Source organism: Molossus molossus, unplaced genomic scaffold (assembly GCF_014108415.1).
Source record: "Molossus molossus isolate mMolMol1 unplaced genomic scaffold, mMolMol1.p scaffold_m16_p_1, whole genome shotgun sequence".
In the NCBI taxonomy this organism is placed as follows: domain Eukaryota; kingdom Metazoa; phylum Chordata; class Mammalia; order Chiroptera; family Molossidae; genus Molossus; species Molossus molossus.
This window is the reverse complement of record NW_023425344.1, coordinates 157,022,047-157,163,698: the sequence shown is the minus strand read 5'-3', so window position 1 is coordinate 157,163,698 and position 141,652 is coordinate 157,022,047. Positions and strand designations below refer to the sequence as shown.

At 44.5% G+C, this 141,652-nt stretch overlaps 6 protein-coding genes, 1 non-coding gene and 2 pseudogenes across 12 annotated transcripts; 6 read left to right on the top strand and 3 right to left on the bottom strand.

The window, feature by feature from the left end:
* The first annotated feature begins 5,297 nt into the window (after positions 1–5,297).
* On the top strand, positions 5,298–14,624 carry EFS (embryonal Fyn-associated substrate). Of its 2 annotated transcripts, XM_036272628.1 has the most exons (6): positions 5,298–5,871; positions 9,844–10,122; positions 10,379–10,489; positions 10,588–11,301; positions 11,627–11,716; positions 13,671–14,624. In XM_036272628.1, exons 1-6 carry the CDS (start codon positions 5,854–5,856, stop codon positions 14,103–14,105), a joined length of 1,647 nt encoding a protein of 548 aa, XP_036128521.1. In that variant the 5' UTR covers positions 5,298–5,853; the 3' UTR covers positions 14,106–14,624. The 2 variants fall into 2 exon arrangements, with proteins under 2 accessions (XP_036128521.1, XP_036128529.1); XM_036272636.1 differs by lacking the exon at positions 9,844–10,122 and having other exon boundaries at positions 5,846–5,871.
* Positions 14,625–18,047: 3,423 nt separating this feature from the next.
* On the top strand, positions 18,048–25,082 carry SLC22A17 (solute carrier family 22 member 17). The gene is made up of 11 exons (XM_036242280.1): positions 18,048–18,051; positions 18,780–19,063; positions 19,268–19,771; positions 19,864–19,967; positions 22,017–22,171; positions 22,736–22,901; positions 23,095–23,240; positions 23,413–23,518; positions 23,679–23,896; positions 24,192–24,303; positions 24,453–25,082. The coding sequence occupies exons 1-11, from the start codon at positions 18,048–18,050 to the stop codon at positions 24,739–24,741; spliced, it is 2,088 nt and encodes a 695-aa protein (XP_036098173.1). The 3' UTR covers positions 24,742–25,082.
* Positions 25,083–25,744: 662 nt separating this feature from the next.
* Positions 25,745–26,986, top strand: LOC118615865 (annotated as a pseudogene).
* Positions 26,987–38,039: 11,053 nt separating this feature from the next.
* LOC118633220 (polyadenylate-binding protein 2) lies at positions 38,040–55,746 on the bottom strand. Of its 2 annotated transcripts, XM_036266921.1 has the most exons (7): positions 41,590–41,944; positions 41,126–41,240; positions 40,360–40,427; positions 39,939–40,045; positions 39,295–39,382; positions 39,057–39,208; positions 38,040–38,136 (listed from the first exon to the last, which is right to left on the bottom strand). In XM_036266921.1, the coding sequence occupies exons 1-7, from the start codon at positions 41,938–41,940 to the stop codon at positions 38,097–38,099; spliced, it is 921 nt and encodes a 306-aa protein (XP_036122814.1). In that variant the 5' UTR covers positions 41,941–41,944; the 3' UTR covers positions 38,040–38,096. The 2 variants fall into 2 exon arrangements, with proteins under 2 accessions (XP_036122814.1, XP_036122826.1); XM_036266933.1 differs by lacking the exons at positions 38,040–38,136; positions 39,057–39,208; positions 39,295–39,382; ... (2 more) ...; positions 41,126–41,240; positions 41,590–41,944 and adding exons at positions 52,937–53,740; positions 54,367–54,806; positions 55,272–55,359; positions 55,659–55,746.
* Positions 55,747–59,978: 4,232 nt separating this feature from the next.
* Positions 59,979–65,113, top strand: PPP1R3E (protein phosphatase 1 regulatory subunit 3E). 2 transcript variants are annotated; one of them, XR_004957104.1, is made up of 3 exons: positions 59,979–60,395; positions 60,684–61,237; positions 62,774–65,113. XR_004957104.1 is itself a non-coding variant. In XM_036245325.1 (2 exons), the coding sequence occupies exons 1-2, from the start codon at positions 59,979–59,981 to the stop codon at positions 61,104–61,106; spliced, it is 840 nt and encodes a 279-aa protein (XP_036101218.1). In that variant the 3' UTR covers positions 61,107–62,690. The 2 variants fall into 2 exon arrangements, 1 of the variants encoding a protein (XP_036101218.1); XM_036245325.1 differs by lacking the exon at positions 62,774–65,113 and having other exon boundaries at positions 60,684–62,690.
* A 3,770-nt stretch (positions 65,114–68,883) lies between these two features.
* On the top strand, positions 68,884–77,227 carry HOMEZ (homeobox and leucine zipper encoding). 3 transcript variants are annotated; one of them, XM_036243735.1, is made up of 3 exons: positions 68,884–69,048; positions 69,906–70,033; positions 74,479–77,227. In XM_036243735.1, exon 3 carries the CDS (start codon positions 74,511–74,513, stop codon positions 76,101–76,103), a length of 1,593 nt encoding a protein of 530 aa, XP_036099628.1. In that variant the 5' UTR covers positions 68,884–69,048; positions 69,906–70,033; positions 74,479–74,510; the 3' UTR covers positions 76,104–77,227. The 3 variants fall into 3 exon arrangements, with proteins under 3 accessions (XP_036099628.1, XP_036099619.1, XP_036099636.1); XM_036243726.1 differs by lacking the exon at positions 69,906–70,033; XM_036243743.1 differs by lacking the exons at positions 68,884–69,048; positions 69,906–70,033 and adding an exon at positions 69,619–69,652.
* Positions 77,228–80,380: 3,153 nt separating this feature from the next.
* Positions 80,381–114,560, bottom strand: RNF212B (ring finger protein 212B). The gene is made up of 14 exons (XM_036242184.1): positions 114,462–114,560; positions 111,361–111,461; positions 106,904–106,956; positions 106,467–106,541; positions 87,439–87,554; positions 86,749–86,809; positions 86,035–86,063; positions 84,872–84,918; positions 84,342–84,384; positions 84,119–84,179; positions 83,445–83,493; positions 81,499–81,538; positions 81,112–81,212; positions 80,381–80,457 (listed from the first exon to the last, which is right to left on the bottom strand). The coding sequence occupies exons 2-14, from the start codon at positions 111,458–111,460 to the stop codon at positions 80,381–80,383; spliced, it is 852 nt and encodes a 283-aa protein (XP_036098077.1). The 5' UTR covers position 111,461; positions 114,462–114,560.
* Positions 105,427–105,533, top strand: LOC118621141. Its single transcript, XR_004957635.1, has one exon. It is a non-coding gene; the product is annotated as a U6 spliceosomal RNA (small nuclear RNA).
* A 2,155-nt stretch (positions 114,561–116,715) lies between the features above and the next one.
* LOC118620894 lies at positions 116,716–116,877 on the bottom strand (annotated as a pseudogene).
* Positions 116,878–141,652: the final 24,775 nt, after the last annotated feature.

Below are 141,652 nucleotides of genomic sequence, written 5' to 3'. Positions count from 1 at the left end.
CCTACAGTCAGGGCTGCTCCATTCATTTATCCATTCAGCAGATATTTAATGAGCACCTACCTTACACAAAGCACTATTTTATTTTATATTTTTATTTTTTTTAATATTTTTTCTTTATTGATTTTACAGAGAGGGACGTAGAGAGAGAGAGAGAAACATCAATGTGAGAGAGACACATCAATTGGTTGCCACCCACACGACCCCAACCGGGGCCAGGGATGAACTACAACTGAGGTACGTGCCACTGGCCAGAATCAAACCCAGGACTCTGGTCCGCAGGCAGATGCTCTAACCACTGAGCAAACCGGACAGGGCCAGGCACTATTTAAACAACAAAAAAAATTTTTTTATTGATTGATTTTACAGAGAGAAGAAGGGAGAGGGAGAGAGACATAGAAACATCAATAAGAGAGAACATCGATTGGCTACCTCCTGCATGCCCCCCACTGGGGATTTGGCCCACAACCTGGGCATGTGCCCTGACCGGGAATTGAACCAGGGACCTCTTGGTGCTTGGGTCGACGCTCAACCACTGAGCCACACAAGCCAGGCTACACCAGGCACTGTTTTATTTTATTTTTTACTTTTTATGGGTTTTGTTTTGTTTTTATTTTTTGTTTATTTTTAATCCTCACCCAAGGATATTTTTACATTTATGCTCAGACAAAGTGGGAGGGGGAGAGAGATGTGAGAGAGACACATCGATTGGTTGCCACCCGCATGACCCCAACCGGGGCAGGGATGAACCAAAACCGAGGTACATGCCTTTGGCCGGAATTGGACTTGGAACTCTTTGGTCGACAGGCCAACGCTCTAACCTCTGAGCCAAACCAGCTAGGGCCAGGCACTATTAAAAAATTTTTTTTTTGCCCTGGCCAGTTTGGCTCAGTGGTTACAGCATCGGCCCGTGGACCAGAGAGTCCTGGGTTCAATTCCCGCTAAGGGCACGTACTTCAGTTGCAGTTTTTCCCCAGCCCTGGTTGGGGTCATGTGGGTGGCGACCAGTCGATGTGTCTCTCTCACATTGATGTTTCTCTCTCTCTCTTCCTCCCTCTCTCCCTCCCACTCTATCTGAAGAGCAAAAATGTCCTCAGGTAAGGATAAATAAATAAATAAATAAATATTTTAATTGATCGATTTTAGAGAGAGATAGAAACATCAATGAGAGAGAGCATCGACTGGCCACCTCCTGTATGCCCCACCACTGGCAACCGGGCCCACAACCTGGCCATGTGCCCTGACTGGGAATCTACTGGCGACCTCTTGGTGCATGGGTCAAAGCTCAACCACTGAGCCACACCGGCCAGGCCAGACACTATTTTAAATGCTAGGAATGCAGAAGAGGACAAGTTAGATAAGGTCCCTGCCTCATGAAACTTCCATCTTAAGAGGAGATAGATGATAAATGAAGAAACAAGATGATTTCTGATAATAATAAATGCTGTGAAGAAAATAAAATCGTGTTATGAGATAGAAAATTATGAGGTCAAGGGGGTGCTATCATTTAGAAAGCCAGGGAAGGCCTTTGTGAGGATGAGTGGTCCAGGCAGAGGGAGCAGGACATGCAGAGTCCTAGAGGTGGGAATATTTGAGGGACAGAAAAGACAATGTGAATGGAAAACGAAGGATAAGAGAGAGAGTGGGATGCGATGAGGTGGAAGAGGTGGGCAGTTACCAGATCACGTAGGGTGCTGTGGCGGAGCATTTGGATTCTGTTCCAAGGTCAGTGGGGAAGTACTGATTGGATTCAAGCATGATCTCAGTGATATGAGTTTCCTAAGAGTAGCTCTGTGTCCTTGATATTCTGCTGCCCCCTCTTCCCCAGGACTGGCATCAAATAACAATAATAATAGTTGCTTTTATCCCACATTATACATCATGGACCAGGCACTGTTCTCAGGATTCTGTTAATCCTCATAAGTCGATGCTATGGTTCCTTATTATCCCACATTGTAGACCGGGAACCAGAGGCTTCAAGAGGTCATGTAGCTTGCCCAAGTTACCAGCTAGTGTTGGAACCAGGATTAGAATCCAGGATTAGAATCTGGATGCTGAGGGTCCAAAGGAAGAAGAACTGGAAGAATTTGTGAGCACCTGAGAACTTTTGAGCAGCAGGAGGGACAAGAACAGGTCAAGGACATCATAGGGTCAGATGAGGAAGAGACCAGCGGGTTGGTGCTGCTGGAAAAGAGGAGAGAAGACTGGAGAACCAGAAAGCCAGATGGAGGGGTTCTGTCCTTTCTTCCTCTGAATATAGCAAAGACAAGCCTCAAAACTGAGGGCCTGGCTGCCTGAGGCTGCCTCCCAGGGTCTTAGCTGCCCACCCAACCTGGGCTTTCTCCAGCCTAACCTGGAGCCCACAGCTCTCCCTGAACAAGTTAGAATTGCTTTAACCTCTGTGAAAGGGAAGGTGAGGATGAGGCATAAGGCAAGGGGGAAAGGCCCCTCCTGCCCTCAGCAAAAACCTCTTCCATCTTTCATGAAAGCATGAGGTGAAGAGGAAAAGCCATGGAGGGAGATCACTGTGCTACCTGACACACATTCAATCTTCACCACAGTCCCCGTTACAGATGAGGAACTACAGATGTTTTATAGCTTGACCAGGGCACACAGCCAATAAACCAGGATTCACTTCCAAGTCTGCCTGTCTCTGCTCAGAGCTTCAGCACTCCAGAAGCAGCCTATTTTCCAACAGGTTTGCACTCTGCTGCCCCTACCTACATCTCCCCAAGGACTCAACCCCATTGCCCCCCTCCCAAACAATCCTTCTGCCTGGTCCAAGAGCTTCCTCAGCCCTTTCTGGCCTTCTGATGCATCTGGAAATTTAAAAGTTCCTCTACCATCTTAAGAGAATCAGACTGTTCAGGATTCCTAGCCCCGCGCCCAGGTCTGCACTCCATCTATGATCCAAGCCCAAAACCAATATTGTCCACCCCTGTGTTCACCCCAGAATCTCTCCTTAATCCACCACATAAGTTCCACCCTCCCCTCTGCACAGGGTTCTTCATAGGTGCCCAGGCAATAGGGAAGAGAAGGGGTCTATTCTCAGAACACCAGTCAAAGCAGGTATTCTCACCTTCCCCCCTGAGAAATACCAGGATGTGTGGGCCTGTGGAATGTGGAGGGGGTGGGGCACCTATCTGTCCAAGGCCTAAGGTTCACAAAGGGCCTTAAGTTAGACTTTTGATTGCCAAATAAGGTTATACAGAGTCTATTTTTTTGTGTGTGTTTTTGTGGATGTAAAAGGGGATATGAACAAGTTCAGTAACAAAAAATAACCTCACAGGGTGACCTGATTATAAACTCCTAACTGGGCAGGTCACAGTGGCTATAACTTCTTTGGCAAAATGTTTTTGAGCAAGCCCTGTATATTTTTTTTATGCATCTAGGTTAACATACCTTTGAAATGTCAGAAGTAATCCTCTCTTCCAGACCCCTTGAAGGTGACCACCCTCAAAGGAGCACATAATCTAGTTAACTATCCTGTACCTTGCTTTCTCCCACCCTCATGTATTCTTAAATTCTCTCAATTCCAAATGTATGAAAGAAACTGTAAAACTCATTCCTGGGAGCATTTAGGATCTTGCTTCCGGAGATTGTCCTCAATTTGGTGCAAATGAACGCTTATAAAAATTCTCTGCAGGTTTGGACATTTCTTACATCAACAATTTGAAGTGTTAATTTGTTAAATGTAAATATTGAAAACCGACTACAGCTTTTCAATCGTGTTTGGCATCTCACTTTAAAATAGGAGGAACCTAAAAAAAAAAATAGCAGGAACCTCAAAAATAAAAGAAAGGCGTCTTCCCTCCTGCCTCTACGAGACCGACCGTTGTGCCCCAAAAGAAAGACGGGGGGGGGGGGGGGGGCAGCCTGGAGGGGGGATAGCTGGAAAGAGACCGCGTGCACCAAGGGGAAATAATGTGGCAGGAGAGGTCTGGAGACTCAAGAGCCCTGTCCTTTCAGCTGAAACTCCTGGAAGGCCAGATCCCAGCTCCTCTGAGAGTTCTGCCCTTTTGTGTCCGTGGTCCCCACGCCTGCTCTTCGTGGCAGCAGAAATGTGACAGGAAGAGGGCTGGGGACAGGCCCAGGCTGGCAGAGGGGTGTAAGAGGCAGCACAACTCGCCCGCCTGCAGCTCTGGGACCAGATGATCAGGCTTCAAGTTCTTTCGCCGGGGCCAGAATCCATGCCCACCCCCAGACCCCTGGCCTGTCCGCTGAAGGAAAGGCGGTTAACCCTGTCACTCCTGCAAAAGCAATGCCAAGGGAGAAGAGAGGCTGCTCTGAGGACCCCAGAAAGGCGGAAGGAGTGCGCTCCCTCCCATGGGAAAGACAGATGTAGGGCTAATGAAAGGGAGGCCGGGAGGCGCGGGGCTGGCGGGGGAGCGCGGGGGCGTGACCGGGAGAGACAAGCCCCAAGAAGGGAGCGGACCAGACCACCCCGAGGGCCGTCGCGATGTCGGAGAAAGAAGTCGCAGGGGAAAGGGGCCAAGAGGGGACGTATAGTTTGGCCCGAGGGTCCTGAGATGAAACTCAACACCCGCCTTTGGAGGGATCGTCCTGCTTTCTCCTCCCCTCCTTCCCTTCCCCTCCCTTTTCCCCTCCCTCCTTTCTCTTAATCCCCAGGACAGAGCCCCGCGCCGGAGCAGAGGGCCCGAGGGGAAGAGAAAGGAACTGCACAGAGAGGGAGCCTGGAGCCCGGGAAGGGGAGGGAAGGGGAGCCGCGAGCAGGAGTGAGCCTAAAGGCCACGCGCGACCCCCCGAAGCCTTCCCAGCCCTCTTAGTGTCCACCCCAACTCCAGGCGAGTCCACAGGCCCCTGGCCCCTGGCCCTCCTTTGCTTTCTCTTGGCTCCTTTTGCTTTGTGGCCTTTTTCTCCGTTCCCAGAGACACCTGGGGGCTGTCCCGAGCTCTGGGGGCGCCGAGAGGTGCGCGTGAGCGGGGCGGCGGGCCGGCGCCGAGTGGGAGCTGGCGCCGGGGCCCTGCGCGCTGCGGCCGCGGGTGGAGGTGAGCCGGTGGGCCCCAGTGGGCCCCTGTTTGGCTTTGGAAAGGCCCTCCCGCCCTTGCGAGCCTTGCCGCGGTGCCATCGCGGCGCCCCCAGACCCGGGCGTGCAGAGAGCGAGCGTGCGCGAGTGCGAACCGCCGGGCCGCGGGGCGGGCGAGTGCCCGGGCCGAAAGCAGCCACGCAGGACACGCAGCCCCACGGCCACGCTCTCGCAGGCCTTCGGCGTCAGCCTGACCTCCTCTCGCCAAGTTGGGCGAGTTTAAAGAGGGGCGTATGGCTCAGTTCTAGCTTTCCCTCGCTCCCCAGCAGCGAGGCCGCCGCATTGCCCCGACCACAGGCCTGGGAGCTCCGCTCTTCGACCCTGGGTCGGGTTGGGCTGGTTCCTAAACTCGCTCGTCCAGCCCGACCGCTCAGGCGGCTTCTCCCAGCCCTCGGGGCAAGACAGCGGCCTGGAGAGGCGTCCAGCGCCTTAGTTCCCTCCGCGCCTGCCCCTGCCCTGGAAGGGAGCCAGACCCTGCGGACCTGGGGTGTCTCCAGGGCCTAGGGCAGGCAGCTCCGGGGGCCTGGCCAGTCCAGCGGCCCCCGGGAGGCCGCGGGGACAGTACAGAGCGCGCGCCTTTGGATAAGGTCCGCAGCGACGCCCCAGCCCGCCCTGCTGCTCCTCCTCCTGCTCGGCCAAGCTGCCTCCCATTTGGGGAGTATTGTGGGTTTTCTTTCTCCTCCTCCAACCTCTGCGGAGGCCACGACTCAGGCACCAAAGCTGGGGGCCGCCCCCATGGTGCGGGGTAGCCGCTGCTGAAGTCAGCGGAACAGCTTGGCCTGGAGCGGGCCGCGCGGGGAGGCAAGGCCATGGCCATAGCCACGTCGGTGAGTGCACCCCGGAGAAGAGGCTGCTGGGCAGAGACCTCCACAGCTGCTCTGCACTCTGTCACTCTTATTTCTGCCTTCTCTTTGTCTCTTTTCTTGATCCCTTTCTTCTCCAGGAGGCTATGTCCCTCTCCTCTCACTTTTATTTTCCGTTCTCACTCCTCATCCCTAGCTCCTGTGTCTAGGTTCCCCCTTTCCCACCCCCCTCCCTATTCTCTTTTTCTTTCTAGAGGCTGTCCTGGATAGAGGGGAGGGGGCAAGTTTAGCCCGCGTCCTATCTGCTCATTTATTGGCGGGAACAGATGGCCACTGGTGGCTGGCAGGGGCTTGTGATTGGGAGGCAAGTAAAAGGTTGGGAGGGGGCTGAAAAATGGAGGTGGCTTCAGGAAAATGGGAGAGGCTGGAGGGCCCAAGAAGGCCCTTCTCTAGGGGAGGGATGAAGGAAAGGGAGGAGATGGAGCAATGAGAGAGATCTGGCAGAGAGAAAGAAAATAGAAGGAAGGGGGAGGTGATGTCAGCTAGCCTTTGGCCACTTTCTGAGGACAAAAGGAGGGGACAGCTGGCTGGCTTGATGGGACAGTGGGAGGAAGTGGCAGAGAGCGTGTGGCCCACTGCCACTCCTCACTGAGGCAGCCCCTCCCTCACAAGTGAGCCGGGTTCCTGAGAAGGGGGTAGAGCACCGGTGACCACACCCATCATCGATCAGTCTATCCGCAACTCTAGCCTGGGTGCTTGCAATTGCCAGGCCCAGAGGTTTGGCCCCATTGGACAGAATTCAAACCTAACACTGGGAGGAGCTCTGCGCAGCCCCACCTCTGCTTTCTGTCTTGTACTGGTCTGAATTCCAAGCAACTCTGTTCTTTTTCCACCCTTCCCAGGCTCTAGGATTCCCAGCAAAAGGGAGCCTCTCTGAATGGGTACTCCGGGAAGGAGGCTGGAAAGAAAACTATGGCTCCTGACACCCTCCCATATCCCTGTAGGAAGAGTTCAAGTTTCACTCCTCCTCATCCCAAACTCCTTTTAGTTCTTCCATCTGTATGATGGTGAGAAAAACCATCATAGTTTTCAGAGCTGGGAGAGGGGGAGATCCTGAAAATAGTGGGTGTACTCTGACAAAGATGCTGGCTCAGGAGCCAGCTGGTCAGCTATGTAGTCCCAGGAGGTAGATTTTTCTTTTTACCCAGGGATGGGGGTGGGAGTATTTATGCTAATGAAACTCACAGGATCCTAGTAACAGCTAATACTTATTGAGCATTTTCTAGCCCCAAGCTTTGTCCTGGTTGCTTCATGCATTATCTCATCCAGTCTTCACAACATCCCTGTGAGGATAGTGCTATTATTATCCACAAATGGATATTCAGATATGGATATGGAATTCTACAGAGGAAACTGAGGCTCAGAAAGGTTTAACAACCTGCCCAAAGTCACCCAGTTCTGTCTGTCTCTGAACTGTGCTTGTTAAATCCCTGGCTAGATCCAAAACACCAATTTATAATTCAATTAGAAAAAAAAGTGCCAGCCCTGGCCAGTTTGGCACAGCTGTTAGGGTGTTGACCCACGGACCAAAGAGTCGAGGGTTCGATTCCAGTCAAGGGCATGTGCCTTAGTTTTGGTCGGGGAGGCAACTAGTCAATGTGTCCCTCTCACGTCGATGTTTCTCTCTCTCCCTCCCACTCTATCTGAAGATAAATAGAAAAATATCCTCAGGTACCCAGTCAGTGTGGCTCACTGGTTGAGCGTTAACCCATGCACCAAGTGGTCTCTGGTTCGATTCCCGGTCAGGGCACATGCCCAGGTTGTGGGCCCAGTCCCCAGTGAGGGGCATGTAGGAGGCGGCCAATCCATATTCTCTCTCATTGATGTTTCTATCTCTCTCTCCCTCTCCTTTCCTCTCTCTCTAAAAATTAATAAAGAAAAAGAATTTTTTTTAAGAAAAATATCCTCCAGTAAGGATTTAAAAAAAGAAAGAAAGAAATTAACCAGGAATTTGTATCATCTAATTAGCATGTTTTCCTTCTGTGGAACAATATCCTTTAGAAGCCAGTATAATCAGAAAATATCCTTTAGAAGCCAATATAATCAGAAAATGGTTTGATGAGTTTGGAGTCAGGCAAGAGGAGAAGTTCGTTTGTTGTTGGAATCACCCAGTCACAAAGGGCTGGGCAACCTCTCCACCCAAGAGAAATACCAGCCAAGGGAAACATGTACTCATACTGTCTGAGCAGGGCATCCTTCTCCCCAGGGCCTGGTGGCCAGATTCAGCCTGCCAGAGATCTTTAGCTTGAGACTTTTTACTGAATTAGCCCATATGGATTACTTGCTCGGTAATGCCTAGCTGCCTGCTCTCCACCGTCACTGTGAAAGCCACCACTGCCTAGGATGTGGCCAGCAGGCGCCGTCACTTAGCAAACATAACTGAATCAGAATGTGTTTCAATACTGTGAACGGTTTGAGCTTGATTCTGCCAAAGGACATTGTGGAACTAGAGCCCTGTGAAGGGTGACTAGCAAAGGGAAATTGTGTATAGTGAAGACTTCATATGTGCTTGAGTCATGGACCTTCTTGACTTAACCACTGCTAAGTAATATAAGAAGAAAAAAGTAGATCCTTTTTTTTTTTCCCCAATATATTTTTATTGATTTTTAAAGAGAAAGGGAGAGAAAGAGAAATATCCATGTGAGAGTGGAACCTCTATCGGCTGCCTCCTGCATGCCCCCTGGAGTTGGGGGCAAACTGTTCATGTGCCCTCACCAGGAACCGAACCAGCAACCTTTTGGTGCACAGGATGATGCCCAACCAACTGAGCCACCCCAGCCAGGGCAGAAGTAGATCTTCAGTGTTTGTGGTTGGGAAGAGGCAGTGGAAGAGTGATTGAGACTGCAGGCTCTGGAATCAGCCTGGGGTTCAAATGATGCCCCACCAGCTGTATGTAGTTGGGTAAAGTACTAACCTCTCTGTTCCAGTTTCCTTTCCAAATGGGGATAATGATGGCTTTTCCCTTCTAAGGTTGCTGTGAAGATTAAATGAGATGAGATGATTAGTGCAAAGACTTTACAGTGTCTGGATACATAATTTGCACTTAGTATCTGTGACTTCCTACCTGAACATGTGGCACTCCAAGAAAAAAGCTTAGATGTCTCTACCAGACAGGACTGGAAACAGGCTGATAAATGCTTGCCCTTAGTTGGTCCACAAGCCCCCTAAACACACACACACACACACAAGTCTATATCTTTTTCTCCATGGTAACTCAGCCTCTTCTGAGAACCTTATTTGCTCAGACTGAGAACAAAAAAAAAATTGCTTGGGTTTCTGTTTTTCCCTCATTCTGCCTCCGTACTGTCTGGTCTGGGCCTCTGCCAGTCCCTCTCAGAGTGAGGGGGGTCTCTGCAGCTGCTTCATCTAACCTTGGGCTTGTGAGGATGCTGACCGGGAAACAGGGAAGGTAAAGGCAATTCTGTGGGAGACCTTAGCATGACTTCATTGTATACACGAGGCTTTGAAAGAAATTCATTTAACATGTTTATTGAGGACTGATTCTAGGTGAGATCCTATTGCAGAGACGAGGAATCTATTAAAAGAGTAAATAGACAAATAATTTATGAAGGAAACAATGGGTGGGGACAGAATGGGGTGGAAGAAGAGTGAAGAAAAGGTCTCTTTGAGAAGATGATATTTTAGCAGAACTGAAGGGTGGGAAAGGGCCAGTCGGGACAAGAGCCTTCTGGGTAAAGAAAACAGCAAGTGCAAAGACCCTGGGGTGGGAAAGAGGTTGTCTAGTTCAAGGAATAGAAAGGAAGAGGGACAGTGCAGGGACTGAAGCGGGAGAAAGGCAGGGCCCAGACAGGAAGAACTGAGACAGGAGGTCAGATTTTAGCTTGAGGGAAATGAGCTCTAAAGTGTTTTGAACAGCAGGTGCTGTGACTTAATGTGTGTGAAGACCCCTCTTACGACTCCCACCTCACCCACCAGGCCCAGCTAGCCCGGGCACTCTACGACAACACCGCTGAGTCCCCCCAGGAGCTGTCCTTCCGCCGAGGGGACGTTCTACGGGTACTGCAGAGGGAGGGTGCTGGTGGGCTGGATGGCTGGTGCCTCTGCTCCCTGCATGGCCAGCAGGGCATTGTGCCCGCCAACAGAGTGAAGCTCCTTCCTGATGGCCCGGCACCCAAGCCCAGCCTCTCCCAGGTGCCCCCAGCCGAGCCTGGCTCACCAAATCCAGCCCCAGAGCACAGCAATGACGACCAGGAGGTGAGAGCTAGAGCCCTCCCAGCCCCAAGCCAGGAGACTCCCTTTCCCTTCTGCAGGGGCCTGCAGCGTTCTGGGCAGGGAGAGCCCTAAGACCTCAGCTCTTCAGGGCTCTGCTGTAGGAAACCTGTCTGCCATCCCTCTCTGGGTTCTACTTCCCTTGGGACAGGGAGGGGGTTGGAAGGTGTCTACACTCCAAGGCACATGTTACCTGATTCCCCGGTCCCCTCTCCTGACCCACACATCTTGATACCCCCAGGTGTATGTGGTGCCACCCCCAGCTCGGCCCTGCCTGCCCTCCCCCGACCCCATCTACAAGGTCCCCAGAGGCAGTGGGACTCAACTGGCTGCCCCTGGAGATGCCTTGGAGGTGAGGGCTAGAGGTCTGAGTATATGTTGGGTAGGGAACAGAGGCTCTGGAGGGAATCCGGTGTTGAACCTGGTGGTAACTAGCCGCTCCCTCTCCAGGTCTACGACGTGCCTTCCTCTGCCCTCCGAGTTCCCTCCAGTGACCCCTATGACTCTCCTGCTTCCTTTTCCCGCCCTCTGGCCCGAGTCACCCCACAACCCCCTGGAGAAGATGAAGCTCCCTATGACGTGCCTCTGACCCTGAAGCTATCAGAGCTGGAGCCAGATCCGGAGTGGGAGGAGGGCCGAGAACCAGGGCCCCCCCTCTATGCTGCCCCCTCCAACCTGAAACGGGCATCAGCCCTGCTCAATCTGTATGAGGCCCCTGAGGAGCTGCTAGCAGATGGGGAAGGCAGCGCTGACGAGGGCATCTATGACGTGCCCCTGCTGGGGCCAGAGACACCTTCTCCAGAGCCCCCGGGAGCCTTGGCCTCCAACGACCCGGACACCCGGGCCCTGCTTCTAGCCAGAAGCCCTCCACCCTCACACAGGCCCCGGCTGCCCTCTGCTGAGAGCCTGTCCCGCCGCCCTCTGCCTGCCCTGCCTGTCCCTGAGGCCCCCAGTCCTTCCCCGGCTCCCTCTCCTGCTCCAGGCCGAAAGGGCAGCATTCAGGACAGGCCTCTGCCCCCGCCTCCACCCCGCCTGCCTGGCTTTGGGGGCCCTAAGGTCGAGGGGGATTCAGAGGGCCGGGAGGTGGAGGATGAGTCTGCAGGACACCACAATGAGTATGAGGGCATCCCGATGGCCGAGGAGTATGACTACGTCCACCTGAAGGTGAGCTCGCCTCCAGCCAGCCCTCTGGAGAACCACGGGGAGGGGGGAGGAGGCCTGACCCTGCACCCTTGGGCCTGGGACCCCAGTACTTGGCCACATCATGTGTACCAGTGCCACGTTCCTCCCCCTAAACCCAGGCTGGGGTCCCTGATCCCTCTGACTTGCCACCAGAGCTCTCAGACCCAGCTGGAGTCTGGGGATTGCAACTTCTGGTGCCAGGAGAGGCCTCTAGAAGGAAGGGGAAGTGGGGAGGGCCAGGAAGACCAAGGAGGCCACCTGCCCTGTTCCCCCACCCCTGCACTGAGGCTCTGGCCCCTTCCTGCAGGGTATGGAGAAAGCTCAAGAATCCAGGCCCCTGGATAAGGCCTGCCCCGGGGATCCTGAACTGCCGGACACGGGGCCACCGGAACAGCAGGTGATCCTGTGGGGGTGATGCTAGAGAAGGGACTGGGGAAGGAGGAGCAGGAACATAGAAGAAGGAATACATATATATATTTTTTATCCTCACCCGAGGACATTTTTGCACTTATCTTCAGATAGAGCAGGAAGGAGAGAGAGAGAGAGAGAGAATCATCAATGTGAGAGAGACACATCGAGTGGTGGCCACCCACACAACCCCAACCGAGGCCAGGGATGAACTGCAACCGAGGTATGTGCCCTTAGCGGAAATCGAACCCGGGACTCTGGTCCGCAGGCCGTCACTCCAACCAGCCAGAGCAAAGAAGGAAGATTCTTAACTGAACCATCAAGGGAACTTGAATAGGACAGGGGTAAAAGTTCATTGAAACAGAGCAGTTGGAGTACACAGGAGTTAAAATTCAAGAGGAAGGAGCTGGAACTTAGAAAAGAATATCAGGAATTCGAAAGCGGGGAAAGAATGTGTTGGAGAGGAATCAGAAAACCAGGCAGTTGGGAGCAGCAAGTTTCTGGGCTGTGGGTCAGAGCTGGGCCAGGTGACTTCTGAGGCCCCTTCCAACTGAATTCCTGGGTTCCCAGGAGACCTGGCTCCTAATCCCAGCTCCGCCATTAAGAAACCAGGGGCTCTGAAGTAGCCAGTTAATCTCTCTGGGCCTCAGGAAAGTGAGGTGGTCTCCTTGTCTAAAATGGTCTTAATCACAATAGCTACCACTTATTAGGTATTTACCAGGCACCAGACCCTGTACTAAGCACATTGCATGCCTCAACACTAATCATAGTTATAGAAAGTACTCATACAGAGCCAGGCTGGTGTGGCTAAGTGGTTGAGCATCAACCCATGCACGAGAGGTCACTGGTTCAATTCCTGGTCAGGACACATGCCCATGCTGTGGCCCAGTCCCCAGTGGGGGACATGCAGGAGGTGGCCAATCAATGTTCTCTCTCATTCCTTCCTCTTCCTTCCTCTCTAACATCAAAAAAGAAAAAAAAAACAAAAAAACTTTTTTTAAAGAAAAGAAAGTACTCATACAGGGCATACAGTGTGCAGTGCTCTGTTCTGAGCCCCGTCTCTGTACTGTATCAATCCATCTTCACTGCAGCCTTGGGAGGCAGATACTAGACCTGCACTGTCCACTATGGTAGCCACTAGCCACATATGGCTATCAATGACTTGAAATGTGGCTACTCTGAATTGAAATGTGCTGTAATATAAAATGCACACCAGATTTTGCAGACATGATGTGAAAAACATCTTAATAATTTATATATTGAGTACATGTTAAAATAAACATTTTTATATTTAGTGTTTAAAAATAGCAGTTTCTTTTTACTTTTAATGTGGCTACTATAAATGTTAAAATAACATGTGTAGTTCACATTGTTTATTTTGGACAGTACTAGATCCCCAGTTTCGAGATAAGGAAAAAATGAAGTTCAGAGACTTATTTGAGGTTGTTTGAATCCAGATGTGTCTGCCATCAGCTCTGAGTGCTTTCTTGCCAGTCGCTATGAGCATCCAACTTTTCTGATAGCAATCTGGCTGGTGTGGCTCAGTGGTTGAGTGTTGACCCATGCACCAAGAGGTCCCCAATTTGATACCCAGTCAGGACTCATGCCCAGGTTGCAGGCCTAATCCCCAGTGGGGAGCATGCAGGAGGCGGCCAGTCAATGTTCTCTCCCATAGATTTTTCTATCTCTCTCTCCCTTGAAAGAAAGAAAGAAAGAAAGAAAGAAAGAAAGAAAGAAAGAAAGAAAGAAAGAAAGAAAGAAAGAAAGGAAAGAAAGAAAGAAAGAAAATAATAAAATCAATCAATAAATAAAAATTTTAAATAAATTTTCTGACGGCAGAGGTAAGAGCTGAAGGAACTGCACTAGGAAGAAAGGAAGGGCTGAGGAACAAAGGGAGGGACGGGGAAAGGAAGGTTCTCACTGACCACTCCTCTTGCCCTTAGGAGGTCCTGTCCCCAGGAGAGCCGCTGGTTCTGCCCGCTGGAGACCTACAGCTCCTGCACTTCTATGCAGGGCAGTGCCAGAGCCACTACTCAACACTGCAGGCGGCCGTGGCGGCCCTGATGTCCAGCACCAGGGCCAAGCAGCCCCCACGCCTCTTCGTGCCCCATGGCAAGCGGTTGGTGGTGGCTGCTCACCGCCTGGTGTTTGTGGGGGATACCCTGGGCCGGCTGGCAGCCTCCGCCCCTCTCCGAGCACAGGTCGGGGCTGCAGGTACAGCACTGGGCCAGGCACTGCAGGCTACTGTGCTCGCTGTCAAGGGGGCCGCCCTGGGCTACCCATCTGATTCTGCAGCCCAAGAGATGGCACGGTCTGTGACACAGCTGGCAGGGCAGGCCCTGCAGTTCACCACCCTGCTCACCAGCCTGGCCCCCTGACGGCCCTGGGCCCTGCTCTGCCCCTCCCCTGCCTGCCAGAGCCTCCTCCAGTCCTTGGGCAGCTGGAGGGCTGTTTCAGGTACTAGGAGAGGTGGCAGTCTTTCCCCGTTCCTGCCCCTTCCAGTCATCTCAGTCTCTCACAGAGGCATCTCTTCCCTCCATCCCGCAGCTTTTTGTATGAGCCATTTTGTATAAATTATTTTTATTTAATATCCCCTGCTTTGTCAGAAGCAGGTGCCAAGCCCTCTGGGGCAGGGAGGAACTGGACTCTTCCTCCTCTCTCAGCCTGGGGTGGAGGTACTTGGTCGCTGCTCTGCCACCCACCTCTGGAAGCTTGGCGCCACAGAGAACCAGGTGGCTGAAACCTGGGCCATCTGAGCCCCTTTCTTGTCCTGCTTCTTGGCTATAGAACATCAGTGTCTCACTGTTAGTTGAGAATGAGGGCAGTACATTGATTGCCCAGAATGTGAAGGTCTGGGAGAAGCCAGAGGGCTCCTCCCAAAGGGAGGCTGGAGAGACCGGGTCCTAGGCACTGGGCATGCATCTCAATAAACCCTGCTGTCTGGTTCCCTGACTGTTTCTTGGGAGCCTGGGGTGGGGTTAGGGAGGCACAGGCTTGGTGTCCCTGAGCCAAACCTATGGGGCACACACTGGACAGGATGCCTTTAGGGATTTGGGGGAAATTATTCATTCAGGTTCTCAGCTCCCATGACAGTGCTATAGTTCTGAAGGTACATTGTGGGGGTGGGATGGACATAAATGAGGCAGTTGAAATAAATAAATTAAAAAACCCACCTGCCACAGGTTTAACAGTTGCCGGTAATGGAAGTGAACAGGGTGATGTGAAAGACTAATTAGATGAGGGGAGAAGCCATTGAGACTTTAGCCGGGAGGGTTGGGAGGTGATAGCTGAACTGAGATCCCAAGGATGAGAACTCAGAAGACAACTAGCAGTCCAGGAAGACAGACACAGGACTGACTGGGGTTCTCTCCAAGACCTTATTGTCAGAAAATGATATTAGCCCTGGCCAGTTTGGCTCAGTGTTTGGAGAGTTGGCCTGCGGTCCAGAGAGACCCGGGTTCGGTTCCCACTAAGGGCACATATCTCAATTGCAGTTTGTCCCCGGCCCTGGTTGGGTCGTGCGGGTGGCAACCACTCGATGTGTACCTTTCACATCGATGTTTCTCTCTCTCTCTCTCTCTCTCTCTCCCTCCCTCCCTCCCTCCCTCCCTCCCTCCCTCCCACTCTATCTGAACAAAAAATGGGAAAATGTCCTCGGGTGAGGATAAAAAAATAATAATAAAATTAGAAGATGATGTTATTAGAGAGGTGCACATTTGGAGAGGCTGGCCACACAAGAGCTTTTTTTTTTTTAATCCTCATCCAAGGATATTTTTCTATTTTCAGATAGAGTGAGAGAGAGAGAAAGAGACATCGATTGGTTGCCTCCCGAATGAGCCCAACCAGGGCCAGGGACTGAACCACAACTGAGATGTGTGCCCTTGACTGGAATTGAACCCTCAACTCTGGTCCACGGGCCAACACTCCAAAGGCTGAGCCAAACCAGCCAAGGCCACATGAGCTTTTTTTTTTTTTTTTATCCTCACCCGAGGATATTTTTCCATTTTTTGTACAGATAGAATGGGAGGGAGAGAGAGAGAGAAACATCGACGTGAAGGGACACATCGAGTGGCTGCCACCCGCACGACCAACCAGGGCCGGGGGCAAACTGCAACAGAAGTACGTGCCCTTAGCGGGAACCGAACCCGGATCTCTCCGGACCGCAGGCCGACGCTCTAACCACTGAGCCAAACTGGCCAGGGCCACATGAGCTTTTAAAAGTGCTGTGCTGAAGAGGTCAGTCACCCCAACTATCAGCTGTGTGCCGTAGGACAGCTCTGATCAGCGGGAGAGTGCTGCTGCCAGCCTGGTTAACTCTCCCCTTTGGTTAACTCAACAGGGTCAACCCCTTAAACTCTCCTTCCCAGGCTTTTGCTGACCGTGGTTCTGTACACACCATCCTTTAGAGAAGCTGAGGGACTGATGTATGCAGTGTTGGATGAGCCATAGTATAGATGGGGATCACTCTGGCTATTTGCCACAAAGGAAATCCAAGCCACAGATCCATTGTTTCAGTCCGTTTTCCTAATGATGCCCTGGCACAGTGACTGGGCTAGAAGCACCCAAACTTCAGGCCCATCCTAGTGTCTTGGCATCCCCTGTGCATTTGCCTCCTTCACTGGGGGTTCCTTCTTTCTCATTTCACTCTCAAAGGAAACATTTCCAGACTCTGGGGCCACCAACATTCATCTCTATGTGTTGACTTATAACGGGGCCATCCTCCATCGTCCAGAAAGAGATCAGCCTGGAATTAGAGTTAGTCCCCAAAACACCATGTACTTGTGCCTATGGTAAATCCTGTCAGTTCCTCAGAGCCCCGGGTTCAGCTTTGACAGGAAGTTGATCATAATGGTCTCACAGTGTTGTTGCGAGACGCTAACAAGATAACGCATATGAATAGCCCAGCACCACATAAAGTTAAGGGATTATTCCAGGACAGACAAGAACACAGACAAATAAATCCTCAAGGAATGTTGGCTGTGCCAGCAGCAAAGTAAATCCTGGGGAGGTGCTGAAATGAGTTGGGGGGAGGGAAGTGGAGGGAGGCTGCTAAAGACATTGGACGTTTCCCATAATTGGAAAATTTCTGAGCAGAGGAGACAGAAGTGTGGTTCAGTGGAGACGAGGGAATGGATTTCCTGACTGACAGGACACTTCTTTTCAGTCCTTACCTGAGATTAGAGAATGAAATACCTATTAGGTTTCAAATCTCTTAGACAAGTGCATCTCTAATGGGGATCTGGTTAAAAAGCCTGTGATTCTGTGTTTCTAACAAACTCCTAGGTGATGGTGGCTACTACTGGTCTGTAAATCACTGCATAGCAATTCTAGGAGTTAGGGAAGGCTTCTGAAGCAAATATGCTTGAGCTGACAGCTGAAGGATGAGAAGGGGGAAGAGAAGCCTTCTAGCATAAGCACAAGCCTGTGTCTGTGGCATTGAAACAAAAAACAAAATCAGTCCAGTGTGACTGCAGTGAATGAGAAGTGAGACGGAGCTGCAGAGAGCGTGGGGCCATGCACATAGGACCATAATGAAATATTACTCTACCTTGATGGTGAGAAGCCACTGAAAGTTGTTAAGCAGGAAAGGGACATGAGCAGATCCACATATTGTTTTTTTTGTTTTGTTTTGTTTTGTTTGTTTTGTTTTTGTGTGTGTTGGTTTTTTTTTGTTTTGTTTTTTTTTTGGTACGTGCCCCTAGCGGGAACTGAACCCAGGACTCTGGTCCCCAGGCCGATGCTCCAACTGCTGAGCCAAACCAGCTAGGGCATGGACAGGATTTTGTAAAGGATTTGAATGGAGGGGAGGGGAGCATAAGGAAAAGGGCACTCTAAGGACTGTCACCTGTTGGATGATGAGGGTGCCATTCACTGAGGACACCCTCGAAGACAACGAGGTTACCTGGGAAAGAGCATGAGTTTGGTCTTGGGTACATTGAGTGTGAGGCCCCTGTGAGTCATCCAAGGTAAGAGGTCAAAGAAGAGGGTCCAAGGGTCAGAAGCAAGGGGGGAGTGAAACTTAAGAAACAGATTTCTCCCTCAGTGCCCTGAAACGCCCCCACCCCTAATCCCCAGCTGCATAAAAACTCCCTACTTTTGCTTTTTGAGGAAGACAAATTTGAGAGATCTTGCTCTCTCTCCCTCTTGATTTGGCCAAATCGAATAAACCTTTATCTCCAAGCACCAGCAACTCCGTGTTTAGGTTACTACGGCATTTACACACAAACTTGACTTTTGGAAGGGGGTTCAGTAACAGGAGCTGGAAATGTAAATCTGAGTACCAGGTTTGTGTTGTTTATATTGAGGGTAAAGCTGTGGGCATGGGTGAGATCCCCAGGTGCAGAGAGCAGTGTGAAATAAGAGGAGGACCTAGGACTACACCTCTCAGGATCACAGGCATGTGATCCTGATGATGAAGAGGAGGATGTGCCTGCAGTGGAGAAGAGGAGCAAGAGAAAGAAAACCCTGAGAGTGCGGGACTTAGCAGCCAAGGAAGAAAGTATTTAGAGGAAGGGGTGGTCAACAGTGCCAGGTGCCCTTGAGAAATGACAGTGACAAACCAGACAAGTGGTCTTGTACAGGAGTGTAGCCGGGCCTGTGTACAGTGCCCAACTCAGCCCTCCATGAGAGACCCCTGTACTGTGATTGTCATTACACTGGTCTTTCTCCCCAAAAAGCTACTCCAAGTTGTTTTGTTCATTCTGTTATCCCCAAAGCCTAGCACAGGGCCAGGCACAGAATAGAAGCTTCACAAATTTTATTGAGAAATGAATGAGTGGATGGATGGATGGATGGATGGGTGGATGGGTGGGTGGATGGGTGGATGGATGATAAGGAAGAATTGGAAGCAAAGAAGGAATCTCTGGCATCTGCCTAGGTTAGCTACTATCCTTCAGCCCCCCCCCCCCCTTTTTTTTTTTACTGCAATAGCCCTCAGACGCAGGGAACAGAAACAGGGCCCATCCTCTCTGTCTCCTGGGTCCTGCTCCCCCCCACCCCACCCCATCTCTCTGATGATGAGTCTGAGCCAAAGGTTCTGCTGACGTGAGAAGGGGAGGAGAGTCTGGAGGAAGGGGAGGAGAAATCCGCGCAGAGATCGCAAAGACGAAGGAGGCTCCCGCGGCTGCAGAGCTGCAGAGCGGGGTCTCTGGGCTCTGTGTCCGGGCACCCGTTGCCCCACTGGGCCAAAGGACAGTGCATCCTTCCGGTGAGGCCGGGCAGGGCCCCTGAGGTCGGCAAGCTGGCTCCCCGGGTGGCCACCGGGACCCCGGAGCCCAATGGCGGGGGCGGCAGCAAAATCGACAGCAATGTAGAGATCACCCCCAGCCCCAATGGAGTAAGTGCCGGCGCGCTGAGGGCTACGCCATCACCTCCCCATCACCTCCCCGCACCCGCACCAAGAGCCCGGCGTTTTCCTCCGCGCATCCCCTGCCCCTGACTGCCTTTCTCGAGCGCGCCGGCCCTCTTCCCTCATTTTACGGTTTTTTCCCATTCATCCTTCTTCTGCCTCTCCCTGCCCGCGCCTCCCCACCCCCAGCAGGTTGGGACCCTCGGAGATGCGGTGCCCACGGAGCAGCTGCAGGGTGAGCGAGAGCGCGAGCGGGAGGGGGAGGGCGACGCGGGCGGCGACGGGCTGGGCAGCAGCAGCTTGTCGTTGGCCGTGCCTCCCGGCCCGCTCAGCTTCGAGGCGCTGCTTGCTCAGGTAGGAGCACTGGGCGGGGGGCAGCAGCTGCAGCTCGGCCTCTGCTGCCTGCCTGTGCTCTTCGTGGCGCTGGGCCTGGCCTCGGACCCCATCTTCACGCTGGCGCCCCCACTGCATTGTCACTATGGGGGCTTTGCCCCCAACACCTCTGGCTGGGAGCAGCCCCCAAACGCCAGCGGTGTTGGCGTCGCCAGCGCTGCACTTGCAGCCAGCACCGCCAGCCACGTCGCCACCAGTACGGACTCCTCGTGCAGTGGCTTTGCCCCGCCGGACTTCAACCACTGTCTGAAGGACTGGGACTATAACGGCCTGCCGGTGCTCACCACCAATGCCATCGGCCAGGTGAGGCGCCAACGTGGGCCGCGGGTCTGGGGGCTGGCTGAGAGCCACCAGCGCGAGGCCTCACACCCACTCCATCCCTCTCACATCCCTAGTGGGATCTGGTGTGTGACCTGGGCTGGCAGGTGATTCTGGAGCAGATCCTCTTCATCTTGGGCTTTGCCTCCGGCTACTTGTTCCTGGGCTACCCTGCGGACAGGTGAGGGCCGCCAGGGACAGGGCAAGCAGAGAGGAGGGGGTGCTAGGCAGGCTAGCCCATGTATCTGGTGTTGGCAAGAGGCCGAAGAGGAGTCGCTGGACTCTGCAGCCTTCTCCGGACTTGTTCTGTACAATGATCTGCAGCCCCACCCCTATCTCAACTGCAGGCCCCATCAAGAAATACTCCTTCCATACCTCTTCTGCGCAAGGGAATGACTTCACCCACATTTCCCATATCCATGGATCAACAGCATCATCTCCAAAAACAATAGCTCTGTCCCCGATGACCAAAAACTCTATCTCCACACATCAAAAGTACTAGCTCCTCCTCTGTTGTTCCTGTTGCCACTAACCACCTCCTTACCATCTTCATAGATTAATGGCCCCATCCATGTGGACTATTAGCTCTGTCTCAATGGCCTCATTTCTAAAGATCATTATGTTAATTCCTAACTATCAACAGCCCCATTCCCACTGACCAATAGTTCAACTCTACAAAGAAATGGTTCCACCCTCATGGGTCAATAGTCCAACACCCCATGGATCAATGACCACAATAGCACCACTCCCCCAGAAATTAAAAGTCTCATTCTTGTAGGTCTTCAGTGCTCTCAGATCCTCAAACCAAAAGCCCCATTTCCATGAATCTGGCCTCATCTCAAGTATCATTTCATCCCCACCAACCAATAGTTCTCCCAGGGATCAAAACTTCCATCTCCTCTAATTCTCAACACTGTTACCACTGACCAGGTGCTCCATCTCCATTGACCATCCCCATGGATTATTAGACTCATCTCAACTGATCTACAGTCCTATCCAATGGATTAATAGCTCAACTGTCATGGATCAAAGGCAACCCAACATTCAGTAATCCAATTGCCTAAAATCAATATCTATTCTCACTGCCCAGTAGTCACACATGCCTCTGGGCAAATTATTCTAAATCCATAGGTCAGTAGCCCATCTTCATGCATTAGTGGCCTCATTCTTACAGACTAGTAGTATCATTCCTATGAAATCATAGCCTCATAACCTAAGACCAATAATTCAGTCTCCTAAATTAAATAGCCTTGGCCTCATTAATCAATAAACTCATCCCATTGGAAATATGGCCCCATTCTATTGGTCCAATATCTTGACTCCCAATGATCAGTTATCTCAATCTTCATTCTCACAGAGCTTTTATCTTATCCCCTAAAATTATGGCCTAGCCTCCAAGGATCAGTAACCCTATCCATCATCACTGACCAATAGTCGAATTTCCCTTCATCTGTGGCCCCATCCTTACTGATTATCCCCATAGATTAATAGATTCATCCCCACTAACCAATAGCCCCACCCACATGGACTAAGCTCCCCATCTCATAAATTAGTGGCTCCATCCCCAAAGATCAATTGTCCAATCTTCAATATTAGGGATTATCCCCATTGATCCATAGTCCTACCCCATGGATTAATATCTCCATTCCCAGGGATCAGTGGCTCCATCTTCTGGCCAGTAGACCCATCCCCATGGGACAATGGCCTCACCCCCTAAAAGTCAATTACTTAGTCTCCTAAGATCAGTAGCTCCATCTTCACTAACCCATACTATCCCCATGCAAAAGTGGCCAATGCACCCACATCCATTGATTAGTAGCTCCAACCCCATATATCAATAATTCTATCTTCTCTGACCAGTCTGAGCAAGACAAGCTTCATCCCAACTGACCTCTATCACCAAAGATCAATGATTCCAAGTTCCCTAAGCAATATCCCATCCCCTCTGATGATTGGTCTCACTTCCATGGAGAAATGTCCTCAGCTCAGACCAATAGCTCAATCCACAAGAGTCCCATCCCCACACAACCATAGCCATAACCTAGTGCCTACTTGCCAGACATCACTTACCCATGGTCCCCAACCCTTCCATCTTCTCTAACCTCAATCCAACTCTTGCTCCCAAGGCCTCATCCTTATCCCTCCAGCTGTGAATTGGACAGCTGGGCCCCACCCAGCAATGCCCTCCCCCAGGGAGTCTGGGTGACCAGAGGCCCTGCACACTTTTCAGGTTTGGCCGTCGTGGGATTGTGCTGCTGACCTTGGGGCTGGTGGGCCCCTGCGGAGTGGGAGGGGCTGCTGCAGGCTCCTCCACAGGTGTCATGGCCCTTCGATTCCTCCTGGGCCTTCTGCTTGCCGGTGTTGATCTTGGTGTCTACCTGATGCGTGAGTGGCACTCTCCAAGAGGTCCTTCCCTTAGAGCTCACCCCTGCCTGTCTGCATCCCAGGCCATTCCCCCTGCCCCCTAGCTCCCATCAGTCCCTTCTTCAGCCCCAAATTTCAGCTGTCCAGAATCTTGGCTGCTTTTCTGACCAGGCCTTTGAAGGATCCAGGCCCTCTCCCTCCACTATCTTTAAGGACTTCCTTGCCCTAGACTTACTGCTGTCAGGGAATAGTCTTATTTTAAAAATGAAATCCTGACTAGCTCTGTGACCTTGAACAAGGGTTGATATGAAGGCCAAATAAGGTCTGATGTGAAGGGGCCTGTAACTGGGAATGCCGAACACCCATCAGGGACTCTAACCCTCGAGCCCTCACAGGTTCCAGCAGGAGGAGAGAGGACTAAACAGTCTCTCCACTCTTTGCCATTCGGAGGTTAGTCTGTGGGAGGCAACAGCTGCAGCCTCCACTCAGGGTCTGACCTCCCTCTCTGTCCTCCTCCCTCCCTCTCTTCTCCCCCACGCCTCCTTCCTCCCTGACCTCTCCTCCCTGTCTCTGCTGTATCTTCAGGCCTGGAGCTGTGCGACCCAACCCAGAGGCTTCGGGTGGCCCTGGCAGGGGAGTTGGTTGGGGTGGGGGGGCACTTCCTGTTCCTGGGCCTGGCCCTTGTCTCTAAGGACTGGCGATTTCTGCAGCGAATGATCACCGCTCCCTGCATCCTCTTCCTGTTTTATGGGTCAGTATCACCCTTCACCTGCTGTCTGGTCATTTTCATCTCTCCCACCAGCTTAACTCTAGCCCAGAGACCCCTCCCCGTCCCCATTGCCCCTCATCCAGCCCCAGCCCCAGCCCCAGCCCTCCAGAGGCCAGTTTCCCATCCCTATGTCAGAAGATGACTCCCCACCCCCACCCGCACCTCCCATCCCTAGCTGGCCTGGTCTGTTTCTGGAGTCTGCACGGTGGCTGATAGTGAAACGACAGATTGAGGAGGCCCAATCAGTGCTAAGGATCCTGGCTGAGCGGAACCGGCCCCATGGGCAGATGCTGGGAGAGGAGGCCCAGGAGGCCCTACAGGGTAAGAGACAGGGATCCCTACAGATGATCCCTCACATGCACACTTGATGGTGCCTTCTGCATGGTTATAGCTGTGCCACCTTCTCCCAAGGTCCCCACCACTCATGTGAGAGGACCCTGGGTTCTCTGCTGCTCCTTCTAACAGACAGCTCCTTCCTTTCTCTCTCCCAAAGACCTGGAGAACACCTGCCCTCTCCCTGCAACATCCTCCTTTTCCCTCGCATCCCTCCTCAACTACCGCAACATCTGGAAAAATCTGCTTATCCTGGGCTTCACCAAGTGAGCCTGGGTGTCTGAGCCAAGGGCCAGGCCAGTAGCTGGGATGGGGGCTGGCTGGGTGGGGAAGGCCTGAGGACCCCCGCAGAGGGCGGCCAGGACCCTGGAGGGCTGTGGGTGGAAATGCAGATACCCTTCTTTGCTTTCCCACCCCTTTTCACAGCTTTATTGCCCATGCCATTCGTCACTGCTACCAGCCTGTGGGAGGAGGAGGAAGCCCATCAGACTTCTACCTGTGCTCCCTGCTGGCCAGCGGCACAGCAGCCCTGGCCTGCGTCTTCCTGGGGGTCACCGTGGACCGATTTGGCCGCCGGGGCATCCTGCTTCTCTTGATGACCCTCACTGGCATTGCGTCCCTGGTCCTGCTGGGCCTGTGGGATTGTGAGCATCCTCCCTTCCCCACAGTGTGGGCTCAGCAAAAGAACCCAGGCAGAGGTGCCTCAAACAGGCTCAGCCACTGCTTCTGGCACAGGCCTCATAAGACAAGACCAGCCCCTGCCTAGATCTCCACAGTCCTTCCCCTGGCCACACACCCTGTCTGTTCTTCCAATCAGTTCGTGAAGACCCAGAGCCCACCCAGCTAGAGCCATAGGATCAGAGAGCAAGGGGATGAAGGCAGGGACTAGGCCAAGCATGGTCTCCCGCCTCTGCTCACACCTCCCTCTTGGTCCTCCAGATCTGAATGAGGCCGCCATCACCACCTTTTCTGTCCTTGGCCTCTTCTCCTCCCAAGCCGCTGGAATTCTCAGTACCCTCCTTGCTGCTGAAGTCATCCCCACCACTGTCCGGTGAGAGCAGGGGTGCTGCCAGGGACAGGGCAGGCCTCCTGGTCTCCCACCAAGGACAGAACCTGAGGGATGGAGGAGGGAAGGCTGCTGGAGAAGGGCTGGGGTGAGACCCACAGCTAGAGGCTGAGTGCCAACTCCATCTCTCCCAGGGGCCGAGGCCTGGGCCTGATCATGGCACTGGGGGCACTTGGAGGGCTGAGTGACCCAGCCCAGCGGCTCCACATGGGCCACGGAGCCTTCCTGCAGCATGTGGTGCTGGCGGCCTGTGCCCTCCTCTGCATCCTCAGCATCATGCTTCTGCCAGAAACAAAGCGCAAGCTCCTGCCTGAGGTGCTCCGGGATGGGGAGCTGTGCCGCCGGCCCTCTCTGCTGCGCCAGCCACCCCCTAGCCGCTGTGACCACGTTCCACTGCTTGCCACCCCCAACCCTGCCCTCTGAGCGGCCTCTGAGCGGCCTGGCAGGAGGCTGGCCCATACAGAAAGGTGACATAAAGCCCTGGCAGGGAGACTGGGAGGGTTGAGTGAGGAAAGCAGGGTTGCCCATAAGGCTCAGAGGCTCCTTGCGCCAGCCATCAAGGAGAGCTCAGAGGGCTCTCTCCGTCTCCTCCCTGCTGCTTTGTGTTAACTTCCTTGGCAAGAGTCAAGGGACAGGGAGAGAGCTCCACACTGTAACCACTAGGTCTGGGCTTCATCCTGTGCCCAAATACATCCTCCCAGACCTCATTCTTTCTTGCTCTATCATTGTTTCAATAGACATTTTGAATAAATGAGCATACCATAGCCTGGACTGCCCTCCCTTCTGTTGTCCTTCCGACTACCTCTTGGGGGAAGATTTCTCAGTGGAACCAAAACCAGTAACAATCTCCCTCCCCTCCCTGTGCCCTGCCCCCTCATCCCCGCACCCTGTGTTAACTTATGGGCAGCTACCACCCCTTACTGACTGCTGTGCTGCTGGGACTGGGCTAGGCACTTTACAAATTTCATTTAATCACTTAATCCTCACAACACTGCAAGGGAGGTGTTTGGATCGATTCAAATTTTTTTCTTGTTGCAAGCAACAAAAATGGACTCTAATGAATTTAAATAAAAAGAGAAGTTATTAGAGGGATGTGGTGGGGAGCTAACAAAATGGAAGGAGAAGCAGAACTCCTTACAAAAGGTCAGGAACCAGAGAGGCCCCAGGGGCCAGGGAATAGGACTGGTAATATTTTTGTCACCTGGATGAAATGAACTCCAGTGGGATTCAATCTTTAGGTCACCCCACTGACGATTCATTTCCAAAGAGTAAGTGACTGGCTACCTTGAGTAACATGTCACCCCCCACCACACTGCTGACAACTGGGGAGAGGGCTAGCAACACTCAAGTGCTATTAGCAGAAGTGGGACTGGATGTTGTATAGGTAAAATCAATGGATGCCACATTGTTTGGGATTTAGGGTGCCATGAGGGGTGACAGAGGTCAAGGTCGTGGCGGGCAATTTGGTTCCAGAGGAGGCCCAGGAGGAAGGTCCAGGCCCTCTGTGCCACATACCCCACTTGATTTCTCTTTGTGTGAAATGACCTTCTCTCCAGTCAAGCCAGCATCTGATGCAGCTTCCTTCAGTGAGGCCTTGCTGAAGAGAAGTCAGGACCTTGCTCCTAATTCTCCTGAACAGGCCTCTATCCTTCCTCTGGTGACAAAAATAAACAATGTGATTGACAATTTGATTGTAGCTCCAGGGATATTTGAAGTGCAAATTGAAGAAGTCCAACAGGTTGGATCATATACAAAGGGAACGAGGACTCCAGGACACAATGTGGCTGACCTGGTGGTAATCCGAAAGGTTCTGCCAACTTTGGAAGCTGTTGCTGCCCTAGGGGACAAAGTCGAGGAAAGCCTCAGAGTACAGGAAACTTTTGAAGTTTTGACCATGCTGACCAATGAAATCGGCTTTGAGATCAGTTCTTCTGATGCTACAGTGAAGATTCTCATTACAACAGTGGCACCCAATCTCCGCAAACTGGATCCGGAACTCCATCTGGATAGCAAGGTGTTGCAGAGTGCCTTAGCAGCCATCTGACATGCTCGCTGGCTTGAAGAAAATGCTTCTCAGTCCACGGTTAGAGTTCTCATCAGACTTCTGAAGGACCCGAGGATTCGTTTTCCTGGCTTTGAGCCCCTCACACCCTGGATCCTTGACCTACTTGGGTACTAGGCTGTGATGAACAACCCCACCAGGCAGCCTGTGGCCCTAAATGTGGCATACAGGCGTTGCTTGCAGATTCTGGCTGCAGGACTGTTCCTGCCAGGGTCAATGGGTATCACAGACCCCTGTGAGGGTGGCAACTTCAGAGTACACACAGTCATGACTCTGGAACAGCAGGACATGGTTTGCTACACAGCTCAGACTCTGGTTTGAATCCTCTCACATGGCTTTAGGAAGATCCTTGGCCAAGAGGATGATGCCAGTTATCTTGCTTCTGAAATATCTACCTGGGATGGAGTGATAGTGACACCTTCAGAAAAGGCTTATGAGAAGCCACCAGAGAAGAAGGAAGGAGAGGAAGAGGAGGAGAATACAGAAGAAGCACCTCAAGGAGAAGGGGAGGAAAGCATGGAGACTCAGGAGTGACCTTCCTTTCTCTTCACCCTTTCTTAACCGAGGGGAAGATTGGAGCCTAAGCTAACTGCTACTGGGCTTTATATGGTGGCATTTCTGAGGGATAAGGGGAGACAGGAAAGAAAATAAAAATAAACTCTATGGAAGGAAGCGTCATCCCACTGAGTTCTTATATTGGCTTAGTAGCCAGAGTCTCCCATCTGTAGTAAAGCAGAATACCAACTTCATAATACTGGAGAATCCCCAGCTCCTGGAAACTTCTCAACCAATACTTTGTAATTGAAACGTTGGCAACTGTTTATGCCTGGACATTTTTTTCCTAAGAAAAATTATTAAAGTACTTCCTAGTTAAAAAAAAAAAAAATCAATGAATGCCCACTACAGTATGCTTCTTCTTTTACAGATGAGAAAACTGATGTTCCGAGAGACTCGGTCACTTGCCCAAGGTTACTCAACTTTGAAACCCCCAAGTCTGACAGGATAGATATTCAAAAAGTTAGTATTCATTCTTTTAGCAAACAGTGCCTGTTTTATAAGTCAGTATCAACCTGGGTATTTAGGGCATGAGCCATCCTTCAAGGACCTTAAAATCCATGTAATATTAAGAATATTGCCCTGGCCAGTTTGGCTCAGCGGTTAGAATATTGGCCCACGGACCAGAGAGTCCCGAGTTTGGTTCCCGCTAAGGACACATATTTTGGTTGCAGTTTGTTCCTGGCCTCGGGTGGGGTCATGTGGGTGGCAACCACTCAATGTGTCTCTCTCACATAGATGTTTCTTTCTCTCTCTCTTCTTCCCTCTCTCTCTCCCGCTCTATCTGAAGATAAATGCAAAAATGTCCTCTGGTGAGGATAAAAAAAAGAATGTAAAAAAGGAGGGAGAGGCCAGTGGGTTTTTTGTTTGTTTGTTTTTTTTATCTTTATTGTTGAATGTATTATAGATGTTCCTCATTTTTTTCCCCATTGACCCCCTCCTCCCCACTCCCACCCCCCTCCTGCCTTTCCCCACACTGTTGTCTGTGTCCATTGGTTACATATAAGTTTTTTGGTTTATTTCTTCCCACCCCCCAACTCCTTTCCCTTTGAGGTTTGTCAGTCTAGCAACCAATTTATACTTCTTAATCCCTTCACCTTTTTCACCCATTCCCCCAACCCCACTCCCATCTGGCAACCAACAAAATGTTCTCTGTATCTATGAGAATGTTTCTGTTCTGCCTTTTCATTTTGTTTGTAGATTCAATTGTCGATAGATATGTATTCATTGCCATTTTGTTTGTTCATACATTTTATCTTTTTCTTCAAAAAGACCCTTCATCATTTCATATAATAATGGTTTGGTGGTGATGAACTCCTTTAACTTTTTCTTGTCTGGGAAAGTTTTTATATGTCCATCGATTCTAAATGGCAGCTTTGCAGGATAGAGTAATTTTGGTTGTAGGTTCTTGCTTTTCATTACTCTGAATATTTCTTGCCACTCCCTTCTGGCCTGCAAAGTTTCTTTTGAGAAGTCAGCTGACAGTCTTATGGGAACTCCCTTGTAGGTAATTATCTGCTTTTCTCTTGCTGCTTTTAAGATTCTCTCTTTGTCTTGAATCTTTTGCATTTTGATGATGATGTGTCTTGGTGTGGGCCTCTTGGGGTTCATCTTGTTTGGGACTCTGTGCTTCCTGGACTTGTATGTCTGTTTCCTTCACCAAGTTAGGGAAGTTTTCTGCCATTATTATTTCAAATAGGTTTTCAATTTCTTGTACTTTCTCTTCTCCTTCTGGCACCCCCAAGATGCGAATGTTGGCACGCTTGAAGTTGTCCCAGAGGCTCCTTACACTCTCATTTTTTTGGGTTTTTTTTCTTTTTGCTGTTCTGATTGCGTGTTTTTTTGCTTCCTTAGATTCCAAATCGATGGTTTGCTTCTTGGCTTTACCTACTCTACTATTGAATCTGTGTAAATTATTCTTTATTTCAGTTAGTGCCACCTTTATTTCTGACTGGTCCTTTTTTATGCTCTTGAGGCCCTCACTAAGCTCTCTGAGTTTCTCACTAAGTTCATTGAGCATCCTTATAAGCAGTATTTTGAACTCAGCATCTGTTAGGTTGCTTATCTCCATTTCGCTTAGTTCTTTTCTTGGAGATTTTTTCTGTTCTTTCATTTGAGACCTGTTTCTTTGTCTCCTCGTTATGGCTGCCTCCCTATGTTTGTTTCTATGTATTACTTAATGAGAGATATGAGGCTAGCTGAGACCAGATGCTGCTTGTTTGAAAGAATTTAGGAAAACCTGAAGCAGGATCCAAGACAGGCCAATCCTATGGTTAAGCAACTGGCAACAGCTTGGGTGGGCCTGAAAGTTGGGTTGGGTGGGGCCTCAGGGAATCACCAGGGCGGGGCAAACAGTGTGAGCCAGGTTGCTGGAGTCCCAGATATGGAGACTGCTGCCCCAGGGAAGGGCTCACCAAAGGAACAAAGGCCTCTGACAGCACGTTTGTCCCAGAGAAAGCCCCCTCTCCAGCCCTCGCTCCAGTGCCAAACAGCTCAGTTCTTCCCTGTATGTCTCTGACGCCCCTCAAGCTGCCTCCCCTCCAAGCTTAGAGGGAGTGAGTCCAATAAGTCCGTGCGCAGGCCCTTTAAGAGGAGCTGCCTGGGGCTCCAGCCGCCTCAGCCTCCCTGAGCCTCAGTTCCCACTGGTTTTTCCAGCCAGAAGTTATGGGAACTTCTCTCCCTAGCACTGGAACCCTGAGCGGGGAGCCTGGTGTGGGAGGGGGGGGCCCTCAGTCCTCAGAGAGGACCTTCCCAGCCGAGGTGTCCTCCTGATTTTTATCTGCCACATGTGGGTGTGGGACCAGTCCATCCGCCTCCGCCCCTCCTACCCGTCTCAATGCTGCTGCTTCTTTAATTCCATAGTTGTAGGACTTCCATTCAGCTTGATATCAGGCGGTTTTGAATGATGGTTGTTCTGTAGTTTAGTTGTAACTTTGATGTGGTTGTGGGAGGACGCGATACCGCGTTTACCTACCCGCCATCTTGACCGGAAGTTTCCGAGGCTGTGGTTTGGACCACCCGAAGGCTGCATCCTGAGGAGGTGCGACTTCACTTAGAGGCAGGACGCCCTCAGGCAAGAGCCTAGGAGACAGGTACAGTACTCTCAACTCAAAGGATAAAGGAAGAGCTAAGGCCAAGAGGTAGGAAAGAGTGGAGTGGTCCTGAAGAGAGGAATTCTTAGGAAAATAAAAATTTCGAGGCCAGCCTCTTCCAGAGAATGGAGGACAATTACCCACAGAGTTCCACATCACCAGGGCTCTAAATCAATTTTTATTATTATTATTTTTTATTATTAATTTTTTTAATCCTCACCCGAGGACATTTTTCCATTTTTTGTTCAGGTAGAGTGGGAGGGAGAGAGAGGAACAGAGAGAGAGAGAGAAACATCGATGCGAAAGGAACACATCGAACGGCTGCCACCCGCACAACCGACCAGGGCCGGGGACAAACTGCAACCGAGGTACGCGCCCTTAGCGGGAACTGAACTGGGTCTCTCAGGACCGCAGGCCGACGCTCTAACCGCTGAGCCAAACCGGCCAGGGCTCTAAATCAATTTTTAAAAAGCGTGTCCTGCCTTGGCCGGTTTGGCTCAGTGGTGGAAGCGTCGGCCTGCGGTCCAGAGAGACCCGGGTTCAGTTCCCGCTGAGGCATGTACCTTGGTTGCAGTTCGTCCCCGGCCCTGGTTGGTCATGTGGGTGGCAGCCACTCTATGTGTCCCTTTCACGTCGATGTTTCTCTCTCTCTCTGTTCCTCTCTCCCCCTCCCACTCTATCTGAACAAAAAAAAAATGGAAAAATGTCCTCGAGTGAGGATAAAAAAAAACAAAACAATAATAATAAATAAGTTCAGCAAGGTTACTAAACTTGAACTTCCAGGATACAAGATCAATATACAAAAATCAATTTTACTTCTACACAATAGCAATGAACAAATCTAAAAACAAAATTAAGAAAACAATTCCATTTAAAATAGCAAAACCTAGGAGTATTTGAGATCTTGTTTCCAGGAATGTTATCTGTTTGGCTCAAACAGACTCAAGTAAGTGCTTATAAAAATTATCCAAAGGTTTGGAAGTTTTTACATCAACATTTTCTATATTAGTTGTGCCTCAAAAACAAAGTTAGGGTTTATTTGTTTGTTTTTTGTGATGTACCTTTTATGCGAGAGAAAATAAAAATAGACTTGTGCATAAAAAGAAAACTGCAACCAGCTTTTTGTCAATAAAATAATAAAGAATTCCTTCAGTAATCAAAAGTGGTAAATAGCCTGGCCGGTGTGGCTCAGGGGTTGCGCGTCAACCCATGCACCAAGAGGTCACCGGTTTCATTCCCGGTCAGGGCACGTGCCCAGGCTGTGGGCCCGATCCCCAGTGGGGGACATGCAGGAGACGGCCAATTGATGTTCTCTCTTGTCAATGTTTCTATCTCTCTTTCCCTCTCCCTTTCTCTATCTCTAAAAATCAATAAAGAAAAAAACATTTTTTTTTTTAAAGTAGTAAATAGCCCTGGCTGGTTTGACTCAGCAGTTAGGGCATCAACCCGCGGACCAAAGAGTTGCAGGTTCAATTCCAGTCAAGGACACACACCTCAGTTGCAGCTCTGTCCCCAGCCCTGGTCAGGATCGTGTGGGAGGCAGCTGCTCAATGTGCCTCATGTCAATGTTTAAAAAAAAAAAAATGAAGTGGTAAATAAATAAAATAGCAAATACCAAAATACTTAGGAATAAATCTAATAAAAGACATGTAAGACTTGGACACTGAAAACTACAAAACATTGTTGACAGAATTTAATGGGAAGACATAACTGTGCTCATGGATTGGATGACAATATTGTTAAGATAGCAATTCTCCCCAAAATCATTTACAGATTCAATGTAATCACTATTAAAATTCCAGCCTTTTTTTTTTTTTTTGGCAGAAATTGACAAGACAGTTCTAAAATTTATATGGAAATATAAAAGTCCCAGAATAGCTAAAAAATCTTGAAAAGGAGGAAAATTAGAAGATTCACACTACCCATTTTCAAACCTATTGCAAAACTACAGTAATGAAGACAGTGTGGTACTGGCATAAGAACAGATAAACAGATCAAGAGAATAAAATTGAGACTCTAGAAATAAACCCCATACATTTATCGTCAATTGTTTTCCAACAAGGGTGCCAAGACCATTCAATGGGGGGAAAAATGGCCTTTTTAACAAATGGTACTAGGATAAACACATATCTGCATGCAGAAGAATGAAGTTGGACATCTCTACCTTACACCATACACAAAAATCAATTCAAAAGGAATCGCCCTGGCCAGTTTTGCTCAGCAGTTAGAGCGTCGGCCTGCAGTCCAGAGAGACCCAGGTTCGGTTCCTACTAAGGGCATGTACCTCGGTTGCAGTTTGTCCCTGGTCCTGGTTGGGTCGTGCGAGTGGCAGCCACTTGATGTGTCCCTTTCATGTCGATGTTTCTCTCTCTCTCTCCCACTCTGTCTGAACAAAAAACGAAAAAAATATCCTCGGGTGAGGATAAAAAAAAAATTTTTTTAACGGAATCAAAGATCTAAATATAAGAGCGAAAACTATAACACTCTTAGGAGAAACAGATGTAAATCTTTGTGATTGTAGTTGTGTGTGTGTGTGTGTGTGTGTGTGTGTTTCAAAGGACACTATCCAGAAAGTGAAGAAAAAAAAACCCCACAAAATGGGAGAAAATATTTGTGAATTATATATCTCTGATAAGGGTCTAAAATTCAGAATATTTAAAGAACTCTTACAACTCAACAATACAAATAACTCAATTTAAAAATGGGCAAGGACTGAACAGACATTTCTTCAAAGATGTACAAATGGCCTGTAAGCACATGAAAAAATGCTGAACATTTCATTAGTCATTAGGTAAATGCAACCTAAAGACATGAGATACTACTTCACATCCACTAGGATGGCTATAATAAAAAAGGTGGACAGTAACAAGTTTGATAAGGATGTGGAGAAATTAGAACTCTCATACATTGGTTGAAATATAAAATAATGCCCAGCTGGTCATTTGGCTCAGTCATTGAGCATCAACCAATGCACCAAGAGGGCACCGGTTCAGTTCCTGGTCAGGGCCTATTGATATTTCTATCTCCCTCTCAAAAAATTTTTTTAAAATATATACATTTTACATATATATGTATATACACATATATATATATACATATAAAATGATGCAGCCACTTTGGAAAACAGCCTGGCAGTTCCTTAAAAGGTTAAACATAGTTACCTTATGACCCAGCAACTCCATTCCTAAGTACATGAAAGAAATAAAAAGGTATGTTCACACAAAAACTTGTACACAAATGTTTATAGCAGCATTATTCCTTAGTAAAAAAATAGAAACCCAGATGTCCATCAACTGATGATGGATAAACAAAATGTGGTAAATATCATTCAGCCATAAAAAAGGAGTGAAGGCCCTGGCCAGTTTGGCTCAGCGGTTAGAGCATTGGCCTGCGGTCCAGAGAGACCCGGGTTCGGTTCCCGCTAAGGGCACGTACCTTGGTTGCAGTTTGTCCCCGGCCCTGGTTGGGTTGTGTGGGTGGCAGCCACTCAATGCGTCCCTTTCACGTCGATGTTTCTCTCACTCTCCCTCTCTCCCTCCCACTATGTCTGAACAAAAAATGGAAAAATGTCCTCAGGTGAGGATAAAAAAAAAATCACAGTTGCGTGACCTTTAAAAAAAAAAAAAAAAAAAAGGAGCGAAGTACTGATGTATGCTACCACATGGATAAATCTTGAAAACATTATACTTAGTAAAAGCCAGACATAAAAGGCCACATATTATATGATTCTAGTCATATGAAATATTCAGAATATACAAATCCATCAAGAAAAAATTAGTGGTTGCTAGGGGATGGGGTGAGGGAAAAATTATATAAATACCATTTGATTATACACTTAAAAGGTAGATTTTATGGTATGTGAAACCTACCATAAAACAAAATCCATAGAGCTTTTTGGTGAGTTGCAGATCAGAGGTATGGCAAACTGACACTTTCTTTGGCAAATAACTTTCCTAAGTGATTTTTTTCTGTCACAAATTCTGCTACTTAAAACAGTGTCCAGCGCTTGGTAAGTACTCAGTAAATGATTACCATGGGCATAAAAAAGGGGGGAAAGGTGTGAGAAATTAATAGGGTTGAAAGACATTTAAAAATTATGTCACGATTTGAGAAAGGCTAATCATTTAAACCATGTATAAAAGCAAGGAAAGTTGTTATACTATTGAAAAAAACTAGCAACTGCTTTCCTCTGTTGCTGTCAGGTTGGGCAAATCTTACCTGAAAAAGCACTGAGTTGTCTTCTCATTTTGTATCATCCACAGTCTCTCTAAGAATCTCTGACTCAGACCCTCACCTCAGAAAAGAAATCTTATAGACAGGCTCCCACAATCTCTCTTCTTTAGACACTTCCCTCCTACAGAATCCCAGTGAGGGTGCTCATTCCTGTTCCTTGCTTAAGAGGGAGCTTATCATGAGTAATTGACAGAAAAGTAACCAATCTTTCCCAAGGAAAGCAACTTGCTTTCTGTGCCACTGCCTCTTAAATCACTGAGGATGCTACAGGAAAAAAAGGAGAGACAGGTATCGAGATATGCCCTGACCAGTTTGGCTCAGCGGTTAGAGCGTGGGCCGGTGGACCAAAGGGTCAGGGGACCAAGGGGTCATAGGCTTGAGTGTCGGTCAAGGGCATGACCTGGGTTGCTGATTCAACCCCGGCCCTGGTGGGGTCATTTGGGAGGCAACCAACTGATGTTTCTCTCTCTCCCCCTCCTTCCCTGCCACTCTATCTAAAAATCAATGAAAAAATATCCTCGAATGAGGATTAATAAAACAAAACAAACAAACAAAATAACCCCCACAAATAAAGAAGAGACCAGGTCAAATTGGAAATCAGATTTCTGTAAGGATAGGAACAAGCAGGTTCGGGATAAAGGAACAGTTACTTAACATCTCTGAGCACCTATGAAGTGGCAGGCACTGTGAGCTCCTACAAGTACAATCCATGCTCTCCTTGCAATCTAGCAGGGAAACAAAGATGTAATTATTTTAATTATAAAACCTTGAAGTAAGTGCTAGAGATAGTAACAATTTGTCCTGAGTGCAGAAGTGATTCAGTGATACATTCTAAGAAATCAAGAAAGGTTTCTCAGTTGTGGTACTTGGTTTATGATTCTGACAGATGCGTTGGGCATAGCAGGCTTGAGGAACAGCATGGACAATAAATGAAAATAAAGTAAAACTCATGGATATGGCAGGGAAATTTAATCAGATCAAACTGGAACAGGCCTTAGGTCCACACTTGAATTTATAGTTACTGGTGGCAACACAAGGGCCTTTCTGGCAACATGAAGTTTGGAGCTGGAGACATCTGCCAGGAGCCCACTGCCGTGAAAATGAGGAGTTGCTCAAGCAGTTCAAGTAGAATTATCAGGATATTGAGAATTAACTAAACATACAAAACTGAAAACAAAGAAGGGTCCAAAGAACTGCATTCATGCTCCAAAAGCCAAAAAATTTATAAGGAAGTTTGATAGCCATTTAGTGCCCCCTGGTGGATAGATGAGACCTTCTCAACATTAACATCAAGCCACTTGGGATTTCTCCTTCCAGTAAAAAGTGGTCACACTTTATCCAGCCTCTAGCTAATCAGCTTCTGCAGATGTCTCCACAAGATTACAAGGCACTATTTTAGTTAAAGAATCTAGTTAAAGACAGACCCTTGCCCCTCCAAATGCCTAGGAAGTCATATAAAGTAGCACAATAAATGATCCAAGGTCAGTTTTCTCAGTGGTTAGTGTCAGCCTGCTGACTAAGGAGTTGCGGGTTCGATTCCAGCCAAGGGCACCTACACCTCAGTTGTAGTTAGGTCCCCGGCCCTGGTCTGGGTCCTGTGGAAGGCAACCAATGTGTCCCTCTTACATTGACGTTTCTCTCTCCCTCCTTCCCACTTTAAAGATAAATGGGGGGGGGGGGGATCCTCCTGTGAGGATTGGAAAAAATAAAGAGGTGGGTTAAGGTTTCGTGGATATAGAACAGAGCTTTTTTTTTTTTCCACCCACACCCGAGGATATTTTTCTATTTATCTTCAGATAGAGTGGGAGGGACAGAGAAAGAGAAACATCAGTGTGAGAGGGACCCATCAACTGGTTGCCTCCCACACAACCCTGATCAGGACCAGGGACGAGCTGCAGCTGAGGTACACACCCTTGACTGCAATCGAACCCACGACTCAATGATCTGAGGAGCAACACTCTAACCACTGAGCCAAAGCAGCCAGGGCAGAGCCATTTTTAAAAGATTATTGAAGAGATAATCTAGGGCTGAGGCAATCATGAACAAAACATCCCTGTAATGGAGAATCTATGAAGACTTGAGGATGATTATAGTTCTCAAGTATTTTAAAACCAATCTGATATTAAAATATATAATGGATAAATTGTTATTAATATGACCAAGTAACTAAACTACTAAAGGATACTGACACAATGAAAGCCGGTTTTGAAGTCATTGTTAATGGAATGATCCAAAATAAATTAGCTAATATTACATGGTCACTGCATGGCTAAGCTTTGCAATTGTCTTGTTAGCTAACTGTGAATTTCTTTTTTCACATTAACATTTGTGAAAATGTTAGAGCCTAGCCTACCTTGGGGGTCAAGAAAACAGTAAAGGCTACCCAGATCCCAATCTAAGAATTTAGTGCTGCTGGTGTGGATAATTCATTTGCACGTTGTTGTTTTTTAATGTATTTCTCATTTTATAAAGGGAAAGAGACATCAATGTGAGAAACCTCTATCAGCTGCCTCCTGCATGCGCCCCCCCCCCCAAGAGGATCAAGCCCTCAACCGGGGTATGTGCCCTGACTGGGAATCAACATGGACCTCTAGGTTCATGGGACGATGCTCAATCCACTGGGCCACACCAGGTGGATTGCATTGTTTTACCAGGAGCATACACAGCAGTGCTATTAGATCACTCTAATCTGGCCATTCTTTTACTTTCCAAGGCTCACTTAATTTACATCTCAAATACCAATCAGGGCTATGTACATGATATCCAGAAAACCCATCATCCTCAACTAAACACATTGTCTTGAACTCCTACTCCTTAATTTGTAAGTGAGAAATACCCTTCCACCACACCAGCACTTCCACAAAGGAGAATTAACAGCCATCTGGGATCTAATAGGTAGATAGATAAATAATCCTTACACTCAAAAGGCCAAACAATTTTTATTTTCAAAAACAACTTTATTCATGACACATATTTAAAAAAAACTCCCACCCCCCCGGAAATGAGCTAAAAAAATAAACAAAATCCACCTCCCACCTCCCTGTGCCCACTTCCTCCCATTCCTTCCAAATAAAAGGGGGGAAAAAAAGGCAAAGGGAAAAAAAAAAACTGAAAAACAAAAAAAGTCCCCAAACCCCCCAAAACAAGGTAGTGCATTTCCCCAGGGGGAAGGGGAATTTACACTGGAGCCGCTGGGAGCGGAACGGAGATCTTCCGGCTACAGAAACCTGCAAAGAAAGACACTCAAAACAGAAAAAGAAACACAAAAGGAAACAAAATAGATCACCAGGCAATCTGAAGGAACAGGGAGCCAGAAAAGAGGGGTGAGGTGGGTGGTTGACCTGGCAGGACAGGAGCAGGCAGGAGGGTACTGTGAAAGTGAGGGAGAAGATGGAGGGAAGGTAACAAGCAGAACAGTTTGATGTCCTTCCAGAGCCCTGGGTAAAAAACAAAAAAACAAAAAAAACAAAACAAAAACAAAAAAAAAACCCTCCTACCATCCATGCCCACCTACCCTTGAGCAGCCCCCAAAGGGGTGATGTGGGACAGGGAAACAGTGGGAGCAGCTTGCGCAGTTGAGTAGAGTCCATGGCGAATCCCCAGTGAATGAGCAGCCCCCTGCCCCACTCCCTGGGCCTCCCCCTACTCCCCAAAGCAGGTCCCTCCTCAGCAGTTAGTTATGGGATTCTCCTCCCTTCCACAGTATATCTTTTTTTTTTTTTTTTAATATTTTTTCCATCAAGGTCATCTTCTGTTTTTCTTTTTTTTTTTTTTAATTCTTTTTTTTTCCTTCTTTCCTCTTTTTTTCCTCTCTCTCCTCCTAATACACACTTTTTTTAGTAAGGGGAATACCATGAAGTCGCTCTAGCCCGGCCCCTGGAAGAAAGAAGGAGAGTTAGGTGTTAACATGATCTACTAGATAGTTCAGTACAAGCCCCTCCCCATGGGCCCTCACCCCAGTTACTGTGAAGGGAAGGGGGAAAGAAGTTTCCAAGTGTCCTAAAACTGACCCCACAATCCCAGAAACAGTGACACAGCTGGCAAATGGGAGGGGGGAATTAATAAAATACTTCTCCAAACAGTGGCAATAGAGAAGTGCACCTGAGACAAAGGAGCAAGAAAAAGGACTCATTGTGTATACAGTTTTCAGTTCTCCACAGCTCTTAAACCCTAGGCCCTCACCAACAGATCTTAACTCCTGGGAGCAGAGAGGTAAATATAATGAAAAGCCCAGGTCTATAAGCCTAACTTACCCATTTAAATGAAGAGAGACAGAAGTAAAGCAACGCAACAACATGGGCATCACACTAGGCTCAGTGAGAAGATTCTTACAAAAGACTGGCTTAGTTAAAGACTAAGTATCCTCCCACATGGCTGTTGAGGAGGATCGACAAGCCTCCGGCCTTCTTCCAAACGTCAGTCCCTCCCTAACTCTGGGAAAAGTAAAAATGTCCAAGCAGTACTTGCACTGTTCTGAGGCCCTGATATTCCAGACCTTCTGTGTAAACCTAGTCACTGTCACCAACTCTCAAGGAAAAACATTCTGGGGGAAGAAGCATTTCTCAGAACAGAGTGGAGAAATCGAGCCCTTATCACCAATTCTTGCTCCAGAAAATGATGATGAGACTGGCCTCCTGGCCTGGCCTGCAACTACCTTCCTCACCCTGCACAGGCAGGAGACCAAGTCCCTGAAGACCAAGGGGAGGGTTAGGGAGGGAGGTTCCTCAGATGAGGAGAGAAGGAAGTGTACAGGGTTCATGGGAGGCGGGGGAGAGGAGCAGCCCATCTATCCTGACCTGTAGACACGACCCCGGGGCCTGCTGTTAAAACCACTGTAGAATCGAGATCGGGAACTGTTGTAGTTGGTGGTCCGGGCACGGTATCGGGCTCGTGGGAAACCCCGGTCTGTTGTGCTGATGCCTGGTCTGTTGGTTCGTTTTGGGATCACCTGAGAGTGTAAGATGTACAACAGAGAGCTTTAGTCAACCTGGAGAGTTAACATAAAACCAAAACTGCAATGAGCATGGGGCTTACCTTGATTTGTCTTCCTCTAAATAGGGACTCATCTAAGGCCAGGGAAGTCCTCACTGACTCTTTGTCTGAGAACTCTATATATGCAAACCTGAAAAAAGTGTCACTTTAGCTATCTGAGAATTCAAATAGTAGCTCATAGGTCAGATCCAACCTGCAGGCATGCTTTGTTTGGGTATAGTGTGTTCATGTTTTAAATTTGGGGTCAAAAAAATTTTAATGGAAAATTTGAATCAAAATTTTCAGCCACTTGGAAAATTATAAAACTGAATATATAGGGCCTGGATTTCCTTATGGCAGAATGAGCTAGGGACAAGCAGAAGCTGTCCCCTCCCATTCTAGTTCACGATCCCATCCATACCTAGCCTTCATCTTTGTTTTGTCTGGCCTCTGAAGGTATTTATGTGCAACCTTTGATATGCAGAGGTAGTCAAAAGTAGTTTACAGTTGTGAGTAAGCGAAAGTTTATTCTTGTATTATATTTTTCCATATGAGTCACTGTAAACCTACAGTGTATATCAACATTAATGCCTTATCTTAAAAAACAAAGACCACTTGTTTGAACAGCAGGTAAACTTAGTGCTCAATATAAAATAATCTATTTTTAAACTGTGATTAAAATGACCCCAACAAACTTCCATACTTACCCTTTGGGATGGCCACTAAATTTGTCACAGAGTATGGTAACACGGTTGACTGAACCACAGCCATGAAAGTGTGCTTCCAGCTCTTCTGCTGTTGCACCATAGTCCACCTGTGGGGGTATGTATGTGGGGACACATTTCAAAGGTACAAGACAAATTCCCATCTCAATAGATGCACTGCTTAGGCTTTGGACCAGGCCATCCATATAGGCTATAACACGTCAAATCAGGTTCTCTAAGGACCTAACCTCTTTTCTTTCCGACCCGAGAGGCTCTGCTGATTGCCATTACCTTTTACCTCCCAATCCTCCTTCCACTCCCCAAATGCACCACCTATCCTGGAAATGTTCCTTTCAAGACTCCTATTAAATAACACTCCCAAATAAGAGCTCCCACCAACAGCAACCTGAGCCCTAGTACATACATTGCCAACATAGATGGATCGGGCATCAGCCTCCATCTTCTCCTCAATAGACATGATCACTGGGCCAGCTTTTGGGGGGGGAAAAAAAACACACTTGTTTTCTACTTGACCAATATATGCATCACCACCGCCACCATTAGTGAACACAGATTTTGGTCCATTCTTTGCTATACTCATTACCTAGAATAGTGCCTAGCACACAGTAGGTGGTCACTACATATTAGACAAATTAATAAATAGATTAATAAATTCTTAAAAAAACAAAATCAAAGGAAATAGTACAAGAATCCCCTCCCATTCCCAAATCAAGTCCCTACTGAATAGCTTTGATTTAAATGATCTGGAAAGTGAACACAATTAACTGGGCAAAGACTTGACATTTCTGGATTAAAAGGGAAGTCCCTGAAGCTGAGCAGCTTCTCTCGGGACTCCTAACTAAAGGGTCTCCAACTTAAGGAAAAACTATCAGACTTGAAGGTCAAATGCCAGCTGGAAATCTCCACAAAGGAAAGAGGTAGACTAAGAACAAAGAGAAATATATTTGTAATAGGGACAAAGGGAAGCAAAAGACTATCATCGCCAAAACAGAGCTGCTGTCTCACAAAGGTCAGAGAAATACACAATGGACTATGACCGTGGCACCTGACCAGTAATTGCTCAGACAAGCAGCTCCAAGGTCCAGCGCATCTAATTCCATACAACCCGTGCTCCCACAACCCTTCCAATCCGAGGACCCCGGGTCCGCGTGCAACCGCCAGTTACTCACCATTGCCTGGAGGTGGACTCATATTCATCTGCTTCTCTACCTCGTTCTGTAGCTCCTTTAGCTTCTCAGCTTCTTCCTCCATCTCCCTGACTCGAGCTTTGATCGCTTCCAGCTCCTACAATGAGTGGGGAAGGTATGGAGAAGAGCTTAAGGACCAATGCAGGGGCTCTGCCCTGCTCTCGCACCGCGCGCGGCCCCAGCCATGCTCGGCCATTTCCCTCACCCCACGCGAGGGTCATTATGCGAAAACAATGCAAGCTACCTTCTATAGAACAACACTAGGCACCCATGACGCCCGAATCAACCCGGCTGGGCCTCTTCTGGCGGTCGAGGATCCGGGCCCGGCCCCAGCCACGTTATTCCCCGCCCACCCGCACCCCCCGCCTGCCTCCCGCTCGCCTGAACTCTGGGCCTCCCGTGACACAGCCGGTCGCCGACCAGCTTGTTCGCCCTCCTTCCCTCACCGGGTCTTCAATGGCGCCGTCCCCCGGGTCACCCTCGACCAGTCCCGGCTCCTCCTCCTCCTCCTGGCTGCCGGGGACTCCCGAGCCAGGCCCAGGGCCCGGAGCTCCCGGTGGGGCACGGGGCCGGGGCGGCTCCTCTTCAGGCTCGGGCTCGGGCTCGGGCTCCAGCAGCAGCTCCTCAGGCTCCAGTTCCTCAGACTCCAGGCCGTTTCCGTAGTCCCCTGCGCCCCCCGGGGCCCCCTCCCCGGCCTCCCCACCGGCCCCGGGCACAAGATGGCGCCGCCGCCCCGGCCCGGAGCCCCGACCGCCCGCAGCCCCCGCTGCCGCTGCCGCCGCCGCCGCCGCCGCCATCGCCGCTCAGACTGGGGCCCGCCGCCCAGCGATTGGAGAGCTGTGCAGGCCACGCCGACGAGTCATTAGTCAAGCAGCCTGCCCGTTACCACGGGCTAGGACTCCATTGGGGAATGTTACTTGGCAATCAAATAAGACCCCACCTCCAAGGCGGGGGATTGCGCCAAATTCTCAAATCCCGGTAGGTGAAGACGCTCTGTCAATCAACACACGTCCCAACTTCTCTAAACTCTTTAGGTAACAATACCGCCACGCTGTGACGACAATCCTGCTTCTCCCGTCTATGGGCGGGTCCGAGAGCTATATGACGCTCCGTGATTGGTCGCTGGCCAGACAAGTGGCAAGGACCAATCTTCTGATTGCCTCGACGCAGCGGCCCAGACTTATATGTCGATTGGCTCGTAAAGGGCTGACACCCGTTTTGTGACAGATGAACTTTGCCCCGAACGGCCTACCAGGGTTACCGCAGGGGAAAACTGAGGCCACGTGATTAGTCTTAAGGTGGCCGCCATCTTGACCCTACTGGTTACCAATTAGTGAGCTGTTGGAAGGTAGAAGCCAGAAACATTGCTGCGTTTCTGGAAATTGGTCTCCTGACCAGAAGAGAACCAGTAGATGGGATGTTGCTGGAAATGGAGGGTTCTGATTGGAGCTCCCCAGGAAGGAGCTTACTTTTCCCATCGAATTTATTGGTACTACCATCCACCAGGTCTCCCAAACCACAAACCAGGGAGGAATCCTTATTCCAGAGCTACATTAACGGGCCCTGTCCGTTCTATTTTCCTGCACAAGCATAGTTTCCAAGACCTCTGCGCATGCCTGTTTCAGCCTGTTCCTTCTCTTGCTTGGAAGGGGTCTCTCAGCTTCCAGTGTCGCCCCTCCAATCGGCACCAACCATGCCGATTTTGCTCCCCCTTGCTGTGCAGGCAGTCTCAAAACCTTTCATCGTGGCTTAGAGACTTCAGGACTAGGCTACTTGGTAAGTGTTATTTACACACTCCTCATTCCATTGGGTGTTCCTGGACCCGTCAGTGCCTCTGTACTTGCAGTCTCTCTTCAACAAGACCTTCGCAAACCTCAGGTCACCTCTCCGGAGAAGCCTTCCACGAGCCTCCCCTCCTCTCCCAAGACATGCGGGCCTACTTCTCTGTGTGCTTAGTCATTTTATGCTGTGTTTCCTAACTAGGTTCTGAGAGCTTGGTGATAATTGGCTGTATCCTATTTACACATGCATCTCCATTGTGGGGCAATATGCCTAGACATGGTTAAATGTCCAATAATGTTTGCTGACCGAAGGATGCATTGATTGGGGACCTGGGTACCACCCTTCATCTTCAGTACTTTCCCAGCCCCCAGCCCTCCTCAGATCCCAGAGGAATTTCTCCAATCAGGTTCCCATCACACCGTTGCACTATTATTAGATACCAAGGAGACCTAGTCTTGGAAGGCAGAGTTGCCATATTGTAGCAGTGATCCTATGCATTTGTTAAAAAGGAAGGAACGGCGGTGCTAAATTGGAAAGAGGGATGTTTGTAGCCAGACCAAGCTATGGTTTGAAAGCCAGATTAACATAAGCCCAAACAAATAGTTAAACAGCCCCAATAGGAGCAGGGGGATTTGGACTAGCGGAGATCCCTATTTGAAAACCCAAAAGTTAAAAGCTCAGTATACCCCACTCTTCCCCCCTCACTCTCACTCTTTCTCGAAAATCCTTAATTCAGGAACGGAAACTTGGAGCAGAGTCACATTTGCTTAAAATTTCACTGAAAAATGATTTTATCAGCCATCTCATCTTCAGTAGTCTAGGAGACCTAAGTTGAGCACAGAAGACAAGCTCTAAAAGAGGGGAAGAAAAAGCTTTTCTACTGGACTTAATCTAATCAAGATTTGGATGTTTTATTGGGACCTAGTTTAATTTAAGCAAACCAATGAAAGGAAATGGGATTTTTTTTATATATATAATTTTTTTTTTATCCTTACCGGAGGACGTTTTTGCATTTTTCTTCAGATAGAGCAAGAGGAAGAGAGAGAAACACATTGAGTGGTTGCCACCCACATGACCCCAACAGGGACCAGGGACAAACTGCAACTGAGGTACGTGCCCTTAGCAGGAACCGAACCAGGGACTCTCTGGTCTGTGGGCCTATTCTCTAACTGCTGAGCCATACCAGCCAGGGCAAAATGGGATTTTTAAAATGCCTTGAATCCTATTTTGTTGAGCATTTGATTTTTTAAAAAATCTTTACTGGAGGATATTTTTACATTTTATCTTCAGAAAGAGTGGGAAGAGGGGGTTGGGGGAGAGAGAGAGAGAAACATATATGTGAGAGAAACATCTATGTGAGAGAGACAACATTGATTGATTGCCACCCGCACGAACCCATCTGGGGCCAGGGACAAACCACAACCTAGGTATGTGCCCTTAGCAGGAACCGAACCCGGGACTCCCTGGTCCGCAGGCCAACGCTCTAACCGCTGAGCCAAACTGGCCAGGGCAAGCACTTGATTTTGTAACAGGCACTATACTAGCCTCCTTACTATATTATTATTTCATTGCACTCTCAGGACAACCCTATGAAGTAGTTCCAAAACCATAACCTTTTTTAGGGATAAGGAAAAAGTGAAGTAACTTGCCCAAGTCATGGAACGAATTAGAAGTAAGAAGGGAATTCAAAGCCAGTTTTCAAAGCTCAGCTCGATCAAAATTACTGTAAGGTCTGTTTTAAAACACCAAGATTACATTATATATGATGCTGAAATTGGAAAAAACTAAGTTCCAACAATAGACAAGTGTTTAGGCAAACTATAATTACATCCAAAGATTATTAGGTACCTATTAAAAGATTTACATAGTGTATGATAACATGCAAAAAAATCTGTTAGTCCAAAAAAGTGGAATGTAAAAATTGTGTATAAAGAATGGTTAAAATTTATTATAAATGTATATAAGATATAATAAAATGTATATCTTATTTTTTTTTAATATATAAAACAATTTGGGCACTGGGGAGGGGGAAGGAACAAGAACCAGTATAGTCTTTTCTTTGGCAATATGTACCAAAAACATTTAAAATGTGAAATTTTTGCCCTGGCTGGTTTTCTCAGTGGTTAGTGTGTCAGCCCTCCGACCAAAGGCTCTTGGTTTGGATTCCCAGTCAAGGGCACAGACCTGGGTTGCAGGTTCAATCCTCAGCACCCCATGGGGTCATGCAGGAGGCAACCAACAGATGCATCTCTTTCATATAAATTTTTCTCTCTCCCTCCCTCCCTTTCACTCTATCTAAAACAATTAATGGAAAAAATATCCTTGGGTGAGGATTAACAAAAAAATAATAAAATAAAATGTTAAAATTCTTCTTTTTTTTACCCTCACTCGAGGACATTTTTTCATTTTTTGTTCAGATAGTGTGGGAGGGGGAGAGAGGAAGAGAGAAAGAGAGAGAAAAACATCGATGTGAAAGGGACACATCGAGTGGTTGCCACCTGCACAACCCAACCAGGGCCGGGGACAAACTGCAACCAAGGTATATGCCCTTAGCGGGAACCTAACCTGGTTCTCTCTGGACTGCAAGCCAATACTCTAACCGCTGAGCCAAACCAGCCAGGGCAAAATGTTAAAATTCTTAACCCAGTAATTGTATTTTTTATAATCTGTTCTAAAGAAATAATCTAAAAACTGGAAAAACATTTGAGAATTAAAATATTCATCAAAGTGTGGCACTATCACATCGATGTTTCTCTCTGTCTTTCTCTCTCTCCCTTCCTCCCCCTCTATCTGATAATAAGTAGAAAAATATCCTCGGGGGAGGAATAAAAAAATAAAATAAAATATCCATCAAAGTGAAAAAATGTTAACAACTTGAATGTCCAGGTGGGCACTTTCAGGAAAATTACTGTATAAACATAGATGTAATTTTAGTAATTATGCCTTTAAAATTTTTTAATGATAAAGAAAAATGTTTGCAATATAATTGTAATCAGAATTGGAGTATACAACAGTATATTTATAGTATGATCATAAAATATAAGCACGGATAAAAGATGGGAAAGAAATACGCCAAAATGTTTATAGTGGTTCTTTCTGGGTAGTAGGATTATGATTGATCTTTATAATTTTCTATGTTCTGTGGTTTTTGCATAATATCATATATTATTTTTATTTAAACATTTAAAAAAACTCCAACTGCCCTGGCCGGTTTGGCTCAGCGGTTAGAGCGTCGGCCTGCGGTCCGGAGAGACCGGGTTCGGTTCCCGCTAAGGGCATGTACCTCGGTTGCAGTTTGTCCCCGGCCCTGGTTGGTCGTGCGGGTGGCGGCCACTCGATGTGTCCCTTTCACGTCGATGTTTCTCTCTCTCTCTCTCTCTCTCTTCCTCTCTCTCCCTCCCACTCTATCTGTACAAAGAATGGAAAAATGTCCTCAGGTGAGGATGAAAAAAAAAAAAACTCCAACTTCCAAGCTTACTCTAATAAGCATGATTACTTTTATAAACACATTTAAAAAGATTTTTATTTGGCTCAGCGGTTGGAGCACTGGCCTGCGGACCAGAGAGTCCCGGGTTCAGTTCCCGCTAGGGGCACATACCAAAAAAATAAAATAAATAAAAAGATTTTTGAATAGTGACTTGTAAAGATACTTCTTTCCCTATTAGAAAGCATGATACCATCTTACTGATACTTACCCTTTGCCTATCACTGTGTACTCTATCTTCTGTAATAATCTGATTTGAAGTCTTGCCTGCTACTGATGCATAGAGAACATCACAGAAATAAGTTTACTTCTAAGAATGAGTTTTTTAAAAATTAGTATGTAATAATATGAGATTCACTCATTATAATTTTCCTTCAGTAATAACCTGGGTTTTGGTTTGTTTTTTAAATCCTCACCAGAGGACTTGCTTATTGATTTTAGAGGGGGGGGGAGGGAATGAGAGAGAAAAACATCAATTCAAGAGAGAAACATCACCCTGGCAGGGGATCAAACCCACAGCCTAGTTATGTGCCCTAACCAGGAATTGAACCTGCAACCTTGTGGTGTATGGGACAGTGCTGCAATCAACTGAGCCACAGTGGTAAGGGCTTTTTTGTTTTTTGGTTTGTTAGTTTGTTAATCCTTACCCAAGGATATTTTTTCCATCGATTTTTGGAGAGTGAAAGGTGGGGGAAGAGGGGAGAGAGAGTTAGGTGGATGCAAGAGAGACAGACACATCAGTTGGGTCCTTCCAGTACGCAAGGGGGCTGAGGACCCAAAATGGAATCTGCAATCCAGTTACCTGTTGGCTGACCTTCTGACCACTGAGTCATGAAGGCCAGGGCTTTTTTTGCTTTTTTTTAATCCTTACCTGAGGATATTTTTCTGTTTATCTTCAGATAGAGTGGGAGCGAAGGGGAGAGGGAAAAAGAAACATCGAAGTGAGAGACACATCAAGTGGTTGCCTCCCTCAGGACCCTGACCAGGGCTGGGGATGAACCGCAACTGAGGTACGTGCCCTTGACCGGAATTGAATCCGCAACTCTTTGGTCTGCGGGCTGACACTCTAACCGCTGACCCACACTGGCCAGGGCCTTTTTTGTTTTTTGTACGTGCCCCTAGCAGGACCCAAACCCAGAATTCTCTGGTCTGCAGGCCAACGCTCCAACTGCTGAGCCAAACAGGCTGGGGCCTTTTTTGCTTTTTAATGCGGCTACTGGAAAATGTAAAACTACGTACATGGCTTCATTATATTTATATTGGACAATGTTGATAGAGCCTTGGAGCTTGATCATTTACTTACTGTTTTGAAGCAGACTCCAATTCCTTCTAATCAAAGTCTGGCCCTACCTACTTTAAACCCCTAGGTGTGCCCTTGTAAGTGGGGTGGCCATTTAAATGAGAAGGAATATCTGTTGGGCTGCTTAATTTCCATTCTGCTTGGTTAACTTTTTAAAAACTTTGTACCTGAGCCCCAGTTTGGCTCAGTGGTTAGAGTGTTGGCCTGCGGTCTGGAGAGACCAGGGTTCAGTTTCCGCTAAGGGCACTGTACCTCGGTTGCAGTTTGTCCCAGGCCCTGATTGGGTCGTGTGGGTGGCAGCCACTCGATGTGTCCCTTTCATGTTGATGTTTCTCTCTCTCTCTCCCTCCCACTCTATCTGAACAAAATATCAAAAAATGTCCTCGGGTGAGGTTAAAAAAAACAACTTTGTACCTGAAAAACTTGTTTTAATATACTGTCCCAGAAATATGTGTTCCTAATTTAAAAAATCAGAAAATACTGACAGCAAAAAGAATAAAATAATCCCTGGCCAGCTTGGCTCAGCGGTTGAGCATCGGCCTGCGGACCAGAGACTCCCAGGTTCGGTTCCCGCTAGGGGCAGGTACCACAAAAATAAATAAATAAATAAATAAATAAATAAATAAATAAATCTCTTAAAAAAAAAAGAATAAAATAAAATCATCCATAAAACCCACCACCCAGAGATAATCACTATTTACATTTTGGTATATACCCTTCCTGAAATTTTCAACACAAAAATACATATACAGGCATGTGTGCACATGTTTGTTTATTTATTTATTTATTTGGGGAGGGGAATCATACTCTATATATTATTTTCTAATCTATTTTCATTGTATCCAATAAGATACAGAAACATCTTTCCATGTCAATAAAAATATTTTTCCAATTTCATTTTTAATGACTTTTCTGGTCACCTTAGAAATGAGGCCTTCCCTGACCACTCTATTTAACACTGAAATCTGTACATCCATACACCTTCCAATCCTGCCATAATGAATTATTTTTCTTCATAGCATTTTGTCACCTAACATGAAATGTTATGTTAGTGAATATTGTGAAATTTATTTATTGTTTGTTTCTCTTACTAGAGTGTAAGTACATGAAGGCAGAAATCTGGGACTCTTGTTCATTTCTAGAACTGTGCTTAGCACACAGAAGATGCTTGCATGTTTTGCTACATGGATGACTGAATATAGTATTTCATTATATTGTTTTCTGATTGATTTCTAAAATATTGTTATTTATATTTCACCTGTATCCACATTTAGGGCAGCTTTTAAAGTTTTCAAAGGATCTGGTCTTAAGTAAAAACACAGAATATCTATAATCTATTAATTTGCTAAAATTTGTAACTAAATGTTGCTTAACTTCTACCAAAAGTACCATTTGGAAAAATAACATTCATGGAAATCTATCTGAAAGATAAACAATTCATCTATCCATTTAGATAGTCTAAAATTTAGCCCTATATTAAACTGTAGTATCATAGAGCATTTTTAGTTAAATTGTGATGAGTCTAATGGAACAAGCTTAGGACCTACTGAATCCCCATTTGGTATTTCTATAAGAAACAGTGGTGCAAAACTCAACATAGTTGCTCTCGGGTATTATAGATGGTGGTGTCCTCTGTATCACTCAGTGTCTTCTCAGAAGAGCCAACTTTTTGCCCATTTGGGAACTGATATGCTTTTACAAATCCTAAGAGGAATGTGAATCATTAAGTTTTCTAATTTGCTTTAGCTGCCAAGAAGCTCAGAACTGAATTCATAGCCTAGCTTTAGAATTTGGGTAAACTGCTCATAGAATGCCTTCTGTGCATTAACTTCCCTTTTGCTTTCATTTTACTATAACATTTCAATTTTCCCTACTTTAAAAATCTGTATTTTCCTATGGTTGTCTTTTGAGTATTCTAGTAAAATGTGCAAATGCTTTTTGGCAAATATCAACCTATCAGTCATGAAACCAGTAACACCGCAGTGGAGATAAACGCACTAGCTATCATAGCCTGATGATATTAACTATTAAGAGCATCTAATTCCCCTTTCCCCTAGTGCCATGTTCACCAAGCCACTCTCGGATTTTAAGATGGCTTGCCCTATAGATTATTCTACAGAGAATGGAAATGCAACCCTGGGATTCCTCTAAGTAGTATATTTCTTACTACATTTTTTTTTTTTTAATCCTCACATGAGGATATTTTTCCATTGCTTTTTAGACAGAGTGGAAGGGAGAGAGGGACAGATAGAGAGAAACATCGATGTGAGAGAGACACACCAATTGGTTGCCTCCCACACGACCCCCAACCAGAGCCCGGGAATCAAACCTGCAAGCCAGATACATGCCCTTGACTGGGAATCGAACCCACGACCCCTCGGTCCACAGGCTGACGCTCCAACCACTGAGCCAAACCGGCCAGGGCAATTTCTTACTACATTTTAACACATAAACCCAAATATCATTTTATTGCACTGGATTACAGAAAACTAGAAAATTCCTGCTTGTAATTTAAAATTGGGATCATTATTTCTGTCAGACATGATTTTGATGTGGTCCTAGACTAGAAGTACAGAAGGATGGGCTGAATAATTCCTGTAGTTTCCATCCAACTTAGCAGTTGCTAAAATGTCTGAAACCGAATGTCTTGGAGGACCAGGAAAGGAAACAGGGACTCCACTTTTGCCAGACTCACTTTAAGTCTGAAGTAGGCGGCAGGGTATAATTGGGGAGAAATATCATTATCACACACTTATAATTAGAGGTTGAACCACAACTGGGGACTTGATTGCCACCACACAAAGATATTTGGTAGGGTTTCTTTAGTTTTTCTTTGTGGCCATGCCAAAGTACCATATCACACATCCTCTTAAGGCTTGGGCTGGCACAGATGGAGTTCTTGACTTTGAGAACTGAGGTGGGGGGATAGGGGAACAACTCTGATTTTCTTTTTCTATCTTAAGACTTTCCAAAATCTCTATTACTCTAATTCATGCCTTTAACAAGGGCATAAATAGATGATTGGATCAAGAAATGTCCTGACCCCAAGCTATACAGTGTAGAAGTCACAAACCCTGTTCAGTCCTTCTCATTAAACTTCTGGGCTTTATTTATTTATTTTTAATACGACCATTACATATTACACAAAAATAAAAGTCAAATGAACTTGGTATTTATAAATTATTAAATAAAAATACAGGAATATATATTTATATTTATAGAGCTTTTTCTTTTCTTCTAAACTAACCAAATCTGTTCTCCTGCCATTTTATGATTTAAAAAAGTAAAATAGTGTATGCCCTAGAATAAGTGGGGAGTGGGCTTAATAATCTCAGGACCCAGTTGCTCTACTTCTACTCCTTCCTTGGCCTAAGCAAGTCCCTATTTGTCCCTTTGGGCTCTGGAGAGAAGGAGACACCCTCTCTACCTATTAAATCTCTGAAAAATGGCAATTAGATTTATTTCCCTTATTTTAAAAAAATGAAATGGATTTAAAAATTGGGAGCCATACTCAGCCTTCCTGGCCAAGAACTAATCCCAAGGAACTATATGGCTCTAGAAGAGTCTCTGCTTTTCCCTGACAGAAGGGTCTCTGGGGTTTCCATTGCCCCTCAAGCTAAGAAGGGAAGGATAGTTCAAAACAGCCCACTGTGGTCCCATGCAAGCTATGCTTCTGGGAATCCAGACCAAGCCCCTTACACTTTCAGAAAACAGCCTCTCCTTCCACCCGGGTGTGAAGGCCTCAGAGCAGGGCATTTCAGTAACCATGGTCCCCACTGCCCTGTTTGCTAATGGCCCCCCAGAAAAGCTAACATGGAAAGGCATCCTGTAGTAGAGGGTCAGGTGATGAGTCTGCCCCAAACCTGGGGAAGCACAGGCTCTAATTTGGAGCTGATGGTCTAGTCAGTGGTTTTCCAACTTTTTTTCAGCAGCAAACCCCTTAATGCAAATAAAATCTTACCCTGAACCCCGATATGTAAGACAACTACAAGGAGAGCTGTTCTGTTTGAGGGCAAGTAGCCCAGCCTGCTCAGCACCCCCGTCCCCCCAACCTTCATCTCCCCCAAGGACTCCTGAGGCAACCCCTAGGAAACATTGGGGCTCTGCCAAGCAGTTTGAAAACCACTGGCCTAATTTGTCCTGAGCAAGTCAGAGACCCCCCCACCCCCACCCCACCCCCACTGCCTGCCACAGAGCAGCTCTGAGTTTCTGGTATCAGCATACTCACAACAGACCAAGCGGCACATGCAGCCTACCTCCTCCCCCATAAATACCATTAAAAAGTGCAGCCCTCTCTCAAGCACAAAAGTCTGGGCTAAACACCTGAGGCCAATTTTGGTCCCACTTTCTAGTGAGTACAACTATGTTGCCACCTTCTGGGACCAAGTGAAAAATCTCCAAGAAGAGTCAACCATGGTCTAGCTAAGCTGATCAGTGCTCAGGATCAAGGGCAGGGTTCTAGAGCACTGTGTCTGAAGAAGTCAGCATTGGAGAGCAGCAATTTTAGCACCTTAGAAAGTGCAGCAGTGAGGTCTGGCTCAGGGCATGCATTTGGAGTGAAATCACTTCTTTCTCAAAAGAAAAAGCTATAATCTGAATCTGTTCTAGAGGGCTGTGAGCTCTAAAGTTAACATTCGCAGACTCTGAAGTACAGACAAGTAACACCCATGCAAACAGCGTGGCTTCAAAGAAAATATAAATGCTTCTAGATCATGGTAGGTACTCTAGAACCCATACACCTGGCCCTTGGTAAAGCAGCACCAAAGCCCACCACACAGAACAGGCCAGTCACGGAGTACACGTCACCATCACACCCATGGGGTTCAGAGCTGGAATGTTCCTCTCAAGGCATCAACAGTCTCACTGAGACATAGTGCAGGACCCAGACTGTATTCTAGATCAGCGTGTACGTCCACACTCAAAAGAAAAATTAATTAGAGCCCCAATTTAGAGTTTAAGTTTGGGTACAGAAGGTCCCAGAGATAGGGAACACTTTAGGCACCAGTGTGCCCCAGTGGGAGAGGAAGGAGGCAGGCAGGTCCAGCTACCAAAGCCTCTACCCACTGCAGGCTCCGCAGCCCTGCCTTTCTGTCAGAGCCCAGGAGGCAGCAGCAAGTGCATGATGCACAAGGAAGGGGGACCGTGAAGGAACAAGGCCAGCTACAGAACTCTCTTCTCTCCAAAGCCCTGCTAACAACTTTCTGCAGAGAAGTGCCCAAAGCCCTCATCTGGATACAGTGTTTCTCCCTCAGCCTTGAGGCACCAGGACAAGGGGAGGAAGGAATGGGGACTGGGAGGGAGACAGAGAACTGCCCCTTGTTCTTGCCACTGCAAGAGGGAATGTTTTCTCCTTAAAAAAATCCCACGACCACCAGATTAGACAAGCAGCCCAGCATGCACATTAGCACGCGTGCACATGCACACGCATGTCCGAGCAGCCCACTTTCACAGCCACCTCTCCCTATCTCCTGAGGATCCAAGCTACCATTCAAAGGGATGTGCCTTCTGTGTTTTCCCCAAATCCCACTCATCCAGTGGAGATGCCAACCCCTATGCAAGTCCCCCTTCCTCAGGGCTGCAAACCAAGCTCCAGCTAGTTTCCTGTGCCTACACCGACAGGCATGATCCCTCCCACCTCCCCCTAACCCTGGAATTACTCCATCTCCTGGCCCCAACTTTCCAAATACATTCCCTAAGGTCTCCAGTTCATTCTTCCAACTGTCTGCCTGGCACACTCAGCACCCTCACACACTGCCCTGCCCCTTCCCATTCCTGTTCCATGCCCATCCATTCACCCCACCACTTTCAAGGGTATTTCTCTGTTCTGTTCCTGCTCTCCTGTCCCCCAGCCACACCTAGCCCCACTTGGCCCTGGACTTTCTCACTTGCTAGCAAAAAATGCTCCTACAGTTACCAGGGCCCCCAGTGCCACGGCCCCTGTCAGCACTGTCCTCACTGAGGCCCAGTTCCCCTCCCGCAGGCGTCGAGCCTCCTCCAGGGCCCCGTCCCCGTATAGAGCTGTGAACTCCGCCTGTGGGAGAGAAGGGAAGTAGGAGAGAAAGAAGGAGAAAGGGATATCAGGAGAAGGAAGAGTAGAGAAAAGGGGAGAGGAAGAGTTCCAGTTCCATCCACTGCAAACACTACCCCACACCCAGCCCCTCTCTTGCCAAAGCTCTACTGGCTGCAATCCCCTCATCCCCCACGGGTGCTTGGCTCATCCGCCTTCCCTGTCTCAAGTGAATCCCACCCTCTCCTTGGCCAAAAATTCTGCTCAGAACTGGTACCCTTTGCCTAGACTTGCCTGACCACTACCCACCCCTGATTCCTGTCCCCATGACATGTACACAAGTGTAAAATATTCCTGATGGCTGGATGCCATTTCTCTGCTGGCACTCCCATGGGTGCTGTGAATTCTGTCCTCTGCTTTAGACCATGAGCCCATCCAGTGATGACTGCATGGCAGCCCTGGAGTGCAGCATCCAGCGTGATGCCCACAGTGAGGACATCTGATTCTACCCAAATAGGGAGTCTCAGCCCCCATGCCTCATTCATTCCCTGCAGAGCCGCCCCCAGCCTCCAGCCAGAGCCCTGCCCCCCATCTCCTGAAGACCAGCTTCGCAGAGGGATGTGCAGAGCAGCAACTGAGAAGCTCCTTACCCAGCCCCCACTGCTGTGGATCCAGTCAGCCAGCCGCGTCTCCAAGTAGGCCACCATCCACTCCTGTACTTGTCCCACAAGTGGCTCCATCTCCTTGTTGACACTCTCAGCACACAGAGCAGCTCCAAAGACAAAGAAGGCCACAAGGCGGCCCCAGTTGGGGCCCCCTTGGAAGAGTTCATCAGAGACCTGGGTGAAGCGTTGCTGGGCTGAGCCCGGGGTCACATGCAGTTGAGCTGCCAGATCAGAGAAGGTGCGACGGAAGCGGGTCTCAAACTCATCTCCAGCTGACCGCATGGCTTGGTGCAGTGGGTCAGCTGCTGGGCCCTCCCCAGGGCCAGCTCCACAAACATAACCCTTCTGCCTCAGCTTATAGCCTACAAAGTCTGCCACTAGAGCCCGTGTGTCTGGGGCCGAGGCTGGGGTCGCCATCCGGGCGGCTGTAATAGTCAAGGATAAAAGACTGGCGTGAATATATATGGTCAGAGACCCAGAATGGGACATTGCAGGTTTGGCCAACCCAATGGGAAAGGGAGGTGGGAGGGAATGTTCAGAGACCACTAGACAGGAAGAAGCAAGAACAAGGACATTAAGTCTTGGTGAGGGGGCCAGGGCATGAGGGTTGGCCATTAAATTCAAAATATGCTGAGTTAAATGTAAACAAGTAAATTTAATTTAAAACTACTTTATATTTTACCCTTAATAAGACCATACCAGTTCTATGACACCCCTACAAACCCCTCTCCACTGTGTACACCTTTTGGCTAGAGAAGAGGCTTAGGACCACCCCAGAGGTGAAATGTGAAGACTGATGGCAGAGGCACAAGATGGGGGAGGAGACGGGTTGAAGGGAAAGGTGGGGGAACCAAAGGGTTGCCAGGGACAGGGAAGAAGGGCACACTCACCCAGCCTGGATGGCAGCTCTTAGGACCCAGCGCTGGTGGCAAGGAGCCCCCAGCTGGGGCCTTTCATCCTCTTGGCCAGCGTGGAGCCCTGGGAAGGGGAGGAGGATATCAAAGCTAGGTAGAGAAGGCAAGGGATCAGGGTCTGGGCTGAGAAATGCTGGGGTTGCAGCTCCCAGGACCGGGCCTCTGCCTCCAACGCTCTACCAGCTGTGTGGCCGAATCCGTGTTTAATGACTGTCCTCCCGGGAAACCCAGGGCCAAGGGCTTCCTGCCGACACCATCTCTACTCCCGGCTCCCCCCAGTGCAGCCCAAAGGCCCAGCTCCTCCCTCACCCCCACCCTCAGCCTGTCTCCAACCCCTCCCGCCTGCCAGGTTAGGGATCTCACAGGTCAGGCCGCTGCCGGGATCCAGGCCGTTTCCTGGTGCAGAAGCTGGGAGGGAGGGAGAGAGGGAGGAAGGGAGGGAAGGAAGGAGGGAGGAGAAAGGGGGGGGGAGGGAGGAGAAAGGGGGGGTGGGAGGGAGGGCCCGGCGCCTGGTGATGATGGGGCCCAGAGATGCGTCCGGAGAGAGGGGCGGGGCTGGGACGCAGGCTTGGGAAGGGCCACAATTCGGGAAGAGAGAGGGCTGCTGGTGGCCAACAAGAGCAGGGCGGAGAGGGCACCCAGGGCTCGGCTGGGCTCCTGACCCTGGAGGCTGCCCAGAGAAACTGTCTGGCTTCAGCAAACCTTGGAGAAAATTGAGCATTTGCAGTAAGTCTCTGACGTTCCATGCACTTGTTGAACTTTTCTGGCCTTGGAGTGGGTGCCTGGAAGAGAAGCAGTTCCCATACCAGTGGAAACTGCCTGCCAGGTGCATTGCCCTGTGGAACCGGCACACATAACATGGACACCAAACATTTCACTTCCTCTTTTCTCCAGGACCTTTAACCCAGTGGTCTCTTGTAGGCGGTGGCGTTAGCCAGGTACCAGGGAGCCAGGACTTGGATTACAAGCAATTTCTGCAGGTAACTTTTAATCTTCTTTTTGTAATCAGATTGATTTTCTTTTTAATTCTTTTACCCAACACATGAACTTGTCAAACAATATAGAGGTATGGAGAAAAAAATGTAAGTCCTTAATCTACCTCCCACCATTCCTTCTCTTTCTGGAAGTTGCCAATCAAGATTGATATTTATCCTTTCAGATTATATATATATATGTATGTCTATTATTTATACATGGCAGTGCATTTATACAGGGCAGTCCACAGGGCTGACCACAGCTGATCCACACGAGGGCACTCTCAGGCATCCTGAGGGGACCATTGGCTCTTGCAGCTGGCACTTCCTTCATCTCCATTTGGAGAGATCTCCAACCAAAGGCCAGAAAGAGGTAACCCAATTCTCCTTTCCTGCCAGTTCCCTTTGCTTCTACCTTCAGTCCAAGCCTTGGTAGTTCTATCTGTCCCTGTGGTCACTGGACAAGCAAAGTCTTTTCTGTGAAAATAATAGTAAAAACTAACACATTTTGAAGACTTATTAGGTGCTAAGTGCTTTCCTTACATGCATATTTCATCCTCACACCAATCCTTATTCGGTGGATGAAGAAAGTGAGTCTTGGAAAGGTTAAATAATTTGCCCAAAGCCACATACTGAGAAGCTGGGACTCAATCTAATTCTGACTCGAAAGCTTGTCTTAACATTGTATTGCTTCAAGATCCATCTTCACTTTAGGTCATCAATGTAGTTATCATGCCATTCACAAGTCCAAACTGAATCCATGCTATTTACAAGCCCAAACTCAGTTCTCCCCTGTATTCTGAACATACAGCCTATTCCACTCCTTTATGACTGTATTCTTTCAACCACCCTCATTTCTTCTTTGCTCTTGGTCTTGGGCTGATCATGCCAGCTGCTACCAACAAAGTTGCTTCCTTCTTTTGAGAATAGCCTAGTCTATTCCTTCATTTGCAATCCTGATTTCTTCTAAGACATTTACTTGAAATAAAAACATTTTTAAGTCTCAGGATCCAAATATATTTCTGTCTGCCATGCATTTATTTATAAGCTTTTTGAGAGGAAGAACTGAATTTTATTCTTTTTTTTAATCCTCACCTGAGGATATTTTTTCACTTATCTTTAGATAGAGTAGGAGGGTAGGAGGGAGGGAGAGAGAGAGAAACATCAGTGTGAAAGAGACACATCGACTGGTTGCCTAGGGCCAGGACTGCAACCAAGTTACATGCCCTTGACTGGAATCAAACCCACATCTCATTAGTCTGTAGGCCGATGCTCTAACCACTGAGCAACTGACCAGGGCTGAATTTTATTCACTTTTATGTCCTGGAGGCCTAATAGACCCCCAATAAATGTTGATTGAATCACTCAATGCCTCTGGCCAGTTATTGAGCAGGCTCAGTCAGATGTTTGAAGATACCTGCAGTGGCATTTAAGAAACAAAGGCTTTTTTGGAATAAGGGTTCAGTGTCCATCTGAGCAGCCAGGAGAACTAGACCAACACAAATTATCCTAGGTCCAAAGCTGTGTATCTCAACGATCTTCTCAGACTAACACCATAGAGCCAAGGAATGGCAGCTCAAACTGTAGAAAAGGCAACAGAGCTTTTACCAGAAAATCTCAGGCCATATAGGCTAATCTTGAATGTTATCTATTCTGTTAAAGATATATTTCATCAGAGTAAGGAAGACAGTTTTAAACCGGGTGACTATAAAACAAATTAGTGAAACATTATTTTACACCAAAAAATGAAAAGAATATGTCCATGGATTTATATCAAATAAGAAAATAAAAGTCAGCCCGGCCAGTGTGTTTCAGTGGTTGAGCATTAACCCATGAACCAAGAGGTCACCGGTTCGATTCCTGGTCAGGGCACATGCCTAGGTTGTGGACCAAATCCCCAGAAGGGGGCATGCAAGAGGCAGCCAATTGATGTTCTCTCTCATCTATGTTTCTCTCTCTCTCTCCCTCTCTCTTTCTCTTTCTCTAACATCAATAAAGAAAAAAAAATTAATCTCACTTTATTTTTTGGTACATGCCCCTAGTGGGAACCGAACCCCGGGACTCCCTGGTCCACAGGCCGACGTTCCAACCACTGAGCCAAACCGGCCAGGGCTGTCTCACTTTAAAAGTTAGTCCTGGATAAATAGCTTTGCTGTGGTTATTACAATAGAATTGCTGGAGTTAAAATGCAAACAGGAATGGATTGTACATTAAGACCGTATATGTCTCACTGTTTATTTCCAACTTAGTCACTCGTGATTTTACAGTTAAACTCTCCTGCTGTTTTACATTTAGAGATTTCATTTCTATTCTAAGAGTCCTCATACTTCAAGTCTGAAGATGTTAACTATTACCATTAAATGTTTTAATCTTATATGACCAATTAGATAAGTAAGTGGACTATAGAGCCAGATCACTGAGGTTCTAATCCCAGCTCCCCAATTATTATCTATGTGACCTTGGGCAAGAGCCCTAGCCCCTCTCCCCATTGTTTTTTTCATCTGTGAAATAACCATAATAATACTCCCTGTTCCTATGATGTCTACACTATATGAGTTAATGTTTGTAAAATTCTTACAACCATACCTAGCACATTGTAAGTGCTATATAAGATCAGTATATAAGTTAGAAAAAAGTAAACAAAACTTCACACTTTTTTCACTAACAAGGTAAAAAAAAAAAGAAAAAGAAAAACGCCAGCTCTGTGCTTCATGGAACCTCCCACTGGAGCTAGAACCCTACACAGTTCCAGCTCCGAGAGTGGTATGCTTATTCATTCAGTAATTTGAGGGCCTACTATGTAATGAAACTGACTATGAATCAGACACAGCCTCTGTCATCAAAGGGCTTACCATCCAGTTAGAGATCAGAACTCTAACCCACTTTTTTTTTTTTTTTTACAAATGAGAACACTGGGGTTCAGAGAAGTTGTGTCTTGCTTAAGGTCCCGCAGCTAAATAGCACCAGAGATGAGACCTGAAGCTATGTCTTTCTAGAAGTCTCAGTTCAGAACTCTTTCCAATGGGCCACCCAACTCTTGTGAGCACATCTCAGCTCCTATTTGGGACTAATTTTCATAACCTTCCCTTCTTTGCACCCACTCTCACCCCGCTCCCAAACCTGAAGTCTAGGGTTTAGAAAAGAAAACGGTAACCCTTAAGAAAAAGCCACACGCTGAGCCTTTGGACCTTTCCCTCCAAGAAAAGGAAACGTTACTCTTTACGTCCTGAGTTAACTCTTCCAGCAAGGTTGAGGCCATTAAAAAAAAAAAAAAAAGGCATAGTGTTCACACTCAGGGCCGAAATGGTAGAGTCCCCGCCCCTTGGTGCAGCTGCAGCGGCCAAGGCTCTGAAGACAGATGGGGAGCCACCTGTCAGAGGGCTGTGGGCGGAGGCCAGGCTGGGGCCGCAAAGGCCCGGAGACCGGAGGGTGTGTGCGGCTGAGCGCACGCTCAGAGCAGACAGACTGCTCGAAGAAGACAGGAGTTGATCGTCCAAAATCCTGGGTGCTGACGGCCAGAGGGAGGGAAATGTAGTCGCAGAACCCAGGCAGAACTACGGGAAGTGGAGGATCCTGGAGGTGACTGCAAGGAGAAGACGCAACCTCCAGGGACCGCTGAAGCGGGCCCGGCAGCTTCTGCGTGGACGCCGGGCGGGCTGGCCATCGGAAGGGAGGGCAACGCGGCGGCGCTGCGGGCGGGGGGGATGCTATGTCTCGCGAGCGGCCCCCCCGCACGGACATACCCCGCAACCTGAGCTTCATCGCGGCGCTGACAGAGAGAGCCTACTACCGCAGCCAGCGGCCCAGCCTCGAGGAGGAGCCGGAGGAGGAGCCAGGGGAGGGCGGGACACGCCTCGGGGCCCGATCCCGCACTCACGCTTCGAGTCGGGGCCGCCGGGCTCGCTCAGCACCCGCCGGAGGCGGCGGGGCCAGAGCACCCCGGAGCCGCAGCCCCGACACCCGCAAGAGAGTGCGTTTCGCCGACGCGCTGGGGCTGGAGCTGGCCGCCGTGCGCCGCTTCCGCCCCGGAGAGCTGCCCCGGGTTCCCCGCCACGTGCAGGTCCAGCTGCAGAGGGACGCCCTCCGCCACTTCGCACCGTGCCAGCCCCGCGCCCGCAGCCTCCAGGTAGGCGTCAGAAGCACGCCTCTTCCCCGGGACCTCCCCATCCCTGCGGCGGGCGTGGGGGAGTGAAATTATCAAGGAATACCCATCTTCACCCCCAACCCTGGGCTTGCTCTTGCACTTCCCTTTTGGAGAGGGGCTCTAGGCTACTTTCGCAGCTGGGTCGCACTCTGACGGCTGGGACCCCGGGGTCGGGCTCGGATTAGTCCAGTTCTTCGCCCTGACCCCTCCCCCTGTCTCTGCCCTCTTGTATCCGAGGCTTCGTCCTCCCTCTCCCTCTTTCGTCCCCAGGAGGCGCGTGCCGCTCTGGAGCCTGCCAGCGAGCCCGGCTTCGCGGCCCGTTTGCAGGCGCAGTGCATCTGCCTAGAACGCGTCGAGGCGGGCCCGCTGGGCGTGGCCGGGAGCGCGCGGGTACTGGACCTTGCCTACGAGAAGCGCGTGAGCGTGCGCTGGAGCGCCGACGGCTGGCGGAGCCAACGCGAAGCGCCTGCCTCTTACGCCGGCCCGGCCCCGCCCCCTCCCCGCGCCGATCGCTTTGCCTTTCGCCTGCCCGCGCCGCCCATTGGGGGCGCCCTGCTTTTTGCCTTGCGCTACCGCGTGACAGGCCACGAGTTCTGGGACAACAACGGCGGCCGTGACTATGCTCTACGTGGGCCCGAGCACCCGGGCAGTGGCGGAACCCCGGAGCCTCAGGGCTGGATCCACTTTATCTGAGACGACTGCGGTCAACTGCGGAAATACCAAAGGCACCCGGGGGTGGAGGAGCCCGAAGATTTGGCGGGGGAGAACGGGAGAAGCCGAGTTTGGCGGGGAATTGTCCAAGAGAGTCAAGTGGGAATGTGGAAGTAGGTGGAAATCAAAGGGGTGTGGAAGTAGGTGGAATCAGTTAAAGTAGGGGAGATAAGGTGGAAAACACCAGTTGGACGTGAGTAAAAGGAACTCAAGGCATAAGGAAAGGAGACCGGAAAAGGTGCTGGAAGGATTAGAAAAAAGCAAAATGGGGATGATGATGTTCTCCTAAGTGAGTGGACACTGGGAGAAAAAGCTCATCAGGCCTATGCAGCCGAAAGTTAAGGTACCTCTTTGGGGAGGAGGTGTTTTGTGTGAAGTCATTTAGATTGCTGGCTCATTCTTTTTCTCTCCTACTTTGCCACTCAGGTCCCCCCAGCCAGCCCTGCCCACCCTAGCTTTAACTCAGCCGTAATTGCCTTGCTGAAGTCCCAGGAACTTGGCCATGTTCCCTAGTTTCCGGCATTATGACAGGATTCCCTTGTCACCCCTGACTGTCCCTGGCTTCATTCAGTCTCTGAGAATTGGCTGGGGAGTGATGGCAGGTAGCAGTCAGAGCTTCTTCCTTCAGCCTCCTGGCAGCCTTGGGGGTTAAAATAAAGGCAAAACCAACCCCAGGTCTGTCATTGTAGCCAAATAATGCAGCATCTAAAGGGCTGGTACACTCAGGGGCTTCCAGAAAAATGCCAGTTTTATCTTTCTGGGGTGCCTACTAATGACTTCTAAGCACTTTATGGACAGTATTTGTCAAGGGACAGTGAATCACAAGAATCACTATTCTGTTTCTGCTTAAGAAGACAAGAAGTCACTACTGTATAACTTTGGACAAGTTCCTTACCCTCTCTGGGGCCCAGTTTCCTCCTTGGGAAGTTGGATTTGGATTAGGTGATCTCTTATGGGCCCTTCTTGCTTTGACATTTTATGATCTGTGAGTGTCACAGTGTAGTTAGAAGTCACATTCTCCAAAGTATAGTTGGAGTGCTACAGTTCAGAACACACAGAGCCCCTAGCATCTGGATAGGGCTAAGGATGGGTCTTCCACAGCCCAGGAAGCATCCCCAAACCATGCTGCAACCTCAATATTCAGGCCTCTCACACCATAGCCCATCCTCTGCCCTTGCTTTTTGCTCTGGCCCTAGCCTGGGTTCTCAGATCATTTTGCAAAGGTGCATCTCTCTTGGGGAAAATGATGCTTGGGTGTCCCAAAATGAAAGGAAACAATATTCGGGGCTCTTTTGAGGTTAAAGGATTGTGGGTATAAGAAAGGGAAAACATTTCAAATCAAGAATCAAAAGAACTTGCAAATTAAATGGCATCAGAAGATAGCAGTCTGCCCAATATCCTGAATAAGTGAAATGGGAAAGCTGAACTCTTACCCATTCACCTTCATGCCTTATGTTTCGCCTTCCAGTTAACCTCTGCTGGTTATTTTTCTTTTCCTCTTACCCTATTCCTAAGCTCTTTGCTTTTTTTCTTGTCCCTTTCTCATTACTCATTTTTTCTTTCAGCATGTAGAGTATGTATCTTCATTTTCTCTATTTCCATTTGCCTCTCTCATCCTTATTCATCTGTGCTATTCCTTCTCCCTCCAGAAGGGGTGGAAAATCTACTTTTTCTCCAAGACCATGGTTGATCCACCTTCCTCCCTCAGGCTCCTTCTTGACAGTCTTCTAGAAGGGAGAAGAGGGAAAAGAAGCATTTCCTGATGCAGATGAACAAGGAGCTCCCAGGTAACCAGCTACCTACCCCCTTTTCTGTCTTACTGATTTCTCAAGAAAAATTTCTGAAACCCCTTTTTCCTTCTAGTAAGAGTGTATGCGCATGTACCCGTACATGCGTTTGGAATATAGTATGAGGCTTTTTATCATGCCCCTCCTGTGCAAAGTCTTAATCCTTTGAAGAAAGATGGCTGAAAGAGAGGAACCCTGAGTCATTCCTCAAAAAAATGCCCATTTAAACATCATCCTTCTGGTGAAGAAAACAGTTTGATGCATCTTATGGATCACCTTCAGGTCAAAGTTCCAGCAGAGTGAAAAGAGAAACTACACTGGAAGCCACCAAGCATGCACTTAGTCATCAGTGAAGAGCCCAAGGGAGGGTAATGGAGAGGGAGGTTGGGTCGAGGCTCAGTGTGTCGTAATCTCTTGCTTAATATGTATGCATTACTGTTAGGTTGTATTAACAGTTGTAATAGCTCACATTTACTTATTTATTCACTAAAATCTGGTGTCTTGCATGCATTATAATATTATCCCTGTTTTAGAGATTGGAAACAGCTCAGAAAAATTCAGTAATTTGTTTAAGATCACACAGTAGTAAATGGCAAAGCTAAGATTATGAACCCAGGAAATCTCCAGAGCCTCTGTGCTTAACCATGATGTTATATTTTTTCCTTTACAAACAAAATTTAAAACCTTGTCATATGTCATCTTATTAGGGAAAAAGAACACAGTTTCTAATTGTGTTCTACCTTCCCATCCTCCGTCTCCGGAACTGGCTTGGAAAAGGCAAAGCACTTAGGGTACCAAGCTTCATTTCCTTCTAGGAGCTTGCTGCTGTCTCCTGTGCTAGTGTCCTAGCTCTTCATGATCAGTAAGGGACCAACCCTCCTGCCTGATAGAGAACTTGGAATCCATTTGAACCCATACAATGGGATTCTCCCCTGATCCTAGCCAACCCTCTATACCTGTTGGTGTGCCAATCCCATTTACACTCTCCCCACTAGCCTTAAAAAGGCCAGTTGCCTAAATTCTGCTAGAAGGATTCCTGACTAGGACAATTGCTGGATGCTCTGTGTGTTTGAGCCCTCTCTTAGAGCCCTGGTATTAGTGGATAAATGCAGGCTGGGTGGGGGCAGGGAACCAAGGATAATCCATTGTTCTCGGTAAGAAGTACTGTGGCGCACTTATGCCCTCATTCTCAGCTTTATAGACCCAACACTTGAGTCTCCTTGTTCTTCGCAATAGAGCTGCCCCAATGCCTGAGGGGAAACTGATAGCCTAATTTGAAGCCGGACATACTAGGAGTGTTAAGCATTGTGGTGGGGACTTTCCCCTAAAGGCTGATGACTTTAATTTACGGTATAATATGTCAGCTGTGGACAGGGAAGTGCTGTAAGAGAAAATATTACCATGGTCAGGGGCTTGCTTGGGTCCTTAAAGCAACACAGCAGAAACACTGTTGCCCTTTCCTCTCATCCAGACATTAGATGTTTCATAGCCTTCCTCTTTTATCTTTGTTTCTCTTTATGAATGTAGGCTGTCATTTCTCTTCATAATAAACCCTAATTCTTCTACTTTCCAATCTAACTCCCATATTCGTTGCTTCTAACTCCTGTGTTTCTCTGGAGCTCCCCTGGATCCTTGTAATCCACAGGTCATAGAATCAGAGACCTGAAACAAGGCTTGTCTTTAGAGATTATGGGGTCCAGGCTTCTAGTATAGATGGGGACATAGATCCAGAGACGAAATGTGACTCCAGCAGGGTCAAAGAACTTTTTTCTAGTACAGCTCAAGACAGGACTTAAACCCAGTCCTCTTGACCACATTCCCAGGCTATGAAACAGGCCTCTGCACATTCAGAACCACCCTTTTTCATGGCAAGAGATAGTATCAGAAACGTTTCATTTTCTGTTACTGGTTTCTATTTCCTTTCCTATCCAGGCATAAGGGGAAACTAAAGGGAATGGTAGTTTTCTCTCTGTCCCCATCCTTGGCATTTCTTTTGTTGGTATTACTAAAGTTGCTAAAAAGATTGCATAATCCACCCATTGAATAGCTAACCTGGATGGGAAAGGAAATTGCCCTGTGAACTCCCCCTAAACTGCTGTTCTCATCAGGCCCAGAGCCTTCTCACCCCTTCATAGGGCAGCCCTATTCACTGGGCCCCAAAACCAATAGTATTGTGTCTCACTTTAGCTTTCTCATGCACCAGCCCCCCCTTCTGGATTCAAGACCTCATGCTTGAAATAAAGTTGAAATATGAAAATATACAATCAGATATTGAGAAGTATTGTTTGTTTTTGGCCAAGGATAGCAAGATCTTGACCCAGAGGCCAATTTCCTGGTAATCTCATTTCTTAAAAATCCTATTCCCTTGTCTACTGGAGTCCCCTGGTATGCAAGTTAGGTGGGAAGGAGTTGGTCCACCCAGGTATATGACACCTTAATAGGATCCCACCACCATTTGGGGTAGTGGTAGGAAAAGTTATCAGGGCCCAGTGCTTTTAGTTTCCTGTCACCTAGCACCAGCTGCTGATGCAGTTAAAGGGAATAGCTTGGATAGAAGTCTCCTATTGGGCGGGGCCATTTTTCCTTAAGGGAGCAATCCAAGTTACAGTCAGCTCCTTAAGCACTGCAGAGACTAGCAAAGCCTTTTCCTTATCAAAGGCAACCCTAAAGCCAAAGATAAGAAATGAGAGGGAGGAAAAGCAAGGACCTCTGTCTAGTACAGAATGAGCAATAGAAATAGATATCAAAGGGAGGCGTCCTTGGAAAAGGTCAAATTCTAGCATAGTATTGACTCCCATGCCACCTGAATGATGAAAAATCCAATTACCCACAGTAATGAGATAGTGTTCTTAGTAGGGAAGCCCTACCTTGAGAATAATCAGGTGCCTCCTCATTACATCACAATAACCAAGTTGTGATGTCACTGCAGAGTATCCACTCTTTGGTACATGCTATAAGTAAAACTACATATGCTGAAGAGGAGTCAGCATGAGGAGCAGACATCCAAGGAGAAGTAAGTGGGGGTGTTCCAGGGGTTCACACCATGGCTTATTGCCTTGGGTTCCTCTGTGGCCCTAATGTCTTTCCAGACTTCTTACCTCTTAGTTTGACATTAGGCCTGTCTGAACCCTTTCTTCCACAAACTCCTTTACTGCAACTTTTGCTATCCAAAATCCTCAATTCTTACAGTTCTGATGAGTCAGCCCTCAGCTCGTATTTCTTGGGAATTCCAGAACATAGGCAGAAACTCACCATAACCATTTGATTAATCAATCCCAGGATAGACCCAACTTTTGGACCTTTTCTTTAAATCCTCATCTGAGGATAATTTTCTATTTATCTTCAGATAGGGTGGGAGGGAGAGGAAGAGAAGGGGGAGGGAGAGAGAAACATCGATGTGATAGGGACACACCGACTGGTTGCCTCCAGCACCACCCTGACTAAGGCTAGGGCCAAACTGCCATCAAGGTACCTGCCCTTGATCGGAATCGAACCCGTGACTCTTTGGTTCGCGGGCCAACGCTCTAACTGCTGAGCCAAACCAGCCAGGGCCCACATAGAAATTTCTTTATTTTGTCCTCTCAATTACAGGAAATTGTGGAGGGGCAAGAAGAGAAACAGGTGGTCAGTGAAGGTCACGTCTGGGATGTTCCAGCCAAGATGAAAAAATGGGAGGGGAGGGTTAGAGCTTGAGGCCTTGTTTCCTATTCTAACTTTCCTGCTTCAATTGCAGTTTAAGCATTTTTTCCAATTTTTACCAAAACCTATGACCATGTTTACACATTGCTGGGGCTCCTCCAGTGCTTTTAGAAGGGTCTGTGAAACTTATCTTCCTTAGCTAGAGGGTCAGCCCTCCTACTGTCTGAGCCATACAAAGGGAGAGGATTTTTACCAAAGATGGGAGGATAATATTTCTACCTTGAGGATGACATGATGTTCTGGAAGAGCTGGGAGGGTTATATTGTCTTGCTAAAGGTGGGACCCTCCCTTTTCTGATATTGTCATACTCTTCCTCTCTTCCATTTCCCCACCTAGTCAGTCCACTCCATCTTCTAAAGCTTTAGGGTGAAAATCACATGAAAGAGGAAGGTCTCAGCCTATACTCCTGGACTGGGGCAGAGGAGTTTCTTGTCCTTTCCTTGGGTTCTCCCTCTCCTAAATCAGGCTTTGATTCTGCTCCTGGCTCCTGGCGTGAGTGTCTCTGAGACAAGAAAAGGTGGCTGAGTTCACCTATCATAATTCCAAGCCTGTGATCATTGGTGATGCTGAGTGACTGACTGAAACCTCCAGGGTCAGGCATTTAATTCCCAGACAGTTACTGCCTTACTTCCCAGCCAAACAAGTCTCATTAATTGTGTCCATTATGAGAGAGTGACCACTCCATTGAAAACTGAGGGTTTCAGGTGCCTAAAATGTTTCACTTTCCCTTCATTGCATACAAATCAGGGGGCATTATAATAGTCATGATCGAGGAGGTTGTGTACACCACCAGCCCTGGCTGAAACCCTGAGGGATCAAAAGCTTCTAACTCTAAAGCTGAGTATATATGGGTGTGGCCAAAGTAGGTTTACAGTTGTATGGAAAATAATACAATAATTAATAAATAAAAATGTAAGAATAAACTTTTGTGTAACTACAAACCTACTTTGGCCCTACCCTTTCTGTTGCTTACTTGTTTTGTGGTTCCTTTTTTTGTTTGTTAACCCTCACCTGAGATTATTTTTCCATTGATATCTTTTTGGATAGAGTAGAAGAGAGGGAGGGAGGGACGGACGGACAGAGAAACATCAGTGTGAGAGACACATCGATTGGTTGCCTCTAGCATGAGCCCGGACTGGGGCCAGCGAAACTCTGCCACCTTTTGGTCAAAGGGCCAATCTCTAACCGCTGAACCAAACCAGCCAGGGCCAGAATACTAATTTGAAGGACAAGGGGCTGGGTGTTAGGAGTTGAGATTGTTACTAAATGTAACAAGGGAGAGCAGGGAGGACGAGGCAAATGCAAGAAAAAATAGGGCTATTAGTGGCCTGAACAGGCAAAAAAAACTTTTTCAAAGACAAACAAGAACAGAAGGGTCACGTCAGAAAATACTGGTCCCAAGTTTTAGTCAGAAGACTGAGAATCCTAACTATACAAACGTTTGGCCCAGAACTTTGGAGTGTATGAAATACTGCATTGCTGGGAAGTTCATTTTATTGTCATCTGTTTTTCGACTGTGAAAACCAAAGTCCCAAATATGAGGCAGAGATTCTGGTCTTTACCAGCCAAGGAGGAAACCTGGGATCTGGCAGGTCCCAATGAAGTGACCGCTCCAGCAGTTCTTTGGGAACACCTGTCTGGTGCCAGCTGGATCCGGGGAGCAAAAGGTGCCACGCTCCTAGTATCCTCCTCGTCTTTCCGGGTGGCAAGACATTTGATCCATCTCGAGAACAAGTTCCCGGTTGCTCAAGCGCTACGTTCACAGTGACGCTGCTGACGGCAGTTGGCCCCTTTGCTGGGAAGGCGCGGCTCGTGTGTAAGGCTGTTAAGGGGATGCTGAAAAGGTCTTCCTTTAGGAGGAAACAAATGGGAAGTAGTTGTAAATGGGAAGTAGTTGTTGGCAGTCTGGACAGTTCGGCAAAGTGCTGTGAATTCCTTGGGGGAATTCCGAAAGGAACAAGGCCCCGTGTACTCCGAAGGTCCGGCGCCGCTAGGTCGAGGGTGGGGGTAGGTACCCTGGCCCGGGAAGAGGACATCTTCCCTGCTCCACGCAGCCAATAGCCACCCTGGCTGAGGCCCACGCAGCCAATAGCCGACTTCAGCCGAGACACACGCAGCCAATGGCCAGCTCAGCGTGTTCCTCCGGTGCCCGCCTGCCTGCGTTCGCGAATCGGTGCTCGGGCCACCTTGGTACCGCCCCTGGAGCCCGCCCCACCCATCCGCCCCGCCTCCAACTCGCTCGAGCAGGGCTGGGCTAGACGGGCGCGCTCTCGGGGGCGGGAGGGGCATTCCTGGTCCCGACCCTCTGTGCGGGTGGGCTCGGAGCAGGCCGCACCGGGCGGGAACCCCACTTCCACCCCGGAGGCCCCCTGCCCATTCTCCCCCTTCCCCCCGGCCCATGGTGCGAGGCTGGGAGCCGCCGCCCGGGCCGGACCGCGGTGAGTGATCCCCAGCCCCTCCGACTTCCCCGCCCAGCCCCCTGTACGATCTCCGATCTACTGAGCCCTGTCCCCGCGCGGGGGGTAGAATTCGAGTTTCGAACTCGCCGGGTTCTCTCTCCTTTCTCCTGTGCACTTTTCGGTTCCCTGTTGTAACTGGGGGAGGGTGAGTGGGTGTGTAGGGAGGAGGGGAAGGCTGGATTGGGACGCCCTTGGCGAGGGGAGGATTGAGATTCACTAGCTCCCTGGGGCTCATCGCCCCAAGTGCGGCAACTTTTTGTTCTCTGACCCAGTTTGGAGCCTTGTAGACCGCCTGTGAAATGGAGGATAGGAGAAACGTTTCCTTCACAGGCCTCCCTTCTCCCCATGACTACCTCCTGGCGACCTCAACACATGTACAGAAACCTGGCCTTACTTCTGGGGAGTACTGGCCTTTGGGAATGGAAGGTTTAGGAGAAACTGCCCCTTCTGACCCCCTACCTAGCCATACTCAGAAAACCAACCAGGAAAGTGAGAACCAGTCTACAGAGAGGTTCCCGGTGTTGCGTCCTAACCTGAGACTTATAAACTGAAAGAAGACTCAAGCTGAGACCTGTTTAGTAAGGTGATGGGCCCAGATCAGATCTTTTATCATATGAACTTCCTTTTCACCATACATGTGAAACCCTTTTATATGATTAGGATAGGTAGGTGGCAGTAATTGAAATAAGCCAGTTAAAGTTGGGAATTTTCAAAAATGATGCATACATATCTAAATATTGTCATTAAAAGGATGTTCATCTCATCAGTCTTTTGGGGTAGTCCCCGCGTTTTCTTTGTGTAAGTGTGCTGATTGGAGTTCTCAATTGTCTTTTTAGAATAAACTACACAAGCAAATCTCAAATCTGGCTGTACCCTGAGAACTTTTTAAAACTACTGGTGCCTGGGCCCCAGTCCAGACTAATGAAGTCAAAATGAGGAGGGTGCCCCGCTTTAAGTTTCCCAGGTAATTATAGCATGCAGTCTGATAGGGGAAATCGCCTATGATTTTCAGGTTTGGTTTCTTTAAAGTGGAGTGAGAACTTAAACACTTTAGAAACAAGCTGAATGCAGAATCCTTTTGAGATTTTTTAAAGTCCTCTAACCCCTTCCCCTATCTTTTATAGTTGCCTTGCCTACTCCCAGATCAACATTTTTTTAAATGTATACTCCTTTGTATTATGTCTTTCATAATAACCAGTTTTAATGCACTAATTTTTCATAGGTTTATGTAATGTTTAATTACATTATTATATAAATACAGGAAAACAATAGGCATAAGCAGATTTGGAATCACATATAACTGGCCCAAGTATACATGGCAGCTGAAGGAAGATTTTGGCACACTAGACAGTAGCCTACCAGCCTCTGGTATACAGTGCACTGTGGGTATTGATCATATAATCCAGTGGGTTAGTGAAGCCAGGCTCCTGGTGCAGTTGAACACCACTCTCTTCCATTCTCTCCAACTAATATCACCAGTACCCACTTATTTACACTCTCTAGAGTCTTCCATACATTCTTTCCATTCATTCACATCAAGCTGTTCTTTAAGCAGTCACCACCATTGCCTTTATTAAGTTAGGAGAACATTAGACAGGTTCTTAAGCTGTAATTTTGAGCAACCAGTAAACCCCCTGTGATTATATATATAATGCATAATTGTGAATGTATTTGGGGGTGGAAGAGTAGTCATAACTTTCTGAGTATCCATAACTTTGATCTGATTCACAAAGAGTTTTATGATCTAAAAAGTTAAGCCCTGGCCGGTTTGGCTCAGCGGTTAGAGTGTCGGCCTGCGGTCCAGAGAGACTCGGGTTTGGTTCCCGCTAAGGGTACGTACCTCCGTTGCAGTTTGTCCCCGGCTCTGGTTGGGTCATGTGGGTGGCAACCACTCGATGTGTCCCTTTCACATTGATGTTTCTCTCTCTCTTCCTCCCACTCTATCTGAACAAAAAATGGAAAAATGTCCTCAGGTGAGGATAAAAAAAAAAAGAAAGTTGAGAAGCATGTAAGTTGAATATCACTAAAAGTCCTTTAAGACCCTTAAAACTGTATCATCAAAACATATTTCAGTCTGCACTTCATTTCTTTGAATAGATTTAGGGAAATTAGCAGGATCATATCTAGTCTTTTGAACTGTCTCCTGCTTCAACCATAGTCTAGGTTAAAGTTATGAACACCTCTTTTTTTTCCCTAGGATTGTGTGAATACCTAGCCTGCAATTTTAAGGCATCTCATTCTTTTCTGCCATCTGCCCAGGGGTATGGAAAGCCCAAAGAAAGGGAAAGAAATGCCATATCCAGACTTTTTTTTTAAATTCTCACCCGAGGACATTTTCTTCCATTTTTTTGTTCAGATAGAGTGGGAGAGAGGAAGAGAGAGAGAGAGAAAAACATTGACGTGAAAGAGACACATCAAGTGGCTGCCACCCGCACAACCAGCCAGGGCTAGGGACAAACTGCAACTGAGATACGTGCCCCTAGCGGAAACCGAACCCAAGTCTCTCTGGACCACAGGCCAACACTCCAACTGCTGAGCCAAACCGGCCAGGGCCAGACTTTTTTTAATTAATGACTTGAGGTAGCAGTAGGGCATATCTGGCTTATTTCATAAAGATACAAATTAGTAATTATTCAGAATTGATAATCCCACCATCACTGCTACCTCTGCCTGTAGAAGTAATTTCTGCAGCTTTGATTCCTTTTTTCCCTACGCTTTCCAAATACAGGCACAAGTCACTGTTGTGTCTTCCTGTGGTTTTAATCGCTGTAGGATCTACCCTACATGTTATAATTCTCATGAACCATTCTCTAGTGTAGTTTCTATTTCAAAGCCAGATTCTTCCAGGGAGGTACCCAGCTATACAGCTGTAGCTTAATTTGAGCCACCATTCTGTATTAGGAAATGTTCCATAACTTGTGTTTTGCATAATTGGAAAACTAGATGTATACAGTATACCATATATGGAATTTGCATTACTGCATGTTACACTGAAATATCAAGAAGATGCTTTGAGAATCCGAAGGATAGCAAACCACATGAAAGCAAAATGCTTCCTCCTAGGCTTATAGCTGTGCCTGCCTTATTTCCTGTCTGGCAGTCTTCATCCTCATTCTGGACTGCTTTATTCCCTGTGCTACATTTTTCTCATATACAAAGTGTTACTGGGTCCTTAAAAAACAGGACAAAAATAAGGTTAAGTAGATGTCAAGTGTTGCAATCGTAGAGTATTCTCCAGCTTAGGTTTGGTGGTGCTCCTGGGGGCTTAGACCTGGCTGTGTAAGCAGTTTCCTCAAGGGCCACTCAATTGTCTGGGATGAACCTGGAGGGTGAAGGTAGAGCTACCACACTGGCAATTCACTTGGCAGTCAAAAAGGTTTTATATCCAAACTATGAATCCAATTCTCATAAAGTAGTGGTTTTCATACTTTTTTAAAACAGCAAAATTCTTTCTGGAATTACATCCAACTTTCAAACTATAAGAACTATAAAATCACAGACACCCTGGTTTCTCCTTGTGCTTGCTAGAATTAGGACTCTGCAGAAAGATTGAAAACAGTGATTTTAAAGGATTCAGTATTTGCTTCACTTCCCCTATTGTCTAGGAGGAACACTGCCTTATATTGGAATCACCCCATGAGGCTGAAGTAATGATAAAAGCTGCTATTTATTGAGCCTTTGTTCTAGGCATAATGTCAAGTGAATTTTTTCATTTAATCATAAACTTGTGAGGTAGCTTATAACTTCCTTTTTTTCTGATGGGGAACTAAGGCCTAGAGGGGTTAAATAACTTGCCCAAGTACAAGCAGCACTCTAGAAAGTGGTGGAGCTTTGATTAATCTCAAATTTGCTTCACTCCAGACCTCAACCTCTAGCAGCTACTTTGGGCTCTGCTTACACATGATGCCTAGCACAGAGTGGGTGCTCAGTAAAAACAGTTAACTTACATATACCCAGCACTGTCTCCTTTTTTTTTTTAACACACAAGGAAACAGGATCATATGTAAATTTAGTAACTTTTGCCCAGGATCACATAGTTAGTGGCAGAATTGGGGCTCAAACTGCAGATGGGCTTTATTCAAGAATTATATTTCTATCCACTGTGACATGCCTCCATTTACCCACTTAAAGTTCTCTTCAATGTATATTGCCTTTAGGATCTGCATGGCCTCCAGTTAAACTTTGCTTGTTAGAAGTGAATGGTGACATTAAAATGCTTTTGAATTTTTCTAATCACATAAATTCTCATTATGCTGCTGTTTGTAACTTTCTGGACTTGATATTTTTCTCAATTCATTTTGTAGCATTTACATAGGAATCCTGTCCCATCTTTAACACATTAGAAGTAATACTTGTCTCTAAGACTCACACAGGGAGCTGAATTAAAATTCAGTCAATAGGATTATCCTGGGGAATAATTTGAGCAGGTATTTCAGGAATGAAGTGTGGTCAGGGGCTACACCTGCAGTCCCCACACCCTGAACCAGTAGTGCTGCTGGGTGGCTTGCAGGACCTGCTTACAATTTAGAACCTGCCCGCCGGGCCTAAGAAAGCGGACCTGAAGAGATAGGAGCTGCAGGCCTTCCGCCCTGCGTGGAGGGGGGCTGTTAAATTCTGAGGGAGCTCTCTAGGCTCCCTGGAGAGAGACGGTGCAGTTGGAAGAGACAAAGGCTGGGGGGAGGGGATAACCTTTGTTCTGAAGATGACTTAGGGGAAGGAAACATTCCCCTCTCTCTACCCTCATGGGGGTGGGGTAAACCCCTTTTATCCCAGATATCTGACCTCTCATTCCACTGAGAGAAAAACTAAAGCTATCGGGTTTGGGTATAGGGCTTAAAGATACTATCTGTTCCCTGCTCCCCAACATTCCACCTCCAAGAAGGGAAAGAAACGGGGGCTGAGGATTGGGCAGAGGAACAGTGCTGTCCTACCTTTTAGATATTCATGTGTTGTATTCCCATTTCTAAATTCTAGAGATAATAAATTGTTAGGAGCTAAGGTATTTGTAACAAGATCACTGCTCCTCTTGTTTTTGCAATTGAGTCTTTGTGACTCTCGTTCTGTGAACTTGGTGAAGTAAGTTTGAATTGGAAAGGTAAAGGCTATATAAGGATGTTTTCCTTCTTAACTTCTAAAGACAGATTTTCATCTTGGTGAAAACACTAGTCATGTGGCTTGGGGTAATTATGGACTTTGGTTTTTTCATACACACAATAGGAATTTTAGCAGGCTGATGACTCATAGGGTTATGAAAATAAATGAGAAATTGTTACAGCACTTTAAAAAGCAAAACAGCACAGGACACATAGAAAGTTGGTTGTTTTGGAGTCTAACATTTTGTTTGGTAGAAATTGAGTAATGGGCCAAAAGAGGAACCCCAGAGATTAACTTGTTTCTCCCTTCTTACAGCTATCTCTGAAGGGCACAAATCAGAAAGCAGCATGCCTCCTAATAAAGAGGCCAGCAGTCTTAATACCTCCCCTGCGGGGCTCATCTGCCTCCCTCCAATCTCTGAGGAGCTCCAGCTTGTGTGGACCCAGGCAGCTCAGACCAGTGAGCTAGATGGCAACGAACACCTGCTACAAACCTTCAGCTACTTTCCCTATCCCAGTCTAGCAGACATTGCCCTTCTCTGTCTACGCTATGGGCTGCAGATGGAGAAAGTCAAGACTTGGTTCATGGCCCAGCGCCTCCGCTGTGGCATTAGCTGGTCATCTGAAGAAATAGAAGAGACTCGAGCCCGAGTGGTCTATCACAGGGACCAACTCCACTTCAAATCCCTTCTCTCTTTTACTCATCATGCAGGACGGCCTCCAGAGGAGGTGCCTCCTTCTCCAGTGCCACCTTCAGAACAAGTTAGTCTTGGAATAGTGCCCCTGACTCTTAGTGAGCCCACCCAGATGAAGGGATTGAAGGTAGAACCCGAGGACCCCTCAGAGCCAATGAGTCTCCAGAAAGCAAAGGAACCCCTGATAGCACCTGGCAGTGGGGCATTCTCCCACCAATCAGAATTTTGGCAGGATCTTCAAAGCAGTGGCCTCTCTAAGGAGCAGGCAGGTAGGGGTCCCGACCAGTCACATGGCCTAGGTACTGCTTGCTGGAACCACTCCACAGCTGTCCAGCCGCATACTCGGGATAAACCCCCACCAGTCTCATTACTTGCCAGTAGTTGTAAGCAGGGGTCAACATGTAATGTGACTCCTCCTTCTTCCTCTACCTCTTCTTCCTCTTTCCAGGTACTGGCTAATGGAATTACAGTCACCTCTAAACCCCTCCAGCCACTGGGCTGTCTCCCACAGCCACTGTCACCCAATGAACAGGCTCTACCCATACATGTAGAGCCAGCCTGGCCCCAGAGGCTAAGGCCTAACTCAGTACTAGGTAAGGTCGGGCCTGCAGAATACCTTTCCCCGGATACCCAACGTCCTCGAAAGACCAAGCGCAAAACCAAAGAGCAGTTGGCCATCCTCAAATCGTTTTTTTTACAGTGCCAATGGGCACGACGCGAGGATTACCATAAATTAGAACAGATCACTGGTTTACCTCGGCCTGAGATTATTCAGTGGTTTGGTGACACACGCTATGCCTTGAAGCATGGGCAACTAAAATGGTTTCGGGACAATGCAGTACCTGGAGCCCCTGGTTTCCAGGATCCAGCAATTCCCACACCTTCGCCTTCAACCCGCTCCTTGAATGAATGGGCTGAGACACCACCTCTGCCGATGCCCCCACCTCCACCGGATATACAGCCCTTGGAGAGGTACTGGGCAACCCACCAACAGTTACGGGAAAGTGATGTCCCTCAACTGAGTGAGGCGTCAAGGCTTAGCACCCAGCAGGTACTGGATTGGTTTGATTCTCGATTGCCTGAGCCAGCTGAGGTGGTGGTTTGTCTAGATGAAGAGGAAGAGGAGGAGGAGGAAGAATTGCCAGAAGATGAAGAAGAGGAGGAAGAGGAGGATAACAGCGACGATGATGATGACGACGACAACGACGACGACGACGATGATGATGATGTGATCATACAGGACTGAATGGGGGCTATGGGAGGGGCAGTCTTACTAAAAGACAAACCAACTTAGTAACTGTTTAAACAAAGAAACCACATTTTTAAAATTACCTTGTGGCAAAGAACTAAAAGCTTTGTGTTCTTAGGGTTCGGGGAAAGGTGGATGTTGTGAGGGTGGACCAGGGAGGATGAGCATAGGGCACAAAGTGAGGTGGGGACTGAATGGGCAGAAACCCAGGCCTCTAGCCTCAATGAAATGCTAAGGATCTAGTCCAAACTATGGGCTGGGTAAAGGCTCTTGCTCTCATCTGCTGTTCTTTTCCCTTCGTGCACTACAGAGAGGCCAGACCTTAGTCCCATTGGGAAGGAGTAAAAATTTTGATAGAATTTATTACAATGCATCCCCTAGTCCCACCATTTTCCCTGGAATATAAAGCTGCCTTGCACCTCTCTTTTTCTCTGAGCACAAGTCCATGCATAATGCAGCTAAGAATCTCAGTATGTCCCAGTCTCACAAATATTTCAACTCTTCCTCATACCAACTCTATATGCTTGACCTGCTTCCAATTTTGAGTGGCACACGAAGGAGAATGTTTTCATTTCTGATACTGGGACCACTTTGCCTTGTACCTTTTTAACTCTTTCCAAAATCCCCATTCTCTTCACTATGTCTCAGGGTAAATCTTCCCCACGGAGCTTGTGAAAAAGTTTAATAACTGGGTGGAGAATAATTTAGACTGGATATTTATTGGAGGTGGGAATTAGGAGAGGCGTCCTTTTAAAAAAGTAGAATTAGGTTACAGAAGTGTAGAGGAGAGGGAATGGTTTCTACTGTTCAGAGGACTGCAGGTAGGTTCCAGGTTTGGTTTTACAAGCCTGACACTCCCTCCTGCCCAACTTGATATAGACTGGTTTTACATCTTTCTGGTGTTTAAATTTGTATCCAGAAAAGAGATGTTTCCCTCTCTTTATAGGATGAGTCTTGGGGGACAAGAGGGATCATGGTCTTTAACTGAAGTTATTGATGTTTCAGAATGGTTTTCATCAGCTGGGGTCAGATATAATGATATCAAATGGATTAATCATCTAGAAATGAGAGTGGAAGCCCTAAATTGCTAGAATAATAAAAAGGTCAAAAATAAAATTGTTTCTCTCTCTTCCACTTTGCCATTTCTATGGTTTTAGAGATTAATGTAGCTAAATATATTAACATTCTGATTTAGTACAGTGATACCTCGGTTCTCGAACGCCTCGGATTTCTACCAAATCGGTATTCGACCAGGAGATTCGAGAAACTTTTGTCTTGGAATCCGAACAAATATTTGGAACTCGAACTTCCGAGATGAGCCGAGTTGAGCCGAATGGCGTTCATTCGGCCCAGCGCGCCTTGCTTGCGTCCTCAGTGTGAGTGCAGAGAGAGTCACGCTTTGTGGAGAGAGTCACGCTTTACACTGAATTTAACCCTTAGACATACTGTACACTTTTATTTCTTGTTGAGACTTATGTTTTTCTACATATTATATACAAATTAGGCCAGTAAATAGGCATTTTCTGGGGCTTGGAACGAATTAATCCAGTTTCCATTATTTCCTATTGGGTTTCATTGCTTCGGTTCTCGAACAATTTGGTTCTCGACCGTCCTCCTGGAACGAATTATGTTCGAGAACCGAGGTATCACTGTATAGATTTTCTTTATTTTTGAAGCAGCAAGATATATTGAGGTAAATTAAAAGAACAATAACTTTGCCCCGGCTGGGTAGCTCGGTTGGTTAGAGCATCATCCTGATACGCCAAGGTTGTGGGTTTGATCCCCAGTCAGGGCATATATAAGAATTGACCAATGAATGCATAAATTAAGTGGAAAAACAAATTGATGTTTCTCTCCTCTCTCTAGTCAAAAAAAGGGGTGATAACTTGGACAGGCAGTAATCAGTATCACTAGGCAGATTGTTTTCTGCACCTGCTACAGCACAGAAAACGAGCTGTATCTGGAAATACCTTTAAAATAAATTCAGAATTCCAGAAAAGATAATAGGATCTTAGTTCAGCTACAAGGTCATTCCCAAAACCTAATTTATTTCTGGCAGATGCTTGCTATTTTTACATTTTCCCCCAATATTTTGCTTAAGGCCTGCCTGCCCTTGACCTACCCATTTAATTCCTCATTTCTACCCCTTAGTACTCAAAGAATAAATATTTGATCTCAGTGGTAGTGTTCTTTGCCCATTCTAGAGCTTGTAATACCAACAGAGTTGCAGTAGCAATAAAAGGACATCCTCTTTATTTTATATCTATGTGCTTTAGTAAGCTGAATGTCTGTCTCCAGTTATTATCAGACAGTAAGGAAAATCAACATTTAATAATAACTAGGCATAGAGGAAACAATAGGCAAGTATAATAAATTAGGATGGAACAGAATTATGGCTTGTTAACATTGGCAATGGGAGAATCTATCTAAAACTAAAAAATGAAATCCTGGAGGAAAAAAAATGAGTATATTACCCCCACCCCCAAGGATGACATATTTTTTATAACCTTTGTTTCAAGTTGTAGGAAATCAGGGAGTTATATGTCTTGTGGGAGGAATGTAAACACCTTCCTGAAGCACAAGCCTTCTGTAAGACCTGACCACTTCCCAAGGAGGTGATACAGGCTATATGTGGTAAAGATCGAGAGAAAAGTACAGACTAAAACCAGGCAGGGGTACATTTTCTAAGGCCATTGTGCCTAATGGGTATTGGATGCTACAATCTGTCCTTTAGCAGTATGTATAGATCAGACCTTGAAGATGATCTATCTGGGAGTGGTCCATGCTTCTCTCTCCCTGGCTAATCCCATCTGCCTTTGTTGGTAGAGAGTCTGCAGTAGAAGAGAAAAGGCAGATATGGGTGTTTATAACCAAAAGGGCAAGTAAGGCTCTCTAAAGTCAATTTATGAAATCTATCGGCACAGCAAACCACCACTGCTTTCACATAGTTTTCTCCATTGCATGATAACTAACTTTTCCAAACTAAGATTTGAGAATCTAGTGTATCAAAGGCTTTGTCGCTACTTATGAAACTAATGTTTCAGTGGTTTCTGGTGATGATAAGATGACTACTTGAAAAATCAAACTATTTTGGAAGACCTGGAACATAATACTACCCTACCCACAGATTATTACCAGGGAGGCAGAATTCGAATGCCACCAGGGAGTTGGCACTTTCTTCAATAACTCTTTTTAAAACTTTGTTATGGAAACTTGAAAAGCACACACAAAAGTAGAGTAGTATAATGAACTCACATGTACCTATCACCCAGTTTCAACAAATAACTCATTTCTCCTCTCACTGCCCCTCTCCACTAGATTATACTAAAGTAAAACCCAGATAATCATTTAACTTTAATTATTTTAGTATGTATTCCAAAAGACAAACTATCTTTAAAAAAACATAACCACAATAGCATTATACCTACAGAAAATAATTCCTTAATATCAAATGTCCAACAGGTATTCAATTTTCCTCAACTTTTTCAAAAGTGGCTTTTTACAGTTAGGGCCCATATCTTTGTAGATGGTTTATATGTCTCCTAAATCTTTTCGCATCCACAGGTAAATCTCTCCATTTGTGAAGATCTTAGAGAAGAATATTATTTTCCCAGTGTTGCCTCTTAGGGTACAGACCCTAATTTCTTGCTAATAGAAATAAAGGGAACTTTGGAATATGAGAGCAAAATATTTGTCTACCTTGGTATGTTCCTGAGGACACCAGGAACTTGGCATGAAGACATATTCTCAAAACTAAAGCCATAAAAGTTAACTTAAAAGGCAAGACTGGACTCTTTATTGAACAGAGCTTCTTAACAAACCTTCTCATTCCCATGCCCTTTTCCCCTTGTTGCCTGGATCAGAATGATAGTCCCAAAAGTTGACAAAATATTATTCTAGCTATCTCAGGGGAAATAAATATGGGTTTTCTTATCCAGCATTACCTCTGTACAAAAGATGTATTCCATTGAGAATACACTTTTTGGTGAAACTTGGGAATATCAGTTGTGTCCACACACTCACTTCACCCTGGCCAAGACTCTTCAGTTAAAGCCCTTCACTATATGTAACCTAATTAAAAAACAAACAAACAAAAAAACCAAACCCGGAAGCTAATCTGATAGTGGGATAGAATCTTTCAAACAGACCGTTATGAAAAATTATGTACATATGGTTATCACACTTGAGACCCATGTCATTCTCTACTGGTTATTCTACCACCTTAACAGGAGACCAAAGTGAGGCATATAGTGTGCAGGCCTAATCAAGTTAGACTAGCCAGGGCTCACCTGCAGGACTGGTAGCTGGAAACCAGGAAGACTCTCTAGTGGGGTTCTACTCTCCCTCTGACCTGAAGGATAGAATGGAATGGTGAAATATAACTTCCTTGGGCACTTCCTTCGTAGTGTTACTTGTAGATCAGGGTAGTTCTTGATCTGTGGAACACTACTCAGAAGGGAAAAAAGACTGTTCACTAAGCAATTTAAGGGGTGGTTTATAAGAGTCCATTCTTTTGCTGTGAGGATGGGGTGGGGACAAAGAGATTGGAGTTTATGAGTAGAAAGATATAGAAACAATATAAAGATTTTGGTGAGCTACGGAAGATGACAGACCCTCATCAAGAGGACTAGTAGTACAGGTACCTTTTTGAAAAAGATGGGGAGAAAATAGGATGCTGGCTTTATCATTTTCATTCAGAACTGAGCTCCTAGCAATGTTAAAACAGAGATCTCAAAAAGAAGGGGGTGTGCTTAATTTTACAGGTTGAACTTCTGGCTAAACAACAGAACTTAGCTGATGACAGAATGGGTGCTACTTAGGCAAAATCCAAAGCCTCCCTTCAATGTGAAGGAAATGGGTTAACTTAAGGAATATTAAGGAGTCAAACGAGATAATGCTCTATTGTGCGAGGAACCCCAACTTCTTTTCACCTTGAAAATTTTCATTTTATTGTATGTGTGTCAATGGTTGATGCTACAATCTTTGGGAATGTTACTTAACTTACCTGAATTGTTGGGGGTGAGTACTTGTATGTGGCCTGAATCCCCACTATTTAGGGATGGTCTGAAAGAAAAAATCCCCAGTCCAGAGGAGGCAGATGAAGTTCTATGGAGGGGAAATAAAAGCATCAGCAGAGGAATAAAAAGGTAAAGGTAAAAAGCATATGTAAAGGAAGAACCTAGACAGTTAGGCCCGAAATCCTGCTTGCAAGTGTAAATACAATTAAGTAATTCACATGTACATTAGACATAGTACCATTCAAGATTCTCTACTGTTTACAAGGTACCTTATAAACTTCAATGGTACAGGCCAGTGGGGAAGAAACCCCAGGGCTGCTGGCAGAGTGGCAGTGTGAGCAGATCCCAAGTGAAAGGACCATAGTGTTACTCACCTGTAAGATAGGCTGTGAGTGGAAGCTGGTGAAGGGGTTTCTAGAAAGCACAAAAATGAGCTTGTGAGATAATCCATGAACTAGAGAAGATATTCAGGTATACTCAGGGCTAGGGCCAAGGAACTAGGAATCAAAGACTTTCAGCATGTATGTCAAAGAACCAAGTTTTGGTTTGGTTGATTTTCTGTATTGTTTTTCTATTCTTTAGTTTATTAATTTCTGTTCTAATCTTTGGTTCTTTGAAAGGATCAATAAAACTGATTAATATTTAGCCAGGTTGTCCAAGGAAAAAATAACTAAAATCAGGAATGAGGAAATATTACTACAAAACTACCACGCATAAATTGGCTAGAACATCTCCATTTTTCAAAGTAAGTATGAAACAATTTTGGGGGGAGACTATTCAGTGAACTTCAAAAATGGTTATCCAGAAAGAGATTTGAGAATTTCAAAATTGGCTTTTTCAAAAGAAAGGGACACTTCTGGTAAGTATTCTCTATGGACTGGCTAATGTCCTTAAAATAGTAATAACAGACTTGGCTGGTTTTTCTCAGTGGTTAGAGTGTCGGCCTGCAGAACACAGAGTCACGGGTTCGATTCCTAGTCAAAGACATGTACCCCGGATGCGGGTTCAATATTCAGCCCCGGTCATGCAGGAGGTAACCAATTGATGTGTCTCTCTCACAACATAGATGTTTCTCTCTCCCTCTCCCACTCCCTTCCTCCCACTCTCTCTAAAAAAAAAAAAAAAATTTCAGTGGAAAAAATATCTTCGGGTGAGGATTAACCAAATAAATAAATAATAATAATAACAGTAATAGTTCGAAGGGGGAAGAGATAAGAAATTCAGTGGGTGGAACCAAAATATTTCTACAGTGGAATATTTTTTTTTTATCCTCACCCAAGGACATTTTTCCATATTTTGTTCAGATAGAGTGGGAGGGAGAGAGAGAGAAACATCGACGTGAAAAGGACACATAGAGTGGTTGCCACCTGCACGACCCAACCAGGGCCAGGGACCAAGGTACGTGCCCTTAGCAGGAACCGAACCCAGGTCTCTCTGGACTGCAGGCTGATGCTCTAACAGCTGAGCCAAACTGGCCAAGGTTACAGTGGAATCTTTTTTATGTTTAATATGCAGTGAAGAAACCAGATAATCCTGCAGGCTAACAGAATCAGCATCTGATTAAACCTTCCTTTATTAAACCTAACTTCTACTGCCATCATGTGGCAATTCAAAAAATCAAAGTCAAGTCCGGCTGGTGTGACTCAATGGTTGAGTGTTAACCCATGTGCACCAAGAGGTCACTGGTGGATTCTAGGTCAGGACATGGTGCCCAGGTTGTGGGACCGATCCCCAGTGGGGGGCATGCAGGAGGCGGCCAGTCAATGTTCTCTCTCATGGATGTTTCTATCTCTCTCTCCTTCTCACTTCCTCTTTCTCAAAATCAATAAAGGGAAAAAAAATCTAAGTCAATTATTTTACTCGTTATCCATCTGACTACATGAGGTTTTCAATGACTCTCACTCAAATTATTATTTCCCCCTTATCAGTTTGAGAACAGAAATAGCATTATTTGAAAAGTAGTAGTATAGCCCAGCTGGTGTTGCTCAGTGGTTGAACGTCGATCCATGTAGCAAGAGGTCGCCAGTTCGATTCCTGGTCAGGGCAAGGGCCCGATCCCCAGTGGGGGGCATGCAGGAGGTGGCCAATCATCGTTCTGTCTCACTAATGTCTGTCTCCCTTCCTCTCCCTTCCTCTCTCTAAAATCAATAAAGAAAAATTATTTTTTTTTAAAAAAGTAGTAATATATGTCTGGATATCTGGAATCATTAGAACAAACAAAGTAAATGGCATTATGATATGCATAGAAAACCAGAAATCTGCTGGTGTATGCACAGAATATTTTGTTTTCTGATATCTTTCTTTTTCTCTCCCCTCTCACCAGTATAAGAGTCGCTGGGAGTGCTTCTTCCTTGAAGGCCTCTGGCTCCCTGATGGACAAATAATAAACATCAATTAATAAATATACCCTGATTTTCTGGTTTCCATATTCCTTGCTATTTCTCTGTATCTACACATTGAAGCATATTTTTTTTTTTTTTTGTACAGATAGAGTGGGAGGGAGAGAGAGGAAGGGAGAGAGGGAGAGAGAGAGAGAGAAACATCGACGTGAAGGGACACATCGAGTGGCTGCCACCCGCACGACCAACCAGGGCCGGGGACAAACTGCAACCGAAGTACATGCCCTTAGCGGGAACCGAACCTGGGTCTCTCCGGACCGCAGGCCAACGCTCTAACCGCTGAGCCAAACTGGCCAGGGCTTGAAGCATATTTTTGTCCTCCCAGAGTGGGTATGCTAGTCCACACTTTACTACTTCCAAAATGAATGACAGGCTGTTAATTTAGCCCTTCAACATTTCCACTATTTCACCCCTATTCATTCTCTGCATCAGCTTCTAACATCAGGTCTGTACTAGCAAAAGAAAAGAAAGTCCAGGATGGCATCAGATAATTTATGCCAAAACCAATGTAAGTTTAATATTCTTGCCTTAATTTAGCATTAGATTTGATTTAGCATTAGAAATCTCAATGTGGAAAGGGGTAACTATTACTTACTTGTCCCACGCTACTAAAGCCAGCCACTCTATAAGGGACAGGCTCTGCTGAGGAGGACCGACTGTATAAGGCGAGACAGAAAGAAAACAAACAGACAAACCTGGTGTTAAACTTTTACACAGACCTAGTCTGTTTAGTCCCTGTCTCAGCCACATCTAAGTATTTCTTTCATCTTCCAACTTTTGCCAACAGTTTAATGTTGTTAGGTAAGCTTTCTACTCACCTGACCACTTGACTGCTATGCTGAGAACTGGGTCTTGGAGTAACTGAAAAAGAGTAAAATGCAGAATGAAAAGTTGCCATCAATAGTGTGCTCTTGCCCTGGCCGGTTTGGCTCAGCGGTTAGAGCGTCGGCCTGCGGTCCTGAGAGACCTGGGTTCGGTTCCCGCTAAGGGCGCGTACCTCGGTTGCAGTTTGTCCCCGGCCCTGGTCGGTCGTACGGGTGGCAGCCACTCAATGTGTTCCTTTCACATCGATGTTTCTCCCTCTCTCTCTGTGCCTCTCTCTCCCTCCCAATCTACCTGAACAAAAAATGGAAAAATGTCCTCTGGTGAGGATTAAAAAAAAAAAAAAATAGTGTGCTCTTGCCTGGCCAATCTGTTGCAAGTGGGTATCTGGTCGTATGATCTTCTCATATCATACACAAGGTTAGAGAAATCACTTAATATTCTGAGAGGAAACCATCTTCCATGTGGGAAAAGGATATTTACTGATCTCACACAGATATTTGGGCAAAGAAAAAAAGTTCTCTACCTGACTGTGATGGGGAAGTAATGCCCACTGGTCGAGGTGTGGTTGGCCTGCAAGGGAAAAACAAGAGGCAGCTCTAATATCTCTAAGTAGAAGTTTCACATTAGAGGATAAACTGGATCGTTGTTTTTAAAAATAGCTTCACCTCTGAAAACAAATTGCTTATTGTCATGTATTAGCAGATATCATCCAAAATCTGGAGGTGAATTTTCCATTAGGCCCCTTGGCTGCTCAACTCCCTTTATTGCCCATAATAGGATAAGGTATGAAGTCACCCTTTCCTTCTTTCTTTCCTGAGTTCCTTACAAAATACTCTGAACTTTGCATATATCTTCCCACCTGTCCATTCATTTATCCACCATTCCCTCACTGGCTCCATCTCCTCATCCATCTATCCAATAGGCATTTATTAGTGCGTATAAATCCTAGATACTGAGATTACAAAGATACTAGAATATGGTTTCTACCTCTGAGAGGCTCAAAGGCTACTGGGAAAGAAAAAAAAAATAAAGCAATGTTTAAGTGCTATAATGGGCATATCAGAAGTACAGAACTATGAAAGAACACTAGACTGTAACTTCTGTGAGTACCGGAGCCATGTTTTTCTTAACCCACCAATATAGGGCTAATATCAAAAATATTTAACAATTGGTAATATACAGACATTATCAATTAGAATAACTGGTGATGTACACCCAGCACTTGGTAAACAGTGGTCATTTATTGAATTTTTAAAATAATTTTTTAGAGAGAGATAGAAACATCAATGTGAGAGAGAAATGTCGATCAGCTGCCTCCTGCACACTCCCTACCAGGGATCAAGTCCACACCCGGGCATGTGCCCTGACTGGGAATTGAACTGGGAACTCTGAGTCCATGGGACGATGCTCAATCCACTGAGCCACACTGGCTGGGCACTTAATGAATATTTATTAAATAAATGAGTAGAACACCTACTTTGTTTAATGAAATCCTGACATGAGAGCATAAGTAGGATTTCATAAGGTTACGGTCAAGGGTGAGTATTACTTTCAAAATTTTACTTATGCACTTTTCAGTGAGTAACTCTTTCCTTCACCTTAGAGCTCACACAGGAGTTATAGCCAAGAGTCAAGAAAGCACAGAAAATTTCAAAGATGGCTAGAATGGGGACTGATAAAACTGACCTGCTTCCTTGGTACCAACTTGGAGATTCCTGTAAGTGAAAAAAATGGGAGTTAAGGAAGTTGCAGCTCAAGCATCCTAATCAGTGGATCGTACTTGTTAGGTACCTAAGCTGCAATGTCTGCCAGTTGTGGTTGATAAGACTTCCAATAGGAGAAAAAAATAGCAGCAATGCTTCCTTTGGAAATTTTTAGCTTTGGGGGCATAAAATTTCAGTTCCTCTTCATAAAAATGAAGACTGATCCTACAGACTGATACACATGGAGAAATAGGGGAGAGAAAGAAAAATGACAGGATTACAACGTGCTAGAATAGTTACAGGAGTAGGATCAAGAGGAACATTATACATACAAAGAATATCCTTAGGAAGAGCCAAATGGCTAGAAAATACAGTTTGAGGGACAGGAAGGGTCCTGAGGGATCTTGGGATTCTTGAAGAGAAATTTAAAGTTATAACCGATGCCTCTTCTATAAGAGAGCTTTCCAAATGGTATGTTGTGACTCACTGATGTTCAATAATGGGCTTCCAGTGTGTTAAATATTGACCCTTTCAGCCCTCCAAGGTCTTCTGTGGCCTCATCCATCTACTACAGTGCTTGTACACGTATTATCAGTTATATGTGAAAAAGGTTAGGAAACACTATTCTATTCAGTCTGCTAGATAGATGGGAAAAGTAGGAGAGAAAATCATAGTAAGGAAAATCGATATCATTCACCTTCAGGATGGTTAGAAATTTCTTTAGTTCTCCATTCTCTTTCCTTAAGACTGACAGCTCTCTAGGCAAAAGATGAACACAATCAGCTCTAGTAGGTTGGTGGAATAAAAAACCTGATTTTGATTACTATCTAGTTAATGCTATGGAGAGGTGCCTGCCACTGTACACGGTATTTCTCTCAGAGATCTAGCAATTCAGGAAGACAATGGCAGGGTTTTGATGATAAGAAGAATCATATGGACAGAACAAACAGTTACTTGGGTATGATTTCAGAGGAGTTTACATAGAATTCCATTTTCTCTCCACATATATGCTTGGCCACATATATGAAAATTTCCATCAAGGATTTCACCTTTTAGCTTAAGATTTCTAAAATATATCCTCCTAGAGGCAACATTTTAAATGTTGTCTCTTAGGTTTGTGAAAAAGCTGTCTTATTTTTCTGAAGAAGCAGTTTTTGATGGGGGAGAGAGGACTAGGAGAGAAAAGGTATAAAGTGAGGAGGACCCCTTGAGGAAAGAAAGAAAGAAAAAAATAATGGAGACTGAAGGGATCAAAAATTCTGTACTCGATTTGCCCAAGATAAACATAAACACACGGAGCAATTTTCAGGCTTTGCAACCATAAGAAATTAAAGGCTATAGCTTCTCTGAAAGAAAAAGCTCTCTGGTAATTTGTTTTGTCACTTACTTGTTCTGGCTGGTAACTGTTTGCTGTGCCTCTTGCATGGCTGCTTCTAATTTTGTAATTCTATGCTTATAAAAGGCGAGGAGGAGATCTGTTTGTTTCTTCTGGAAACGCCACACCTACGAAGGAAAAAGAGACCTTTCACAAACAGCCCCATAACTCCTTTGTCCATATTTCTGGCAACAAAGGGAAATTAATAAATTCACACTTTTTTTTCCCTTTATTGATTTTAGAGAGGAAGTGAGCAGGAGAGACATAAACATCAACTGGCCACCTCCTGCATGCCCCCCACTGAGGATCAGGCCCACAATCTGGGCATGTGTCCTGACCAGGAATCGAACCGACGACTTCTTGGTGCATGGGTCGATACTCAACCACCGAGCAACACCAGCCGGACTCAATTCACACTTTATTACTGATCATATTTTTCTAATCATCTGGTCTAACTAGTGACTTCCCCAGAACTAGAGGGTTCAGCACTGGTAAAACCAAACATTTTCATTTCCAGAATGCTTCCTAACATCTTAAAGAATATTCTGACATAATAGAAGGGCCCTTTAAAAATATAATCTTTCATCTTGAGCAAGAAGAGGGATACCCAACAAACTTTTTCAAGCTTAGAATTGGTTCTGATCTAATTTATCAGATTAGTTTAGACTTGTTAATTTGGACTCAGCTTCCACATTCCAGAGCACTGGTCACCAATTTACTTTCCTGAAGAATCTCACAGTCACTTGAAGGCTGTTTATGCTGCTACATTAAAGGTCGAAAAGGCACCAAAAGGGATTACCTATCCCTAAATTTTATTTCTGGGCATGAACAAACAATTTTAACTTTTTTTTTTCTTTCTTGGTTTTAGAGAAAGAGGAAGGGAGGGAGGGAGGGAGGGAGGAAGGGAGGGAGGGAGAGAGAGAAAGAAATATCGATGAGAGAGAACATTGACTGGCCACCTCCTGCATATCCCCTTATTGGGAATTTGGCACAACCTGGGCATGTGCCCTGACTAGGAATCGAATTTGGGACCTCTCAGTCCATGGGACGACACTCAATCCACTGAGCTACACATGCTGGGCAATAATTTTATCTTTTGCCACCGTTTGATATACTGATGTGCAGTGCATATCATGGGATCACTGAATCAAATCAGAAGTTAATATTTAGAAAGGGTTTTCGCTTTGTCAAGCTCTACTTTTGAGTACACAGCAGTATTTATGTCTCATCTGCTTCCTCCCTACTCAAGACTATAAACCTTTTGTCTAAGCTCCTTCCCTAGATCTTGGTATCTTGTCATAAACCTTTGTCCCTATCTAATTTGCAAGTTGCTTTTGCCACCTTACTACAGAATTGTACTTAAGATTTTATACAGTCCCTAGGCTTTTTCCTTTCTACTGAAAGCAAATAAAACTAGTTCTAGATAGGTAAGAATTCATTGTAGTCTATTTTTTTTTAATTGACTTCAATAAAAGTAAAACATGTTCATTTTTGAAAATGTGAACAGTGCAGGAGCAGAAAAATATTCACTCAGAATTCTGGTAGTTACCTAAAATGATGGTGATGGTAGTGGGATGTTGGGGAACAATAGATATTATAGATAGATGTAATATATAGCTAAGAGACAATATCCAAAACTCCTGTCCTACCCTTGAGATCAGTTTGCAGTGAGATTAAGTATAAAGCCACGGTCAAGAAAACTCAAATCTTGCCCTAGACCAATTCTTTCTTTGAGCCTACCAAGGGTCATAATGCAAAGACCCTTGTGGAACAAACCCCACAATGCAACAAACCCCATTGTGGAACTCCAGGGAATCATAATGGAGTGCTAGAGGGCTTTTGCCCAAGCCTAAACAGGCCTACTTTGCCAACTTATCCCTTCAAAAACTTAGACCCAAATCTCAGATCTGATTATTCCAAGAAATGAAAACACCAACCCAAAAAACAACCACCAGCAAGAATTGTTAGAGGAGAAGAGAAGTGGTTTTGCCTGGTGCTACAGTACAAATGTTTAGCCTATTTCATATTATTTCCACCAGCCCCGGCTGGGTAGCCCATAAAGGTTTCAGGTTCAATTCCTGGTCAGGGCACACACCTAAGTTGCAGGTTTGATCCTCAGTTGAGGCGCCCATGGAAGGCAATTAATCGATGTTTCTCTCTCTCTCTCTCAAGTCAATAAAAGTATATCCTTGGGCAAAGATTAAAAAAAAAAAATCACTAAAAAAAAGAAACATCAGAACCCAGCCACTATGGCTCAGTGGTTGAGCATTGACCCATGCATCAAGAGGTTTCCAGTTTGATTCCCAGTCAGGGCACATGCCCAGGTTGTGGGCCAAATCCCCAGTGCAGGGCATACAGAAAACGGCCAGTGTTCTCTCTCATCAATGTTTCTATCTCTCCCTCTCCCTTACTCTCTCTCTAAAATCAATAAAGAAAAAAAAAAATTTTAATCATCAGAGAGATGCAAATTAACACTACAATGAGGTATCACCTCACACCTGACAGAAAGGCTACCATCAATAAATCAACAAATGACAAATGCTGGCAAAGAGGTGGAGAAAAGGGAACCCTAGTACACTGCTAGCGGGAAGGCAGACTGGTATAGCCACTATGGAAAACAGCATGGAATTTCCTTAAAAAATTTTTAAAATGGAACTCCTGTGTGACCCAGCAATCCCACTTCTAGGAATGTATCCTAAGAATCCTAAAACATCTATTAGAAAGAATATATGCACCCCTATGTTCATAGCAGTGCTCTTTATAATAGTTAAGATTTGGTAACAGCTTAAGTGCCCATCAGTAGATGAGTGAATAAAAAAAGCTGTGGTACATTTACACAATGGAATACAATGCAGCTATAAAAAGGAAGGATCTTTTACCCTTTGAGACAGCATAGATGGACCTGAAGATTATTATGCTAAGTGAAATAAGCCAGTCAGAGAAAGACAAATATTGCCCTGGCTGGTTTGGCTCAGCAGTAGAGCGTTGGCCCGCGGACCAATGAGTCTCGGGTTTGATTCCAGTCAAGGGCACGTACTTTCCTTGAGGTTTGTCCCCGGCCCCGGTTGGGTCATGTGGGAGGCAGCTGGTTGACGTGCCCCGCTCACACAGATGTTCTCTCTCTCTATCTTCCTTTCTCTCCCTCTTTCTCCTTCCCACTCTATCTAAAGATAAATAGAAAAATATCCTTGGGGGAGGATTTAAAAAAAGACAAATATCACATGATCTCACTTATTTTTGGAATCTAATGAACAAAATAAACTGACCAACAAAATAGGTCCAGAGGCATGGAGTCATAGAACAGACCAACAAATGTCAGAAGGGGATATGGGAAGAGATTAACCAAAGAACTTATACATATATATGCATAGCCCACAGACACAGACAACAGTGTGGTGAAGGCCTGGGGTGGGGTAGGGGCTGGGTGGAGGGGGATAAATGAGGGGAATGGGGGACATCTGTAATACTGTTAACAATAAAAATATATATATTAAAAAATAGTCTATCAAATATTCTAAAACCTAACTCAGTAATAAATCTCAGTATTTAAAAATTTTCAATTGTTAGCAAACTCATTATTCTGTCTCATTCAAATCCTTCAGCCTCACAAAAAGATTGGCTTCTTTTTTTTTCCTCAAGGACAAATTTTGCTCACTTGTTTTATTAAACTTGGGATTATTTTGTTAATAACACAGAACAGATAATAATAAAAATAGTTCTGTTGATAATAGTAAACACTGTCTGAATATCTCCAAGTGTTAAATATTGTTTATTTCATTGAAGTAATGTATGAAACTACCTATTTTTTAAAATGGTTTTATTGATTTTTAGAGAGAGGAAGGGAGAGGAAGAAAGATAGAAACATCGATGAGAGAGACACATAGATCAGCTGCCTCCTATACACCCCCAATAAGGATTGAGCCTACGTCCCAGGCATGTGCCTTGACCGGAAATTGAACCAGCAACCTCTTGGTCCATGGGTCAATGTTCAACCACTGAGGCACACTGCTAGGTGAAAACTACCTATTTCTAAACCCAGCTTCCTCTCCTGTATCTCCACACTAGAACTAGGTAAGGGTATTCTGGTCTTCATGCTCTGGATTCCCACTCATTTTAGAATGCACAAAATGCAATACAATTCTTATTTTATTTACTGAAGAAAGTATTTTTAAACTTCAGTTCTGAATTAGGTCCAGTTAATGGCAAGAGGATGGAGAAAATAAGGGAAAAATCACTGAAAGATACTGAGAGAAGCACCATAATAGAAGTAAAGGGGGAACTCAGTAGTTTATTATAAGACATAAGATAGTTTGATCCAATGTGGAGGCATGCATTTTACCAGCTTATTTTTAAAGGGGACTTTTGTTTGTTTATAAAAGTAATATATGCCTGGCCGGTGTGGCTCAGTGGTTAAGCGTCAACCCATGCACTAAGAGGTCACCAGTTCGATACCCAGTCAGGACACATGCCCAGGTTGTGGGCCAAATTCCCAGTGTGGGGCATGCAGGAGGCGACCAATCGATGTTCTCCCTCATCAATGTTTCTCTCTCTCTCTCTAAAATCAATAAAGAAAAAATTTTTATGAAAGTAATATATATTTTAGAAATAAATATTAGCTTGACTGTATTTTTTGTACTAAAAAATGGCTTTCTCCCGGCCGGTGTAGCTCAGTGAATTGAGCGTCATCCCATGGGCTGAGAGATCCCAGTTTGATTCCCAGTCAGGCACATGCCTGGGTTGTGGGCTCCATCCCTAGTGGGGAGGCATCAGGAGGCAGCCGACCAATGTTTCTCACATTGTATTTTTCTCTCTCTCTAAAAATCAATAAAAACATATTTAAAACAAACAAAACAAAAAATAATAGCTTGCCCTGGCCAGTTTGGCTCAGCAGTTAGAGCATCGGCCCTCGGTCCAGAGGCCCAGGTTGGGTTCCCGCTAAGGGCATGTACTTTGGTTGCAGTTTGTCCCCGGCCCCAGTTGGGGTTATGTAGGTGGCAATCACCCGGTGTGTCTCTCTTACATCAATGTTTCTCTCTCTCCCTCCAGCTCTATCTGAACCTTGGGTGAGGATTGAAAAAAAGAAAAAGAAAAAAAGAATGGCTTTCCTGTTATTTTTATTTTTTTATCCTCACCCGAGGACATTTTTCCATTTTTTGTTCAGATAGCGTAGGAGGGAGAGAGAGGAAGAGAGAGAAACATTGATGTGAAAGGGACACGTCGAGTGGCTGCCACCCGCACGACCAACCAGGGCCGGGGACAAACTGCAACCGAGGTACATGTCCTTGGCGGGAACTGCTGAGCCAAACCAGCCAGGGCTTAACTGTTATTTTTAAATATCATTTTTTAAAATTAATTAATTTTTTCAAACAACAAGTGTTGGCGAGGGTGTGGAGAAAAGGGGACTCTAGTACACTGCTGGTAGGAATGCAGATTGGTGCAGCCACTATGGAAAACAATATGGTGTTACCTCAAAAAATTAAAAATTGAACTTCCATTTGAACCAGTGATCCCGCTTCTAGGAATATACCCTAAGAAGCCTGAAACACCAATCAGAAAGAATATATGTACCCCCATGTTCATAGCAGCACTATTTACAATAGCTAAGATCTGGAAACAGCCCAAGTGTCCATCAGTAGATGAATGGATAAAAAAGCAGTGGTACATCTACACAATGGAGTACTATGCAGCTGTTAAGAAAGAAAGACCTCTTATCCTTTGAGACAACATGGAGGGACCTGGAAATTATTATCCTAAGCGAAATAAGCCAAGCAGAAAAAGACAAATAGCACATGATCTCACTTATATACGGAATATAATGAACATAACAGTCTGAGGAATATGGTAGACCCAGAAACATGGACGTAGGGCACAGACTGACATCCCTCAGAAGAGGGGGTGGGGGGGTGGGAAGAGATAAACCACAGAACTTATATGCATGTATGCATAACCAATGGACATGGACAACAAAGCCGGGGAAGAGACGGGGGGGGGGGGGGCCAATGGGGTAAAAAAGGAGAAATATCTGTAACAAAAATAAATAAAAGAAACCAACATTAAAAAAATAAATAAATAAAATTAATTAATTTTTGTTACAGATATTTCTCCTTTTCCCCCTACTGACACCCTCCCTGCTCCCATTCCCACCTCACCCCAACCCTTCACAATATTATTGTCTATGTGCATTGTTTATGCATATATACACATACTTTCTTTGGTTTATCTCTTCCCACCTTCCCCCCCTCCCCCCACCCCTTTCCTCTGAGGTTTGTCAGTCTGAGCTCTATTTCTATGTCTCTGGATCTTTTTGCTCATCAGCTTTTGTTTATTATAGTCCACAAATAAGTAAGATCATGTGATATTTGTCTTTCTCTGAATGACTTATTTCACTTAACATAGGTGATGGCCAGGAACATAAAAAAATGCTCAACATCACTAATCATCAGAGATGCAAATTAAAATGACTATCCAGAATGGCTGCCATCAACAAACCATCGAACAACAAGTGCTGGTGAGGGTGTGGAGAAAAGGGGACTCTAGCACACTGCTGGTGGGAATGCAGACTGGTGCAGGCACTATGGAAAACAATATGGTGTTTCCTCAAACAAATAAAAATGAACTACCATTTGACCCAGTGATCCCACTTCTTGGAATGTATCCTAAAAAGCCTGAAACACCAATCAGAAAGAATACGTGCACTCCTATGTTCACAACAGACACTATAGTAGTGATCTGGAAACAGCCCAAGTGTCCATCAGAGGAAAAGTGGATAAAAAAGCTGTGGTACATTTACACAATGGAATACTATGCAACAATAAGGAAGAAATATCTCTTATCCTTTGACCACATGGAAGGACCTGGAGAGTATTAAATATCAGAGTTTGTTTTTTTTTTCTCCTCACTCGAGGACATTTTTCCATTTTTTGTTCAGATAGAGTGGGGAGGGAGGGAGAGAGAGAGAAACATCGACATGAAAGGGACACATTGAGTGGTTGCCACCCGCACGTCCCAACCAGGGCCGGGGACAAACTGCAACCGAGGTACGTGCCCTTGGCGGGAAACGAACCCGGGTCTCTCTGGACCACAGGCCAACGCTCTACCACTGAGCCAAACCAGCCAGGGCATTAAATGTCAGAGTTTCTTACTTGAAGATTTATATCCCCGTGTAGTCTTAATGATTTGAACATTGATTAAAGAGTTGCTACGTTTTAGAAATTTACTTTAGAGGTATAGCTATCTCACTTTGACACTTAAAACCTATTAATTTGCCATATATCTTTTGTGAAATTGACTTCTTTGTTCCATAATACCTAAAGGTCATAGTATTTTAAAATTGTATCTCAAGGTAATCATACAGTTAAGAATAGGAAATTTCTCTTTATAGACATATTTCAGCTAAAAAATTGAGAAAAACAGCCTTGGCTGGTTTTGCTCAGCGGTTAGAGCGTCAGCCTGTGGTCCAGAGAGACTGGGGTTCGGTTCCCACTAAGGGCATATAACTTGGTTGCAGTTTGTCCCCGGCCCTGGTTGGGTTGTGTGGGTGGCAGCCACTCGATGTGTCTCTCTCACGTCGATATTTCTCTCTCTCTCTTTCCCTCCCACTCTATTCTGGACAAAAAAATGAAAAAATGTCCTCGGGTGAGGATAAAAAAAAAAAATTGAGAAAAACAATTTAAAAATCAGCATTTTGCCACTCTTAATGCATTATGGATCTATATAAAGTTCATCAGTGGCTACACAAGAGACAGTTTTAAAATAATTATGAGACAATTGGGGGAACGTGAATGCTGACTGATCAGTTGATAATATTAGAGAATTATTATTTTACTATGACAGCTATATTTAAGAAAAAAGTCCCCATCTTTTAGCGATACACTCTGAAATATTTATAGATTGGAATGATATGATATGTGGTTTGGGCTTCAAAATAATCTGTATGGGGTGGCAGTGGGTATAGAGGAAGACTGGCCATTAGCTGATAACTGGTAAAGCAGGGTGATGAAAATAGAAATGCTAAGATGAATAGTATGGGTCCTTCTCCTTTAGTAGCTCATCGCCGTATAGTAGAAGAGACATTCAGACATGTGAGCCAATAAATAAAACACAAGATGATATGCAGAACAGAATATGTATAAAGTATAGAAATAATTAAGAGGTAATCATTCAGGCTTCAGAGTGTGGAATTCAGGCATTCTAAGCACAGTTATGAAACTATATGGTATATAAAAGAACTACAAATAGTAAGTCTACTTTATAGATTAGGTAATAAATAACCTACCTAAGAATTTTTTTTTTTTATCCTCACCCGAGGAAATTTTTCCATTTTTTGTTCAGGTAGAGTGGGAGGGAGAGAGAGGAACAGAGAGAGAGAGAGAGAAACATCGATGTGAAAGGAACACACCGAGTGGCTGCCACTCACACAACCGACCAGGGCCGGGGACAAACTGCAACCGAGGTATGCACCCTTAGCGGGAAAGGAACCCGGGTCTCTCAGGACCGCAGGCCGACGCTCTAACCGCTGAGCCAAACCGGCCAGGGCCTACCTAAGAATTTATATTGGCATATAAGATGTGAGGTGGTAGCTGTGGATGAGATTGCAGAGGTTAGAAGGAACCAGGTCATTAAGGAAACTAGGTGTCACTCTCTGAGAGTCTGAAACTTGTGATGGAAAGCCACCAAAGGGTTTTGAAAAGGCAGTTTCATGTTCAGATTTGTAATTGAAATAGCCCACTAGGTTGGGAGTCAAATTTTGGGTTGCACAGTTTGTTATCAAAACAATATTACCGCCCTGGCCGGTTTGGCTCAGCGGTTAGAGCGTCGGCCTGTGGTCCGGAGAGACCCGGGTTCGGTTCCCGCTAAGGGCGCGTACTTCGGTTGCGGTTTGTCCCTGGCCCTGGTTGGTCGTGCGGGTGGCAGCCACTCGATGTGTCCCTTCACGTCGATGTTTCTCTCTCTCTCTCCCTTCCTCTCTCTCTCTCCCTCTCTATCTGTACAAAAAATGGAAAAATATCCTCGGGTGAGGATAAAAAATAAAAAAAAATAAAAAATAAAAAAAAAAAAAAACAATATTACCTCTCACACAGGAGGTTCCTCAACCTCCTGCTCAGTGGTGATGCAGAATTAACTGTGCTGTTTCAGAAGTCCTACATACTGATAGATTTAGCTTTTCCTTTTCAGGTAAAATAATCTTAGACTAAACAAAACCTTCAAGAGCTGCACTGATTATCTCATTGTTCAAATTTTTGTTGTTGTTGTTGTTAATCCCTATCCGGCGATATTTTCCCATTGATTTTTAATATGTTTTTATTGATTTTTTAGAGCAGTGGTTCTCAACCTGTGGGTCGGTACTCCTTTGGGGGTCGAACAACCCTTTCACAGGGGTCGCCTAAGACCATCGATCGGAAAACACATATTTCCGATGGTCTTAGGAAGCAAGACACCACTGCTCTATCCTTCTCCAGGCGGGTCCGCCCACATGCAGATACACCCACATACAACATGAGGAACTGTATTAAAAGGGTCACAGCATTAGAAGGTTGAGAACCACTGTTTTAGAGAGAAAGGAAGGGAGAGAGAGATAGAAACATCAATGTGAGAGAGAAACATCGATTGGCTGCCTCCTGCACATCCCTCACTGGGGATCGAGCTGGAAACCCAGGCATGTGCGCTGACCAGGAATCAAACTGGGACCTCTCAGTCCATGGGATGACGGTCAATCCACTGAGCCACACCAGCTGGGCCCTATTGATTTTTAGATAGAGTGGAAGGGAAAGAGGGAAGGAGTGGGGAGGTGAGAGGGGAGAGGGAGGGAGAGAGAGAAAGAGAGAGAAACATCGATGTGAGAGACACATCAACTGGTTGCCTACTGCACGACCCTGATCAGGGCCAGGGATTGAACCTGCAATACATGTATGTGCCCTTGACAGGGAATTGAACCCACGACCCTTTAGTCCAAGGGTCAATAGTCCAACCGCTGAGCCAAACTGGCCAGGGCCAGTTGTTCAATTTTTAATTCAAGTAAGAGATGAAGAATTGTTCAGGTCTATTAACGCGATTAGACCTTGACCGGATTTTATTCAAATAGTATATATGGTAGTTATTTATGCATATGTTAGCAAAACATATGACTTCAAAGTCAGCAAACTACTGACCATGGCTAGCTGCCTGTTTTTGTGGTTTTTTTTTTATCCTCACCCGAGGACATTTTTCCATTTTTTGTTCAGGTAGAGTAGGAGGGGGAGAGAGGAACAGAGAGAGAGAGAAACATCGACGTGAAGGGACACATCGAGTTAGCTGCCTGTTTTTGTAAATAAAGTTTTACTGGAACACAGCCATATCCATTCGTTTACATGCTGGCCATGGCTGCTTCTGGGCTACAACAGCAGAGTTGTGTAGCTGCAATAGAGATTGTATGGCCTGCAAAGCCTAAAATGTTTACTGGCCCTTTTATTCATTTATTTATTTATATTTATTTTTAGTTAATCGTCACCCAAGAATACTTTTTTCATTGATTTTTCGAGAGTGGAAGGGTAAAGAGGATTTGGGAACTGCCTGCTAACAGGTATAAGGATTTCTTTATGGGGTAATAAAAATCTTCTAAAATTAGGTAGCAATAATTGCACAATTATGTTAATATACTAAGAACCACTGAATTGCAGTTTAAAGGGATGAGTTTGGTATGTAAATATGTCAATAAAAGTGTTATTAAACAACTAGACAGGGTATTTTATACTCCCCTTTGAAAACAATTAAACAATACAAACTTCTTTTTATTTATATGGTCTTTCATTATTTACCTGTAGGATTGTGACCTTTCATAATCTACAATGAGTTTCCCATATTATTTTTTAAATTAATATAGTACTTTACATCTTTCAGAATGCTTCCACAAACATTATTTCATTTGATCAATATAAGAACTAAGATGAGTATAACTGTTTCACATTACACATGAAGGAGTATGAATGGTCAAAGACAGAAAGTTAGTTACAAACTAGCAGGCAGATTTAGTCTTAAGATTTTCTCTCCAATAGTTTTCCCAGTATTACCACTTTCCCATATTTCGTATACATTAAGGGAAAATCTCAATAGAAAGATTATTCCATTCATTCTTTCAAAAATTATGTACTGACTCCTCCTATGTTCCTGGTACTATGTCAGGAGCTGATATATAAGATGAGTAAGATTAATGCCGTCCCTGTCCTCATGGGAAGATGCACACAAGAAAACAGAAAATTATAATACAATACAGCAATACAGTGTTATACTGTGTGTACCTATCCATTTATATTTTTGGCGACAATAATGTTCCAGACAGATGGAACAGCATGTATAAAGGCCCGGAAGCAAAAGAGAAAATTATTTATATAAATAATTGAAATAGATTCAGTCTCTGTATTATAGTTGGGGTGGGGAGGGGAGAATAAGAGATGAGATTGAAGAGATAAGCAGGGACCAAAGCATGTTAAAGGCTTGGTTTTCATCGTCAGAGCAATGTTGCATTACATGGTTTTAAATGTAAAAATGGCATGCTAAAACTTCTATTTAGAACAATTTTCTGGCTTCACCATGGAGAGATGATAGAAAAGAAAATACTGGAGGTCAAAAGATCTGTTAGGAAGCTACTGTAATAATACAGATGGGAAACTAGAATGGACTAGACTAGGAGGTCAGAGATGAAGTAGAGTTTCGAGTATTTTAGAGAGACAGACTAACATGATTTAATTATGGACTGGATATGCAAAAAGAAGAAATCAAGAATGACTACATTTTTGGGTTGGTCATTATATGGATGGTGGTTATCATTCACCATGATAAAAATAGAAAGATTAGCCTATTTTCCTGTGTGTATGTGAGGGGTAGGGATGGGCATGATGGAGGGTTGTTAAGAGCAATGAGTTCAGTTTGGGACATATTGAATTAGTGAAAATACCAAGTTGGCAAATGGATATATGTCTCTGAAGTAAGAGAGTAAGAGAGCTCTCATTCATTCATCAAAGTTCTATTGAGTGCCTCATATTTAGTAAAACAAATAACGCAGATACAACAATGAACAAAACAAATCCCTGTTTCTATGAAGCTTGCAGTGTATGGAGCACATAATAAACAATATAAAAAAAATATTACCCAATGTTATTAAGGAAACAAAAAGGTTGCTGTGACAGAGAGTAAAAGGAGAGAACTAATTTAGATATAGTGATCAGCAAAAGCTCCTCTGAGGTGACATTTAAGTTGAGATCTTTAATGGAGATAATCGATTTGCAAGTCATCCATGTTGATGATAACTGAAGCATAGGAGTGGACGAGATTATCCATGTAGAGTATAAAAAATAAGCCCAGCTGGTGTGGCTCAGTGGTTGTACCAAGAGGGTGCTGGTTCGATTCCCAGTCGGGGCACATGCCCAGGTTGTGGGCCAAATCCCCAGTGGGGGGCATGCAGGAGGTGGCCAATCAATGTTCTCTCTCATCGATGTTTTCATCTCTTTCTCCCTCTCCCTTACTCTCTCTCTAAAAATCAATAAAGAAAAAAAAAAATTTTAATCAATAAAGAAAAAATAAGTAAAGTATCTGGTATAGAACTCTGAGAAATATAACTACGTAAGAGATAGAAAGAGGAAGAGAAACACAAAAAGAAAACAGAAGTTGGTGATGGTACCCAAAGAAAAAATATTTTAAGTAGTAGAGAGTGGGCCACTAACGCTGCTGAGAAATCAAAAGCAGTAAGAACCACAATAACAAGATTCGGTTGGAATTGATAAAAAGGAGGCTGTTAATGTCCTTGCAAGAGCAGTTTCCATGAGATCATCTGAAGCCAGACTGCAGAGGGATGAGGAGAGGTTTGAAAGGTGACGAAGACCGAGTATACACACACACACCCATTGTTGCACTCTACTGCAAGTCTCTTTTTTTTTTCTCCTCACCGGAGGACATTTTCCCATTTTTTTGTTCAGGTAGAGTGGGAGGGAGAGAGAGGAACAGAGAGAGAGAGAAACATCGACGTGAAAGGAACACATCGAGTGGCTGCCACCCGCACGACCGACCAGGGCCAGGGACAAACTGCAACCGAGGTACGCGCCCTTAGCGGGAACCGAACCCAGGTCTCTCAGGACCGCAGGTCGACGCTCCAACTGCTGAGCCAAACCGGTCAGGGCTGCAGTCTCTTTCTTAAGACTACTCAACATGTTCTTGTGAGGGTCACCACCATCCTCATGCTGCCAAAGCCAGACAACCTTCCTTTGCCCTCATCTTCATTTCTCAATAGTATTTGACCCAACTGGTTATTTCTTCCTTCTTGAAACATTCCCCATCCTTAGTTTCTGTGACACCACACTCTCCTTGTTTTCACCTCTCTCTCTCTTTGCTAACTTCTCTTCTCCTCTACCTAATCACTACATATTGAAGGGAATCTTTCTCTGGGCAATCTCATCTAGTCCCAAGGCTTTAAAAACTGTATCTTGCCATGGCTGGGTGGGTCAGCTGGTTGGAGTGTAGGCCCATGCACCAAAAGGTTGCAGGTTCAATTCCCAGTCAGGGGACAAAGCTGGGTTTCAGGTTCAATCCCCATACGGGATGCGTGCAGGAGACAGCTGATCGATGTTTCTCTCTCACATCTCTCTCAAATCAATAAAAACATATCCTCAGGAAAGGATTAAAAAAAAACAGCCCTGGCCAGTTTTGCTCAGCAGTTAGAGCGTCAGCCTGCGGTCCAGAGAGACCCAGGTTTGGTTCCCGATAAGGGCATGTACCTTGGTTGCAGTTTGCCCCCGCCCTGGTTGGTAGTGCGGGTAGCAGCCACTCGATGTCTCCCTTTCACTTCAATGTTATTCTCTCTCTGTTCCTCTCTCTCCCTCCCACTCTATCTGAACAAAAAAAAAAGGAAAAATGTCCTCGGGTGAGGATTTAAAAAAAACAAAACATTCCCTGGCCGCTTTTGCTCAGTGGTTAGAGCGTTGGCCCACAGCCCAGAGAGACCCAGGTTCTGTTCCCACTAAGGGCATGTACCTCAGTTGCAGTCCCCGGCCCCAGTTGGGATTGTGCAGGAGGCAGCCACTCCATGTGTCCCTTTCACGTCGATGTTTCTCTCTCCCTCCCACTCTATCTGAACAAAAATAGAAAAATGTCCTCAGGTGAGGATTAAAAACACAAAAACAAAAAAATAACTATATCCTAATGAGTTCCATACTTATATGTCTATTCTTAACCTATGTCCTGAGGTCCGGAATGGTAAATTTATCTGCCTTTGTGATCTCCCCTCTTGGATTTTTGTTTGGTAATCCTCACCCAAGGATATATTTTTCCACTGATTTTTAGATAGATTGGATGGGAAGGAGGGGTAGAGAGAGAGAGAAATATCAAACATGTCAATTGGTTGCCTCCCGCTCAACCCTGACCAGGGCTGGGGATCAACCTGGAACCTAGGCACGTGCCTTTGACTGGGAATCGAACCCATGACCCTTCAGTCCTTGGGCTAACACTCTAACCACTGAGCCACACTGGCCAGGGCTCTTCTGGATTTTTTTATTTTTTTATTTATTTATTTTTTAGCCTCACCCAAGGACATTTTTCCATTTTTTGTTCAGATAGAGCGGGAGGGAGAGAGAGGAAGAGAGAGAGAGAGAGAAACATCGATGTGAAGGGACACATTGAGCGGCCACCACCCGCACGACCAATCAGGGCCGGGGACAAACTGCAACCGAGGTACGTGCCCTTAGCGGGAACCGAACCCGGGTCTCTCTGTACCGCAGGCCGACGCTCCAACCGCTGAGCCAAACCGGCCAGGGCTCTTCTGGATTTTTTTAAAAAATATTTTTTCTTTACTGATTTAGAGAGAGAGATAGAAACATCAATGAGAGAGAACATCGATTGGCCGCCTCCTGCATGCCCCTACTGGGCATATGCCCTGACCAGGAATAGAACCAGAGACCTCTTGGTGCATGGGTAGACGCTCAACCAGTGATCCACACTAGCTGGGCTCTTCCTGGATTTTTTTTTTAATCCTCACCCGAGGACACTTTTCCATTTTTTGTTCAGATAGAGTGGGAGGGAGAGAGAGGAACAGAGAGAGAGAGAGAAACATCGATGTGAAAGGAACACATCGAGTGGCTGCCACCCGCACGACCGACCAGGGCCGGGGACAAACTGCAACCGAGGTACGCGCCCTTAGCAGGAACCAAACCCGGGTCTCTCAGGACCGCAGGCCGACGCTCTAACCACTGAGCCAAACCGGCCGGGCTCTTCCTGGATTTTTAACAAGCATTTATAACCAATTATGCCCAAAATAGTATTTTTCTCCACTTGGTCTTCTCAGACTTGGTAAAGGGTATACTCACCCCACTTAGCTGTTAAAGACAAAACCCAGACATTTGCTTAATTCCTCTCTTTTTTCCATCTTCCACATCCAAATCAACAGCAGTTCTACTAGTTCTTCCTAAAAAACATCTCTCATATTAACTATCCCTCTCCATTTCTGTTGCCATAACTTTGGCCCAAGCAGTCTTGCTTAGATTTCTCCCATAGCCTCATAACTGGTCTTCCTGCTTCTACTCTTAACTTCTCTATGGTTCATTCTCTTTGAAAATTACATATCAGATAATGCCATCTCCTTGTTTAAAACCCTTTAATGGTGTCACACTGCCCTTAGAGGAAAATCTAAATTCCTTACCATGACCTACAAGTCCCTATAATCAAACCTTTCTCTCTGACCTTATCTTGAATTATTCCTCTCTCCCACCATTCCAGCCTTACATGTGCATTTATTCAACAAAAATTTCTTATGTACTTACTTTGTTACAGATACCTAGTTAGGCAGTGGGCAATACAAATATGACACGTGACTTTCAAAAGCTTGGTGAAACAGACATATGAACCGATAAATTAAAACACTTTTGCTGAGTTAAGAGCAAGGTGGGATAGGAGTACAAAGGACAGAGCTAAAATCTACCTACAGGAATCAGAGAAGGCTTTATCAAAGAAGGATGGATTACTGGCATGCATGCGAAAGATGGCTAATTGTAGATAAGAGTGCATGTAGTTTATGACCTTGGAATAGAAGAAAGCTATCAGGACCATACAGGACTCTCTAATCCCCAAATATAGACAATTTTATCTAGAGGTGAGTAAAGAATTCTAAACCAGCAGCTTGATCAACTATAGGCCACAGAGTAGCACCAGCAGAAAAATGCCCTTGTCAAGTCATTACAGAGATCAGAGATGATTAAAATACAAATGGATATTTATGTGTTTATTTTTATCGTTGAAAATATTACAGAAGTCCTCCTTTTTTCCCCATTGACCCTCCTTCCCACTTCCATCCCCCTGCTGCTTTCCCTAGTCTAACGTCCATGTCCATCAGTTGTGTATACATGAATATAAGTTCTTTGGTTTATCTCTTCCACCCCTCCCACCCCACTACAAATGGATACAAATGGATCAATATTCATTCATTCATTCAACAATTTTTTGAGTTTCTACTACATATTAAAAACTATCTGAAGAGCTGGGTATATAACAATAAATAAAACCAAATCTCTGCCTTCATGGAGCTTACTACATATGTCATTTCAGTGCCAGACTTAAACAATAAACAAATATATTATGTAATGTTAGATAAGAGCTATGATGAAAAATAAATCAAGATAAGAAGTAGAGAGCCCTGGCCAGTTTGGCTCAGCGGTAGAGCGACAGCCTGCGGATCAAGTTGCGGGTTTGGTTCTGGTCAAGGGCATGTACCTCGGTTGTGGTTAGGTGCCCTTGTCGGGGTCGTGCGGGAGGCAACCAGTCAATGTCTCTCTCTCTCTGAAGATAAATGGAAAAAAGTATCCTCAGGTGAGGATTTAAAAAAAAAAAAGAAGTTGAGAGTGTTGGGGTTATTATTTAAGATAGGAGAATAAGTAAAAGTTCGACTGAGAAAAGGAAAATTTGAGCAGAAGCCTGAATGAGAGAGGCAATTTAGACATTACTTGGATCAGTTATTCAACTTCACAGATTAGGAAAACACATTTTCAGACATTGCTGACTTCACCAAACTGGCCCTTTACTAAAGTGATGATTAACTGACCCTTTCCATTTATTTTATCTTGATTATTTGACCATGTGTAAATTGGTCCCATGATTAGGTGGGTTAAGATTCAGACTACATATAATTTCTCTACTAATCATTAACTAATCCTGGGTTTAGTTATTAACCAAAGGTCTGCTCTTTGTCTTATTCATGTGACCTTGTTTACATTTCTCTTCCAGCCTCAGCTGGATTTTATCTCCCCATAACGTTAAATAGTATCTAAAATATGATGTTTCACCCAAGCAGCTAAAAGCAGGATGAAGCCAAAACCTCAATTCCCCTTCCTCTATCTCCAGAGTTAGGATTGAAGAGTAAAACCAAAGAAAGATTAAATCTACTATCTTCAGCCCTGGCTGGTTTGGCTCAGCCTGCGGTCCAGAGAGACCCGGGTTCGGTCCCCACTAAGGGTACATACCTCAGTTGCAGTTTGTCCCCGGCCGTGGTCGGTCGTGCGGTTGGCAGCCACTCGATGTGTCCCTTTCACGTCAATGTCTCTGTCTCTGTCTCTGTCTCTGTCTCTGTCTCTGTCTCTCTCTCTCCCCCTCTCTCTCCCTCACTCTCTCCCTCCCACTCTATTGAACAAAAAAAAAAAAAAAAAGGAAAAAAATGTCCTCGGGTGAGGATAAAAAAAATCTATCTTCAGTCAGAAAATGACTAAGACTCCTCTTCATGTTTAGGGAAGGGAAACTTTCCTAAGAATGAGAAGTAAGAGTAGAAGGAGAATAGTGATAAAATCTTAAGAAACATGCCAAGATAGGAATCCCACGAGACTATGAAATAAACTCAGTGGAGAACTGAGAGTGGAAGAAAAAAACCAAAGCTTTTACAATTTAAGAATTCTTTCAAATGGTTGTCCTGCCCTCTCTCTCTATTCTTGTACATTCCTATTGTTCCTGACCAAGTCAATGGTATGCCAACATACAATGCATCAAGAAAAGAAAAATGTGCTCGCTTTGGCAACACATATACTAAAATTGGAACAATACAGAGAAGATTAGCATGGCCCCTGCGCAAGGATGACACACAAATTCATGAAGCGTTCCATATTTTTATATCTTTAAAAAAAGAAAAGAAAAATATTTTTCTAAAATTCAAGCAACCAATTATGAACACTAAATGAAAACACACACACACACACACACACACACATTACGCCCTGGCTGCTATATCTCAGTGGTTAGAGCATCAGTCCACAGACCAAAGGATTGTGGGTTCAATTCCCAGCCCTGGTCAGGGTGCATGCCAGAGGCAACCAATCAATGTGTCTCTTTCACATCGATGTTCTCTCTCTCCCTCTCTCCCACCCTCTCTAAAAATAATACAAAAAATGAAAAAAATATATCCTTGGGTGAGGATTAACAACAAAAAATTATATTATATTACACACACACACACACACACACACACGTATTACCAAGAAAGGATACTGAAAAGTAAGAATGGAATCAAGAAATCCTTTCTTGAACTTAGATCTATAAGCAAAAGATGATAAAGCTCCCTAGAACCTTCTTGACTCTTAAAAGTTACTCAATAGAACTAGGAAGTACAAGGCAAGATGTCAGTTACATAGTGGCTTTAACAGCCTTTCACAGATTCTGGGTCAATGAAAAGTTAACTGTTAAGATTTATATCATCAGTGAAGAAAGCAAACAGAGCATCCAATTTCTGTCCATTGTGCACAAATGCAGTCTAAAGAGAACCTTTGAGCTAGGCCGCTGTGGCTCAGTGGTTGAGTGTCGACCCACACACCAAGAGGTCACCAGTTTGATTCCCAGTCAGGGCACATGCCCCGGTTGTGAGCCAAATCCCCAGTGGGGTGTGCAGGAGGCAGCCAATCAATGTTCTCTCTCATCAATGTTTCTATCTCTCTCTCTAAAGTCAATAAAGATTAAAAAACATTTTTTTAAAGAGAACCTTTGATTTAAAAAAAGATGCAATTAGAACTTGCCTGGAGAATCCATTTTTTCACTTTTGTTTCTCATACCTGAGAGATGTGACTAAAATGTGTCAAAGCTGTCTCCACAGGGCTTTTAAAGTACATCTTCACATTAGGTTTCAGCTACGAAGAGAGTAACACAAACACTGAGCATATCCACAATGGATTGAAATAGAATACTGGCAAATATGGAAAGGTTGTACCACCCCTTCTGAAGCACCTAGTATTATTTCATTGTGCTAAACAAGAGGGCGATCACCACTGCTAGATGCAGACTATTACATCCTAATGATCCTTACCCCGTGCAGCCACAAATAAGTCTATCTGTTTTTACCCTATTGTTTTTACAATTGCTACCGGTGAGTTTTGTTTTTCTTTCTTTCTTTCTAAATATCACTGCTTAGTCACTCAACTACACAATTTGTATACTTCTTACAGGCCAGGAGTGGGATAAAACGGTCTGTGGGAGGGGAAGAAAAACTTACATTATCAGAAAGAACCAGATGTTTGCAGGCAGCTCCACAGACAGAACATTTTTCTAGGAAGGAAAGAAGAAATAAATGTTTGGTTTTTATGGACATGAGGTAAGATTTTCCTAAAGTACATGGTAACAGTCAAGTAGGCTATTAAGAGAAGAAAAAATTTAGAATACTATTTGCTATAAAAGGACATCAACTTGAGCTCTGTTCTCTCTATCGGTATTTCCAAACTTGCATTTTTTTTTATTTTTTTTTTTGGTATGTGCCCCTAGCAGGAACCAAACCTGGGACTCTCCAGTCCACAGGTCGACAATCTAACCTCTGAGCCAAACCGGCCAGGGCTCCAAACTTGCATTTGGATGACAAGCAAGACATTCACGCTATACCTCTACCCATCTCCCTCTTTACAAATTCCCAATTTTCTTCTGTGGGTGAGGGACAGTTCTAGCGCCCTAGCAGGAGTTCTGAAGTACATTTACAAGAGTACTGGGAAGAAGGCAAGAGTACCAATGATCTCAGCTTTTAGTTACTCTTTATTATCCCACCTACCTAACAGTAGGCGCACATCCGATACTGTAAGAAACACCTCAGTTATTCCTGCCCTGTTCTCACTTCGCTAACATTCCTTGATCTTGTTTTGAAGCTCTCCTACTCTTATTCTCTAATTAACCCATTCTGAAAGGAGAGAACATTAAAATTCCTAATCTTTCCTTATAAGTTGAAATTTTAGTGGTAGTGCCGGTTATTGGTTAAGATAAATGCCATGTCAGGAGAAAACATCACAATGGCATATGCTTCACTGAGACAAACCACTCCAAATAAGCTGCTATTACCATAGTCAACAGCTTTATTACATTAGCAGATAATTTAAAAGGGTCATGAGATTCATATAGAGCAGCAATTTTCAACCTTTTTCATCTCAGGGCACACATAAACTAATTACTAAAATTGTGCAGCACACCAAAAAATATATTTTTTTGCAGATTGGACAAAAAATTGGTATAATTTTGATTCATTCACACCGGGTGGCTATTGTTGTGTTGGCTGTTGTCATTTTTTTTATTTTACAGTCTAAGTGAAAAGAGGTCAGTGCCCCTGACTAAACAGTCAGGTATTGCAGGTTTTTAAAATTCTTGCAGCATGTCAGTGTGCCGAGGCACACCAGTTGAAAATCGCTGATATACAGAAAAAGCTTCTCCAGAGGCTATGTAACCTGACTTTTCTTTCCTTGGGGTTAAAGGTTTTTCCTTTTTCCCTGTCTTCTCTCCATATTATTGCTAAAGTGAAGCAGCAAGTACAAATCATTCTTCTATTTAAGAAAAACACAAAACACACCCTGGCCAGTTTGGCTCAGCAGTTAGAGCGTCAGTCTGAGGTTCAGAGAGACCCGGGTTCAGTTCCCGCTAGGGGCATGTGCCTTGGTTGCAGTTTGTCCCCGGCCCTGGTTGGGTCGTACGGATGGCAACCACTTGATGTGTCCCTTTCACATTGATGTTTCTCTCTCTCTCTCCCTCCCACTCTATCTGAGCAAAAAAATGGAAAAGTGTCCTCAGGTGAGGGTGAGGATTAAAAAAAAAGAAAGAAGAAAAGAAAAACACAAAACAAACTTCCACAGCTCTCCATCACCTGCAGGATAAACTTCAGGTTCTTTAGCTCAGACTATAGAGCCTTCCATTATCTGGCCACTGCCTCTCTGTCTAGCCTCACCTATCACCAATCTTACCTTATTTTTATGCTCTACAAATCTCAACCATGTGTAGTCCCCTGCACTATGCTTTTATGATGTGGTATGTCTTTATACATATTCTCTTGAACTAGAATAATCTTCCCCGCCTATCCACTTGGCAAACTCCAGTTTATTATTTAAAACTCTACTAAAACAATACCTCTTCTATAAAATTTTTCCTGAGCCCGGCTGGTGTGGCTCAGTGGTTGAGCGTTGACCCATGCACCAAGAGGTCACCAGTTCTATTCCCAGTCACAGCACATGCCCAGGTTGTGGGCCAAATCCCCAGAGGGGAGCATGCAGGAGGCGGCCAATCCATGCTCTCTCTCATCGATGTTTCTATCTCTCTCTCCCTCTCCCTTCCTCTCTCTAAAATCAATAAAGAAAAAAAAAATTTAGTAAATAAATAAAATCTTGCCCTGGCCGGTTTGGCTCTGCGGTTAGAGCGTTGGCCTGCAGTCCAGAGAGACCCAGGTTCGGTTCCTGCTAAGGGCATGAACCTCGGTTGTGGTTTGTCCCCGACCCTGGTTGGGTCGTGCGGGTGGCAGCCACTCGATGTGTACCTTTCATGTCGGATGTTTCTCTCTCTCTCTCCCTCCAGCTCTATCTTAACAAAAAATGGAGAAGTGTCCTCGGGTGAGGATAAAAATTAATAAAATCTTTCCTGATTCAAGTACCCTATCCTAAGTCCCTCTTTGGGGCTACTTCCATACATTTGTAAGTATTTTAGCATCAAAACAAACAAAAACAACCACATACACACTGTAAATTCAAGTCTCATTTCTAAGACTCAATAGCTGCAAGAATTTGGTCAAATCATTTATTGCAAGAATTTGGTCAAATCCTCATTTGTAAAGTGGGTCTATTAATAATTACCTTGTGAACGAAAAGGTGCCACATGCTAACCTGACAAACTCAGGGGAGACATTGGTGGCCTTGCAAACCTACAGGCCTAAAGTAACCACAAAGGATGGTCTGAAATTAAAACTTTTTAAGTAAAAGCAGTTTATGGCAGGTAGTCATGTCCTAGACGAGAATATTCCCTGACAAAAGTCAATCTTCACAGTAACTGAGCCTGTCTATTATCTTTTGCATCTACCACAACATTCCTTTGGAATGTCAGGGCAATTCCCCTTCTCCCAGACCCCTCAGGGCATAACCAATACACCTGGGTGGAGACCATAAATCCTCATTGTTATCATGTTAATTGTTGACTGTTAACTATATCTCGTACCCACATACTGGAAAGATGTATGCATCATTTTACTTTTCATCCAATCCCAAAGGCCGGTCCCCCTCCCAACCCCCCATATTTGCTTTCTCCCACTTCCCTAATCTATCACCAATGGATTTCTTGTAACCCACTTACATCTTCTTTTTTTATTGTAATGTATAAAATAAGGTGCAAGCCCTGGCCGGTTTGGCTCAGCAGTGCAGAGAGGCTGGGTTTGGTTCCTGCTAAGGGCATGTACCTGGGTTGCAGTTTGTCCCCGGCCCTGGTTGGGTCGTGCAGGAGGCAGCCACTCAGATGTGTCCCTTTCACGTCGATATTTCTCTCTCTCTCTCTCTCTCTCTCTCTCTTCCTCTCTCCTTCCCACTCTATCTGAATAAAAAATGGAAAAATATCCTCGGGTGAGGATAAAAAAATAAGTAAAACAAATAAATATAAAATAAGGTGCAAAACTGCCACTCTCTGAGCATTATCTCAATCTGAAGAGATTTTGCTTCTCGGCCAACGTCAACTGTTTGGCTCAGATAAACTCACAAAAATTCTCTATAAATTTGAATGTTACTACTGTTAGCTCTTAACTTCCATATTCTTGCCCTAAACCTCTCATTCCAAGAAACCAAAACCCATCACTCTTATCTCACTCTTATCATTTAACCTTTCCCTAAACCTCTCATTCCAGGAAACTAAGACCCATCATTCCAGTCAGGAGGAATGGAATGATGGAACCACCCTAACCCACCCAAAACTGCAAAAGGTCACTCAACAAGAAAAACCAGTTTCAGGAGACCCCAGCCCCTAACCAATCAAGAACTGGGGAGACCCCCGGGGCCTGACCAATCAAAGATAACCACATTTCCTCAGCTGAATCCCCAGCCCTGAGTTTAAAAATCCCTAGTCTGTACAAGCCGGCTGCTACTCTCTCGTTAGAGGTAGTCCAGCAGGGTGATTCCCAATAAACCTGCACTTGTGGAGACTCTCCACTGACTTGTTCCGCCTCATTCTTACAATTACTTATGTTGACAATCTCATGGGATTGTGGTGAGAATACATAAAATTGGTACATGTGAAAATACTATTTAAAATGTAAAGGTATGACCACTACCACTACCACCATCATAGTAATTTCTAATCAAGTTGATTTTATAGGCTAGACTACTTCCAATTAGAAATGGCTCTTGTTATCAACCAAACTTTCTCTCATTCTTACTTATTATTGTTGTTTTTTATCCTCCCTCTAATCATTTTGATAATCTTGTGGCTTTCTCACTGCCACAGGCTTCAAAACACTGACAGTATCTTTTGGCGCTCAAGTAATTGGTATTCCATTCGCTAAATCATTCTTTATTAATAGATTCCTCCAATTTCCACAATCAACACTTTCTTACTGTATCCATACCACCTTTGGCCTACTAAGTGATTTTTATCCCAAGTCTCACAGAGAAATAGCTAATCATTTCCAGGTTAAAAACATTTTTGCAGAAATCTGAAATTAGTTAAGTCACTCACCCAGAGTCACACACTTCTTACAGAAAATATGGCCACAGCTGGTGACAAAGAAATGGGCTCCATCTTTTCGGAAACACTGGTTGCAATGAAACCAATCCATTCTGCAGCAGATAAAGAGAAAGAGTAAGGATAACCTGGGGCAGAATAGAATTATAGCTGTTCCAAAATCTACATAACAATGTTTGCTTTATGTCCTATTCTTACTGATATGTGGGCATATTATTGTGGGTATTCCAATTGGTTGTAAGTAAGTTGCATATAGCTCTGAAGTGAAAAAAGTAGACTGCAGACTATTAAACCGTTTTTTAAAAAGAAATATGTAGATTTAGAAAAATAATAGGACAACGATGAGATTCTTTCTGAAAGTTGTGATTATGGGTGTTTGTGTGTGTTACCTTTATACTTTTTTGTTTTTCACGTTTTCTGGATTAATTCATAATTAAATTTTTAATTACAAAAAAATAAAAAACAAAATATCCATTTCTTTCCTAATAGTTTTCTATGACACTGTGTGATGGAACCAGGAGCAGACTAAACACAGATCAGCCCTGGCTGGTTTGGCTCAGTGGTTAGAACTTTGGCCCACGGACCAATGAGTTGTGGGTTCAATTCTGATCAAGGGTTCATCCCCAGCCCTGGTAGGGGTCGTGCAGGAAGCAACCAGTGTGTGTGTGTGTGTGTGTGTGTGTGTGTGTGTGTGTGTAATCACATAGTGGCCACTTGGGACACATTTCAACTAAGGGAAACATGGTTTGTGAATGATAATGTTTTCTCAGCTTGTGCTCTTTCCCTTCTTCTCTACAGAAACTCAGAATCATAGATCTGGAAGGGGTCTTGAAAATCATTTAACATTTTGTCCAATACCATCATTTTTCAAAAGATGTACCCAATATTCACTAAAATTCAATGACTTGTCCAAAGTTCCACTTTATTTAGTGGCAGCTCTGTGATTAGAACCCAAGTCTTCTCATTCCCTGTGTCAAGTTCTTGCTATCACATTAATTAAGTCTTACTCATGTCTCAGCCAATTGCACATAATTTATTAAACACATAACTATGTAAATGTGACTTTGTAAGATTTTTAAACTAAGAAATTGACTGTTGCCCTGGCTGGTTTGGCTCAGCGGTTAGAGCATCGGCCTGCGGTGTGGAGAGACCCTGGTTCGGTTCCCGCTAAGGGCATGTACTACCTCGTTACAATTTGTCCCCAGCCCTGGTTGGGTCGTGTGGGTGGCAACCACTCCATGTGTCCCTTTCACGTTTATGTTTCTCTCTCTCTCCCTCCTACTCTAGCTGAACAAAATATTGAAAAATGTCCTCCGGTAAGGATAAAAAAAATTTAAAAATAAATAAATAAATAAATAGTTGCCCTGGAGAGCTTCCGCATGCGCTCCAAGGGTGGAGGGGTTCGATTCCCTGTCAAGGGAACCTACCTGGGTTGCCAAGTTCCATCCCCGACCCAATGTAAGTAGCATCAGTGTTTCCCCGTCCTCTTTCTCTCCTCCTCCCTCCCGCTTCCTCTCCCTCTCTCAAAAAAATAAAATAAAATAAATCCTTGGGTGAAGATTTTTTAAAAAGAAAGAAATTGACAGGTCAAAAATACAGAACTGAAAAAAAAATACAGAACTGTGCTAACACATACTGAGCTGTTATTACTTTATATATTTAATAAACTTATATACTTAATTTCGTGAATATGCTATTTGAGACTATAATACCAGCCCACGTGGCCCACGGGGCCTCCCAGCCCCAGCCGGCCCTGCCGGGGCTGCCGCCTCCACAGCCGCAGCCCCCAGCGCCGCAGCGGCGGTGCGCTCTCCTGCCCTGCAGGGCCGAGCCTGCCCAGGCTCCGAGAAAGACCTGGGCCTGCCACGCTGCCTGTGGATAATTCCACAGTAGTGGATCAGTGTGCCTTCAGGGGCATGGAAGAAACCAAGGAAAGGCCTAAATGGCAGCGCCAAAACAACTTCCCCGTGTTTCCGTCTCCTAAAGCCTGAAATTTCGGAGGGCAAAAACGGAAGCCGAGCGTCCAAGATGAAGCTGTTGGCCTCTAGCCTCAACATAAGTGAAGGAAGGCAAGGAGCCAAGATGCTGACCGACTTGGCCATCAGCTCTGAATTTTATTATCAATAGTCTTCAAATCTAGTATGGTCTAGAAGATCTGCTAATTACATACCCGTGTAAAAATGGTGCAAAGGCTGAGCTTTTTAGCAAATCTAGGCTTGAATCTTAGGTCCTGCCATTGTGACTTGGACGGAATTGTGGAGCCTGTCTGAGCCTTAGGTTCCTCATCTATGAAGGGGGTCTGAGCCCATAGGGCTGTCATGAGGATTAAAGATGATGCTTTAAATTTTTTTTTAAAGAATATAATATCTATTAGTTTGATTTCTTTGAAATTAAATTAGGAAAAGCATTTTTTAAAGGTTACCCCCTCCCCCACCACCGATCTTGTTTCTAAAAAATAAGTTTTAAAGTAGTTTATGGAGAGGTTTGCTAAAAGAATGATGGCTAGTTTGCACCACTCTTTCAATTTTTTTTCACATAAGGTAAGATTCACGATAAAAACTTTCTGAATCGCCCTGGCCGGTTTGGCTCAGCGGTTAGAGCGTTGACCTGCGGTCTGGAGAGACCCCGGGTTCGGTTCCCGCTGGGGGTGCGTACCTCGGTTGCAGTTTGTCCCCGGCCCTGATTGGGTCGTGTGGGTGGCGACCCCTCGGTGTCCCTTTCGCGTCGGTGTTTCTCTCTCTCTCTCTCTCCCTCCCACTCTATCTGAACAAAATATCAACAACAACAAAAAAATAAAAAACTTACTGAATTAATGCAATGGTATTACATGGTCAAAGCATTGAGCTTCAGGTTTCAATTTGTTGCTCACTATACACTAACTTCTACCAGGAAGTGAGTCTACAGAACCACTGAAAAGGCTCCACTATATATATGCCCTGGTTTGTTACACTTTAGAGGCAGCATCAATAATTTCAGTCAAATGAGTTGGCCGAATGAACCCCTATACCATGAGTTGGCCAGTTAACAGGGTTTGTGAAGGCAGGACTTGCCTGGTTTCTCGGGGTGATAGGGATTTGGCAAAGTCTTCAACTTACCAGTGGTTCTTTTACAGCTATCTTCCCTATCCAAGTGGCCGCCGTGATCCCAGACGACTGCGGATCTCGCCGAAATCATCCACTTCTCATCTAGTGCTGCAAATGGCGGGAAAATTTATAGCGAGCTTCGCAGCAGGGAGAGCTGGGCGCCGCCCGCTGCGACGTGCGCCTGGCGTGGGCGGGGCCCGGGCCGAGTGCTAAATGAGTGGGCGGGGCCGTGGGCACGGAGCAAGGGCGGGGCTCCCGGTGGCTGGCAGGAGGCAGGATGCTCTTAATTGTCCTTGGAAATCTACTGATCTACTGTTCAACACTGGGAACAAATAAGGAATATGACCTAATCCCATGCATGTTTCTGTGGAAACAAGATGGTGAAAATACAATAAACCTGATAGTGTTCCACCAGACGTTAACACACTAGAAAACTGTGGTCACAAAGCAGATGAAAACTTCAACCTAATATTTTTATTTTTATTATGTGGTGGTGTTTTTTTCTGTGCCTTTTTTCTGCTAATTTTTTCAAAGTAAACGCTTTGGGCACGGCAGGTTCAATCTGATATTTTAAAATGAAATAAAGAAAATAATAGATGTTCTGAAAGAACAGTATAAATCAGAATTAGAAAAGCTAAAAATTGATATGGATGGAGAACAGCCAGGTATCAAACAAGAACTAAGCAATCTCAGGGAAAAAATATAAACATTTTTCAGAAATAAAAAAGGAGGGTCCAGCCGGTGTAGCTCAGTGGATTGAACCTGGTCCCATGAACTGAGAGGTCCAGGTTGGATTCTCCCTCAGGGCATATGCCTGGGTTGCTGGCTCCATCCCTAGTGGGGGGCGTGCAGGAGGCATCTGATCAGTTTAAGTCTCACATGCATGTTTCTCTCTCTCCCTTACGCTCTCTAAAAAAAAAAGACAAGAAAAAGAAATGAAAAAGGAGGGAAAAGCACAATTAAGGGCTGAAAGAATTTTTTTTTTTAAGAAAAGGTTTTAAGAGAAAGTGATATATATACAAAACAACCAAGATATTTTTACAAACACACATACATACATATTTATTCCCCCAAGGAAAACCAGAGTGATGTATCAGAACAAATATTTAACACAAAAACTTGAGGGGGAGATGGGATCGGGAGATGTGTGGGGGGAGGAGAAACATCTGTAACACAAATAAATTAATAAACATTGCAAAAAAATATTTTTTTTTGAGAAAATTTTCCTGAAATAAAATAAGACGTAAGTCTACATATTGAAAGGGCATATTGTGTATACGAGAAAAACTGACCCAGGATAGTCAAAACCAAAAAAGCCTCTTTGAGCATTCAGGTAAAATGAAAGAAAATTATAATGAAAAGAAAATTAGATTGTCATCAGACTTCTCTACAGCAGCATTTTATGGTAAAAATAATAAAACAGCATTTTAAAATTTTAAAAAAGAAAACATGATCCAGGAATTTTATATTCCCTTATACTGTTTTCAGGTATAAAAGCCACTTATAAAATGTGAACATGAACATTTCCTGAGGAATTCACTAAGTAGTGGTTCTCAAACTTTTTGGTCTCAGAACTCCATTTTAAAAATTATTGAAGAGCCCTGGCCAGTTTGGCTCAGCAGTTGGAGCATCAGCCTGCAGTCCAGAGAGACCTGGGTTCGGTTCCCACTGAGGGCACGAACCTCGGTTGCAGTTTGTCTCTGGCCATGGTTGGTCATGTGGGTGGGTGGCAGCCACTCAATGTGTCCCTTTGACATTGATGTTTCCGTCTCTCTCTCCCTCCCACTCTATCTGAACAAAAAAATGGAAAAAAAATGTCCTCAGATTAAATAAATAAATAAAATAAAAATTATTGAAGAACACCCCCCCAAAGAGCTTTTGTTTATATGAATTGTATCTATCAATATTTACCATATTAGCAATTAAAACTGAAAATTTAAAGTATTTATTAATTAATCTGAAAACAATAATAAACCCATTAAATATTAATATAACCTATAAAAATAATTAATTTTCCAAAATAAAATAAATGTAGTGAGAAGAGTGTCATTGTTTTATAGTTTTATAATTTCTTACTGACTTAATAGAGATCATCTGGGTTCACACATCTCCTTCTGCATTGACTCTGTTGCAGTATGCTATTTTGGTTGAAGTAGGTGAAGATCAGGACTCACCAAAATATGTAGTTAGAAAGGAGTTAGTGTTTTAATAGCCTATTCAGATAATTGTGAACTTTTTTTAATCCTCACCCAAGGACATGTTTTTCATTGATTTTTTTTTTTTTTTTTTGGATGGAGCAAGCTCCTATTCCATCTCCCTGCTCCAAAAATCCATTTAATATATTGTCCTCGGATAGAGGACGTATCAGATATTAAACTGATAAGAACAGATACTACACTTGATCTTAGCCAAAAGGCCGAGAACCAATTTTCATTGATTTTTAGAGAGAGAGAAAGGGAGAGGGAGAGAGAGAAAGAATGAAACATTATTGTGAGAGAGAAACATTGATAGGTTGCTTCTGTATGTGCCCTGACCAGAGAGATCAAACCCAAAACCTGGATATGTACCCTGACCGGGAATTGAACCCCCAACCCTTCCGTGCATGGGACAATGCTCCAACCAGCTGAACTACACTGGCCAGGGCGTGAACATTTTTCTTTGATACTGTACCAAAATTCCAAAATTCCAAGAAGTGGGAGCTTTGTTAAAAGGTAGTTGCAATGTGGGATTCTGATCAATGAACATGTAACATCTTAGTTATATTTAGACCAAACTGGTCATTTGGAAAATATTAGTTCACTGAGTTATGCACATTGACACATTTCATTATACATTATTTAAAAATCACTCTTGTTAATATCACCACCTATCTCATCAGAAAAGTCTTTGAGTACTGAGAAGCTGTCAGGCGCACAGGTACACGTTTTCCAAATTTCTCATTTTCTTTTTCTTTTGAAAATTTATTTTATTTTTGTCCTTCTCACAACATAAAGGGACTCATCTCCTGCCATTGGGAAGGTAGAAAAAGCTGAGGACCAGAACCAGCACTTAATTATAAAAGAAGAAGAGCTCCAGACAAGGGTGAATTCTCAGTACTACCAGGTTTGTTATGCCAAGGTTGGAGCCCTGTTTGGGGAATAATAGAATCCTGAGGCATGGGATGGAGAATATGTAGGTGAATGCATTAAAAAACCTTTTTTTTAACCAAAATTTTAATTTTCATCTGAAAGCTTGAATTTTATCATTGAAAACAAATAGTGTTTCTTGTTTTCTTTGATGTGACAGGCTTATTTTTGCTTATTTATGAGAAAATATCTACCAAATACCCAAATCTGAATAACTATAATTTGTTTTGTAGTCGTTCTTTCAAGTAAAAATGGTGTTCCATTAAGAAAGTGATTAGCCCTGGCCAATTTGGCTCAGCGGTTAGAGCGTCGACCTGCGGTCCGGAGAGACCCGGGTTCAGTTCCCGCTAAGGGCACGTACTTCGGTTGCAGTTTGTCCCCGGCCCTGGTTGGTCGTGCGGGCGGCGGCCACTCAATGTGTCCCTTTCACCTCGATGTTTCTCTCTCTCTCTCTCTTCCCCTCTCTCTCTCCCACTCTATCTGTACAAAAGATGGAAGAATGTCCTCAGGTGAGGATTAAAAAAAAAAAGAAAGAAAGAAAGTGATTAGTTCAGCCCTGGCTGGTTTTGCTCAGTGGTAAGAGTCTCGGCCCTTGGACCGAATGGTCTCCAATTAGATTCCTGGTCAAGGGCAGAATGGATCTCTCGCCCCAGTCATGGTCGTGCAGGAGGCAACCAATTGATGTGTCGATGTGTCTCTCTCACATCAATGTCTCTCTCTCTCTCTCTCTCTCTTTCTCTCTCTCTCTTCCTTCCACTCTTTCTTTCTTTTTTTTTTAATCCTCACCCGAGGATATTTTTCCATTTTTTGTACAGATAGAGTGGGAGGGAGAGAGAGGAAGGGAGAGAGAGAGAGAAACATCGACGTGAAGGGACACATCGAGTGGCTGCCACCCGCACGACCAACCAGGGCCGGGGACAAACTGCAACCGAAGTACGTGCCCTTAGCGGGAACCGAACCCGGGTCTCTCCGGACCACAGGCCGACGCTCTAACCGCTGAGCCAAACTGGCCAGGGCCCTTCCACTCTTTCTAAAAAATCAGTGGAAAAAATATTCTCGGATGAGGATTAATAAAAATAAATAAATAAATAAATAAATAAATAAATAAATAAATAAATGTACACATTATAACCAAATGATGTTCAATACAGGAGTAAAAGAATGGTTCAAGATTAGAAAATGCATTAATATAATTTATTACAGTAATGTTTCTTTAAAAAATTGTTATGATTATCTCCACAATTTCCAAAAAGCATTTGTCATAATTGACATTCATTTTTTTTCTTTTTAAAAAAAAAAATATTTTTTTATTGATTTTAGAGAGACAGGAAAAGAGAGGGAGAGAGAGAGAAACATCAATTGGCTGCCTTTTGTGATTGAACCCACAACCTGGGTATATGCCCTGATCTGGAATTGAACTGGCAATCATTTGGTGCATGGGAGAATGCTCAACCACTGAGCCACACCAGCCAGTGCTCATATTCATTTCTGATTTAAAATTTCAATAAAGTAAGAATCAATGGATATTTCCTTAACATGATTAAAAGGTGTGTGTGTGTGCGTGTGTGTGTGTGTGTGTGAAAGCCAACATTTTTTCCATTTGACCCAGTGATCCCACTTCTAGGAATATACCCTAAGAAGCCTGAAATACTAATCAGAAAGAATATATGTACCCCCATGTTCACAGCAGCACTATTTACAATAGCTAAGATCTGGAAACAGCCCAAATGTCTATCAGTAGACGAATGGATCAAAAAGTAGTGGTACATATACACAATGGAGTACTATGCAACTGTAAGAAAGAAAGATCTCTTATCCTTTGAGACGACATGGAGGGACCTAGAAAGTATTATCCTAAGTGAACCAAGCCAAACAGAGAAGGACATGTATCATATGATCTCACTTATTTATGGAATATAATGAACATAACAGTCTGAGGGATAGGGTAGACCCAGAAACATGGAAGTAGGGTACAGACTGACAACCCTCAGAAGAGGGGGTGGCGGGGGGGAAGAGATAAACCACAGAACTTATATGCATGTATGCATAACCAATGGACATGGACAACAAAGCGGGGGAAGGGGTGGGGGGGATAGGAAGGAGGGTGTTAATGGAGTAAAAAAGAGAAACATCTGTAACAAAAATAAAATTTAAAAAAAAATAAATATAAAAAAGAAAGAAAGAAAGAAAGCCAACATTTTTTGCCTTGGTTGATGTGGCTCAGTTGGTTGAGCATCAGTCCCATGCACCTAGAGGTCGCTGGTTGGATTCCTGATCAGGCATATGTGGGGGTCGGTGTGGGGGCAGGCTGGGGATTGATGTTTCTCTCCCTCTCCTTTCCTCTCTCTCTAAAATCACTAAAAACATATTAAAAAAAAAAAAAAAAAAGCCTGGATGGTGTGGCTCAGAGGATTGAGCATCATCCCAAGGACTGTGAGGTCCCGATTCCATTCCCAGTCAGGGCACATGCCTGGGTTTCGGGCTGGATCTCCAGTGGGGGACCTGTTGGGGGGTAGCAGATTGATGTTTCTCTCTCACATTGATGTTTCTCTCTCCCCCATTCTCTCTCTCTAAAAAAATCAATGAAAATATAGTTTTAAAAAACAACAACAAAATACCACCATGGCCTGTGTGGTTATATTGTTTGGAGCATCATCCCACGCACTGAAGGATTGTGGGTTTGATTTCCAGTCAGAGCACCTACCCAGGTTTTCGGTTCAATTCCCAGTCAGGGTTCATATGAGAGGCAACCGAGTGATGTTTCTCTCTTACATTGATGTTTCTTCTCTCTCTCTCCTTTGCCCTTCCTCTCTAAAAAATCAATTTAAGCCCTAGCTGGTTTGGCTCAGCAGTTGGAGCCTCACGGTTCGGTTCCGCTAAGGGCATGTACCTTGGTTGTTCCCAGCTCCGTTTGGGGTCATGTGCGTGGCAGCCAGTCTATGTGTCTCTCTCGTGTCGATGTTTCTCTCTCTCTCTTCCTCCCTCTCTCCCTCCCGCTCCATCTGAAGATAAATGCAAAAAGGTCCTCAGGTGAGGACAAAATAAATAAATAAATATCAATTTAAAAAACATATTAAAAAAAAAAGCTGCCCTGGCTGGTTTGGCTCAGCGGTTAGAGCGTTGGCCTGGGGTCCAGAGAGACCTGGGTTCGGTTCCCACTAAGGGCACGTATCTCGGTTGCTGTTTTTCCCAGGCCCTGGTTAGGTCCTGCAGGTGGCAGCCACTTGATGAGTCCCTTTCACGTTGATGTTTCTCTCTCTCTCTCTTCCTCTGTCTCCCTCCCACTCTATCTGAACAAAAAATTTAAAAAGTGTCCTCAGATGAGGATAGAAAAAAAAAAAAGCCAACATTTTTTAAATGAGGAAACACCAGAGGTATTTTTGCTAGTCAGAATGAGACAAGAATGCCACAACATTTAACATTGTATCTGAACATTAATTTAAAAGAATAAGATAAAAACATCTTTTTTAGTAGATTATATCATTGTATATCTGAAAAATTCAAGAGAATCAATAGGAAAACTGCTATAAATATTATAATTTAGTAAAGTAACAATAACAAGTTATAAAATTAACAAAGAGAAATACAGTAACCTTTCCATATTCAAATAATGACCAGTTGCGAAATATAATGGGAGAAAAAAACTCTATTTAAAATAGCAACAAAGACAATGAAATGCTTTGAATGCAGAAATTTGCAAATGTTTATGAAGAAAAGTTTAAAATATTACTAAAAGAGACAAAAGTTAACAAACAAGTGGAAAGGCAATTCTTGTTTTTGGCTAGGAAGAGTCAACATCTTAATGAGGTAAATTCTCCCTGTTAATTTATAAATTTAACATGATCCTAATAAAAAACATGACCATGTTGCCTTTCTGGAATAAACAAATAGATTATAAAGTTCATATAGAAAATAACCACCCAAACAAACATGAAAATCCAGGAAAACCCTGGTAATTTCTAGAGTCATGTGGAGTAGAAAACTAGCCACCCCTCAATATTACAGTGTATTATAACGCCTCTACTATAATTTAAAAAGTGTGGCATTGGTGCATGGATAAACATACAGGCCAATAAAATAAAATAGAAAGTCCAGAAATAGAATCACATACATTTGGAATCTCTACTTTCTTATAAAGGTGGGGAATTCACTGGAGGGGGGAGTTGAATTTTTTAACAAATAGAGTTGGGACAATTGAATAGTCACTTGGAAAAATGTAAAATTGGGTCTGTATCTCACATTATTCAGGATACTCTTCAAATGGGTTAGAAATCTAAATATAAAAATGAAGCATACAAGTACTGGAAGAAGACATGGGTGAATACTTCTCACCTAGCAGTGAGAAAAAAAATCTTCCTGTGAGACTCCTTTATCAAGGATATGTATGTTCAGTCTGTAGCTTGTCTTTTTTAGTCTCTTAATAGTGGTTTTGAAGAGCAGGTTTTACTTTTGATGAAGTTCAAATTATCAATTTGTTCTTTTATGGAGCATTTTTGATGTCTTATACAAGAAATCTTTGCCTAATCTAAGGTCACAAAAATTTTTTTCCCATATTTTTTTCTAGAAATTCTAGAAAGCTGGAGTTATAGTTTTGGATTTACATTTAGGAATATAATTCACTTCAAGTTAATTTTTCTATATGGTGTGAAGTATAGATTAAAGTCCTTTCATGTATATCTTTGTGGTTTTGTTTTTGTTTTATGCATATGGATATTCAATCATTCCAGCAGCATTCATTGAAAATATTGTATTTTCTCAACTAAATCACCTTTGTCAAAAAATCAGTTATCCATAAGAAAACAATTCTATGTATAATAGCATCAGAAAGAATAAAATGCTTAGGAATAAATTTAACAAAGGAGGACCAACACTTGTACATGAAAAACTAGTTAATATTGTTGACAATACAACCCAAAGTGATTTACAGATTCAACACAATCCCTATCAAAATGTCAATGGCCCTGGCCGGTTTGGTTCAGCGGTTAGAGCGTCTGCCTGCGGTCCTGAGAGACCTGGGTTCGGTTCCCGCTAAGGGCCCATACCTCGGTTGCAGTTTGTCCCTGGCCCTGGTCGGTTGTGCGGGTGACAGCCACTCGATGTGTTCCTTGCACATCAATGTTTCTCTCTCTCTCTCTGTTGCTCTCTCTCCCTCCCACTCTACCTGAACAAAAAATGGAAAAATGTCCTCGGGTGAGGATAGAAAAAAAAAATCCCAATGATGTTGTTGCAGAAACTGAAAAATCCATTCTAAAAATTCATATGGAATTTCAAAGGATCCAGAATAGCCAAAACAACCTTGAAAAAGAATAAAGTTAGAGAACTCACCTTTCTCTTTTCAAAACATACTACAAAGCTACCATAGTAAAAAAAAAAAAAAAAAAAAAAAAAAAAAGCAAGCCCTGGCCGGTTTGGCTCAGTGGTTAGAGCGTCGGCCTGCGGTCCGAAGAGACCCGGGTTCGGTTCCCGCTAAGGGCACGTACTTTGGTTGCAGTTTGTCCCCGGCCCTGGTTGGTCGTGCGGGTGGCAGCCACTCGATGTGTCCCTTTCACCTCGATGTTTCTCTCTCTCTCTCTCTCCCTCCCACTCTATCTGTACAAAAATTGGAAAAAAAAATGTCCTCAGGTGAGGATAAAAAAAAAAGTATGCTGGTAGACAAACAGACCAATGGAATAGAATTGATAATCCAAAAATAAACCCTCACATCTATAGTCAACTGATTTTCAAAAATCATGCCAAGACCATTTAATGTGGGAAAGAATACTCTCTTTTTTTTTTTTTTTTTATCCTTACCCGAGGACATTTTTCCATTTTTTGTTCAGGTAGAGTGGGAGGGAGAGAGAGGAACAGAGAGAGAGAGAGAGAAACATCGAGTGGCTGCCACCCACACGACCAACCAGGGCCGGGGACAAATTGCAACCGAGGTACGTGCCCTTAGCGGGAACCGAACCCGGGTCTCTCTGGACCGCAGGCCAACGCTCTAACCGCTGAGCCAAACCGGCCAGGGCGAAAGAATACTCTCTTAATAAATAAGAGCCACCCAGCCGGTGTGGCTCAGTGGTTGAGCATCGACCCATGCACCAAGAGGTCACCAGTTCGATTCCTGGTCAGAACACGTGCCCAGGTTGTGGGCTAGATCCCAGTGGGGGGCATGCAGGATGCAGCCAATCAATGTTCTCGCTCATCAATGTTTCTATCTCTCTCTTCCTCTCCTCTCCTCTCTCTCTCTAAAAATTAAAAGATTGTGTGTATGTGTGTGTGTGTGTGTACAGTGCTGGGAAAACTGGATATCCACATGAAAAAAAAAAGTTGGATCCTTACTTATCTACAAAAATTAGCTAAAAATGGAGCAAGGACCTAAAGGTAAGAGCAAAAACTATGAAACGCTTAGGAGAAAAAAAATGTAGGGGCAAATCTTTCTTTTTATTTTTAAATAAAAAATTTTTTTTTAAATTTTTATTATTGAATGTATTACAGATGTTTCTCATTTTTCCCCCATTGACCTCCTCCTCCCCACTCTCACCACCCTCCTGCCTTTTCCCACACTGTTGTCTGTGTTCGTTGGTTACATATAAGGTTTTTGGTTTATTTCTTCCCACCACCCGACCCCCTTCCCTTTGAGGTTTGTCAGTCTAGCACCCCTAAGATGCAAATTTTGGCACGCTCGAAATTGTCCCAGAGGCTCCTTACACTATCCTCATTTTTTTGGATTCTTTTTTCATTTTGCTGTTCTGATTGGGTGTTTTTCACTTCCTTATATTGCAAATTGATGGTTTGCTTTTTGGCCTTACCTACTCTACTATTGAATCTCTGTAAATTATTCTTTATTTCAGTTAGTACCTCCTTCATTTCTGACTGTGCATCCTTCATTTCTGACTGGTCCTTTCTTATGCTCTTGAGGCCCTCACTAAGTTCATTGAGCATCCTTATAAGCAGTATTTTGAACTCAGCATCTGTTAGGTGGCTTATCTCCATTTCGCTTAGTTCTTTTCCTGGAGATTTTTTCTGTTCTTTCATTTGGGACCTGTTTCTTTGTCTCCTCATTATGGCTGCCTCCCTGTGTTTGTTTCTATGTATTACTTAAAGAGAGATATGGGGCTAGCTGAGACCAGATGCTGCTTGTTTGAAAGAATTTAGGAAAACCTGAAGCAGGATCCAAGACAGGCCAATCCTATGATTAAGCAACTGGCAACAGCTTGGGTGGGCCTGAAAGTTGGGTGGGGCAGGGCCTCAGGGAATTACCTGGGCAGGGCAACCAGCTTGAGCCAGGTTGCTGGAGTTCCAGATAAGGCAGCTGTCTGCCGCCCCAGGACAGGGCTCAAAGGAACAAAGGCCTCTGACAGCACATTTGTCCCGGAGAAAGCCCCCTCTCCAACCCTTGCTCCAATGCCCAACAGCTCAGTTCTTCCCTGTGTGTTTCTGGTACCCCTTCAGCTACCTCCCCTCCAAGCTTAGAGGGAGTGAGTCCGATAAGTCCGTGCACAGGCCCTTTAAGGAGCTGCCTGGGGCTCCAGCCACCTCAACCTCCCTGAGCCTCAATTCCCTCTGGTTTCTCTAGCCAGAAATTATGGGGACTTCTCTTCCTGGCACTGAAACCCTGAGCGGGGCGCCTGGTGTGGGACGGGAACCCCTCAGTCCTCAGGGAGGAACTTCCCAGCTGAGGTGTCCTCCTGATTTTTATCCACCACATGTGGGTGTGGGACTAGTCCGGCCGCCTCTGCCCCTCCTACCAGTCTCAATGTGAGTTCTTCTTTAATTCCGTTGTAGGACTTTTATTCAGCTTGATTTCAGGCGGTTTTGAATGATGGTTATTCTGTAGTTTAGTTGTAACTTTGATGTGGTTGTGGGAGGACGCGATACCGCGTTTACCTACCCGCCATCTTGACCGGAAGTCCTGTAGGGGTAAATCTTCATGACGGATTTGGCAATGATTTCTAAAATGACAAAGCATAGGCCAAAAAACAGAATATATGTATAAACAGAACTTTATGACAATTAAAAACTTTATGCATCAAAGGACACTATCAAGAAAGCAAAAAGTCAACTCACAGAATGAGAGAAGATATTTGCAAATCATATATACAATAAGGGTTTAATTTACAGAATATATAAAGAACTCCTACAACTCAACAATGAAAAGACAACTCAGTAAAAAAATGGGCAAAAGACTTGAACAGATAATTCTACAGAGAAGATAAAAAGATGCTCAATATCATTACTCATTAGAGAAACACAAATCAAAACCACAATAAGATATCACTTTACATCTATTAGGATAGCTATAATTTTTTTTTTTATCCTCACCCGAGGACATTTTTTCTATTTTTTGTTCAGATAGAGTGTGGGAGGGAGAGAGAGAGAGAAACATCGACATGAAAGAGACACGTCGAGTGGTTGCCACCCACACAACCCAACCAGGGCCGGGGACAAACTGCAACCGAGGCACGTGCCCTTAGCGGGAACCGAACCTGGGTCTCTCAGGACGGCAGGCCGACGCTCTAACCGCTGAGCCAAACCAGGCAGGGCAGGATAGCTATAATTTTTTAAAAGGAAAACTACAAGTGTTGGGGAAGATGTAAGGACATTGAAACCCTCATATATTGCTGGTGGGAATGTACAGTGGTGCCTTTGCTGGATAATAGTTTGGTCGTTCCTCAGAAAGTTAAACATAGAAAACATAGACCTACCCTATCAAGGACCCAGCAATTCTACTGCTAGGTCTATATCCAAAAGTTTTGAAAACAAAAACTCAAGCAGATACTTGTACACCAATGTTCACACTATTGATGCAACACTACTCACAATAGCCAATAGGTGGCAACAACCCAAGTGTGCATCAAAGATGAATGGATAAACAATGGATACACACAATGGAATATTATTCAGCCCTAAAAAGGAATGAAGTTTTGATACATGCCACAAGTCACAAATGATGCTTACTGTTTTTTGTTTTTTTTTATCCTCACCAGAGGACATTCTTTGCATTTATCTTCAGATAGAGCAGGAAGGAGAGAGGGAGGAAGGGAGAGAGAGAAACATCAATGTGAGAGAGACACATTGACTGGGTGCCACCCACATGACCCCTACAGGGGCTGGGGACAAACTGCAACCGAGGTAACTGCCCTTAGCGGGAACCGAACCCAGGACTCTCTGGTCCGCGGGCTAACTCTCTAACCGCTGAGCCAAACCGGCCAGGGCTACAAGTCACAAATGAACCTTGGAAACATGCTAAGTGAAATAAGCCAGACACAAAACAACAAACATTGTATGATTCCACTTATGTGAAGTATCTAGAGTAGTCAGATGCATAGAAACAGAAAATAGATTAGAAGTCAGCAAGGACTGGGAGGAGAGAATGGGAAGTTATTGTTTAATGGGTACCAACTTTCTGTTTGAGGTGATAAAAAATGTTGGAACCAGAGATGATGGTTGCACAACACTGTGATAACACAATTTAAAAAAGAATACCCCAGCCCTGGCCGGTTTGGCTCAGCGGTTAGAGCGTCGGCCTGCGGTCCTGAGAGACCCGGGTTCGGTTCCCGCTAGGGGCGCATACCTCGGTTGCAGTTTGTCCCCGGCCCTGGTTGGTTGTGCGGGTGGCAGCCACTCGATGTGTCCCTTTCACATCGATGTTTCTCTCTCTCTCTCTGTTCCTCTCTCTCCCTCCCACTCTAACTGAACAAAAAATGGAAGAATGTCCTCGGGTGAGGATTAAATAAATAAATAAATAAATAAATAAATAAATAAATAAAATACCCCAGAGGTAAATTGCTCTTCTCATCACATCACATCAGAAGGTTCATGATGTCCACCTGACAACCTGGTGATTTTAATCTTGATCACTTGGTTAAGGTAGTGTTTGCTAGCTTTCTCCACTTTAAAGTTAATATTTTTCCCTTTCTATATTCTTTGGAAACAAAACTACAAATCCAATTTACCCTCAAAGTAGGACAGAAGTGTTTAAGCACCACCTCCTATAAGGAAGAGTATATACATACATTATTTGGAATTCTGTTAAGATTTGTTTCTAGCCCTGGCTGGTTTTGCTCAGTGGTTAGAGCGTCGGCCTGTGGACCAGAGAGTCCTGGGTTTGGTTCCCGCTAAGGGCACGTACCTCAGTTGCAGTTTATCCCCGGTCCCGGTTGGGATCATGTGGGTGGCAACCAGTTGATGTGTCTCTCTCACGTCGATGTTTCTATCTCTCTCTTCCTCCCCTCTCTCTCTCCCGCTCTATTTGAAGATAAATGCAAAAATGTCCTCGGGTAAGGATTAAAAAAAAGAGAGAGAGATTTGTTTCTAGCCCTGGCCAGTTTGGCTCAGCGGTTGAGCGTAGGCCTAAGGACCAGATAATCCCGGGTTCGGTTCCTGCTAGGGGCACATACCACACACACACACACACACACACACACACACACAAAGATTTGTTTCTACTCCACCATTCAGTTTATTTTTTCATTTATTTATATCAGTATAGATGCATTTATATTTATTTTATACTTCAGATTATAATCTAGTACTACACTATTTTGTTGTTCAAATTATTCTGTTTGGCTATTGGGAAATTATTTCAAGTTGTCTCTTCCATCCCTTTGAAAGTATAATCACTTCCTTTCTGCTATTTCAAGATGCTCCAGACTTATTTTATATTTTCTTTGCTCCAGCTTTAAAATCAGACATTTCTGCAAGGATCCTTGGTTGCTTTTATTGGAGAATGGTATTTTAAAACTAAAATCTGGGCACAAGGTGCGCTCAATGCTACAGGGACATCCTTGTTTCTAGGCGCACTCAGTGGAAAGCACTAGGCAATATATATATGTATACTAATTCTTGTATACACACGTATCTATCATTGTTTCTGTCTCTTTATCTGTGTATATTAAGCTGAATGAGTTCATACTGATGTCTCCAACTCTATTCTAGTATCACAGGGTGCCCACTAGGCTTCCCTTCTTACTTCCTACCCTTCTCTTTCTGACAGTGTGAATTCTGACTCCCAATATTCATTATATATCTCCTTATTTGATCAACCACAGTATACACGTAAAGCAATTTCAGAATTGTTAACTTATACCCGCATGAGAAATAAATTTAGCAGCTAGAGTACAGTGCTTATATACAGTATGTGGACCTTTTTTGACACTTGAAGAAATTTGACACTGTACTGGATATTAGTTGATACCAAAGAATTATTGTCAATTTTGTTAGGTATGATAATCACCTAGTTATATAAGAAAATGTCCATATTTTAAAGAGATGCTTACTAAAATATGTAGAGATGGCCCTGGTCGGTTTGGCTCAGCGGTTAGAGCATCGGCCTACGGTCCAGAGAGACCCGGATTTGGTTCCCGCTAAGGGCACGTACCTCGGTTGCAGTTTGTCCTCGGTCCTGGTTGGGTTGTGTGGGTGGCAACCACTCGATGTGTCCCTTTCACGTCGATGTTTCTCTCTCTCTCTCTCTCCCTCCCACTCTATCTGAACAAAAAATAGGAAAATGTCCTCGGCTGAGGACAAAAAAAATAAATAAAATAAAATATGTAGAGATGGAATGATGCCAGGAATTTTCTTTAAAATACTTCAACAAAGAAAAAAAAATGGAGTGGTGTAGATAAAGCAATATGGCAAAATCTTGATAATTGTAGTCTCTGGGTAATGATTCTGGGATATAAGTTTATTATATATCTCTACTTTTGAGTATGTCTGAAATTCTTCATTATACAAAATGTTTTATTACTTTAAATTATATCTATTTTTGATAGGCAAATTATTTACTTAGTGAAAATTAAAAGGTATTAAAGGAGCCCTGGCTGGTTTGCCTCAACAGTTAGAGCATCAGCTGGTGAACCAAAAGGTCACAGGTTTGATTCCCAGTGAAGGGCACGTACCAGGGATTTGATCCCTGGTTCCCAGTCCAACTCCTGCGGAAGTGTGGGGGACAACCAATTGATGTCTCTCTCACATTGATGTTTCTTGCCCCCCCCCCACTTCCTTCCTTCCTCCTTCTCTTCCACGCTATCTAAAAATCAACAGCAAAATATCCTCAGGTAAGCATTAACAAAAGAAAAAAAGAAGTATCAAAGGACATACAATGAAAAATTTGTCTTCCTTTTTTCTGTTCCCAGCCACCAAATTCTCATTTCCCAAGGCCGCTTACAGTGCTAGTTCTTGTATGTCTTTTCACATATCATTTGTATATTTACAAATACACACACACATATATATACTTTTATTCCACTTTTAAACACATACAAATGGCAGCATACTTTATATTCTGTTCTATACCTTAAAAAACATCTAATTTTAGCCCTGGCCGGTTTGGTTCAGCGGTTAGAGTGTCGACCTGCGGTCCTGAGAGACCCGGGTTCGGTTCCCGCTAAGGGCGCGTACATCGGTTGCAGTTTGTCCCCGGCCCTGGTCGGTTGTGCGGGTGGCAGCCACTCGATGTGTTCCTTTCACGTCGATGTTTCTCTCTCTCTCTCTCTGTTCCTCTCTCTCCCTCCCACTCTACCTGAACAAAAAATGGAAAAATGTCCTCGGGTGAGGATAAAAAAAACAACAACAACAACAACAAAAAAAAAATCTAATTTTATTATTTCAGACTTACAGAAAAGTGCAAAGATAGAATAATTCCTGTTTATTTTTAACCTGATAACCATAATGTTAACTTACTGCATTTGCTTTGTTATTTTCTATTATTATTATTTTTTGTTCCATTTGAGAATGTTTCGGACATAATGGCCTATTACTCCTAAATAGCTCAGTATGTATTTCCCATAAATATTCTCTTCCATAAACATAGTACCATTATCAAAATCAAGAAAGTAACATTGATATGATACTATAATCTAGAAACCTTATCTAAATATTACCAATTGTCCCACAAATGACCTTTACAGAGAGAAGGAAAACATGTTTTTTCTATCTAGGATTACATGTTGCATTTAGTTATTTACTTTAAAAAATTAAAACACAAGTTTATATATTAGAAAATATTCATCACTATTGATCTTATTCCCCAAAGATAAACATGGTTGACAACAATTATATAAATTTTTCCAGAATTGCTTTCCATCCATATACCAATAAACAGCACAAATATATGCTATACACATTTAAACAAAAATGTGATATTATACATAACTCTACAATTTGTTTTTTGTTAATATTTCTTTTTTATCTTTACACATGATTCTTTTAAAAGATACTTTATTATAATTAAATTATACCTTAATTTAATTATGCATTATTAAATTGTTGATCAATCTCATATTGATGGAAATACTGTTTTCAATTTTTAACTATTGCAAAAATATGCTGTAATAAACATCTTTTCCCCCCCTTTATTGGTTTTAGAGAGAAAGGAAGGGAGAGGGAGAGAGAGATAGAAACATCGATGAGAGAGAACATCGACTGGCCACCTCCTGCATGTCCGCACTGAGGATCAGGCCCACAACCAGGGCATGTGTCCTGACTGGGAAACGAACTGGCAACCTCTTGGTGCATGGTGAATGTCGGTTCAACCACTGAGCCACACCAGCCAGATTGTAATAAACATCTTTATTCATTTATCTTAGTGTATCTATGAAATTATTTCTAAAAGTAGTTTTTTGAAATACAAATGTATTCATTGGTTATATATATATATATATGAATATATATATATATTTTTATCCTCACCCGAGGACATTTTTTGATATTTTGTTCAGATAGAGTGGGAGGGAGAGAGAGAGAGAGAGAGAAACATCGACGTGAAAGGGACACATCAAGTAGTTGCCACCCTCACAACCCAACCAGGGCTGGGGACAAACTGCAACTGAGGTACATGCCCTTAGCGGGAACCGAACCAGGGTCTCTCTGGACCGTAGGCTGATGCTCTAACCACTGAGCCAAACCAGCCAGGGCGATTATATATATTTTATAATATATAAATATATATAAATCCATCACTATCCATTTTTATCTTTTTTTAATCCTCACCCAAGGAGATGTTTTTCATTGATTTTAGAGAATAGAAAAAGGAGAAAGAGAGAAGCATCGATGTGAGAGAGAACATGGATTGGTTGCCTCACAAACACACAACCTAGGTATGTGCCCTGAGCAAGAATCAAACCTGCAATTTTTTAGTGCACCTGGATGATGTTCCAACTGAGCCACACTGGCCAGAGCCTTTTAGTGCCTCTTTTTTTTTCAGTCCTCACCCGAGGATATTTTTCTATCCAACTTCAAATAGAATGCGAGGGGGGGAGAGAGAGAGAGAGATTGGTTGTCTCCTGCACAACCCCGACCAGGGCCAGGGACCAAACCACAACTGAGTTACGTGCCCTTGACCTAAATCAAACCAGGAACTCTATGGTCTGTGGGTTGACACTCGAACTGCTGAATCAAACCAGCCAGGGATTTAGTACCTCTTTATTCCTTACTTTGGGTACTATAATTGCTTCCTGATTCTTGATTTACCTGACTCCATCGCATCTACCCCTGCTGCCAGATCCAATCACAGTCCTGCCTAAAACCGCCCAACAGTTTCAAGATGATTTACTGAGCATGGTACTCAAAACCTTCACTTTCTACGTTTCTATTTCACATCTATCAATGTTTAGTCAAAAGCACCGTGCACTTCATTCACATTGAATGTAAATCCTGCTCTCTGACCTGTGTCCCTTTGTGCAAACTCTTTCCTTTGCTTGGCATACCATTCTGATTAATTTTTATTTGTTCTTTCAGACTCGGATCAGGAATCACTTTCTCCAGATTCCTACTCTGCCCTGCCCACTAAGGGCACTCCCAGGGCATCCTTTGCATATCTCCATCAAGGCCCTTATCCCCCATGTTATGATTTTTGTTGTTTTTTTTATCCTCACCCGAAGACACTTTTCCATTTTTTTTTTCAGATAGAGTGGGAGGGAGAGAGAGGAAGAGAGAGAGAGAAAAACATCGATGTGAAGGGACACATCGAGTGGTTGCCACCCACACGACCCAATCAGGGCCGGGACAAACTGCAACCGAGGTACGCACCCTTAGCGGGAACCGAACCCAGGTCTCTCTGGACCGCAGGCTGATGCTCTAACTGCTGAGCCAAACCGGCCAGGGCCCATGTTATGATTTTTAACTTCTCTGTCTCTCTAACCAAATGGAGACTATATCTTCACTTTGGGATTACCAGTCCTTCCACAGTTTCTGATATTTAATAGGTGCTCAATAAGTATTTGATAAATGATGAAATACTACAGGAAATAATGGAATAGCAAAGTAAAGGAGGATCTTACCTTGCTTCCAGACCCATTGTAGCACAGTCAAAGAGGAAATATATCTCAATGTGAAAAGAGAAATTTCAGGATAAAATGAAGATTGGTGGTTATATAAAGTTGCCACCACTAGATACTATAGGAGAAGGATTCATCTGGCAATTAAATAATTAATTCAATAAATATTTCCTGAACAATGTCACAGACCAAGCACTATTGCAGCCACTGGGGATATAGCAAGGAAGAAGAAAAAGTCTTGGCTCTCGTGGCCCCTGGGGCTGTATCAGGGCAATTTTATTTGAGCTCCTACTATATCCCAGGCACAGATTAGATGGGAATAAGGGTGAGGTACAAAGACATAGAAATATCTATCCCTGCCTGGCCAGTGTGGCTCAGCGGTTGAGAGTCGACCCATGCACCAAGAGGTCGCTGGTTTGATTCCCAGTCAGGGCACATGCCCAGGCTGTGGGCCTGCTCCCCAGTGTGGGGCATGCAGGAGGCAGCCAATCAATGTTCTCTCTCGACAATGTTTCTATCTCTCTCTCCCTCTCCCTTCCTTTCTCTCTAAAATCAATAAAGAGCCCTGGCCGATTTGGCTCAGTGGTTAGAGCATCAGCCTGCGGTCCTGAGAGACCCGGGTTCAGTTCCCGCTAAGGGCATGTACCTCGGTTGCAGTTTGTCCCTGGCCCTGGTTGGGTTGTGTGGGTGGCAGCCACTCGATGTGTCCCTTTCACGTCGATGTTTCTCTCTCTCTCTCTCCCTTCCACTCTATCTGAACAAAATATCAAAAAATGTCCTCGGGCGAGGATAAAAAATAAAATAAAATAAAATCAATAAAGAAAAAAAATTTTTTTTAAACAACCAAAAGAAATATCTAGCCCTTCCTAATGTGACTATAGAGAATCCAAATGTATATACAATTCCACACACTACAAAGCAGAATATAGGTTCATTTCAGAAACAATTCACCTATCAATGAATAGTATTGAGCTTCTATATTATGTACCAACTATACATGGTAACTGATATGACTCTTGCTTTCAAGGTACTTCCAGTATAGGAGAAAAATACATTTTTAAAAAATCTTAACAAATAAATATATAACCATTAAATACATTAAGTACTGTTATAAGAGACAAAAAGACCAGGAGTTTTGAGAGTATATGATTTGGGAAAGCTTCCCTGAGGAAGTATGAAATGCTGGGAGAACACAAATAAAAGGGAGATCTAGTTAATTTAGGCAGATTTCCTAGAGGAATGGGTATTTGAATGAACCTTAAACAATGCAGAGTTGGAGGGGAGGGGCATTGCAGACAGAGGAAAAGCATCAGTAAGGCATCTATATGGGAAAGTACAGGGTCGTCCAGTGTGAATAAGACATCAACAGGAATGGTGAGGAAAAGATGTTATGGGGAAAAGTGGATAGATGAACTGAAGTCTCTATACATAAGTTTAGACTTTATTTTCTAAGCTAGTGATTCCCCCAAGCAATAGGCAGATCCACTGAATTAGAATCTCAGAGGGAATGTTGTGGGTAAAATGAAGACTGACCATTACTTGAAGTTGCCACCAGAGGGTACCATAGGAGAAGATCGACCTGAGAAATTATTAAGCTCTTCCCCCATGCCAAATATATATATATATATATTCCTCTCTATTGATTTTAGAGAGAGAGAAAGGGAGAGGGAGAGGGAGATAGAAACATCGATGAGAGAAAACATCGACTGGCCACTTCCTGCATTTCCCCCATTGGGGATTTGGCCCACAACCTGGGAATGTGTCCTGACCGGGAATCAAACCAGTGACCTCTTGGTGCATGGGTGGATGATCAACCACTGAACCACACTGGCCAGGCTAACTACATATTTTAAAAATTCATCAAGTGATTGTGATTCTCACTCAGCCAGCCTTAGGGACCACTATTCTTTTTTTCTTTTTTTTAAATATGTTTTTATTGATTTTTTTTTTTTTTTTTGGTATTTATCTTCAGGTAGAAAGAGAGGGAGAGACAGGGAGAGAGAGAAACATCGACTGGTTGCTTACCACATGAACCCGACCAGGGCCGGGGACAAAACGCAACCAAGGTACGTGCCCTTGGCTAGAATTGAACCCGGGACTCATTGATCTGTGAGCCGATGCTCTACCACTGAGCCAAACTGGCCAGGGCTCTTTTTCTTTTTCTAAAAAATGTTTTGGTTTTTTTTTTTTTTTTTTTAATCCTCACCCGAGGACATTTTTCCATTTTTTGTTCAGATAGAGCGGGAGGGAAAGAGAGGGGGGGAGAGAGAGAAACATCAACGTGAAAGGGACACATCGAGTGGCTGCCACCCGCACAACCGACCAGGGCCGGGGACAAACTGCAACCGAGGTACGTGCCCTTAGCGGGAACCGAACCCGGGTCTCTCCGGACCGCAGGCCGACGCTTTAACCGCTGAGCCAAACCGGCCAGGGCTAAAAAATGTTTTTATTAATTTTTTTTGTGGGGGGAGAAATAGATAGAAACATCAATGTGAGACACATCAACTGATTACCCCTGTGTGCCCCCCACTGAGGACCAAGCCTGCAACCCAGGCCTGTCCCCTGACCAGGAATCAAACCAGGACTCTCAGTTCATGGGACAAGGCTTAATCCACTGAGCCACACCAGCCGGAGAAGGGACCACTGTTCTATACAATGGAGAACCACCTGAGGCTTTTGAGGAGGCTAGAAACATAATCAACCCCATATTTTATAAAACATAACTCTGGGGCAGAATGAGGAGATGGAAGGTCACATACCTTCCATGAGGAGACAGGACGGTTAGCGGGTAGGCTATTGCAATAGGAGAGATATGGGTAGAAGAGGGTAGTAGTTATGGGATAAGAAGACATCTGTGACAATTTTCAGAGGCAAAATTCACAGGACTCGGTGACTAACTGGATATGAGGCTACAGATAGAGAGGGAGGGAAAAAGGTGAAGGCCTCAGGCCTGGGTGGCTAAGAACAGGATACTTTGAGAGCATTATGCTATGGCCATGGCTTGGAATGGGGAACACAGGAAAAAGAACAGCTTTGTCTGGGGAACTGAGAGGAGTTTGGTTTAGAACACAATGACTGGTATGACCTAATGGGGCTAATACCAGGACTCAGAGCTGGGTTCTCTGTTGTTCTCATTCGAACCACCCTTTCTGAGTATATGAATTGTAATTTTTGGGAAGTTTCTTCTGTCCCTTGAATCATCTATGTTTGTTATTGTCTATAGCTTTCACATTTGAGCTTTCCTCAAATGTCCAGGGATCATTTTTTGGGCAGTCCAGGTAACTAAGCTGAACCTGGACTTTAGGAGAAGAGACAGAGACAGAGACTGATTTATGACAAATTGGGTCATGCAGTGGAGGCTGAGAAGTCCTGCAGTCTGCCATCTGCAAGCTGAAGATTCAGGCAAGCTGGTGGTGTAACAGTCTGAGTCTAAGGGCCTGAGAACCAGGGAAACAGTAGTTTAAATCCCAATCTGAGAGCTAGAAAAGAGGAGATGAGATGTCCCAACTCAAGTAGGCACACAGGAAGGAAAAAAAGGGGGCTTATTCCTTCTTCCTCTGCCTTTGTCCCATTCAGGCCTCAACAGATTGGATGATGCCCACTTATACTGGCAAGGGCAGCTGACTTTATTGAGTCCACCAAACAAGATGCTAACTCATCAGGAAACAACCTCACAGACACACCCAGAAATAATGTTTAATCTGAGCATCTTGTGGCCAATAAAGTTAACACATAAACTTAAACATCAAACCTCTTGAGGCTTGAGGTCCTTGAAGGCAGATAGACTTTACTCACCATTATATTCTCAGTGTCTAGCACAATAAACAACTGATCAATATGGGCTGAATATGTTAATGAAATTAACTGAGCACACCCAAGTATATATAATTCAATTTCTATTAGAATTTCTTTCTTTGTTAATCTAATAAACTGTGTAGTATTGGAAATTTCCTGAAAGACTACATTCTCTTCCTATGGGTTTTATACTCTATGTCAGTGAGCTCCGCACCATAGCCTGGCAAAAGTTTCAAGGGACTGGGCCCATACATTTTCAGCTAACTGGACCTTTGTATTTCCTTCACAATTTAGCTACAGATTTCTTGTATAGACGATCATAGTTAATTATGATTTGATGAGAAAGAAGTAAGAAAAAATAAAGATATAGTCATTAAAATTGATCTTAGGGAAGAACAATTAAAGGTATAGCTTTCAGCAAATTAGTCACTCTAGTTTTATTTATTTATTTATTTTTTATCGTCACCCAAAAACATTTTTTGCATTTTTCTTCAGATAGAGTGAGAAGGAGAGAGGGAAGAAGAAAGAGAGAAACATGGATGTGAGAGAGACACATCAAGTGGTTGCCACGCACATGACCCCAACCAGGGCCAGGGACAAACCACAACTGAGGTACGTGTCCTTAGTGGGAACCGAACCTGGGACTCTCTGGTCTGCTGGCTGAAGCTCTAACCACTGCGCAACCGGCCAGGGCTAGTCACTCTAGTTCTTGGCATTCCCATAACCAGGACATTCTTGGATACAAAGCCTGGAAGTAGGTACTCTTTGTAAAATCCACCTTTGTAACTCAGAGTTTAAATTTTCAATAATTGAGAGTAAATGGTTAAAATTTATCTTGAAAATATGCTTTTACTTTTCTAACAAATGCAATACTCAATATATTGAATAAATATATATGTATTAAATTCCTTCTATATGCCAAGCCTTGCTCTAGACATTAGGAAGATAATAGTGAAGAAACAAGCAAGGTTTTGTTTGTTTGTTCGTATGGAAAAGTTTAAACATATACAAGGCTAGAAAATATAGTGTAAGAGACTCCTATCATCATGTAGCTTAAACATCAACTCAGTTGGTATTCTTTCATTAGTAATTAACTTCTCCATCCCTCTTCCTATATTATTTTGAAATAAATCCAAGATATATTATCTCATCTATAAATATATTGGCAAATATCTCTAAAAGATAAGTACTCTTTAACCATAGCCATAATATCATTACCCCACTTAAAAAAAAACAAAAACAAAAGAAAAAATCCAATAATCTGGAGCTTGCATGCTAACAGGAGAGACAAACAAGAAAGAAAGAGGCAAACAAACAAATAATATTAGGTAATGATGTTAAAAAACAAGGTTCAGTTGATAAAATAGAGACTGACTTTCTGTTGGGTGGTCCAAAAAATTCTCTGTGAGGAGTGACATTTGCTGAGGGACGTGTGTAAAATGAGGCAGCAAGGTACATGACTATCTGGAGAAAGAGTGTTCCAACAGAGGCTCCAGCTAGTGCAAAGTCCTGAGGCGGTGTTCCAAGAATAGTATGGAGGCCTAAGTCTAGGAGGACTAAGTGGAAGAAAGAGTAACAGAATATGATTTTGGAGTGGTCACTGGGGCCATGATAGAGACTCTTTTAGATTTGATTCTAATTAGGTGTGATGGGCAGTCATTGGAGGGTTTTTAGCAGAGTGACATGACCTGACTTATGTTTATAAAAGATCACTCTGGCTGCTTTGTTGACAATAGCACGTAGGAGGCCATTTATAGGAGGACAAATGTGGAAACAGGAAGATCAATTAGTAAGAAATCGAAATAGTATAGGTGAGAGCTGATGGTGAGGTGATGAACTAGGATGGTAACAGTGGAGATGGTAAGAAGTGATTCATTTCTAAATGAATTTAAATCTATGACAAACCGAAAGTATAGTATGTGAAAGGAAGGTATGCCAAAGCCAACTTCGTGATATTTGGCCTGACCGATTAGTGCCATTTACTAAAGTGGGGAATACTGGAGGAAGAGCAGGTTTGTAAAGGTATGCAGGTACTGGACATGTTAAGTGTGAGGTGTCTGGTATATATCTAAACAGACATCAAATAGACAGATAGCTGATTCTAGTGTTTATGAGAGAGATGAGGGCTTGATCTATATAACTGGGAAATATCAGCATATAGATGCTACTGGACATCATAGGACTGGGTGACCAGTCCATGAGGGAGGATAGAGAAGAGGAGAGGTTGGGAAGAGACAAGTAAGAAAGGGGAAAACCAGGAGAGTAGATGCCCAGGAACCATGCTGCTGTGAGATGAAGACTGAAAAATGCAGATTAGACTGTGTGGTGGCTGTTGGTGACTTTGACAAGAATTGATTCAGTGAAGTGATAGGGATGAAAGCTCAAATGTAGTGGATTCAAACATGAATGGAGGTGAAGAAATGAAAACAGGAGAAGAGAAGTTGGGTGGCAGCTGAAAAGAAATATTGAGTCCTGTTAAGTATTTTGTTGTTTAAATGTTTTTATTGAGTTTTTTTAGAGAGAGAAAAGGAGAAGGAGATAGAAACATCTATGTGAGAGAGAAACATCGATTGGCTGCCTCCTTCACATCCCCCAATAGGGATCAAGCCCGAAACCTGAGCATGTGCCCTGACGGGGAATCAAACTGGGATCTCTCAGTCCATGGGAGACTTCTCAGTCCATGGGACGATGCTCAGTCCACTGACTCACACTGGCCGGGTATTGTTGTTGTTTTTAATGGAAGCTATTATAGCATGTTTGTGAACTGACAGAAATAATCCCCTAAAGAATGAAAAATGGATGATGCAGGACAGAGAGGAATAAGTGCAGAGCAAAGTCCCTGGATAGGTGAGAGAGAACAAGGACGCTTGTGCACAAGTCAGAAGATACACAGCAGCACCAACAGCACACCCATTTCTATGGGAGGGGAGTCAGAATATGTGGGTGAAGCTACAGGCAGATTGACAGAATTATGGTTGGAGTATGTGGAAGTTCTCTTTCTGCTATTTCTATTTTCTCCATGAAACAATAGGCAAGGAAGTCAACTGGAAGTGAGGATTTGGGGAATGGTGTTTGTTTGTAGAGAGGATAATGTAAATGGAAAGGTCATTGTCCTACAGGACAATGGTAGGATTGCTGGGCAGTGTTGAAAGTCTGCTTGAGATCTGTGCTCTGTGTGAAATAATCTTCAAAGTCAAACCTTTGATCGTGTTTTTCTCCTCTTTCCACAATCCAGCTCTTCTTCAGGCACTGAGAGCTACATCTCACTATAATTAGTCAGCACATCAGTCCATCTGTTATTATTTACTTATTTTTTATGCATTAATGAATATCACCTTTTATTCATTCAATCATATTTCTTAAGTGCCAGGCACCATTTTAGTTAATGGGGTTACAGAGGTGAACTGAACAAATCTCTGACCTCAGGGAACTTATCTGCCATTATCCTAAAAGATATGAGCCCTCCTGTAGCATAAGACTTTGTTAAGAAAACAAAATTCCATGGACATTTAAATTTTTTTTTCCTTTATTGATTTTAGAGAGAGAGAAAGGGAGAGGGAGAGAGATAGAAACATGGATGAGAGAGAACATCGATTGGCCACCTCCTGTGTGCCCCTCTTTGGGAATCAGGCCCACAACCTGCGCATGTGTCCTGACTGGGAATTGAATTGGCGACCTCTTGGTGCATGGGTCGACGCTCAACTACTGAGCCACACTGGCCAGACCCATGGACATTTAGATATATTTTTATTTTGTAGACCTCAAAGCAAAAAGGTCTCATATGGGACAACTTACTGTTTTTTGGTGTATTACCACAACCTGGAGGAGGAAGGCATATCTCTTTACAATGTTTATTTTTGTAGTTATGATAAAAGACATTTGTTGGGTGCCTAGTTGCTTTTGTATTGTGTTAGATTTAAAAGCAGCTGTGCTGCTCTGGCCAGTTTGGCTCAGCAGTTAGAGCATTGGTCCATGGACCAAAGAGTCTTGGGTTTGAGTCCAGTCAAGGGCACATACCCTGGTCGAGTTCATGTGGGAAGCAGCCAACTGACATGTCTCTCACATCGATGTTTCTCTCTCTCCCTCACACTCTATTTGAGATTGAATGGAAAAATAGCCTCGGGTGAGGATTTAAAAAATAATAATAATAATAATAGCAGCTGTGCTTTCTCAATATGAATTGCATTGTCAGAAGCAACAGCACATTCTTTTTTGAGCAATAAATAAGGATTCCTCATTTTATATTTTCTACTGTAAAGTTTTAAAATTAAAAAATAAATAAATAGCCCTGGCCAGTTTGGCTCAGCGGTTAGAGCATCAGCCTGTGGTCCAGAGAGACCCGTGTTTGATTCCCGCTAAGGGCATGTACCTCGGTTGCAGTTTGTCCATGGCCCTGGTTGGGTCGTGTGGATGGCAACCACTCGATGTGTCCCTTTCACATTGATGTTTCTCTCTCTCTTTCTCCCTCCCACTCTATCTGAACAAAAAATTGAAAAAATGTCCTCAGGTGAGGATAAAAATAGATAGATAGAAAGATAGAAAGATAGATAGATAGATAGATAGATAGATAGATAGATAGATAGATAGATAATGAGCTCTCATCTTTGGTAGAGAGTAATCCTCAGTGAAACCCAATTAAGATATGGAAGTTTCCATAATTAAACACTCAGAACTGGAATCGCCTAAATCTTTAGAATACCAAGGCCCCGTGACAGATTTGGCAGGCCAAGGATTTAAGGATGTGCAGACTGCTTCAGGGAATGAATCTTTATTGCTTTCCCACTAGTGCCACCTTGGCTCCATGGAATCCAGCCAAATGCAGCAGACAGAAGAGTAAGTTGCTGGAACTTTTGTTTCTAGTGTCAGAGCAAGGATTCATCATTATCTCCAGAAGAGCATGAATTAATTGACCATCATAACAAAAGAGGGTCACTTCATTCAAATTCTCAGAACTACATAAACCCTAGAAGATGAGACTTTCTTTGAACTTATGAATATGTCTGAAAGGCATACATTAAAAAGGGCT

Excerpts from the sequence above, each read along its gene's own strand:
- EFS (XM_036272628.1), top strand. Across the intron at positions 10,123-10,378 it reads ACAGCAATGACGACCAGGAG|GTGTATGTGGTGCCACCCCC; the intron begins GTGAGAGCTAGA and ends TGATACCCCCAG. Across the intron at positions 11,302-11,626 it reads ATGACTACGTCCACCTGAAG|GGTATGGAGAAAGCTCAAGA; the intron begins GTGAGCTCGCCT and ends CCCTTCCTGCAG.
- SLC22A17 (XM_036242280.1), top strand. Across the intron at positions 19,064-19,267 it reads TCACCCCCAGCCCCAATGGA|GTTGGGACCCTCGGAGATGC; the intron begins GTAAGTGCCGGC and ends CACCCCCAGCAG. Across the intron at positions 23,241-23,412 it reads GGCCCAGGAGGCCCTACAGG|ACCTGGAGAACACCTGCCCT; the intron begins GTAAGAGACAGG and ends TCTCTCCCAAAG.
- LOC118633220 (XM_036266921.1), bottom strand. The coding sequence starts at position 41,940 with ATGGCGGCGGCGGCGGCGGCGGCAGCGGCAGCGGGGGCTGCGGGCGGT. Across the intron at positions 40,046-40,359 it reads GATCCATCTATGTTGGCAAT|GTGGACTATGGTGCAACAGC; the intron begins GTATGTACTAGG and ends ATACCCCCACAG. Across the intron at positions 38,137-39,056 it reads CCCCGGGGTCGTGTCTACAG|GGGCCGGGCTAGAGCGACTT; the intron begins GTCAGGATAGAT and ends TCTTTCTTCCAG.
- PPP1R3E (XM_036245325.1), top strand. The coding sequence starts at position 59,979 with ATGTCTCGCGAGCGGCCCCCCCGCACGGACATACCCCGCAACCTGAGC. Across the intron at positions 60,396-60,683 it reads CCCGCGCCCGCAGCCTCCAG|GAGGCGCGTGCCGCTCTGGA; the intron begins GTAGGCGTCAGA and ends TTTCGTCCCCAG.
- HOMEZ (XM_036243726.1), top strand. The coding sequence starts at position 69,009 with ATGGTGCGAGGCTGGGAGCCGCCGCCCGGGCCGGACCGCG. Across the intron at positions 69,049-74,478 it reads GCCGCCCGGGCCGGACCGCG|CTATCTCTGAAGGGCACAAA; the intron begins GTGAGTGATCCC and ends CCCTTCTTACAG.
- RNF212B (XM_036242184.1), bottom strand. The coding sequence starts at position 111,460 with ATGGATTGGTTTCATTGCAACCAGTGTTTCCGAAAAGATGGAGCCCAT. Across the intron at positions 84,919-86,034 it reads AGTTGGTACCAAGGAAGCAG|GCCAACCACACCTCGACCAG; the intron begins GTCAGTTTTATC and ends TTTCCCTTGCAG. Across the intron at positions 81,539-83,444 it reads TCCCAGCGACTCTTATACTG|AAACCCCTTCACCAGCTTCC; the intron begins GTGAGAGGGGAG and ends TGTGCTTTCTAG.